This window comes from Brienomyrus brachyistius, chromosome 3 (assembly GCF_023856365.1).
Source record: "Brienomyrus brachyistius isolate T26 chromosome 3, BBRACH_0.4, whole genome shotgun sequence".
NCBI classification, from domain to species: Eukaryota; Metazoa; Chordata; class Actinopteri; order Osteoglossiformes; family Mormyridae; genus Brienomyrus; species Brienomyrus brachyistius.
The window spans coordinates 32,949,275-33,054,446 of record NC_064535.1 but is presented as its reverse complement, the minus strand read 5'-3'; the positions used below and the strand labels follow the sequence as shown (position 1 = coordinate 33,054,446).

General features: G+C 42.6%; 3 protein-coding genes, 3 long non-coding RNA genes and 1 other non-coding gene across 16 annotated transcripts; 2 read left to right on the top strand and 5 right to left on the bottom strand.

Moving 5' to 3' along the window:
* Window positions 1-14,074: 14,074 nt before the first annotated feature.
* On the bottom strand, window positions 14,075-26,974 carry LOC125739142 (splicing factor 45-like). Of its 2 annotated transcripts, none has more exons than XM_049008952.1 (13): window positions 26,760-26,974; window positions 26,303-26,532; window positions 25,679-25,795; window positions 25,393-25,565; window positions 23,714-23,823; window positions 21,171-21,227; window positions 20,853-20,997; window positions 20,627-20,778; window positions 20,446-20,496; window positions 18,416-18,492; window positions 18,089-18,187; window positions 17,939-18,011; window positions 14,075-14,998 (listed from the first exon to the last, which is right to left on the bottom strand). In XM_049008952.1, the coding sequence occupies exons 2-13, from the start codon at window positions 26,423-26,425 to the stop codon at window positions 14,895-14,897; spliced, it is 1,281 nt and encodes a 426-aa protein (XP_048864909.1). In that variant the 5' UTR covers window positions 26,426-26,532; window positions 26,760-26,974; the 3' UTR covers window positions 14,075-14,894. The 2 variants fall into 2 exon arrangements, with proteins under 2 accessions (XP_048864909.1, XP_048864910.1); XM_049008953.1 differs by having other exon boundaries at window positions 26,942-26,960.
* A 3,823-nt stretch (window positions 26,975-30,797) lies between these two features.
* On the top strand, window positions 30,798-99,742 carry LOC125739146 (uncharacterized). 8 transcript variants are annotated; one of them, XM_049008962.1, is made up of 7 exons: window positions 30,798-30,977; window positions 50,992-51,189; window positions 51,706-51,729; window positions 82,059-82,136; window positions 92,251-92,328; window positions 96,767-96,797; window positions 99,353-99,742. In XM_049008962.1, exons 1-7 carry the CDS (start codon window positions 30,896-30,898, stop codon window positions 99,411-99,413), a joined length of 552 nt encoding a protein of 183 aa, XP_048864919.1. In that variant the 5' UTR covers window positions 30,798-30,895; the 3' UTR covers window positions 99,414-99,742. The 8 variants fall into 8 exon arrangements, with proteins under 8 accessions (XP_048864919.1, XP_048864918.1, XP_048864917.1 ...); XM_049008961.1 differs by having other exon boundaries at window positions 96,716-96,797; window positions 99,356-99,742; XM_049008960.1 differs by having other exon boundaries at window positions 96,716-96,797.
* Window positions 32,906-34,507, bottom strand: LOC125739150 (uncharacterized). The gene is made up of 3 exons (XR_007397068.1): window positions 34,230-34,507; window positions 33,169-33,337; window positions 32,906-33,019 (listed from the first exon to the last, which is right to left on the bottom strand). It is a non-coding gene; the product is annotated as an uncharacterized LOC125739150 (long non-coding RNA).
* On the bottom strand, window positions 45,831-65,352 carry LOC125739156 (uncharacterized). Its single transcript, XR_007397076.1, has 3 exons — window positions 65,232-65,352; window positions 53,921-54,036; window positions 45,831-48,837 (listed from the first exon to the last, which is right to left on the bottom strand). It is a non-coding gene; the product is annotated as an uncharacterized LOC125739156 (long non-coding RNA).
* On the top strand, window positions 61,945-67,285 carry LOC125739141 (uncharacterized). The gene is made up of 2 exons (XM_049008951.1): window positions 61,945-62,890; window positions 62,997-67,285. The coding sequence occupies exon 2, from the start codon at window positions 63,054-63,056 to the stop codon at window positions 67,155-67,157; it is 4,104 nt and encodes a 1,367-aa protein (XP_048864908.1). The 5' UTR covers window positions 61,945-62,890; window positions 62,997-63,053; the 3' UTR covers window positions 67,158-67,285.
* trnal-uaa (transfer RNA leucine (anticodon UAA)) lies at window positions 74,421-74,503 on the bottom strand. Its single transcript has one exon. It is a non-coding gene; the product is annotated as a tRNA-Leu (tRNA).
* Window positions 96,648-102,092, bottom strand: LOC125739151 (uncharacterized). Of its 2 annotated transcripts, none has more exons than XR_007397070.1 (3): window positions 101,996-102,092; window positions 100,962-101,086; window positions 96,648-96,783 (listed from the first exon to the last, which is right to left on the bottom strand). It is a non-coding gene; the product is annotated as an uncharacterized LOC125739151 (long non-coding RNA). The 2 variants fall into 2 exon arrangements; XR_007397069.1 differs by having other exon boundaries at window positions 100,962-101,089; window positions 101,996-102,086.
* Between the last annotated feature and the right edge of the window lie 3,080 nt (window positions 102,093-105,172).

The following is a 105,172-nucleotide window of genomic DNA, read 5'->3' as shown; positions in this document are numbered from 1 at the left end:
CGAAAGACCTTTTGTCTTGTATTACTGTAGATACGGATGTTCTAGATCTATATATGCAAATGCGATTAAAGAAGAATAGCAACAGGATAAAATTTAATTTTAGATGCTGCTCACTGGTGAGCTGTCCATTTCTAGAACAGGTCCACGGGCGACTCGTGGTCCTTGGGGTGACCCCTGTTCAAGATATTGGATAATGCAGGAAAATCTATTTTTGGATTATTCCTGCTGATTACACACCTTTAGAGTTTTAATCATGACTTAATAATGAAAGAAAGTTTCATTGGGTCTATCCAAGCAACAGGGGAACAGCAGAACATGATTGTCACACCTAACCGGGGAAGCAGAAGCAGGGAGACGAGGAAGCGGGATTAATTATGGAGGCATGACGCAAAACAGACATAAGACTTCACTGACTTCAATGACCGAACTGCGGAAAACATACCTAATGCAGACTTAAATACATAAGACTAATGACAGCAATAAGAAACAGCTGGTAAACACAGGGAATCCACATGGGATTTAATAAGCCGGTGTGGCACACGGAAGGAGCAGACGATCGGGTCATGACAATGATAGCATATGATGTTATAATTGAAGTTAAAAAATGATCTATTAAAAGTACTTATTTAATATGTATTAGCATCTGTAGAATTTCAGACTTGTTTAGAATATATTGTTGCCACTTTGAAGATTCAGCTTTGGTCCAATAGGCTACCACCTACTAGGATAATGAGGCTGAATTTCGCCAGATTCCAAGGTAAAGGTGTTTCCAATGAGTCTACCCACAGTTTGTGTGAGGAGCTTGCAGACTTGGGCATGACTGCTGATTTTAATGTGATGTGGGAGACCTTCCATGACAAGACCCTGAAGGTTGCTGAGGGTTTGATGTTTTCAGTATTGGTGTTGTCAGTATTCGCAGAAAGAGGTGTTTAGTCTCGCCAGGGCACCCTGGATATTATTGAGGGGAGCTGCAGCGCGTGGCTTGATGGCAAATCCAGAGAGAGATAGATAATGCCGCTTTCATCAAAGTGATAGCCGGGGTCAAAGGTGACAGAGGTCATATTTGTCAAAGTGACAGTTGGGGTCACACTGGTCATGGGGTAATTTTACATTATGTGTAGTGACGTAATTTTTCCCGCCATTGCAAGGTAAAATTTGATTCTGGGGTTGGTGGCAGGATTTCTTTTTTTAAAATTTGGTTGGGAGAGAAGGGTCAAAATGGGGTTTAGTGAGGAGACTGATATGAAGCAGAAATTCGATGCTTATGATTACGAGTGGGATATGTCTAACGGTGTTGAAACCCTTGCTATGAGCGTGAAGCTGTTGACGAGCGTGTCTGTACGGGAATATAGTTGTCCTATGGTGATTATTGACATGATCTGGGACGAGCCTCTGACAATGGAGTATGTGACTGAGAGGCATCCATCTAGGTCTGTGTGGTTGCCGGAGAGTGCATTTTATGCTGTCCGGAAAGCTGCTTGGATATGGCTTCCATTCTGGAGCAGGAGGATGCCTTGCTGTGCAGTGTCAACCGGTATGTGGCTGATGGGGCTGAGCAGGCTGGTTTCCTGATCAAGTATGACAATACACTGGGGTTGCTGCAGCTCCGGTACTATTGGAAGGTGAGAGACGTCCCCGGCAGTCTGAAGCCTGGAAACGTTGTGGATAAGAAATTCTACTACCGTCTGAGGCTGTCTCTGTGAAGGACTTGGAGATTCTGAGAGCACTTTTGAACATTATCCAGCTGTTGTATAGTTCTGAAAGAAACCGAGAGAATTGGAGCGTAGAATGAGAGGGGGTAGAGGAGGACGTGTGTGTGTGTCTCGATGAGCCAATAAGCGGCAGTTTGAATGAGAGGAGGTGTGTCTGGACGATATGGTTTCCTCAGAAAAATACTTTGTATCCCCACAATCAGTTTGTCTCTGTGAATCGTTGACAGAGAGGGAGGGAGCGAGAGGGGAGCCGATATTGTGTATCTCTGTGAAACTGACAGGGAGGAGAGTGAGTGGGGTTAAGCAGACCCCCTTTTCTTAAATGCACGCTTATTTGAACAAAAAAAGCTTTTTTGAAGTTGGGATAAGGAGTTTCCCATACAGGTGTAATTTGTCCACGTAGGTAATTCCTGTTACCCATAATGTGCCCCCGATTTGTCTGTGCATAATTACATCTAGAAAATAATCACTGGCCACACATAAAATTGACATTTTGTCTTTCCGCACATAAAAAGCTTTTTTGAAGTTGGAGCAAGTGGTATTTGTCCCTGTAAAGTACAAACCCTCCCCCACCCGATTTGTCTGTGCATAAATCTTCCTGACGATAAAAGAACACCCTGTTGTACATCAAAAAATGACATTCAGCATAAATAAGAAAAAAGATAATCAGATCGGAGGTGACCTAAAACTTGACACATTGTACAATTAGATAAAAGTTAAACACGCATACATCAAATTGACATTTGGGCCGTAACCTCCCCTCCCAATCAGCCGCAGATATCTATTATGATAAGTGGTCATCGGGTCAACCATATTGGTTTTCCCCTGTCTTCAAAGAAACAGAAGTACTCCGAAGTATTATCTATGGCCTACCCAACTGGAAAAAAAAAACTACATGGTGTCACGATCCGTGGTTAAGCGGGTGAGCGTACAGGCAGGCAAGTGGGCAGAAAGCATGCGAGCAGGCAAAGCACGGGGAAATCTGGGGGTTTATTAAGGAGCAGGATCGAACAGGCACAGACTACGGGTACTGACATCGATCAACATCAATGACGGACAAGAAACTAAGGCTAGACATGGACTGAAATAGACAAGACTGGGCGAAAATAAGTGGACACAGCTGGGTACGATCAGGGAAGCACACATGGATAATCAGGGGGCGTGGCACACACGAGGAGTGGACGAGCCGGGCGTGACACATGGGAGTGAGTATATTTTTTTCTATACATATTTTATGATGATCATCATACATTAAAAAATAACTTTTTTTTAGTTTTTGTAGAAATTGCGCGAATTTCAGCGAGACGACGCGGATCTAGGGGGTGCCTGTCAAGAAACAATCTGCATAAGACCTGAATCAGCAGGTATAGATGGAGCAACACCCCCTCCTATACCCAAAGTCTTATTAAATGAAATCGGCAACAGCAATAATGCGGTCGACCCTAATAATGAAAATGAGACACTTTACATCACTCGGCATGACTCGCCACCCGCAGCAGGGTTGAAGAGCCCTGTTTCCTACCGTCCTTAGAGACATTATTAAGCATGTGAAATGAAAGGGGGTCTAATTCAGATTCTGAATCAGAAGCAGGAAGGGCTACACTGTCTCCCGTGGATTCTGAATTATTGGAGGCCTTGTTAGACGTAGAATTTACTCTCAATGTTGAGGAGACTGAAAATGTTCAGATTAGGCAGATTATAAATATTCTGCAACCTAAAAATAGTGCTACGAAAATGTAATTGGAGGGTTTCCTCAACCACTCTACACATACGCCTCCCCCATAAACTGGTTCCCCTCTGGTTCAGATGCAAGCCGTCTGGCTTGAACAGGCCCCATCTGTTTCAGAAGGTCTTCCAGTGCCCCATAAACCTAAACCCCTCTTTCCTTGCATGTGGCATGGGGAGTATTCCAGAGAATACTGCCATGGATGTTCTGACTTCTATGAATTTATGCTGCAGAACAGCCCTCCTGCCCTTGCCTATGTCATTGGTGCCAACATGCACCACGAGCACTGGATCCACCCCGGCTGGGGCCAAAAGCCTATCCACACGATTCAGAAGGTCCCCTACCTGGGCACCAGGTAGGCAAGACACTGTACGGGACCCTCTATCATGAGTACACGCATACCTATCTACACCTCTAATAATTGAATCCCCTACTACCACAACCTCCCTCCTCCTGGGGTAGGCAGCTCCTTGGTGCCCAAGGGCCCACCTACTTCCCCATCTCTTCCAGCTCTAAAGCTGGAAGCATCTGAAAGCAGTTAGACACTATAACTTCAGGTGATACCGCCTCTGTGAACTGTGTACGCCCTGTTCTACGTCTACGACCTACGTTCACCCAGCTCTCTCGACTTACCTGTTACCTGTCTCCTTTAACTCATTGTTGTGTTGGATGAGAGCCAGTTGCTTCTCAAGGTCCCGAAACTTGACCATGAGTGAGTCCACTAACTTACATCACTCGCAGATGAAGTCCGACTGGGCGCATGCATCCAGAAGGGCAAATATCCTGCAAGCTCAACACTGAGCTCGTCCTATAATTACTAACCTCACTATGACCCCGTCCTTTACACCCAGCCCAGTATATTTGTGTATTTACCATTTCATCAGCCTTTCTGAGCCACCACTGTGAGGTAACAGTATGAGAGACGTCAACTTTGATCACCGTGTAGAATTGATGTTTACTGCGATAATTAGGGGGGCAGCAAGTTCTTCAGGGAAAACTGCTTTTAAATCAGAGTCACTGTCTCAATGGCGCACCTGTTAAAAAAAAATGTATGGTGTTACGCCTGTTTATGATGAATTGCGCAAACAGATTGCCGATATTGAATTTATAGAAGGGCTTCCTAAAAGCTGGGAAGATGAGGAGCGATTTTCCTCAGGCTTCTTGGTAATTACTGATGATTTGATGGACAGCACGTTAGAAAACGAACTCGTGGCTAAAGGTTCAGACATCACCATCAAATCTGTCATCTTCCTTGTGCAGAATGTACTTCATCAGGGGAAGTACAGTAGAGCTATCACCCAAAATGCTACTCAATATTGACTGTTTAAGAATGCACGCAGATCAAAGTTTTAGCGCAGAAATGTTTCCTTTGCAGAAAAAGTTTTTTCTAGAAGCCTATGACGAGACCACTACCCCAGCACACAAGTATTAGTCGATTTAAGAACCACGTGTCCAGAAGAGTTCCGGAGTAATACTGGGGTGGTCCCATCCTCTTCCTACCAAGTCACTGATTTAATACTAAGCGATGTCTGAGCATCTCAGGAAGCACCTCCCGACTCTTAAAGTTTTACATTAGGGCGGAAACGCCACGGGGGATCCCCCACCACCCTCCTTGCCTCTGAAAAGAAGCGCAACATACATAAAAAATTTCACACGGGCTCCCCCACTTGTGGGTACCCCGGAATATTGTTTGTGGACCTATACAGTGGTACCTTGGAAAGTTCCAGTTAGAAGTAATGTAAACTCAGATGATTCGTTCCACAACCCAAAAATATTCATAGAAAAATGATTAATACAAAATATATTGTAAAAATACAAAAAATAAATTAACCTGCATTGGTGTGAGATAGACGAGAGAGAGGAAAAGAGGAGGGTTATTTTGTAGGACGACTTTCACTATAATTAATGTAATCACTGCTATCTGTTGGCTCACTGGAATCTTTTTCTTTTTGTGTGATTTTAACAAGGAACCTATCCAATGACAGCTGCTTTTGCCTCCTTTCGATTTCGCATAAATGTGGACATTGCATTGTTGTTAAACAGATTCATTGCTCGCACTGCTATGGCCTAATTCGGTTGGTGCTTCTCTACTAAATTTTGACTATACGAGTTGAGGCACGCCGACTGAGACCATGCATGGGAAACAATTACCCACAATCCTGCAATGAGAGAGTGTGTGTGTGTGAGAGAGAGAGAGAGAGAGAGAGAGAGAGAGAGAAACCATGTGCTCAGTTGTCATTACGTGATGCTAGGCAGACGTATATGTAATACTCGTATTACACAGATTAGCACTACCCTGTTAAATGTGTTAAACTCATCTCTTAGGCTTGGATATTTTCCAGAACCTTTTAAAATGGCTGTTATTAGATGCCCTCCTTTCTGGTTGCCCGTCTGGATCCTTACATAAACCACAATTGGTACAGAATGCAGCAGCCAGAGTTCTAACAAACACTAAAAAATTTGATCACATAACACTGGTCTTATCCTCCCTTCATTGTCTACCAGTTAAGTCTCGGATTGACTATAAAATACTGCTATCAACCTATAAAGCACTGAATGGCCTTGCAACAGAATACCTTAGTGATCTGCTGACCACATACAACCCTCCACGCTTGCTTCGTTCTCAAGGCACAGGATATCTGTTAGTACCTAGGGTGGACAGAGCTACGGCAGGCTGCAGAGCTTTCTCCTATAGAGCTCCTCAGCTGTGGAATGGTCTTCCTCCCAATGTGCGAGTTTCAGGCTCACTCTCAATTTTCAAGTCTAGACTAAAAACTCACCTGTTTAGTTTAGCTTATAGGGACACTAGTTTAGCTCTAGCTAACTCCTAGTGTGAGGTGTAGAACTGGGTGGGGATCGGTGCCATTGGCTTTGGATAAACTGAACTGTCAGTGCTGTTACTCAAGCTTCACAATCCTGTGAAGGTTGTGGAACTGGAGTGCTGACATTTCAGGGACTCCCCATGCCTGCATTCCCACTTGCCTCTCCCTCCTACTGATGCTGCCATAGCCATATCTGCCAGAGCTTGCACTTTGCACTACATATTGCACTCACCTAGCTGTTAGCACTGCTTATAGTCTCCCCTACTTTGACAAATTGCACATTTTATTTCCCCTACTCCTCCTGGGGGGTGCTGCCTGGAGACCTCAATATATCAAGATGTCCAGCACACCCTGCTACATGTGACGTTGACGCTACCAGTGACATCCCTGCATCCAGCTCGCCGTTCTGCCTGTATCGTCCTCCATGTATGACCCGCTGCCTTACTTCTGGTTGCCTGGCAATTGGAAGGAGAGTCAGCACCGGCTTTTCATCACCTCCCTGCTTCCTGGTTATTTCTCAAATCTCATGATTTGGACAGTGTGACTTGGCACTTAGCCATCTCTCCTATTTGACTATCCCTGCCGGCCCCTGGAGGATGGGCTCCCCCTTTGAGTCTGGTCCCTCCCAAGGTTTCTTCCTTCTTGGTAGTTTTTCCTTGCCGCTGTCGCCTATGGGGGCTTTGGGTGCGGATGCTGTAAAGCGCTTTGAGACTATGTAATGTTGTGATAATGCGCTATACAAAAATAAATTTGTTTGTTTGTATCATCTTCACATTAAAACTGAAAACATACTTTACCTTAAAACAAAGATAAAAGTAAATGCTTAAAAATCTGAGAGCTTATGCCAAGTGTATAACCTTTGTGTAACAGTTTAGAGACTAACAGCTGCACAAACATAATATTAGAAAACTAAAACTTTCCTGTCATTGAGGGAGACAGCACCATAGGAAAATGACATTTAAAACTAGAATGTAACCATATTATAATTAATGTTAATAAGAAACGGAGCTCAGCTATTCATAACAGAACAGGAGAATTACTGCACAAATGAACGTGAAAATTCTCTCATTTTACTTTGTGGCGATCTCTTTGGATCGCCACATGGCGACCAGTGATTGGTAGTGGGGCTGGGATGAAGTGGAGCACATCATCATAGAGGTACCAGGTTACATCATCATGAATAGGCCAATAGAATTTATTTGGACCTCCGCGGTGTATATATTTGACTTCGATGTCAGTGTCATCTGTTGCAATGACAATACCTGGGTAAATATCACCATCATACCTGACCACACACCAACTTCCAATGATGCCTGTACTGGTCCAATCAACTGCAGTAGACTGGCTCGGAGTTTGATCACGCAGAAAGCTGAAGACCTGGGAGCCAGGGCTGGCATTCAAGTTTCTTCATGGTAGCTGCTGCACACACGCAACTGACGTCACGGCAGATCAAGCTACCTCTCTCCTGTGTCACAAACTGATGCAGGCGCATCGTTGAGGGAATTGGTGGGATGTTCTGTGGCATGGCCTGAATTGCCTTCTCTATATCCTCCTCTTCCACATAAAACAGTTTCATGGAGGTTTCATTTCTGGCCAATGCTGAAAACAAAGATCTTGCATCTGGAATATCACTGCCTTTGCTGACAAGGTCATCAGCTAGTCTCTTTAACATACCTCTAACTCCATCAGGGCCCCCCTTGCCGTGATTGGCCTCAAAGAAATTCCATGTGCCCTTTCTGAAGACTATTTGGTACAATTCCGTGCAGAAGAGGTAGAAATTACAACGTCGGCGGTACTGTGTGCACAGCCCATCACTTAAGAAGTGAAGCACCTTCACTGCAGGGTGCTCTTGTCTGATATAATTCAAAATAGGCCTGAGATGCTCCCAGATTGCAGTAGGTCCTTTCTGCCGGGACGGGGATATGGTGGTAAAACAGACTGGGCTTGCATTTGGACCTACATAAAGCACACGTGTGTGAAGGGTAGCTTGTTGATGGGATGCACCGAAGTGGACAGCTTGAATTTCCTTACTGTATTTGCACCCATAATTTTCTGAAAAATCCACATGAATGATGCACTCATCAGTGGAGAGCTCTTTTTTAAGTGCTCGGGTAAAGGCAAACTGTTGTCTCTTGTTAAAGATGTGCCTCTTGGATTTTGACAGTTGTTCACTGAAAAGGTCAAGGAGGCTTTCCAGTGTCCCCTCAATCTCTTTTTTCATTGTCATTTTATATGACACAGAATATGACACAGAACAGTTTCTGAACACTGTTTTTCCTCCATTACCTATAACTTGACACGCTGTATTCTCATTAAAGAATCCTAAGAAAACACGCATACATCAAACTGACATTTTGTCTTTCCATGCATAACTTCCCCTAAAAGCCACAGATGTTTATTACGATGAGCGGCCCAACTGTACTGGTTTTCCCTCTTCTATAAAGAAACAGAAGTACCCCCAAGTATCATCTACAGCCTTAACCCCACTGGAAAAAAAAAGAAAACTACACAGGACTTCCATAGAGTGAGTGTATTATTTCTTAAATACATGTTTTATAATAAACGCTATACATTACAATAACTTTAATAAGTTTTAGAGAGTCATTCTGTGTTCTTTCTATGAGAGACGGCGCGGATCAAGGGGGGTCTGTAAAGAGACAATCTACGTAAAACCTGAATCAGCCGGTATGGACAGAGCAACACCCTCTCCTATACTTGAAGCCTTATTAGATTAAATTGACAACATGAGCAACGCGGTCAACCCTAGGTGGGGCATAGGCTTCCCGATTTTGCGGGGAGCCCCGTGATGTACGGGCGTGGGTTGGGCTCGATGCTCAGTAGGGCTTTTAGATTCGTTTTACCGTTTTTTAAGCGTGGGGTTGACATAGCAAAGCCTCATTTGAAATCGGCTGCCAAAGGAATAGCTTCGTTTGGTAGTCAGCGTTTTGGTAGTCAGTTGTTTTACAAACACGAGTGACCCCAATCAGGAAGGGTCAGGTCTGCTGCTGCTCTCTCAGAGGGGGAGGAAAAGAGTCCCAATGCCTTTATATGGGTACAGCCATATAAAACCTTGCAGAGCCATCAGGAATCCAAAATCTCGAGCTCCTAAGAGGAAGAGGAGGAAAAGTCAAGCCCCCGGGGTCATATTTTAAGAAAACGTCATAAAGAAGAATGGCTCTAGCTCACCGCCTCTCCGCAGAATGCACCAAATCTGAGATGGACCTGTTTGCAGCCCCTATGATGCAATTATCCATAGATCAGACCAATTATGAAATCCATCTATTTTCCAAACCACTTATCCTACTGGGTCGCGAAGGGTTCCGGAGCCTATCCCGGAAGCAATGGGCATGAGGCAGGGAACAACCCAGGATGGGGGGCCAGCCCATCGCAGGGCACGTTCACACACCATTCACTCACACATGTACACCTACAGGCAATTTAGCAACTCCAATCAGCCTCAGCATGTTTTTGGACTGTGGGGGGAAACCAGAGTACCCGGAGGAAACCCCACGACGACATGGGGAGAACATGCAAACTCCACACACATGTAACCCAGGCTGAGACTCGAACCCGGGTCCCACAGGTGTGAGGCAACAGTGCTAACCACTGCACCACCATACCACTCCCTTTGTAGAAATCAACCCATTAAATTCCATTACCGATCAGGATGTTTTGGATTTCCTAATACTGGGGTCGGGCAATTTCTATTTGTACCTGAACTCTACATTGTTATATCTAAGGCTCAGGATCATTAGGGTGGGTGGAGCCCCCTTGACTGATGCCGATCCCTGCAGTATACATTATACAGTCTGAACGATGTCCTGATCCGGCCACGCACCCCTATAGGTCACTCATCGATACCCTGTTCAATTTTTCTACATATACGCTACAGTGTCAGTTTTTGGCAGGGCTCTGGTACAAAGACGTTGTACGGCAGGGCTCCAACGCGGGGTTGCAGAAGAATGTGGCATTCTGTAGAAACTCTCGTGAATTTTCTCTGATCAGACCTATTCACGCCGATCTTTTTTTCAGTGAACAAATGTTGTTAAACAATGTGGATATACGCTTAAAGTATGTAAAGGCTAAAAGTGACTTTAGTCTCATCTGTAGAAATTATGGTGATTATGAACTGAAAATTCTGAAGGCCAGCTTGTTTGTGAAAAAAAGTGGACGTCTCCCCAGCGGTGTCATTGGGTCACTCGGCCGCTCTTATGAAAGCAAACGCCCTGTACCCTATGAGCAGGGTAGTCGTTAAAAATTATACGCTGCCTGCACAATCGCGGCTCTGCCCGCAGGACAATCTTTTCCTGGGGAACTTACCACGCTACATCGTTTTGGGGATCCTGGACCACACCGCATTCGTGGGGATACGAAACAGAAACCCATTTAGGTTTCAACATTGTGACCTGGAATTTCTGTCACGAGTTTTACAACCTTTTCCTGGTTACAAACAGGGATTCAGTGCTATGCATTAACTGTTAAGATGTTGAAAATAGATACTCGCTATTTGCTCCTAAGACGACGAGCTGGAAGGAGGTGCCCTGTCACCCGTCATCAGTGGCACATGCCATCTGGATTTAAGGTTCAGAGCGCCGCTACGCCTGCATCAACATCGTAATTGAAATAAACTCCAAGAGACAGGTTTTGGTGGACTTTTAATCATGAACACTCACCACACTCACCCTGCTGGGGGATGCTTTTGGGGGTGCGTGGCCTTGCAATTTATTCCCTACCCACATAGAGAGAAGGCCCACTTTTCTGGTCGTGAACACGCACGACCAGAATAGAGAGGATGAACACTAGATCGGGATAATTTTGGAGTCCAAAGAGGGGAAAGCCTCCTTACGGTTATCCCCCCGATTCCCCTTACTACCCTAAAACTTTTATGTGCTTTTTAGGGAGGCACGCTACCGAAATAAGGTATAATACACATCAAGTTCAAGACTTTTCCTCCACATGCGGGGCCCACGTCACCTTTATCCTCTATCACCGCTTCAAGGGACTTTCATTTCAAGAGAGTATGGGGTTGTACTCTGACTCATTTAGTTAGCTGACATTTTACAACTCTAAATTTGTATTCTAGCTGGTTTCACATTATTGCTACATCAGTTAATCCTGTAACACATGTAACTGTTAATTGTGATACTGTACATGATAGGGTTTATTGTCAATATTCACATGAATTGTAATAAATTTCTTATAAGTACAAAATTCTGTCTATGAAACCGGAGCCTAATGAATGTGGAAAATGATTCTTCACACATCTAATACTACAGCTGTGGGAAAGCTGGGGTTCAGCAATGTGGGAACATCTGTTGCATTAGCACACGTCACACCATTTAATTAACCAACATTGTAAAAAACATTAGTGATGAAAACAGACGATACAGGCAAACACCTAGGGAGACATTTCATTAGGGCACAACAGAATGAGTGGGGAAAAAAAATCTGAAGAAATACCTCTGGTTGCATTCTATGACACTGCAGTTATTGACCCTAGTTCCAACATTTCACTACTATTCCTGTGAAACAGATGCGAGCCAGCTAGTTATCAGTCAGGATGTGCCGTGCTACTTAAGGGTTTTTAAGGGCACCAGAACACCCAAGGAGCTCTGAGTAGCCTACCACTAGTATGTAAAAAAAAAAAAAGAAAAGGAAAAAATGAACATGAAGCGTGAATACTCAAAGTAACCAGGATGTCTGTCCTGAAAATTTGCTAAAAATGCACAAAAAAAACTATCCTATTTAAATGTGCACATTATTTTATAACATTAAAGATAACTTCTGCACATTCTGTCTTCAAGGGGCCCCTAGTTTTCAGGGACCCTAGGAGGCTGCCTACTTTTGCCTTATGGTAATTCTGCCCCTTGGTACTGCATACAATTGTACAGATGTTCAAAATCTGAGAGCACGTTCTCCATTTCATTGTCTTGGCAAGGGGAATAACTAGGAAATTTGGGCCCCCTGAATCTGCCAGGGTATCCATGCCCCTCTAATGCCAATTACTAGTGAAATAAAATTTGTTTGATAATGCATGAACATGCATGAATATACAGTACTGTGCATGGAAAAGTCTTAGGCAGTCAAAGAAAATGTTTAAGGGTATTTATCTGGGCAGTAAACGTGTAAACAGTCAAACCACAATTTCTTCTGATCTACAAAAAAGTTACTGATATCTTGTTGGCTAGCTAGGTAAACATGGTTTTGGTTCACAAACCTGTCCTCGGGGGCACTCTAGCCCTTCCCTGTATTTGTCACATCTCATCATCAGCTCTCATCATAAATTACATAAATGAATTAAATAACTCAATGACACATTGATCTGCTAGTTAAGGTAGGGTAGAACTTGAGTCAAAAATGCATGGATGCATTGGACATTTGCTGTAAACACTGGGGTTATTTTATGAGAGGTTTTGAAATAGCTAAGCTGACACACTGACAACATTTTCCTTGACTGGCTAAGACCTTTGCACAGTATTATGCATCAAAACAATTTAAATAACATCTAGTCAAATTATAAGAAAGTCAGCACCTTTGTGTATCATTAAATAACAATATTCTTATTTTTGTTCTGTGACAGACCCTGGCTTTCAATAACCAAATCCGATTAGTAATGCAAGCTTGGGTACTCTGGTACGGTAATCAACAGAAATCATTTCTTGAGTGCTACGGCCATCTGGTGGCAGTACACTCCCGCTATAGTCCATTCTTCTCTAATTCTTTCACAATACCATGATTGAAAATATGTAAGCTATGTTGCTAATGCCGTGTATAACAATGAATGCATGTATTTAAATTTACCTTTTGAAAATTTTACTATTGATTAGTTGTGGCATCGATTAGTTGGCCTAATACTACGTTGGGTACCCTGACAATACCAGTAGTTTTAACTTGTGTTTTGTGCACTTAGTGACAAAAAAAAGGTAAGCACCCAGAAGTAATTGTGGGTTTGCACGAGGCGGGGTGGTCGTATCATGCAATTGCCCAGCCAGTGGGGGTATGCAAATGTCACAGTTACCCGATGCTGGAACCAATGGGCACGTGAGGGTACCCACATTCGTCGTGAAGGTTCCGGTTGCCCAAGATAGGCTACACGAAAGGAGGATCGCTGTATTGTGCGACAAGCATTACAGAACCTCATGACATCTCTCTCTACAACACTCCTCGTCATCCCGCACTGTATCCCGACGACTGGCATCAGCCGGACTATGGGTTCACCGTCCCAGGCGTTGGCTGTTAACACCAGCACAGAGATGGCTGCGTCTGGAGTGGTGCCGTAACCGGGAGGCATGGACTGATCATGAGTGGTGGCATACCAAGTTCAGTGACGAATCTTGGTTCTGTATCATCACGGATGGAATCAGCTCGAATGTCAACTCAGACACAGTGCCAATCTGCAGGATCTCGAGGGCCAGTTACAAAAGCTGTGGGCCGACTTGCCGCAGGAGAGGATACAATAGCTGTCTCCCTTCCACACCATATCACCACATGTATCCTGGATCGAGGGAGTGCCACACCCTACTGACATGGGACCAGCAGTGTGCCCAAACTGCCAACTCTGTTTTCCGTTTGATCTGACTTTATAATCATTGCGATACAGTCACATCACCTTTCACCACATGCAGATTCATTTCATTTCCACCACTCTGGGTGCATAACTTTTAATGTCACTGAGTGTAAAGCCCAAAGAAAATTAACAATTGTCTTAACCTATTCAGTTAAAGAATAAAAAATTCATTTTTTTTAATTTTTTGCTGATAGTATAACAAACTACAAACACAAAAAAACAACACAATGACACCAGGAGAGCAACATTGATTTAAAACAACATGAATTTTAAATGCAGTTTTTAATAAAAATCACATTTTTCTTCCCGACATGAGGGATCACATCAGATATGAAACGGCATACCACACAAAATGCTTTGCAGACTACTGACTATTTAAAAAGTACTGTTTCATGTATTCTTGCTGCCAAGTAACTGCACACCTCAGTCCAGCGTGACCCCAAATCCATCCCTATAAATATGAATTATTTCTATATTTCGCAAAACACATTTGCCATAAACAAGGATGACCTTCTTGACCCATAACGTCCAAGTCTGAGAAAAGCAGGACCTTGTGTTCTTCTGCTGGTTGAACAGCAGATACTCCAGTCACAGACCATGTATGAGACCAAAGAGTTTGCTTGTCCAGTATCATTACTGAATCAAAGAGAAGTTTGACCCTCCCTAAAACACTGGGGCGTGTTGTCGTCCACAGAACCAGGTAAAACAATCACACCAGTCACAAGCATTTCACTGGGGTCAGGAATAGTCTTACTCACTACAGAAATCTCAAGTTGGTAGAGTGCCCAGTCGTACCCGTGACATCACATAAATTGCATGGCTTTATGTTAACTTACAAATCCAGCACTAATGGAGGACAAATGCATGCCGCCAACCTCTTGCCAAATCACACTCATCACCGAGATAACTCAGGTAGAGTCAACTGACACAATCACATACTATATAAGTAACAAAAGACAAAAACTCACACTCAGATGATAAATGAAATGTGAATAGAAATAGAGGGAAATATACACAGGAATCATCTAAAGGATAGACTGCGTGGAATCTTCTGGTCGCTTCTGGAGTCACACCTGATCCCCCAGGTCCAAGCCATGGAATCGGTCCAGGTCGTAGAAACAGGCCTTGACCACCCGGCCACCAAAGTAGCGGCCATTCAGGTCCACTACAGCTGTGAGAAAGAACAATTCAAAGGAATGCAAAGGAAATTCCAAAAACAAGTTTTTAATTGGGTCTATTGCACTGTGAGTACCATTCATAATTATGTAAATCAAAAGCAAACCAAAACCCAACAAGGCAACATTTTCTTCTCCTACATTTAATTAATTCACCCTTTGTTTGTACTATTCTGGTGCTTGTGTTTTTACACTTTTAAAATTTTAATCAGAGCATATAAAGTGACAGAACCCTATGAGGAAATTTTTTTAAAAAATAAGTTAGAGTAGGCTAGATCACGGCTTCATAAGTTCATAATTAGGGCTATCACTATCGATTATATTAATAATTGAGTAAACTGATTAATCTGACAATTTGAGTAATCGTTTAAAATATGGTATGTAGCAATAAGACATAATAGAAGATACATTGCAATTGGTGGGCATACAGTCACACCTGATCAATTTAGGTACTGCAGTTCACTGTTTTTGGGCAGTGGAAGGTAACCGGAGGATCCGCAGAGAATCACATACACTATACACAGTGTGAACATCCAAACTCCACAAACATAAAGCAGCAGTGTGTGGTGGTGCTATCCCCTGTGCAACTGTGCAACCCTGACAGACTTGCACAATGTGCGATCTTAATATCGGCAAGGCATTTCATGCACATGCAACTGCAAGGGCATGTATTTGGTTTCAACCTTGGTAGGGACCAAACAGCCCCAACCCCTCATCCCCCTAAACACACATGATACTCCCACAATATTGGTAAAGACATGTCCCTACTGACCATATCCAAATCTACGCCCTTGTGCAATTGTCACATTGCAAGGACCGCTATAGTCTGTTGGCACAACTCAAGGCATCAGCAACTTGTCTGACAGACGGTTTGGTAGATAAGTTCACAATATTGTTCACAAAAAAATGTATTGGTTATATATACTGTATATATTACACCAATGGTTATGTAAAATGAAGTGGCTAAGCAACGGAGATAAACAATCTGAATCTTTTCAGCAATTATTCTGACGTACAGAAGTCATAGGAAGTAAATTCAATAAAAATTATTTAAGAAAGTGACGAGAAAGACAGACTAAGCTACTGCAAGAGGCTAAATGACACACATCACTAGCCTGGCGTTACTGGGCATCTCTCTATTTAGATCCTCATCCTCTGTATTTATTAAATTCAGTTAGCGGCGCACTATACGATACCGTTTTGGTAAATTATGGAAGCAATAAGCACTGAATCAGTGGTAAGAAATGGATCCACTCAACATTCACAACATCTTTTAAAAGAAGAGACACTGTGGATAAACAATGTAAAAAGACATTGGTAGTGCGGCGGTATTTTTTGCAGTTCAAAGTCAGATGTTTATTAAACAAAGATACGTCAAATTTATACAGATAAATAATAATAAAAAATAATACTTTAGTGATCCCTAAGGGGAAATTGTCTTTACACCTCCCTCAACTTGCTCTTTGTAGAGTAAGTTTTCTGCGAAGGGCAGCCACCTGTTGAGGCACCCAGGGAGCTGGGGGTTAAGGGCCTTGGGGCGCCCAGGGAGCTGGGGGTTAAGGGCCTTGGGGCGCCCAGGGAGCTGGGGGTTAAGGGCCTTGGGGCGCCCAGGGAGCTGGGGGTTAAGGGCCTTGGGGCGCCCAGGGAGCTGGGGGTTAAGGGCCTTGGGGCGCCCAGGGAGCTGGGGGTTAAGGGCCTTGGGGCGCCCAGGGAGCTGGGGGTTAAGGGCCTTGGGGCGCCCAGGGAGCTGGGGGTTAAGGGCCTTGGGGCGCCCAGGGAGCTGGGGGTTAAGGACCTTGGGGCGCCCAGGGAGCTGGGGGTTAAGGGCCTTGGGGCGCCCAGGGAGCTGGGGGTTAAGGGCCTTGCTCAAGGATGCAGACGTGCTGAGGCTGGGTTTGAACTGGCCTTCTCATTACAGGCACACAGGCTTAGCCCAATGAGTGACACACAAACTATTGGGCATCATTATATGCCTCTCATTAATATTTTAGGTACACTACTAACCTGCTTATTTAAATTATGCGCATAAGTAAAAGTCTGAAATGTAATACTGAAATGCTGGCATCTGGACAAATGTTTTGCCTATTATCTAAAGCCCTGGTGATTATTATGCATGTGCCCTATAATTGTGATGTGATGATATGCAGCCCTAGCTTGAGTATATTGATATGCTACTCCTCTTATTTCACAAAGGCAATGAGTTGAAATACTTCTAGAGAAGAGAGCTGCAGCAAGGATGGTGAGGATGGAATAAATAATGCTTCAATGAGCTGTTATGACTTATTAAGAATTTTTCATAATTTCTGCAAATGTACGGGCCTCTAAGGGACCAACTGGCAGGATGCAATTCTGCAAAGTGAGCCTGATCTCCTTGCAGCATCTCAACCAGAAAGACCATCCTGCATTTCTGTTTTTTTTAGTTAATTTTCAGAGTAACCTCCATGCTCCGCCTGCTTCCTGTCAGAATGCTTCAGAAGACATATGACACACATCAATTGCTGTAAATTTGTAAGGGAAAATGATAAAATACATCTAGCAAAGAATCATTTCAATAACCGCTAAAACAGTTTCATAATTTGTAGGCATTCATTCACCCAGATGGCAATCTCATTTTTGCCATACAAAATACCCATGAATATTCACATGACCATGCCTGAGGGTTAGATGAGCTTAAGTGGACGCTGCAGATAGCAAACATTCCACAGATGCATGCACTCCGACCACAGAGCCTCAGAGATGACAGGAAATGATAACAAACTTGGGACTCTGATCAACATCCTGCTCAGCTCCCCTGATGCTGCTGTTACAGGTCAAATGAATGGCCCAATGAGGGGCGCTGCAGAAGAGCACTGCTTACAAGCGCATCACCACAATTACCTCCTTTGTAGCTGTGCCCAGCAGATCCATGAAACACAATGGTTTGAAGCTGCGCTCACCTTTGATGGCAGACTCCACCCGCTCAAATTCCAGGAATATTCTGACTGCCTCATCATCAGACACATCTGAGATCTGTCAGGGAAGACACTCCATCAGAATTTCAGCACATGCTGTCACACATCACATCGATCACATCCCTAAGATATTACCTCAAAGATGACACACTTGATTACTTTGCCATATTTCTCACACTCCTCTTTTGTCTCTTCCTCTAGGTCTTCGTCCACCTCTCCTCTTCCCACCATGTTCTATCATGAAAGAGATATTTTAAACACACACTGGTCCAAACAAAATCATCTTGTAAACACTTCTACATACATGTTTTTCCTACAAAATCCTGGTGTTATATCATTTGAGCTTAAAAAAATGAAACCCAACATGCTAATTAACTGTATTAAACCAAGCGGTCTATGCTTTCAATTTATGCCTAAGAGGTTAGGTAAAAAGCACAGCCACTGGTTTACAGAAGAACTCACCCGCAGTATGACCACTTTGGTTGGGCATTTGAGAATCTCCGTAAGTGGGTTTGTTTCTGGCTTTTTAGACAAGTCGGCTGTGATGGAAAAGACATTGTGCACAAAGCATGAGCTGGCGGCAGGATACAGCCCATTGTTGAAAAACACACAGAGATATACAGTGAGACAATGACATCTGAAGGCATTAAGAACATGGCAACTCAGTGGTAGGTGCTGTGGTCTCACACCTTTGCAGAAGATGAGATGAGGAGACCAATGAAAGGAAAAGCAGCTTCTCAAACGTAAGGCTTTGTTGCACAATAGCTAAGACATCAGCTGAAACAAAACCCTAAAAGGACTGCCAAAGCTACCGATATATACCGTGTCCAGTGCTGCCCCTGGCTGGCAGATTTCCACACCAACATTATGGTAGCACCCCCAAGGAAAAACAAGTCGAAAACTAAAGCTCTTGTACTTAATAAATACTCTTCTAACCATTGAAGCTAATGTAAAAGGCAGCTAAGATACTAAGTGCCTTTAGTGATCCTAAAAATTATGGGATGATTATTTATTAACCTGTGTGGAAACACCTGTCTTAAATATACATTGCTCTAAAAAATTAAAGGAACACTTTTTAAATCAGAGTATAGCATCAAGTCAATTAAACCTCTAGGAAATTGATTTGAGGGGGTTGTTAATCAGTTTCAGCTGCTTTGGTGTTAATGAAATTAACAGGTGCACTAGAACGAGACCCCCAAAACAGGAATGGTTTAACAGGAGGAGGCCACTGACATTTTTTTCCTCCTCGTCTTTTCTGACTTTTTCACTAGTTTTGCATTTGGTTATGGTCAGTGTCACTACTGGAAGCATGAGGCACTACCTGGACTCTACAGAGGTTGTACAGGGAATCCAAATACTATAGGATGGCTCTTCAATATGTGCCATTGCCAGAAGGTTTGCTCTGTCTCAAGGGCATGGAGGAGACAGGCAGTTACTTTAGAAGAGCTGGACAGGGCCGTAGAAGGTCCTTAACCCATCAGCAGGACCAGTATCTCCTCCTTTGTGCAAGGAGGAACAGGGTGAGCATTACCAGAGCCCTACAAAATTACCTCCTGCAGGCCACTGTGAGTGTCCCACCCCAAACAATCAGAAACAGACATCATGAGGGTGGCCTAAGGGGATTTGCCATAGAATACCAGAATTGGCAGGTTTGGGGAGGTCTGGGGAGGCAAATCCAAGGAGGGGCACTTAGACCTCTACAGGCTAGACAACGGCACCTTGACTGCCATTAGGTATCGGGATGAAATCCTTGGACCCATTGTCGGACCCTGCTCTGGTGCAATGGGTCCTGGGTTCCTCCTGGTGCACAACAATGCCCAGCCTCATGTGGCGAGAGGGTGCAGGCAGTTCCTGGAGGAAGAAATTGATAACACTGACTGGCCCCCACGCTTGCCTGACCTAAATCCAATAGAACATCTCTGGGACATTGTTTCAGCCCATCCAACACCACCAGCTTGCACCTCAGACTGTTCAGGAGCTCAGTGATGCCCTGGTCCAGATCTGGAAGGGGATCCCCAGGACACCATCCGTCATTCCATTAGGAGGATGCCCCAACATTGTCAGGCATACATACAAGCACGCGAGGGCCATACAAACTACTGAGTACGATTTTGAGTTGCTGCAATGAAATTTCGGCAAAATAGACTAGCCTGTCGCATAATTTTTTCACTTTGATTTTTGGGGTGTCATTGAATTCAGCCCCTCTGTAGGTTCATTTCCATCAAATGATGTGCCATGCTTTCACTCCTACACATTAGCCAGTCCAAATCAGTGCAGATATTCAGCATGATTTCCTTCCCCACCCCCCCCCCTACTGAGCTCTGATGTGTTTTCAAAGTGTTCCTTTAATTTTTTTGAGCAATATACTTTCAATTCCACTCTCATTCAACATTTATGTAACTTTTCTTGGTTGTATAATATGGAAATTAAGAAGAAAGCCAAGGAAGTAAATGGTCAAACACACAGGTATAGGAACAAACAAGGAGGCTGACCTGCCCCTGCTACTGTCCAGCCAGGTGTCTCAGCCCCAGGTAGAGTAGAACCTGCAGATGGAGGACGGATACACAGAAATAGAAGTTACTACTGTTCCTAAAGTAACAACTTAGCTCCCCCCGACAGAGATGATGGGTAAAAGTGCCTGTAAGTGCTTGTCTAAAGCATGCTCCATGGTACCTTTCTCTACCAGGTCTCCAATGATGATCTTGCCACCTCTCTTGCTGGTCTTCTCCACAGACAGGGCAGTGCTGAGGCCCTGCTCATGCTTGCCCAGGCCCTGACCCTCACGGAAGCCATATTTCTGCATGATCTTATGCGCAACAGTCCCGCTGAACAGACATAGGATTAAAATTAGGCCTCACAATTATGTGCATGTACAAGTGTGCACAAAAGTCAGACTGACCCCATGTTGGCCAGGAAGGAGCTGCTGGGTCCAGGGGGAGAGCGGGGGCGGTCTAAGTCTTCATAACTGGGTGGAGGGATCGCTGCCTTCAACGAGAGGCCGCGCTGACGAGCCTCATCATCGTAGGGATATGCAGTGGCTGGCACTAGAAAACAGAGAGGTCAAGAAATAAACAATATTACTGAGGGGTGAGCAGCAGGGTAGAATCATTTCATTACTATTGTTAGCAAGGTGATGTTTCTCTGTCTGTTGGCTATAATTTGTTAACAAAGAGATATTCCTCCTCCTGACGGCTTCACCCTTGCACCTCATACTTACATTCCCGGTCCTTCTCCACCAGGGATGTTGGCGGAGCAATTGCTGCTCCCCCCATACCTTAGAGAAAAAAAGGAAATTTAGCATGCATCCTCCATAGAGGGGCATGACAACACCGTTAACAATAACACCCTAAATTCTATACTGGACAAAAATGTACAGTTTTGCATTTCTTTAGGGAAACAGCATCACTTTAGTGATCTATCCTTTTTCAAACTGCTTACACAGTTCAAGCCTAGGTGGGCGAGGGGTGGCAAGGCAGGGGAACAGGACATCGGCCCATCACAGGCCACACACACACATACACAGAAACTGGCGAGATCTGATAATGACAAAAGTATCCTAACCTGCTGAACCACACTGCCTGCTGAACCACATAGCAAAACAAAGCAAACTTTTAAAATGCATATCACACAAATAGATGGGGGATTTTTCTGATGACACATTATATGGGCTATGAAAAAACACTCTTCTGGGTTGTTGCAAGGCAGGCCAAAAATAGCTTATCGAAAATCTTTCTACTGAAAGTATACCGCGATCAAAAAAAGGAAAATGCAGAGACAAACATAACTGAAACACCACCTGATTATCTCTGTAGGCGACTAGGTGACTCACACCAAAGCACACCATGTGCAATTAAGCACTCTCTTCAAGATGCTAGAGATGGACTCCACATGCACACTGATCACAGATGTGCATTTGAGGCACTCAAATTTATTCTGATGTTCCTTTCACAGAAGCCCAGTAAAATCTGGTCTGAAATAGCCCACCTACTGCACACTGTTGACCACTGCCAAGAGTTGGCATGCAGACACAGTGCTTGTTAATGTACCAATAAAAATGTATGAACGAGGCTAATAGATCTTTCCACATCCAGCATATTTAATACTATTACCATCATGTCACTGACCATAGGTTTCTGTGGCAATATAGTATCTCCTGGTATTTTTTTCTGGAAAGTATGTAGTGATGTTAATTAACCATTTAACCACTAAACCAGCAAGTCTATCCTTACAAGAAATACTGCTTGTACTTATAATAAACAATTATTTAAGTATGCAAAATACTGTACATAAAAGAACAATAGCATAAAGTATTTTTATTTTATTTTTAATGAATAGTTTCAAAAGTTTTGTGGACATTAACATTTGTCACTTTGTTCAATAGCAACAATTTACAACAAACAAAATAATGGATAAACAAAATAATTGAATAAAATATAAAATTTTGATTTTTTTTTTTTTGTTGCTTCTGGAGGATGCTGCAGCCAAGGACACTGTGCTCATGCATATACACATGGCCAGACATTCCACATGTATGGGGTGCTAACATTTAAGGTGGTTATAAAGACTGGCTGTGTTTCCACCTACTGTACAAAAGGAATCTTTTTTAAGTCTGCAAAGCAGATTGGTCCACATCAGTTACAGCACTATGGCCATGTGACACGATTGCCTAAGGGTGATCCAGCTTGCAGATCCTCATTGCTGAGCATTTGAGTGGCTGGACCAGACCAAGGGGATGCCTATGTAACACATGGCTGTAACAGATGGGTGGCTATTTCCGGATGGTCAGGCTGGACTGTATGTCTGTCTGTATGCCGTTTGTCACAAGCTGGGATCCCGAGGTATTTCTTCATGTTATCGGTGTGGCAAAGCACTGCACCAGGGCAGGCTCCCCAACCTGACCTGACCATCTTGAATTTCACACAGAATACAAACTATTTCCGCACTATCAAAGTAGAACCTTTTCTGGAGCGAATGGAACCAATTCATCTTCATCAGCCATGCGGCACGTTCTGTTTGTTCAACAGCATAGCCGACTGTCAAGTTTCTTTCACTTGTCCAGAGCATATAAAGTTGTAATGGCATATAAAGTTTGTTTGATCATATTTTTACCAGGTTACCAAACTAGATAAAGATCAATTACGTTTTTAGTTCAAGATCTAGTCACTAAATTAAGACCCACTGAGCCGGGTAAATGACCAAATAGTGAAATACGAAGACTGCGCTGAGCTGTTATGCAAGCTGAAAGTGCTTTGTTTCACAACAGTCTGTTTTTGTTGTGTTACACACAAAGCAGCCTCAGAACAGACAGGCATCGTGTGATTAGTGCTTATCTGTTTGTTTTGTCTATAGGATAATAGTGTTAAGTAGTTCACTAGTAACTGGGCATTCATCAGAAGCTCAGCTTAGCCGCACCCATGCATAGTCGACTCCTTGACAGCATGTATGTTCCTAATGTTCCATTTGCTTAACTTGTATATCACTTTTGCAAAAGCACCTGCAAAATAAAAGTAAATGGAGTGCTGTACTGCAATTTTTGAGATTTCTCCGAAATGTGTATTGTGGGTACAATTGCAACCAGTTACGACAATATATCGCTATACCGCCCACCATTACTCGGAATACATAATGCTGTTTATGATACTACAGTGCAATGAGGGAAGAAGCCTAGTGGGACTGTTCTCCATTCCTAGTTAACATATCCTTCAGGCATACCCCCTTGTCCCTGCTGTGCCCCACCACCTCAGCAGTGTGAATACTCACTCCTTTTCCTCTTTTCCTTCTCATACTCGTCCTCTTCATCTGAGTCTCCCTCGGCTGGAAACCGGGAGAATCCAGGGGGGGTTCCACTCTCAGGCCAGTCCTTACGCTTCCTGGACATACGTGACAAAGAGCACATCAGTGATGCAGCATGCACATGTATTTGTCTAAGCATGTGAGAACACCTCATGCATAGGGCTGGGCATCGTTCAAAATTTTTCAATGCCAGTACCAGAATAGCATGATTTTGATACCACTTCCTGAACAATACTTTTTTCGACACCAATTTGTTTTAAATCAATTTCAGCAACAAGAACACAATAATCGTTACAGCACGAATCTTTTATTTGAAAAAGTTTTGTTAGTCATTGGTTAGATACTGGGGGCAACATGGTGGTGCAGTGGTTAGCACTGTTGCCTCACACCTCTGTTCGAGGGTTCGAGTCTCCGCCTGGGTCATATGTGTGGAGTATGCATGTTCTCCCCATGTCATCGTGGGGTTTCCTCCGGGTACTCCGGTTTCCCCCCACAGTCCAAAAACATGCTGAGGCTAATTGGAGTTGCTAAATTGCCTGTAGGTGTGCATGTGTGAGTGACTGGTGTGTGAGTGCGCCCTGCGATGGGCTGGCCCCTCCATCCCATCCTGGGTTGTTCCCCACCTCGTGCCCATTGCTTCCGGGATAGGCTCCAGACCCCCCGCGACCCAGTAGTGTAAGCGGTTTGGAAAATGGATGGATGGATGGTTAGTTACTGGGGGGGTCGATCACAATCACAACAGGACACAGCCTTTTATTTATATTTTATCAGGGCTCTCAAGTTTCATCCAAAATTTGGAGTGAAATTACGCGTGAACTGGTTGAAATGCGAGTGTCCCACGATCAATGCGTGACACTTGACAGCCCTGATTTTACTTATACAACCTGCAAAATGTCTGTAATTCATAAATAACCTTTCATTTTCCACAGAATAAAAAGACTATGTAATGTTATCCCACTGGCTGTCACTGTCCTTTTTCTGCACTTCCGCATAACTTCCATGTTAGCACAGGTGTTTGTGGACACGCATTCAGCAAGTTTATTACTGTAAGAACCTCCACAGTGGTGCACACCAGTTCTCACTCTCTCAGAGTTTTTCATATGATATTCGACCATGTGATCCGGCACTATATAGAGGGCATATTTGGCCATAAATGAGGGGCATACTTGCAAGTCATACTGCTGCACCTAGTTATAAAAATTTAGTTGCACTGTCTCGAAAAATGGTCACAAAATGCAACTAAATGGTTGCAGCCTGGAACGCGGTGGAGCCACACTTTAGATTTCTTAGGAATTTTTTTTACACTACACAACAAATAAAAACAACACCCCACAGCCAGCGCACAGGCTTGTCTCTGGGTATACTTTTTTTCCCCCTCGGGCCTCCATATTTGTGTTACGCTCACAGACACTGAGATTTACTGTTTGGCCATCGCAATTTGGCACCGAAAGAAAATTAACTTCTTCGATATCATTGGAGCATTTCAGTCAGGGCCACAAAAGTACCGAAGTTTAGTATCCAGCCCTACTCATGCATCCTTCTGAGGAACACTGACTGCATGCGCTTGTATCAGTACATCTCTGCTGAAAATAACTGTGCTCTCTTATGAGCAGCCTCCATCAGGAATGGTAAGAAGTCAGAATCACCCGTGCTTCTCCCTCTCCTCAATCTCCTTCTGTCTCTCCTGCTCTCGCTGGCGTTGCCTCTCCTCCCGATGCCTCTTCAGCACCTTCTCATACTCATTAGGGAACATTGGGTCATACTCATCAGCCAGGGGCATCAGCACATCACCCATGGGAAAACTTCCTGGCACAGGCTCCTACAGAGGACAGACACACCAAAAAAAAAAAAATCATATCCATCTGGTGATGCAGCCTAGTCTGAGTGTTTTCCAGTCCAAATCAATGCATATTGTAGAGAAATGCATCATACCTTTAGCCCGGAGGCCAGGTGGGGTGCAAGATCTGAAATCTGCCTGTCATCACTGGAGCTGACTCTCTTTAAATCAATCACTGGGGCAAGAACAGTGCTCTGCTTTGTACGCTGACTCTAGAAGAAGTGAACAAAAGCATTCCTCTAAAAGTTATTAAACTATGCAGTTTTTGTCAATTATGCCATTATCAATAATTAACCTTCCCCCCATTCTTCTAAGTATTTATAACCCTGCTTTAAATTATGGAATACTTGTCAGTATAAAAAAATATTTACCGACAGACTACATATAGCTAGACATTAACGACTCCATATAATCTATAACAACTTCTATTTTTACCCATATTTTACCCATTTATAATTACAGATTTTTATAAGTATCGCGGATGCATTTTAGTCAGAAACAGTGGCATAAAACAAGTTCATTAAGAATTACAGCTGAACTCAAGGACTAAAACAGGCTAAAGTCTTTATTTTCAGTTGAAGTGCATCAAAATTATTTCAGCCAAATTCACAGGATCGTATAACAAAGGTTATATATTCCGAATGTTACAAAAGCTGGAATAATACTGTTAGCGAACTATAACAATCATGGGTAGGGAAAGGACGTAACCAACACCGTACCTTAGCTTGCGTGAGGGCGGCCTTCTTCACCTGCAGCTGGGACTGCAGCAGCTTGAAGTTCTTGGACCAGCCTTCAGTTTTAGTGTCACTGGTCTCTACGCCCAAGTCATCGTATAGTGACATGATTTCGGCGATCGCAGATGACACCAGTACAAATCATACAGATGGTATGTTAGCTCCTTTTTAGCCAGTATATCGCCATTTGGAAAGGATTTCTCTGAATAGCGCTCCTAGAGTATAAATGGCAGAATAACATCCGATGTCAAATAATGTGAAAATGGACTTACTACCACTTACATAGCACTAAAAAAACAAGGGGGCTTTCGGCAGTTTCTAAGCAAGAACTAGCTCATCTAGTTAGCTACGAGGCCTTCAAATAAACGAGCATAAACTCATTAAAGCGTAGATAACGTGCACTTCTGGTGGTTTAGTGACACCGCGAGTATGCAACACCTACCTAGTACCTAGTAATCTCCAACTACCTGCCAACTACTGGAGTAAGCAAACGCATCGGCGCAAAAAAAAACTGTCTAAAATAAAATATATAAGAAAACAGAAATGTTCGACACAACAAGAAAAGGAAAACGCATATACGGTACAAACACAGCAATCCTACGCCGTTACGATCAGAAAGCCTACCACGCGCAACCAGAACAGCTTTCAGCTGATGGTCCGTCATTTTCTTTAGCGCCCCAAGCGGTGGAGGACTGGAAAGAACACAGACCAGGTGTCAATGTAAGTACTTTACAAAATATTGCTTAATCAATGTCGGATCCCGGTGATTTCCGTCCCTGACGTCATCATTCTATTTAAAGATAAGATCGCTGTAAATTCATTTTCTTGTCCTAAGCCGACTAAAAAAACTCAAATTAGTTGTTTATTGTGCCATTTTACAATCGAACCTTAAATTATCATTCACAACCTCCTGTTCGTCACAAATGTGACGGTAACTTTTGGCACAGTGCCTTACAAATTTAGAAAGGAATATTCTCTCTGTGTTCTGCTGGGGTTTGCATCTTACCCAGATAACTGGGAAATTTTGTGACTGGGAGGTGAACATCTGATAAACTTCCACAAATTTAAGGTGTGTAATGCTCATTTTCGTGCATAAAATACATTCTGTGCCACAAACTACAGTTACATTTTGTCCACGAAATCGTAAACACAGAAATCAAAATAATGCGACTCAGGTACACGGCTTGAACACTCCCAATGCGCTTTCATTGGTCAATCAGTGCATATCCAATTTGCATGCTGGAATTCTTCAAATTGTCGATCTATCTTTCAATACATTTTGCGATTAATCCTTCAAGAAATCTTTCATTAAATCATTCATTAAATGTGTCAATAAATAATGAAATATGAATTGCAACAAATTTTGCAATAAGAAACTGACTGATTTATTGACAAAAATCCTCCATACAATCACACAAGAAAAGCTACTGCAGACACATATAAACAGTAACACACTTAAACACCTAAATATGCAAAAACAATAAATATATACACATGGAAGAGGACTAAGCAAGCCAACATGAACCAAATGCATATTGTTGCAATAGCCTAAAACAATTCCTTCAGGCATGCAAATATAAGTTCACTTCACTCAGTAGTACATATAATATATAAGTCAATATATGCATATACCATCTTAATAGTAGATCAATTATGTAATTATTTATGTTTTGCTGGATTAAATGACATTCCTGTGTGTATGATCGCATTAAATTGCTTTGAACTGAAGTTAATTCTTACTGTCATTTCAATTTAACATCTCACTGGGTGTGGCCCATTCATTTCAAATTCCAATTCATGAATGGAATGGGGCACAATTCATAAATTCTGAACATCCCTGGTAAGCTACATAATGAGCTAACCAATCAAACTTGTTATGTGTTCAATTATATATTTTGAACTGGGAAGGTGAATCACCCCTCACGACCAGCAATGCCAGAGAATGGTGAACTGAAGATGATATTTGAGACAGTGTTATCCAGAAAACCCAGCTGCTTTTTTTGGTAGCCATGGATCTCTTGGACCATCTCAGTAATGAGCAATACACGAAGAAATACATTCTGGCCTGGGGTAAAATAATGAGCCTCTGTTATGACCTGCCCGTCCAAACCTCTTGTGGCCACGCCCCCCTCATTAACCTCCTGTGGATTCCCCGTGTCATCAGCTGTTTCGATTTGTTTTCATTAGTCTTGTGCATTTAAGTCCACGTCAGAGTTTGTTTCCCTAGTTCTGTCATGACTCATGGTGCTTGGAGTGTAGAAAGGCAGGCAGGATGCCAGGAAACTGGAAATGCGGGGTTTTAATTACGGAGAACATGAACCAACAAGCAGCAAGAACGGGTTGACAATAAAAATACAGAATTAGGGAAACAAACTCTGACATAGACTTACAATAAATGCACAAGACTAATGAAAACAACTCGAAACAGCGGATGACATAGGGAATCCACATGAATTTAACGAGGGGGGTGTGGCCATAAGGTTTGGATGGGCAGGAGAGGAATGCACTTGAATTGTGCTCTCAGTGCACTGTGCAGCTTCTGATAGCTCTCTGTTTCTATGCTACCATTGGATTCTTGTACACCTACTGGTGCACATGGCCTCAGCAAGGCTGCTGCAACCTGTATCTGTGCATGCAATGATCACACTTCTATTGCACTGTGCATGCTGCTATATACAGTTTCCTCCAGGAAGGGATGCCTTACATGATACTAAAATTTGTTGTCATGCTACTGTAGGCATACCTGATATTGTAGGTGCAGTGGATGGGATGCTGAACCCTGTCCATACTCACAGCCTCTTGAGTATGATCTGCACCTGTTGAAAAGGATACTTGGCACTAGGTCCAGCTGTCCAGGTGATAGCCAATCATTTTACAGACATTGTCACCAAGTGGCCTGGGAGTACACATGATGCTTAAATCTGGTCTAGCTATGGAGTGTGTCAGATGGCAATTTTTGGTGGCTGGTTATTGGCAGACATGAATACCTGCTGACTCTAGTGCTGAATCCCAAACCTTGGCTGAGGAGACATATAACACCGCACACCAAAGAACACATACTGCTGTAAAGCATCCATTGGGCATGTGGAATATGTGATTCTGGTGCATACAGAAGTCCTTGGGAGCTCTGATTTCCCCCTGAGTGCTGAGTGTATGCAGTATGCTGCACAACATTGCAGTAATCCATCCATCCATTTTCCAAACCACTTTGTCGCGGGGGGTCCGGAGCCTATCCCGGAAGCAATGGGCACGAGACAGGGAACAATAACAGCCCATCGCAGGGCACACTCACACCCCATTCACTCACATGGCTTTTGGCATGTGGGCAATTTAGTAACTCCAATCAGCCTCAGCATGTTTTTGGACTGTGGGGGGAAACCGGAGTACGACATGGGGAGAACATGCAAACTCCACACACATGTAACCCAGGCGGAGACTCGAACCCGGGTCCCAGAGGTGTAAGGCAACACTAACTAGTGCTAACCACTGCACCACCATGCCGTCCCAAATTGCAGTAATTATTTTATTAAAATATATTTTGACCACCTCCTCAATAAGCTGTTTTAAGTTTTCTTTTGAGAAGTGTTACTTCCTTTTCCTAATTCTGCTCACCATTGCTGTTTTTTTCTTCTTTTTTTTTTTTTTACAAGGAAGCAACTTTACATTTTGAGTCATTTATTTTTTTGCAGTAAGTAGGTAATTTTTTTTGGTCTTAATTTTGGTTGCTTTGCTATGTTTTTACATTTGTGTATGTCTGGTGTGACAATCGTATATCACATTTCACCAATGAAATAGGCCAATGTTCCTGTTATCGATGTGTGTGTAAGAACACATACATTTTTTGCATGGCGTTCTTTTTATTAGCAAATAATATCTACAAAAAATCTTTTGACAAAGTATGGAAATAATAGGCCTAATAATATATTTTTAAAACCGCAATACATCATAAAAAAATCCCTTTAGGTGACTAAAACTAGAAGTAGGTAATTTCCATGCTCGGAGTAATGAGCATGGTGTTGTACATGTGACAAAAGAATCCAAGAGCGTGGGAATGTGTATCTGGTAAACCGTTGAGCACAACATGAGAAAGTAACAAAAATCTGATGTTTGTGTGTGTGTTTGAGAGAGAATCCTTATGCATTATATATATAAACGCTTATGGATTATATGTAAACCATACATATAAAGTAACGGAGACGAAGTTAAAGTAAGAGGCGAGACTTTCGATCGCACGAGAACAGTATATTGTTCCGATTTAGTTTTTCTTTTTTTAATGTCACTATTATTAATCCTTAAATACGTTGATGTCAATGCAATATATCACGGCAAGTTTTATTATTCCTGCATATAATTTACAATTAAATGCATTAATCGAGTTTGGAAACTGAACTTTCGTTTTGACATATTACCCGGAAATCGCAACCGGAAGTCTCCCTCTATTCTTGCCAGCCTCCTCGGCTTTTTTGGGGTGGGGGGTGGAGCAGCGTAGAAGTTTCTCATGTCTTGTTTCAATGCTTTTCGTGGCAAGGCTGAGCAAATATGTTATAAGACTGTCACACCAGAAGAAGTCTAGTCATTATGACTTGCCACGCAGTTTTCACGGTGGCACTGATGCTCTATATAAGAGAAAACTTCCATCCCTCCTTCGTTTTGGCTGAAGGTGCGTACAAGAATGATATTTTATGCAGGGGCGTCAGAAGCATTTTGAATGTGTGTGTGTGTGTGGGAGGGGGACACACTGGCATAAAACTAATATTTTATGTTAAATGTGGGGGGGTGCTGTCCAAACGAATAATTATGAAATAATTTAATGGCGGCGACGCCCTTGATTTTATGTATATACTGGACAGGGGAATTTAGACTAAGCAATTTCTGTATGCAATATAACCTTCATATAAAGATAACGGTAACCTTCCTGCTTCTTCATATCAGTAACATTTTGTAAAACAGAAGAAATTTGTGTTATTTTTATTGTATTGCATATTTTCTAATGTTAAACTTTTTTCTAAGCAAATATACTTATTACTCAAATAGCTTTGACAACCTAAGAATTGCACAGTACTTTATTTTTGTGTGCAAATATAACAAAACCATGTTATTATATTCAGCATATCAATTCATTATTTATCATTCAAGATTTTATTCAAGATTTGTCACATGCAGTTATGCTATTATACATCACTACCCATTTTGAGCAAAATTAAAAAAAAAAAAAAACAAAAAAAAAAATGACATAACCAAAATAAAGTGCTTACTGCTCTTGAACCACTTTGACCGCAGGCATAATTATGGTCTTATTTGAAAGCTGACATTTAGGAAGTCCAAAAAAAAAAAAACCAAAAAACCAAAACAGCAGAACTACCAAGAAAGTTTGTTAGATGGAGTAAAACACTGTAAATGTAGGGGTTCTGTCTGACCAAAATGATACGGAACTGACAGCCAAAAATCTTCACCTCACATCACACTATACGCTGTAGTCTTCTCTTATAATGTGATGTTGCAGAGCCAAACCAGACACAGATGGAGGATGTAATAATTGATTCTACTGCAGCGATGTAGAACTTAGCCATGGACTTCTGCGACAGCTTAGATTTCTTTAGCTGACGCAAGAATTGTAGGCGCTGTTGAGCCTTCTTAGTGATGGAGGTGATGTTTTTGACCCATTTGAGGTCTTGTTGGATGGTGGTGCCCAGAAACTTGATGGTTCCAGCTCTGCTAACAGTAGTGTTTTGTATGACCAAAGGAGGTGGTGTTGGGGAGGGAGGGGTTTCTTGAAGTCAGTGATCATTTCCACCGTTTTTTGTGTGTCGACTTACTTCCTCTCTGTAGTTGGATTCATCCCCTTTCATCTACTCAGGATGGTTTCATCTGCAGACCTGAGGACTCTTTTACAGAGTGATATTTATTGTGGGATACAGTCGTTGGTGTACAAGCAGCAAAGCACGGGAGAGAGAACACATCATTGTGGGGCACCAGTGCTGAGGAGGATGATATTTGAAATGTGGTTGCCTGTCTTCATGACCTGTTTCCTGCCAGTTTGGAAGTCATGGATCCAGTAACAGAGAGATAGCAGAACATTGAGAGTCCTCAATTGAGTTTCTCAAACAGTAGATCTGGATTGATCATATTGAAAACAGCTGAAGTCCACAAATAGAATCCTAGCAGATCTGTTTGATCTGTAAGTAAACTGTATAGGGTCCTGGAGAGTTTCAAAAGTGGTTTTAAGAAATTGCTGGATGATTTTCTCAAAGCACTTCATAACTACAAAGGCAGCCGAGGTGTTGCAAGATGACTGTGGTCAGGTTTGGGAGAGGGGGTGTCAGTCCTTTGTTTTTCAAATCTTGCATAGAAGTTGTTTAGTTGGTTTGGCAGTAAAGAGTTTATCCTGCGTTCGATTATTTAAATGTTAAATGTATTAATCGTTATAAACGTAATTGCACGTGTTCAATTTAGAGAATACCATATCATGACTGTAAACAGTATCCTACCATGCAATATCAGATTTTTACCAGACTTGTTAGTGTATTTTGTTTGTTTGTAGTGTGTATGCCTCTTGAAAAAAAGAATATCACTATGAATGTACTATAATATTTTTAAAAGCTTTTAATGTGGTTTGACTGTTTTGGGTTTCTTCTTGTTTTGGATACCACTTTTCCCTGCTTGGCTTTGGATCCCCATTCTGGGTTGATGTTGATGAAGCGCCTAAAGTTAAAAAAATACAAAAGTATAGTTTAAAATAAACACATAGTTTAAAACAACATTTTAAAACTTAAAAAAAAATAATGCACACACAATGTACTGTATCATTCTGTAACTTCTGCATAACTTGTGTATGCATTAAATTCTCTCACCTTTGCACAAACTCAAGGGTGCATGCGGCTTCTTCTTGGTATTGGAGGTTAAAGTTGTAATATGATGAAAATAGAGCTGAGAGTCCAGATGTAAAGTTGGCTTGTACTCCCTCACAGACAATCTGACTTTCAATGCTTAGCATCCACTTTTGGTTGCTTAGAGTTTGTCCTGAAAAAGAAAAAAAAACAAACAATACATGTCACTTTCAGTGTCATTTACTTGACCATATGATACAACCATTTGAGGATACTTAGCAATTAACATTTTGATTATTCTAGAATAGGGTTGCAACATATGCCCATGTAATGGTTTACCTTTGTATAAAAATATCAGAAGGCGGCATATATCACCACCTTCAATAGAGGTTGAAATATCAAAGTCAACCGCATGAAACAATGACACATTAAAATGTTATAAATTCACATTGAAAGAAGCATTTTAATTGAGATGCCTTTCAATCCCAGTTATGATGGAACAGACATTTGCCTTGCTTTTTTGATTGAAGTAAGTTTGAAGCCTTTACTAAATTAAGTACCCAGGTGCTAGCACTTCTGGGAACATTCTATCCAATAAATTTTGCAATTCAGTTTCAAAGCATACCATTTCATGTCGAAATTAAAGATCATTAACATTGTGATCTCACATGACAATTCAGTGTGGACATTGATCTTTTTGAATTACCTCTGTATTACATGTCTACCTTAAAAGATGCCACATTGGAAGTTTTGATTTTTACAGTGTAGTTATGTCATTATCAATGTATTTACTCAAAAAATTAACTTTAGCTTACCTAGATTTTAAAGTTTAATGAAATGTTCTAATGTCGCGTCTTCCCTCTGAAACTAACATCGCGCTTGAGGACAGATATAATTTTAGACATGCAAGGCTAAGAATGACGACCATACTTGTGTGAAGATAACCACCGATTTATTCGAAAAGTATCGCCGGCTAAATGTTAGCATAGCAACATTTTTGTTTAGCGCGGCTAACAAACGATAACCGTATGCTCGTAAAAATGTCCCAAATAATAAAGCTGTTTACACTGGAAAAGAAAATTTACCGTGTCAAAATGAAGGTAATATTTTCTTGGTCGTTCTTTTTGGCGATCACGTCATCACGTCAGACTCAAGTGCTTCACGGTTAACCAATGGAGTCCTGTTCCAAAATGGAAAAAGAACATAGAAGCACATCGGTCGAAACTACGTTAAACTATGTTAAACTACGTTGAATTTAATTTAATGTTACATTAGACGCAGTGTTGCCAACTATTTTCAATGGAAAGTAGCTAAAGCCTGCTCGAAAAGTCGCTGAAAGTCGCTAGATGACGTCATGCGTATATTTGCATGTTGATGACGTAATTACGTCGTATTTGCATTCTGCGTGTTTTCCCTAATCCTTCCTCACGTGTCCAATATAAAACTGTTATCAATTACGTTACATATTTTCAACACCGTTTGCACATGCGCAGCTCATTCACATCTATGTCAGCTGTCGTGCGGTCACGGGAATATGCTGCTCATTTCAGCCGGAGCTAGTGCTCACTGATCAGAGCAGACACATGGAGATGAGTAACTGTACCGGGAAAGCAAGACCTCGCGCTTACAGGACAGTACTGGCGACATTTGGAAAGTTGCTAAGGTTTGTCCAAAAGTCGCTAGATTTATCGCTAGGCGCTTTTTTGAAGAAAAAAGTTGTCAACTGGGCCTGAAAAGTCGCTAAATCTAGTGACAAAGTCACTAAGTTGGCAACGCTGATTAGACGTTTAGACGGTCAGCTTCAGCGTAAAGAAATCGGTCGAAAAGGGAGTATGTTAAATTACGTTGAATTTAACTTACCCTTACATTAGACGTTTAAACGGTCAGCTCGAGCGCAAAGAAAAATCAATCCCAGAATACTTTGAGTATACAGCATATTGCTGTATTTGCAATGTATCGGCTTAAAAACACAAGTGTGCTGTAGATTTACAGCCTTTCTGTAAAAATAATACTGTAGCTAAATTTACAGCAATTGGTTACAGTGCACTGAAGAACCCCACCATGATAAAATTTTATATCTCGAATATAAAGTTTGCTCAGTTGTGGGGTATAAAATGTATACAAAAAAGTGTTGCCAAGTACATTAGATGGAAAATAGCTAAAGCCTGCGTGAAAAGTTGTTAAATGTCACTAGAGGATGCCCTGTGCTAAATAGCATATTGGTGATATCATGTTGTATTTGTATTCTGCCTACTGTAGTGTCAGATAGTATCACATGGTATCAGCCGTTTGTTTGCTTCTCTCCTATATGTTCACATACACTGTATATAAATTTAAATGAGTAAACATTTGTTTTAACTCATCCATTTACGAGCAGGATTACAAATTTCTTTATTTAAGAAGGGTTTCTGGAAACACGTGCTAATTGATGATCAATCTTAAGTACTAGATAACTAGTTTTCTGAAAAGCTACCCTTGATTTTATAATCAGCACATTGTCTGACAAAATCATTGTACATATAATGTAAAGACAACAGCTACGCTGCTGGTTTTGGCTGTTTACATGTAAAATGATCACTCAGAAAAGGTTAAAAGCAACAGAATATCGTATTTTTTGTCTCACACAGCAACAAACCACAAGAATAGTGCTGGTCAAAACAATCAAATTTAAATTAATAGCTGTCACGATCCGTGGTTACGCGGGTGATCGCACGGGCAGGCGATGCGGGCAGGAAGCAGGTGAGGCAGGCAAAATAAGGGTAAACTGGGGTTTATTAGGGAGCAGGGTTGAACAGGATAGACTACGGGTACTGACATCGACAAACATCACTACCATCAATGACGGACCAGGAACAAAGGCAAGACATGGACTGAAATAGACAGGACTGGGCGAAAATAATCAGACACGGCTGGGCTAGATCGGGGAAGCACACGTGGATAATCAGGGGGCGTGGCACACACGAGGAGCGGACAAGCTGGGCATGACAATAGCGAGGAGAAGCCAACAATACAGGGGTGGGTTTCCTGAAAGCTTCCTAAGGGGTTCGTTATCTAGCACTTAAGATCGGTCATTAATTAGTGAGTGTTTCCCAAAACCCTTTGTAACTAAAGTAGTTTATCTGTCTAGTAGACTCACAAGTGCTCTGACCCACTCGTTATTTTCTATGTCACTCTTTATTAGAATTTTTGCCTGTCTTTCAATCTTGGAGACACAGAGATCGCATAAAATTGATGAAAAAAACACACTGACACTCTTTTTTTTGGACAATGTAATAATGCTGATGATATAATCAGAGGTCAAATATTGCAATACAAAACTGTAATGTGGACCATGAATTAGCGTAAAATGGGCTCCTTGTTGTAACACATGTATGCCATTTGAGTACATAACAGGGTTGTGCACCATTCAGAACTGACTTGACAATGACCTTGATAATCAAATTCGTAAATTCAGTTTCAGAAAATTGGTTGAAAAACTGCAGAACCACAATCTGGCTTTGAAAATAAATAAGTAGACTTATTTATGTGAATTTTTGCCTGCTGTCTTATTACGGAGACACAGAGATCCGCTGTAGCAGATGGCAGGAAACACACGAATGCCCTTTGGTGCACAACGTAGCAATAATTACAATAACAATAGCAGTAGCCACATTGAATTTATGACTTATGAATTTCAGAAATATTATGACTTCCATGATCATCGTCATAGCCCATTGTTGCAAAAAGAAAAATTAAACCTACACTGTAGGCTAAACGTATGGTGGATATTGATAAACTGTGATGATATTTTAAATCATACCTAAAGTTCCACTGTAAAAGTATGATCCTAGTCATAAATCTAAAAACACAGAAATGTCACTGAAAGTACAAAAGCTGTGCTTAAGTCAATACACCACAGAGCCATATAGAGTGCCAGACATATGAGTGTCTCAGTTACCCTTTGTCCCACTTAAGTAACATTCACTCCAGCTCAAAAGGTCACTTTGTACAGTCCACACCTGCGTGCAGTATACATACAATGAGTTCACCAATCAAAATCGCCATGTACTGGAAAGTAGAACTGCAATCAACCGCATTCCCCAGCATAAAAACAAATAACAGTCCTGTGTACTAATCGACACATCCAGAGTACTAACAGCTGCGGCCCATCACTGCACTGGGTCTCCTGATCCTCTGGGTAGAGCCCTGCATTGGGGCTATGGAAATCTCGCAGGAGTGGGAGGTTTTAAAGTCGCTGCAGGCGGGAGAAGGCAGGAGCGGGCGGCTAAAAAAAAAGAGGGATTTTTGCCAGGATGGAGAATGTAACTGATGTAATTTATTTTGTGTTATATATTCGTGTTTCTTCTGAGCCATTGTATTAAGTTGTGATGTTCAGCTAGTTTGAATGTATTTCTTTGAAATAGGGTTCAGGGTTCTCTTCTGTTTTTAAACTGCTCTTGTTTGTTTATAATAATGTGATATTTAAACATTTGTTGTATATTTGTTGTATACAATTTGTTTTATTTATTCAGTTCTTGTTCTACTGGAATAAAACATTTAATGCATATAAACTTATTTCATCATACAGTATATCCGTTAATGGATCTGCGGGTGCGGGCGGGATTGGACAGAAATATTGCGGGAGTGGGCGGAAGTGACAGAGACAGATAACGGGAGCGGGCGGAAGTGACAGAGACAGATAACGGGAGCGGGCGGTAATGGTCAGGGCTCTACCTCCGGGTGTGTATTAAACCAGTCACTTCCCACAAGCCATTGTGAGGAATTTTCTCTACGAGAAAGTACAGAGTGTATTATAATCTCCCTCTTCTTTGTCTAGGGTTTACAACTCCTTCTGTGTTCTCCCACTTGTGTGCAATTCCCGATCCCCTGCCCGTAAACATGATCCCCGATTCTTCTGCCTGTGTGAGTGTGCATCTCCCCTTTCCCTTGTCTGCATGTGTGCTTACCTTTTCTGCACTACCAGGACAGACTTTACAACTTTTTGACCCCTGTGCGTACATTCAATTCCACTTCCCATCTTGCGAGACTGATTAATGGCAATGACAGTGGCAGTCGTTCACAAAATTCTGCACCTGAACCAGAGATGCCGTTTGAGACTGCAATGACCAAGAAGCCAAGTTGTTGGCCTGAATGTGGTTTTGTGGATGGAGTTCAACCCATTGGATCATCTCAGCAATGAACAGTTAATTGAGAAGTACAGGCTACCTAAGGATGAAATCATGAGCCTCCTTGCTCTGGTGCAGGGTGAATTAAAGAGAAAAACACATCAGAACTATGTCCCACTGTGCAGCTTCTAGCAGGTCTTTGGTTATCAGTGCAGCTGTTGTGTCAAAATCTGTGCATGCAGTAACCAGACTGCTGTTGCACCATATGCCCACCCACATACAATTCCCAGCAGGAGTAAATGCCTTGTCAAAATTGGTTTTCATGCTATTGCAGGTATGCCTGGCATTGTTGGGGCAGTAGATGGAATGCTGATCCTAATTCTAACTTCCAGCCTTTTGAGTCCATTTATAAGTGTTGGAAAGCATATTCAGCACTCATCGTACTGGTAAAATGTAACCTTCTAGGACTTTTTACAGACATTGTAGCCAAGTGGCTAAGGAGTACACATGATGCGTATACCTGGTCTGACTGAAGTCTGTCAGCAGGCAAGGGACTACACATTTGCAGGTGGTTGGTTTTTGGGAGATATCCCCTACATGAATTAAGGCTACACAATTAATCGAATTTTAATCACGATTTTGGCTGCCACGATTAAATTAAGATGATCGTCGGCGATATTAACATTTGAATAGTGGGCTTTGCTGCATATCAAATCAAGCACTTTCTCAACCAAAAGTCAGCCAACCGCCAGGGGGCGAACGAAAGCATAGACTGTATGAGAGTCAACCTCAAATTGTGACAGAGTGAGACGTAATGTCGGGAACAGAATGTCATGTTTTTATGCTTATTAATTTAAGTATTTCCAAAGATTTATCTTAATCCCGCAACAGTGATAAAATAAAAGCCTTTCTTTAACATTAATACTAAAAGAATAGTTCACTTTAATCGCTATTACAGATGGGTATGGGCACGCGATTTTAATTAGAAAAGATACAAAAAGAGACGCATTTAATGTTTATTCATTCGATTTGTATTTGTCCGAATAACAAAGCACAGGAATGATAAGCCGCTTCAGTCGAAAACTGCATTTTACTTCTCATTTCAAATAAAATGCAGGGTTGGCAACTTTGGTCATCTGCATGGAGTGAAATTTTCTGTTTTCTGTTCTGCACAGACATTTACATGTATGTAAGTTTCATTACCTTGTAAATAACCTATAGGGTTTGCAACTGCCGTAACGTTTTTGATGCAGCTAATTTTAAGTTCAGAATGGAATGTAGATTTGCCGGAAGATTTCCTGTGTGAGTCTGAAAGAGTTTGCAACCCTGAACACGTACATTTTTTTGTTTCACCTGAATTGATTTGTATAGAAAATAACAGTATACAGTTGCTAAAAAGTAGAAACTTCGACCAACATAAAAACACCAATAAATGATTTCTATTTATTCAACATTTTATAAAGTGCATACTACGAACTCGTGGCCATAGGTGGAAATTAGCGGGAGAACATTTCAAACTGGATTTAAGGAAGCACTTCTTTACACAGCGCGTAGTCAGAGTATGGAATAGTCTTCCTGATAACGTAGTGCAAGCTGAATCCTTGGGTTCCTTTAAATCAGAGTTAGGTAAGATTTTAACAACTCTGAGCTATTAGTTAAGTTCTCCCCAAGCGAGCTTGATGGGCCGAATTTATATAGTTCTTATGTTCTTATATGTTTTAAAATTACTACACACTGAATATTGAACTGCAGCTTGACATAAAAAAATTAAATCGTAAATCAAATCGTAATCGCAATGTCTGTCAGAAAAATCGCGATTAGACATTTTCTGCAAATAGTATAGCCTTAACATCAATACCTCCTCACTCTAATGATGAGTCCCCAAACTGTGACTGAGGTGAGGTATGTAACGTGCAGAGCCCATAGCTGCGCTCTTTGTGCGTGTGTGTGCCTGCGTGCGCTGTGCTCAAATGCCTCGTTTTTCTTAAAAGGGGACAGTTCTCAATTATCTGGCAGCAAATCATGTCCAGCTCATTTCCATCGGTCAGTCGTCGCATTCATACGATGATGTCGCGCATCTCCATTGGCTAACCATTGTGCTGGAGAGGAGTAGCTGCCGTCTTGCATCTTGTCCGGGAACCACAGGAACAGGACAGCTTTTTCCTGCTGTCTGCCGTCTGTCATGTCCCAGCTTGTTCTTTTCCGGAAATTTGGTTCTGAGGGCTGGACAGGGAAACAGGGGCGTACCTATACGTAGGTTCAAGTCTGTGTTTAGACACCCTAGGTAAAGGGGCGAGCGCAACCTCCTGTATATTGGGGCGGTTTTCCAGACAGGGTTTACATTTACATTTACATTTACATTTACAGGATTTGGCAGACGCCCTTAGCCAGAGCGACTTACATAAGTGCTTTGAGACTCTGCAATGAATTTCCGATGCTAGCTCAATAAGGACCCAAGCTATGAATACTATCTCTGAGAACTCCATTGAGTAGTGCAGAATTTTTTATTTTTTATTTTTTTTATTTTTTTAAAGAAAGAAAGAATATAGAAGTTCTACGTCAAGTATTTCTGAAAAAGAAAAGTTTTGAGTCGTCGCTTGAAGACAGTCAAGGATTCAGCTGTTCGGACATCTAGGGGGAGTTCATTCCACCAATTAGGTGCCAGGACAGAGAAGAGCCGAGATGCGTGTCTTCCTTGTGCCTTGAGGGGAGGAGGGACCAGTCGAGCAGTGCTGGAGGATCGGAGAGATCGTGGTGCAGAGCGGGGTGTGATGAGGTCCTTTAGGTAGGATGGTGACAGAGAATTTTTGGCTTTGTATGCCAGCATCAGTGTTTTGAATCTGATGCGTGCAGCTACAGGAAGCCAGTGGAGGGAGCGCAGCAAAGGAGTGGTGTGGGAGAACTTGGGAAGGTTGAAAACAAGACGAGCAGCTGCATTCTGAATCAGTTGGAGGGGACGGATGGCGCTCAGTGGTAAACCCGCTAGAAGCGAGTTACAGTAGTCAAGGCGTGAGATGACGAGGGACTGGACGAGTATCTGGGTAGCCTGAGTCGAAAGAAATGGACGAAGAGTAGGCCTTAATCTAGAATTGTTAATCAGTTCCTAATACAAAGCTTTCAGAAACACAGACTACTTATAGATTACTAACACCTGGACTATGGAGTCTTGAACTAAATCAGAATTATTTTAAAACCATCAGTGCTTGTCTGATTTAACCAAACAGAGGTTTACTCTTGTACTGCCCCTCCCTCGAATCTTGCCAGGGTCAACAGTGAGTTAACTCTTCCCCACAAAGCACGCAGACGCCAAATGGCGTTTATATCTTTATATAATTGTTGTGGAAGAAGAGTAAAACTAGAAAAAAGAAGAATAGCCATTAGGATGATTATTATCAGTGAGCAGTGGTGGCTTAATGGTTAGGGAAGCGAACTTGTAATTGCAATTGCAGGTTCAAATCTGCGACCAGCACAGCACTACTAACGTACCCTGAGCAAGGTACTGCCCCAAGCACTGCTCCCCGGAACTGAATTAGTTTAAAAATTAAAATTAATTATTACAGAGCTCTATTTACATAAAGGCAAAAATCTGAATGAGCCGACTTTTACTAACTTGATAGATTACAAAACTTTAACTCAGTATAATATAATTATTCCTTTCTATTTCTCATAACATCACAAAATAAACATACCAGCGATGCCTTCACAGATCGACTTAAAGAGATGTGTACAGAAGAATAAACAGGCAGGAACGAACGCTAAAAGATTTTTTGCATGCGGTGTCTCCTCCCGGAGACGTCATCCTGCAGTAACTTATGTCCCTGCACTTCTTGCCCTTTGACACTAGATGGCAGCCAAGTATCATACATCTTTCTCTGACCTTACAACAATGAATATAAATATTACTGAGACAGAACACTCCAAGCCTGACACCTTAAGGGTGTGAAACAACAACAAATTTATTTTTGGATAACGCGTTATCACAATATTACATTGTCTCAAAGCGCTTTACAGCATCCCTCCCCTCCCCCAAAGCCCCCAGTGAGTAGGCCATAGGTGACAGTGGCAAGGAAAAACTACCTAGAAGGAAGAAACCTTGGGAGGGACAAGACTCAAAGGGGGAGCCCAACCTCCAGGGGGCGGCAGAGAATCAAATAGGAGAGATGGCTAAGTGCCAGAGATGGCTAAGTGCCAAGTTACACTGTCCAAGTCATAAGATTTGAGACACAACCGGGGAGCAGGGATGTGATGACAAGCTAGTGCTGATACTCCTTCCAGGCAACCAGAAGTAAGGCAGCGGGTCATACATGGAAGATGACACAGGCAGAACGGTGAGCTGGATGCAAGGACATCATGGGTAGACGCGACGTCACATGTAGCAGGGTGTCCTGGACATCTTGATAGATTGAGGTCTTCAGGCAGCACAGGAGTAAGGGAAATAAAATGTGCAATTAGTCAAAGTAGGGGAGACTATAAGCAGCGCTAACAGCTAGGTGAGTGCAATATGAAGTGCAAAGTGCAAGCTCTGGCAGATATGGCTATGGCAGCATCAGTAGGAGGGAGAGGCAAGTGGGAATGCAGGCATGGGGAGTCCCTGAAATGTCAGCACTCCAGTTCCACAAGAGATTGTGAAGCTTGAGTAACAGCACTGACAGTCCAGTTAATCCAAAGCCAATGGCACCGATCCCCACCCAGTTCTACACCTCACACTAGAAGTTAGCTAGAGCTAGAACTAGTGTCCCTGTATGCTAAACTAAACAGGTGTGTTTTTAGTCTAGACTTGAATATTGAGAGTGATTCTGAAACCTGCACATCCGGTGGAAGACCATTCCACAGCTGAGGAACTCTGTAGGAGAAAGCTCTGCAGCCTGCCGTAGCTCTTTCTACCCTAGACACTAACAGATATCCCATGGCTTGAGAACAAAGCAAGCGCAGAGGGTTGTATGAGGTCAGCAGGTCACTAAGGTATTCTGGTGCAAGGCCATTCAGTTCTTTATAGGTTAACAGCAGTATTTTATAGTCAATCCGAGACTTAACTATTAGCCAGTGAAGGGAGGTTAAGACCAGTGTAATGCGATCAAATTTTTTAGTGTTTGTGAGAACACTGGCTGTTTCATTCTGCACCATCTGAAGTTTATGTAAGGATCCAGATGGGCAACCAGAAAGGAGGGCATTACAGTAGTCCAGTCTGGAAGTTATAAAGACATGTATTAATGTTTCTGCATTCTGCATCAATGCAAGTCATTGATGTTACTGAAGGGAGACCATCTTCTGAAACTTGGCTATGTTCTGTAGATGATAAAATGCAGTTCTAGTAATGCTTCTTATGTGAGCATCGAAATATAATTCTGAATCAACTAGAATACCAGGATTTCTGACCACTGTGTTAGGTTGTGTAGGAAGGCCACCAATGTTGAGGTGGTGAAACTTATTTTGTGCATCCTTGGGACCAATTATCAGAACTTCTGTTTTTTTCTGTGTTTAACACAAGGAATTTTTATAACATTTCTGTTACTCCCTGTGCACAACTACATATAATATCCAGCAGGAGGGGATGTCCTGCAGGACACCAAAATTGGTTTTCTTGTCCTTGCAGACATACCTGGCCTTGTAGGTGCAGTAGATGGAACCCTCAACCATATTCATACTTGCAGTCCTTTGAATCCCACTTGCATCTGTCAAAAAGGGATCTTGGCACTAGGCCAACATGTTACATTTACAAAATGTGACATGCAACATTTTATAGACATTGTTGCCAAATGGCCTGGGTGTCACACCCAATCGTCTGATCTTCCTGTGTGCCACGCCCCCCTCGTTAACCTTGTGTGAAATCCTGATTTTTAGCAGCTGTTTCTTGTTGTTTCCATTAAGTATTGTATATTTAAGTCCACAGCAGAGTATATTTCCCCAGTCTCGTCACTGAAGTCATTGATGTTACTGAAGTTTGCCGTCCGTGTACTTTACTTTGTTGTTTTTCCCCCGAATAAACCCCATGTTCCTGACTCTCCCTGTTTCCCAGATCCTTATTCCTCGATCCCTGCTCACTCGACAGTCGTGACACTGGGAGTAAACATGATGCTTATGTCTGGTCCAGCTTTGCAGTCAGATGGCAGAGGATGGTGCAATTGCTGGTGGCTTGTTATTGGGAGACAATAGTGACTACCTGCTGATTCCAGTGTTAAAACCACAAACCTTGGCTGAAGAGAGGTATAGTACTGCATATCAGATAACACACAGTGCTATAGAATGTGCTTGGGGTATGTGAAAGGTGGGACTCTAGTACCTACACCAGTCCTTGGGAGCTCTGACATTTCCCCCTGAGTGCTGCTGTGCTGTTCGTGTTATGTGTAGTGTGCTGCACATTGCAGTAATTATTTTATTAAAATATATTTTTGACCACCTCCTTTTCTTATTGCTGCTTGCCATTGCACTTTTTTTTTTTACAAGGAAGCAACACACATCACATTTTGAGTCTATTTTTACATTTTCAATAAATAGGTTATTTTGTTCTTGAGTTGCTTTGGTGGGTTTTTACATTTACGTATGTCTGGTGTGACAATCATATAATATATTTCACCACTGAAATATCTGAGATTGATGTTCCTGTCATCGACAGCCTGTGCTTTACTTACATAGAGGCTGGGGAGGAGCCAACACAGTACTACTTAAAGTTTGTTGGTTAATTCTGGAATAACAAAAAGTTTTGGGAAACGCTCACCGACCTCACTGGTTCCTTGCTTACATTGTTCCATATCTTGTTCGTGATTTACTTACATTGTCCCATATCACTAGAAGCGCCTTGGTTTGACCTACTTATAGGCGGTCATAAGACCGGTAAGGCTTTAGACAAGGACATTGTTACTGACGCATAATGATCACTAGATGGCGCTTTTTGCACAAAGCAAACATTTTGGTTACAAAATCAGGGTGCGTTCAGGCTAATGAGTCGTTCGTTTCCATGTTGATAATCTCTGACAGTCGACTGAGAAGATCATCTGAAAAAGACTAGTTTCATAGTATTTGTTTAATGTTGGATAGTCTTGGATAATGTGAAGGTTTGTCACAACTTGGCTTTCTTTTGTATTCAGATTCACTCAATTCAGAGAACTTTATTATACTGAACATATTGAATGATACATTAGGGAAGCTCATTAAAATCAATAAAATTTACGGTCTATAATATATGAAGGCTTTGTGCTCTGTTTAACAGTATGAGAAAATCACATATCACAATAAATCACAACGCTAACCATGTTAAGCACCTGTAAAGGAAAGACTATGATTGTATTCCATACGCATCGATTCGTTCCATTCTGACAACGTTAAAACATTAACATTAAACATTAAAAGCGCGGAAAACAAGAAAGTGGTGTGTGCGGCCGTTCGGTGAGAACAGGATAAAAAATTTCAGCATGTTGTGATTTATTATGTTATTTGTGAGATTTTATTTATTTACTTATTTATTGAACATATTTTTAAGTGGACAGGTAAAGATTTTTGACTGTAATTTTCGAGCATGTACAACAAGCTCTGACTGAAATATTGACGTTAGTTTCACGCATTCAAAAACATTCAGTAACTGTGTTGCTTGTGACATTTGCGTAGTGAATTTCCTAATAAACAGCTGCTAACAGCTGATTGTTGTTCATTGAAGACCTCAGATAAGATGTAAATCATAGTAATTCTTTTTTTGGTTGATACTGTAAAGAATTCGATATCCACACAGACTTGGAGTCCAGTGAAGACTGTAATTTGATATCCCTGCGAACAAGCAATACAGACAGGCAAGCGGTACAAACTTTTCTTCTCTACCCGTAACGTAAGACTAACGTAGACATGTGCATTGCTATCCATGCGCATTACCCATGGCATAAACCTAAACGCACTTAAGGCTGTATTGCACCGTTTATATGTGCACATTATTTGACATCTCCCCTTTTCAGTTTTTTATTTTTTTACTTTTGGACAAAACAAGACAATAAAACATTGCCTCTTCCTTACTGAACATTAGAAGGATACTGCATTCATCACCTCAATCTGGAACTAGTATTAATTTGTTCAACTCATCAAACATTAGTCTGTCCATTATTAGAGCATTAGTACTTTAGCCTAGTACTTTACTTAGTACTTTAGTACTTAGTACACAGTTTTAATAAACATTACCATTCACAAAAACAATAAGCTTTCTCTCTTCCTTCCCCACAATCTGACTGAATTCTTAAACAAAATAGCCACAGCTAGTGCAGTAAATATATTATTTACCCCGAACAAAACGAACATATGACTTTTTTTTCTCTTTTCACAGATTTAGTCTTTCAACAGGTTTACTTGGTCTGCCAGACCGCATACGGAACAGTCCATTCTGAGTGTCTGGTGATATGGTACTGGGGGTCAGTGAAGCAGTGTCAGTGGAGACTGCAGGATCAGGCTGATGTTTGCTAGTTCCGGGCTGATGTTTGTCAGGAGCATGTTGTAGATGATGACGTTTGTGTCTGAATTTTCCTCTCTGGGGTGTTTCAATGAGATAGGAGCGAGGTGTGATGCTTTCTCCAGTGACAACAGCGGGTGCCTGCCAGGACATTTGATGGTCCAGCTTAATGAGGACGGGATCTCCTGGTTTTAGTGAGGGTAGGGGTTTTGCAACGTGGCGCGGATTGAAGTAGAAGGCTTGTTTCTTTTTCTCATTGGCTTCCTTATTCCTGACAATTTCCAGACCAGGCCATCGTTTCCTTCTAGTGTTGGAAGAGTAGTTTTGAGTTTTAGTTTTAAGATAACCTGAGAGGCGGTGGTTGATGCCAAATGGAGTTTTTCGAGGAATCTGGAGAAATAGTCTGACACAAGGTAAGCATGTTCATCATGATTACATAGGTCAATAGCGAGTCTCCTCCAAGGCCACTCAGGTAGAGGGGTTGAGATCAGAGGTTCTCTACATTGAGTAGGTTTCATCTCACGACACAACTGACAGGACTGGACCTTGTGTTTGATTTCAGATGAGATGCCAGGCCACCATACGGTCATATGGGCCCGCTCCCTACATTTTGTCAGACCTTGATGTGCATCATGAATGCAATCCATGATGTCTACTCTCAACACATTCGGCATCCTCTGGTGACAATCCCATTGAATTCAGACAGTTCATTTTTGATTGGAAAATACTCCCTTCTTGCTGATGGCACATGACCTATGTACTCTGACCACCCTGATTTGATATACCGCAACACCACCTGCAAATTGTGATCGGCTCTTATGGCTGTCTTTATGGCTTCCAGCCTATGTGGAGTGGCAGGCATATTATCGACAACGGCTGCTATATAGTATGCTACATCTCAATGAGTGTCAATCTCATTTTCCGGGCATTGTAGTGGACTGTGTGAGAGTGTGTCAACCACTGTCAATGTCTTTCCAGGTGCATATTCAGTTGTTGGAGTAAATCTCATAAGTCTCATGAGTAGCCTTTGGCATCATATTGGCACATTATCTAAGTCTTTTTTGTTCATGAGTGGCAATAAGGGTTTATGGTCGGTGACCAACTTAAAGTTTTCAAGGCCACACAGGTGCTTCTCGAATCTCTCACAGGCCCACACACTCGCTAAGCATTCCTCCTCAATCTGTGCATATCTGGTTTCGACGTCGGACAGACGACGTGAGCAGTATGCCACAGGTTTCCAGTCCCCATCGTGCAGTTGCAGCAACACCCCGCCTATGTCATAACTGCTGGCATCAGCTGAGACAGCAGTTGATCGGTTCACGTCATAAAATTTCTGGACTGAAGAGGTGGACAGACATTCTTCAATCTGCTGCAATGCCTCCTGCTGAGGATGGTCCCACGTCCAGACTGACTTTGACCTCAGCAGTTCTTATAGCGGCTGGCCCACTGTCGACAAATTAGGTATAAATTTCCCTAAGTAGCTCAACATGCCCAGAACACGTTTTAGCACCTGGATGTTCTGTGGCGTTGGGAGCTTATGGATTGCTTTGACCTTGTCAGGATCAGGCCTCATACCTGATTTGTCAATGACTTGGCCCAGGAACTGAAGCTTATTCTGCCTGAACTTTTTTCTATGTTAAGCTTCAGGCTGGCTGACTCTCCAACACTTTGCTGAGATGTTGGTCATGTTGTTCTGGAGTTTCTCCATACACAAGGACACCATCCATAAAGACAGCCACGCCTTCAAGGCTGCTGAGAGTCTCTGTCATGTTCCATTGAAAAATTTCTGGGGCACTTGTAATCCCAAATGGGAGTCGTTTGAAGGCGTATCACAGAGAGTGTTATAAAGGTGGTTAACTTGCTGCTTTCAGGATGAAGAGGAATCTGCCAAAATCCTGAGGCAGCATCTAGTGATGTAAACGTGGTTGCGCCACTCAGCTTTGCAGTGATTTCCTCTGCAGTTGGAAGAATGTATCTTTCTCTCTTTACAGCTTCGTTCAACTTCTTCAAATAAAAACAGACGCACACCTTTCCATTTTTCCTCGGAACCAGTACCATTGGTGCACACCAGTCTGTAGGTTCAGTTACAGGTTTTATCACTTCTTTTCCTCCAATTGCTTTAATTCCTCCTTGACTTTTTGCAAAAGAGGCAAAGAGCTGGAACTAGTTCCACACATGTAATAGAAAAATGTAGGCACATCTTGTTAATGAATGAATATGCATTGAATTTCATAAAAACGATGTATGCCGCAACGGATTTTTGTCAACAAAGCCGTGTGGGCTTTTACAGTAAATAGCGTAGGGTCTGAATTTTTGCCATTTATTGAAAGTGAATCACAGCATGAAAAACACAGAACTTCTTTTGGGTGAATCAACACCTGTATGGAGTGTATATTTACAGTAAATTCATCAGAAAATACATTATTATACAAGATAGATACTTCAGGAAGTCTATAATATGAAAAAATCTAGAAAAAATATATAAGCACTTTCTGAAATGGTCTGTTATTACATTTCTTCCTTTTCCCAGGAAAGGCTCCATGAGCCGCATGACAATATTATCTGATAACCGATCACCAGCCGGCCTACTGTCATCTTTCCCTAGATAGGGAATTGCGTTCAACATGTATTTTGTTTGAACATTAGCAGCAACCCAGAATTTTACGCCAATTTTTTCCGGTTTATTGGCCATGTACTGCGTGAAACGACAGCGTGTCTTGGTAGGGAACAGTTGTTCGTCTACAGTTATGTTCTCACCAGGGGTGTAAAAAGCAATATTGTTTTTCACAAATTTCTCAAGCAGAGGGGGCAATTTCAGGTCCAGAAAGTAAAAATCCAGACCATGATTTACTTTCAACCAACCAGTTAAGCATAAAGAGTCACAGTCACAGAGTACTCATCTGGTTGACTGAAAGTAAATCATGGTCTGGATTTTTACTTTCTGGACCTGAAATGGCCACCTCTAGTCACATGTCGGGCAGTTCTAGTGCTCTTGTCATCAAAACGCAAATAGCGCATAATATCTTGGAATTTCTGTCGAGACATTGTTTCTTTGAAAATGGGATTTCACAAGTCAGCAGACCAGTAGTCATCCAGTTTCAGGCGGATTTTCTGAAGCACGTGACAACAACTTAAATAACTCTGCTTGTTTAAGTCAGACAGACTTAAGGGAAATATCATTACAAACCTTAATGGGTCTTCTTTGGAATATGATCACTTTCAACAAACACAAACGCTTTTATATGAAATAATTACAATAATCAACTTATACGTTTCTTGATCGCGTTCTACCGATCGACATGCCCTCAAGCGCGATGCGCAATTGATATGCCAATAAGTAATACCTAATAGCTCTCTATTTATTAAACTGAAAGGAATTTGTGAATGACCTTAAGACATTTATATAGCCAACACTTGTGCCTATAATAGTCTGTGTTCCAAAGTACGCTGGCTATTGACCAATTTGTGATTTTATTTAAATTATTCTAACATGTTTTAAAAATCAGTTTTTACACAATGTGTTGCTGAAATATACAGGTAAGTCAGAACATGTCAATGCATCCTCAAAATGCATGCTGAAATCAGCCCTGTTTTCAATTTTTGGTGCATACAGGAAAACTAATGATCAGAGTTTACTATAGTCTACACACAAACTATCAGAATAATGTAAAATATTGGCATGTCATGATGTGATCGTAATGATTAGTTACATATTTACACATAAATTAGAGAGAATAGTTACGCTCATGTAGACCTGCATGAAACAAAAATCCTCGGGTCATAGTTTATTAAATTAAGTTAGTAATCATTTGCACACACACGCACATACACGTGTATAGATGATCCTTGCGCCATCTGCTGAAAGAGAAGAGAATGGCAGCTTGGAAAGGCAGGAAACAGCATAGCTGAACGCAACTAGCTTGTACCAGTGTGTTTTTGAATATTTAAGGCTGCTGGGCGATGCAACACACAAATCTGAAGAATGTCACATTAGTAATATTAGTTTGAATTATTTTAGTTCCTTCTTCATTAAATAGTTCTTGCATCATTTTGAGGTATGTTTTGGGTCATTTTTCTGAAGAATGAAGGACAACCTAATCAGATGTAGTCCTTATGGAATCTTCATGGTTAAGGTTGCCATGGATTGCCATGACATTACCTCCTCCATGCTCGATAGAGAGATTCATGCACTGACCCTGTCAGCATTTTAGAAATTCATAGCATTTGAATTATTAGTCCTTAAGACCGATTTTGGCAAGTGTATACAGTTTAAAGCCTAATTATGATTTCTAGCATATATGTTCTTTCTCTCTTCAGCCATTTGCCCACCGCCACCATTAAAAGCGAATGCAAAACCGTTTGATGAATCACTGAGGTACCCAAAAGGCTGTGTGATAGAATACGGTTGTAGCAAAGGCTATGTAAGAAAGAGTGGGACTTCCAAAATTTCTGTGTGTGAAGAAGAGGATGGAAAGCTGGTGTGGAAAGACAGAACTACACCTTTGGAATGCAAAGGTAAAAGACCTGCCGGACAAAATATCATACTTATTTCCATTTATTACCTTTTTGGTTTAGACCAAGAAGATAACACAACACTATGATGATCCCATGTGGATAATATCTGTCATTTTTGGCTTGTAAAATCTGACCATAGAATATTAGTAGGTGGTAAATGTTAAAAGAAATTGGAAATTCCTCTGTCAAGTGTTTGTCCTTTGTAGCAATTGCTTTGTATTGTAAATTGTGTTTTATATCTGTAATTGCAAATAACATTAGTTAGAATTAAAGATTATAATAGCGCATTGATTCATTACTGAGATTTGCCTGGTGAGCATCACATGTGTGTTTTTAGATAATTAATCAAGACCCTTGTGATAAATCAGATTCCAATATTCAACAATGTCTTGGCATGATTGTTTTAAATTTTCAGAATGTATTTTCTCTACATGAAGTTGTTATTGATTTTGAAAGGAATGTGAACAGTGTAAAGAATTAGTAGACAGTCACTGATATCGTTCTATTCCCATACAGCTAAACTAAATGCAAAAGGCGATGGTAAGTAATTGAACAAAATAACCCTAACCCAAAATACAAAATAACTGGTTGATTATAGTAAAAGTAAAAATCAAATTTGTGATTTGACAGTTCATTCAAAAACAACTATAACAACATTTTGACAGAACTAAAATCAGTACTTCAATGGCACAATCTTTAGCATGTGACTATGAAACAGCAAATTTCTTGTTTTATCTATCTATCTATCTATCTATCTATCTATCTATCTATCTATCTATCTATCTATCTATCTATCTATCTATCTATCTATCTATCGTTTAGTTTTACAAGCCCTCAGTAGGGTAGGCAATTTATTACTTGGTCCAGATTGTATTTTTTGTAGTTTTGCTCTGGAATTGGGTATTTCTTGTAGTTCTCTCACACATGTTGTACAACTGTCCATCTTAAGAAGGAGCACACTGAACTTTACCAGCATCTGGAAGTATAAAGCCTGTCAAATTACACAACTTGCTTATCATACCCAGTTCTTAAGCTGACAAATATTTCATTGGGGATGGTAGCAGTCAAAAAAATTTGTGGTGGTGTAGTGGGGGAGGGGTTGTGGGCAGCTTACAGTTTCTCCTTTTGTGGTTTACCCTTTCTAGATGCATATTAAATCATATTAAATCTGGCAATGAAACTCAAGGCTGAGTCAACCAGCACAGATATCCAAAATGACCATTTCTTGCTTTCTTTTTTTATTTTGTGGAAAACAAAAGATGAATTTGCTGGCAAGATTTTATAATAAATTATAAATTATGAATGGTGAACGAGCCAATGAAGTCCTTCATGCTCCACCGCAGAAAATGGCTGATTGTTCAATGCAATCATTGCCATTATTGCAGTTGTTATGTCTTTAGCTCTTGTGGTGCTCATGTTAAATACTGATAGAGATAAAATTTTGGCCAAAACTGACACTTCATAACTGACATCTTGATTCTTAAGTGGTATCGGCCATCCCAAATTTAATCTATTCACCTGAAGTGGTTTAACTGCGTGAGTATAAATGTAATTTTACCAATTTGAGATGCTGATCATAGACTATGCTCATTGTTGATTATTTTCAGGAGGGAAGTCTGGTAGCTCATAGCCTATAGTTAGACTTTTAAACTCAAAAATAGAAGTTAATAACAGAAATCAGGAATGTTTAATTTCCACTCATTTTTATTTTATAATTTTGATGTTATCATTTTCATTTTCCTTCCATCCATCCATCCATTTTCCAAACCGCTTATCCTATTGGGTCGCGGGGGGTTCGGAGCCTATCCTGGAATCAATGGGCACGAGGCAGGGAACAACCCAGGATGGGGGGCCAGCCCATCGCAGGGCACACTCACACACCATTCACTCACACATGCACACCTACGGGCAATTCAGCAACTCCAATTAGCCTCAGCATATTTTTGGACTGTGGGGGGAAACCGGAGTACCCGGAGGAAACCCCACGACGACACGGGGAGAACATGCAAACTCCGCACACATGTGACCCAGGCGAAGACTCGAACCCGGGTCCCAGAGGTGTGAGGCGACAGTGCTAACCACTGCACCACCATGCCGCCCCCATTTTCATTTTAATAATTTTAATAATAACCTTGATGTGAAAGCATTCACTTCTCTGTCACAACCCCCCACATTCAAAAGGTCTCTGGTGACTTTAGTGATGCCTCTCTCTACAACGCACTGAGCACCTTTTAATAGTAAATGGAAAAGTACAAGAGAAGAGAGATAGAGCCTGTGAGTGGTTCTATGCTGTTATATGAAAGATGCATTCTGTTATGTTGTCCTTCCTCCCCTTAGATGATTGGACAATTTGAATGGCACTGAAGACACTAAAGTTCTGCTTGGGGGTCATAGACTGGATTTTTTTTGTGGTCTGCATAGTCAAGACATTGATAAGCTCCCTCTTCACTCACTAAATTAATTTCTATGCCAACATAATTATTCCAAAGGAAACATCTGTTTCTCAAATAAGAAACCCTGGATAACAAAAGATATTAAAACATTCCTCAATAAAAAAGAAGAGGGCTTCCCTGGCAGAGAATATAGAGAAGGTTGGATCCATACAGAAGAATGTGAGAATGGAAGGGAGAGGAAGATGGAATATTGGGAGAGGACTGAACATAAACTGGAAATGCAGTCCTCCAGCTGGTCCTCCAGCATCTCAAAGTAGGACCCACTACAATTTACATACCAGATTTCTCAGAGTCTGCTCATACAGGGACAAGTCAAGTGACATCATGACGATTCTCTTGTTTTACTTCTCCAGCGCCTTTAGCACCACCAAGCATTCCCATCTGGGGGAAAAACCTGAAAGCAAGGTAGTACAAATAAATTAGGAATTCTGCCCCAATCACTCAAGGCTCCTTTGATATCATCCTAACATTCCCCCCAGTTACGGCATCCCTGGTGACCGTAAAGGTTGTGGATGAGGAGCGGTCATAATTTTATTTTTTTATCATGCCTTTCCATGATCCTGGATGGTAGATGTATGCAAGTGGGTGAGTGAATGTAAGTGGGTGAAGTGTACTTTAAATGACTGTAAGAGAAAAATGTATTGAATTTTATTCAATATTGTGTCTCGGAGAATGCAGTCCACAAATATGCACCATGATCCACAAATATTTCATTAGCCACAGATATGTATTTTTTGTGTTGCTTAAAATCATATTCACAAAAATACTGAGCAATTTGTTCACATGAAACATGTTTTGCACATCTGTTGATTTGTAGATCACGCAACATTTTTGACTTCAGCTCTGTTTATTTGCATATTTTTGTCCATCCATGCATTTGGGCCTCTGCAGAAATCACTGTTCTCTCTGATCTCATTTAGTTTTTAAGATACATATTACCCATCCATCCACCTATTTTCTGCCACTAATCTGGGGTAAGGTCATGGGGGCAGCAGTCTAAGGGTGATTTGCCACTCCACCAGGTACCATACTTCTTGTACAGTATTTTTGGTACTTTCCATTTTCTATTGACTTCTGGTCAAGTACCAGTACCGAAAGTTCCAGTACCTAAAGTGCCAAACCAACTAGTGAACTTTATTAGTACTTCAGTACTTTAGGGTGGGACTTGAAATGCTTTCTTTGTTGAGTGATTGCCCACTTCACATAAGACAACTGCCATCTTGAAAAAGTTGCAAAGAAGTAAAAAAAATCCATGTTCCAGTTTCAAATGAAGGACCCAAGTTTAAAATGTGATCTGGTTGGTAGAACATATACAAATTCAGGATGGTATGACATAAATTTCTCAGAATCCGGTCTAAGAGTGATTTAAACAGAAAGGATGAAAATTGTGTCACAGAACGTATACAGTTCTCATGCAAAAGCAGACCCTGCACTCACATTTTTTGGCAATTATTTTTAGAAAAAAAGAATATAAAATCTTACCTTTACAAAGAAAAATAATTGTCTCTGACAAGAACATGTAAGTTAACCAGCAACCAACCACAGCTGAAAAAGCAACTACAGGCAATCAGATTACAAGTGTATTAAACAACAAATGTTCCAAAAAGCAAACAAATGTATTATTTTGGGGGGTTGGGGTAGAATGAATATTACAAACGTCACAACCCTTGAGGGTATAAAATGTTTTCAATGCAGTAGACCCACAAGAAGAGCGTAAGAAAATTTATTATGCTGAAAGGTTGGGCCATATTACAGTTTTTCTCCATTGTTTTGGCTATTTTCTTGAAACAGAACTGACCTTCTTAAAACTATAAGATCATTTGGCCAAACAGTCTTACAGTTCTGCGCAACATTACAGCTCACTAGCAAAAGTTCATATCTCTCCCAAAACTGTTCACACATGCTTCAAAACTAGATTCCTTTCCCACAGTCAGTACCATCAAAATTTCAAAGATCTTTCTCAATTGCATTGGCTCCTTTGCATTCACTTAGTGCTTTTGCCAAAATAACCTGGATGGTTCAGCACAACACCATGGATCACCTGCAAAAGCTCATATCTCTCCCAAAACAGTTTACCCATATGTCAAAACTAAATTCCTTTCTCATATAAGTAGTCAGTGCCCCCAAAATGCATCGTCCCTTTGGCATTGTGTGAGCACTGCAAGTCTAAATGCCTAGATGTTTTGTCACTATGGCAGAGGTCTAGCTAACAGAATACAATTATGTATAAAATTGAAAAAAGGGATTTTACAGTAAGAGCAGCGTCCAAAGTTTGACATCACACACACTGCACTCATACTGCCAAAGAAATTTTAACAATTTTTATTCACACACATAAAGTAACTTCCATACATTAGAGTACATAAAAAGAAAATGTATACAGTATTCTGTACATGTATGAAAAATAAACACAAACAAAAAACAAGAAAAATGATATCTAGCCTATAGTGCTATAAATAAAGTTTCACAACTACGATCGCTGTCGCCACCCTCCCTCTCCTGGCCACCATCCTCATCCTCCTGGCCATCCACACGCTGCTCTCTGTCTGGCCATAGATTTTCGACCACATCGCAGTGGATATTTTCCCTTGCGATACAGCGAGGGAAGAAACGCCGCGAATGTCTCAACCATCCCCTACACTGATCCCCTGTGATGTCCTCGCACGCAGCATCCATTGTATGGAGCAGGGACCTCTGGTCTTGAGCCCAATGTTCATACACTCTCCACCTCCAAGTGAAAAAAAACTCCTCAATCCGATTGAGGAAAGGAGAGTATAGTGGTAGTAGCTCCATGAGCATTCTTGGATGGTTAGTGAACCAGGCCCTGATGAGCGGGCCATGGTGGAAATTCACATTGTCCCACACAATCACATAGTGTGGTAGGTGAGACCCTTCGAGACCTCTCTCATTTTCTGGGACCAGATCAGTATAAAGACGGAAAATGAGGAGCTTTAGAGTGTTGTATGGGCCTAAACTGGGGATGTGTATGACCACACCATTCTCAGATATGGCAGCACACATTGTTAAATTGCCCCTTCGTTGGCCTGGGACATCCACCGTGGCCCGCTGGTCAATGACGTTACGGCCACTGAGTACATACCTGTTTTTCTTGCGAAAGGTATGGATGATGGGGGAGACTGTAGAATGAGGCACATTAGGCTGCACTCGGCGACCTGCCTCTGCCATTGTGCGGTGATGGTTGACAACATGGTCTATAATTGTGGCCCGAATTTCATCGGGGACAGCATGGTGTCTTCGTGCACCTCGGCCTCTTCCCCCTATTCCACCACCACACATCCTCACTCCTCCTCCTCTTCTTCTTCTTCCTCCTCCTCTTCCTCTTCTTCGAGCTGGAAGTTGCCCTTGTTCATTTACTTGGCGAGGTACCTCCATGTTCATACTGCAAATGGTACTAGCCCTGATCTAGCTCTATATATACATGTGGCAGCATTCACAACCATAGACAGCACCAGTCAGGTAACTAAACAAACGGTTTGGTTGGTGATCTGAGATGTGGGAAACTCCTCTTTCGTTAAACAAGTTCTAATTTCACCTGACTGTCAATTACTGCAATGAATTTATCAAATGTTCCAAGAAATTCATATATGGTGTTCATGGTATTATGTTCTTGACTAATTTTGACAATTGAACAGACTATTGTGCATATGATGAATTACACAATGAAATCATGCTGACATGTTTTGGAGAGAAAAACCATTAGACTTAGAATCAACTAATCAGTTTAGATCAGCAAGATCTATTTATTTGGAAAATGTGCTAAATGTGAGCTCACTGTGCTAACTGTAGGCTACTTGTACATAAACCGTTTGCAAAGATGCACTGAGACACTTGAGACATGTACTAAGACATTTGCAATTTGATGAAATCAATGTGAAATGCCATTCCGTTGTGAACAATTGCAAGGTGGTTTGGAGATTTGTCCATGTTATTTTGAGAATGTCATTTCTGTTTCAAGAAATGAGCCAAACCAATGGAGAAAAACTGTAATAAATGATGTGACAGTTTTTTAAAATGAATGTTATTATCTTTAGTAACAGATACTGTTTGTTTAATACTAACACCGGCACAGAGAGTGAAGCCAATAATTTACACAGCACTCAGGGATACACATTAAACACACGCATTGGCCAGGCTGCCAACTTTCACACATCTGACATGACACTCACGCTTTTTGACTTTCACGCTCACGCAAGAAATCTAAAGGCAGATCTATATAATGGTAAATCAAAACATGTTACAAAATATCATATTTGGCCCCAACACGGTGCTATAGCCATTTTTCGAATTTAGTACAAAATACCCCGCCTTGCGTTGTGATGTCATTTGACAATAATTTTTTTATGGCAGTAGAAAACCTTGAAACCTTGAAGTACCATACTTTTGCTACTTTCTTTAAGTAAAAAAAACACACAGATGGTTAAATACGAACCTATAGTTGTGTAAGCAAGATACCTAGTACAGACACTCCTCTACTTATGAACTTTCAGACATACGAACAAAGAGGACTGTAAGTCCAAATTATTCATTAATAATGTAAATCAGCACAACCGTTGTAGAGTTTTTGCAGGCAACCCGCTGTGAAAGTCAGACTAATAATATTACAAAGTTTCTCTGTTTTTGCACACGACCTGCTGTGAGAGTCAGACCAATCACACCTGGAACCATTGTAGTTCAAACTAACGTGGTGTAAACTACCATGTTACAACAGTTTTGGGAAACAGTCTGTTGTCCATCCATCTGTTTTCCAAACCGCTTATCCTATTGGGTCGCGGGGGGTCCGGAGCCTATCCCGGAAGCAATGGGCACGAGGCAGGGAACAACCCAGGATGGGGGGCCAGCCCATCGCAGGGCACACTCACACACCAGTCACTCACAGATGCACACCTATGGGCAATTTAGTGACTTCAATTAGCCTCAGCATGTTTCTGGACTGTGGGAGGAAACCCCACGACAACATGGGGAGAACATGCAATCTCCCAGGCGGAGACTCGAACCCGGGTCCCAGAGGTGTGAGGCAAAAGTGCTAACCACTGCACCACCATGCCGCCCCCACAGTCTGTTGTGTTTAATGCAATTATAATGTATGCCGTGTTACCGAAATTTCGTGCGGAAGAAGGAAGTTCTTTCGGCTGATGTAATGCGCGAGTCAGTCTGCCTACGTTGTTCTTCCTCTCTGCATGTACTGCTACTTGCGTGCGTGAACTAAGTCAAGTTTATATTGTTAGTCCTGCATCCTGTTCCTTACTGACACTGGCAAACATAAAAAATTGGCGACGAGGATTTTCAAAATTTTTTGCTCTTCCTATGCTTGTGAAGATGGCAGTGTCTAATGTGCCTTTTACAAGTTTTTTCCTCTCCTGCCCCGGTGAGCCGGAGGTGCCTTTCACAATGTGGCTGGGGATTTTTAACCTTTACTTATTGGTGATCGATGCTACTGGAGATGCCTGATGCGTGGAAAAGAGCGGTTATACTGCACTGCCTCGGAACGGAGGGACAAAGAACATAAGAACATAGGAAATTTACAAATGACAGGAGGCCATTCAGCCCATCAAGCTTATTTGGGGAGAACTTAACTAATAGCTCAGAGTTGTTAAAATATTATATCCAGCTCTGATTTAAAGGAACTCAGGGTTTTAGCTTGCGCTACACTAGCAGGAAGACTATTACATTCTCTAACTACACGCTGTGTAAAGAAGTGCTTCCTCAAATTCATTTTAAAATGTTCTCTTGCTAATTTCACTTATGGCCATGAGTGCTAGTATCAACATTGGAACAACGTACAAGGAGAAATGGTAAACCTTCAGAAGATTACCTTCTTCAGATGAATCATGACTAAATTAATGATCTGTTGTGACTAATTTACGAGAGAACTGAAGTGTTGATCAGGTCAGTTCCTTTTGTTGTTCTGATTAGAAACAATGAATAACTCCTTGAATTATTTAGGTAATATCACTTTGAGAAACAAAATGGAGGCAGACCCTCTAGAACAGTGATTCTCAATTGGTGGTTTGCGACTCAGAAGTGGGTCGCAAACCCGTTTTCAGTGGGCCTTTGACTGGGCAGAAAAATATTGAGAAAAAATTTACAGAGTGTCGTCTGTTCACACTCCTTAACAGTATAGGTGGTGATAATGAGATGCCCTGTAATGCGAGTTGACAACTGCCATTTCACACCATAGAAGAACACCCGCAAACTTTGTTTACATATGCTCATCCGGGATCTGATTTTCTTGTTTGGAATGTTTATATTTTGGCGTATCTTATTGGTGCGGGTTTTGTCGCAGTACTTCAGTTAAGTGTGCCCAGCATTGTCTATGTATTTTACCCTGGTAGTTTTTTCTCACTCACTGTTTCGTTGGCTGTTTTCTTGTATAATTTACATTTACATTTGTTTATTTCTTCTCCACTAAAGTGGCTTTGTCAGGCGCTAGTAGCGATGAGCTGCTTATGGTTTCGGGTTACTATAAAGTTGAGGTTCGTGGTAGTCCATCAACTCCTAGAAGTAATGTGCCTAATACCTAATTGTTGCATAGACTGCTTAAACACTTGGGACATGAAATTAGTGCCCTGATCTGTTTGCAAAATTTTCGCAATGCCGAAAAGAGAAAAGAACCCCAGAAGAACTTTAATGATGGCAGTAGCAGTTATTTTTCGGATTGGTGTAGCCTCGGGAAATCAAGTAAAAGTACAAATGATTGTAAGCAGGTACAGTACTGATTCCGCGACTTAGTTTGCGGCAACGGAGTAACACAGTCCAAAATTATGTGTTTATGTGGAACAGGAAGAATCAACTGATTTGGCTTGCCGGTACCTTGACATACATGACAGGTTTTCATTCTTTGTTTAATTTATTTATCTTTATTTAAAAAAAAAAAACGGCTAATGAAGAAACTGAATTCTTTCCATGGTGCATTATTGGTTGTCATATTTTCAATGAGTGAGGATTCTCTGGTAAGCACTGTTGAGTTTGTTAAAAACAGTTACTGAAGAGGTTTAGTTTTAATTCAAATGCAGCTAACAGTGTAAAAAGGAATATTCTCCTCTCTAGCATCGTCACTTGCTGATCATTTTGGTTTATCATTTATCAAGTTTATCAGATTTTTTGTGTTGGCATACTGTGATATTCTGTTCTACTATCTCAGGTTCAAACTGCACCCTCTTTTTATTTAGTAAATTTGAGAAGTTGAACATTTTGGGTCATGACTTGTCATTGAGGGGTCATGGTGGGTCCCAAAGCCAGACCAGCTGAGAACCACTGCTCTAGAACAGGAGTGTCCAAACTTTTTTTACTGAGGGCCACATACTGTACAGAAAAATGTTCAGAGGCCTGTGGCAACTAACGAGATGTTAGGTATATCGGCTCATCTCTTGTGTATTCAGTCAATCAAATTTGGTCAATAAATTATAATTATGAGTGAGCTCATTCAGCTCATTATGAGTGAGCTCATTCAGCTCATTCAAAATTGGCAATCTCAGATTGCTTCTTAGTCAGGATGGTGATCCTTCACAGCCCTGTATGAACGGGGGAAAAATATGGGGAAGGAGGTGTATTTGAAGCTTGTTAAATAAGTTATTGGGCTTGTTAAGACATCCACTAACGTTTGTTATGAAATATTAACTTTAATTTACTGAATTAGGTGATTATTCTTATTAACATGAGAGAGAGAGAGAATACCGGTTCCATCAAATTGACAGGTCGGGTCAAAAGGTCACTTGTGGGCGGGGCTTGTGTAGGCGGGGTTGTGGTGGTACGATGTGACGTCACGGGAGTTGGATTTATTTATTATCCATCCATCCATCCATTTTCCAAACCGCTTATCCTATTGGGTCGCGGGGGGTCCGGAGCCTATCCCGGAATCAATGGGCACGAGGCAGGGAACAACCCAGGATGGGGGGCCAGCCCATCGCAGGGCACACTCACACACCACTCACTCACACATGCACACCTACGGGCAATTCAGCAACTCCAATTAGCCTCAGCATGTTTTTGGACTGTGGGGGGAAACCGGAGTACCCGGAGGAAACCCCACGACGACACGGGGAGAACATGCAAACTCCGCACACATGTGACCCAGGCGGAGACTCGAACCCAGGTCCCAGAGGTGTGAGGCGACAGTGCTAACCACTGCACCACCATGCCGCCCCATTTATTTATTATTTATTTCATTATTTATTAATTAAATTATTTATTTAATTAATTATTTATTTTAAATTATTATTTTTAATTATTATTTATTATTATTATAAATTATTTTAAATGATTTATTTAATTATAATTTTATTTTAAAATTATATTGAGGAGAGTGCTATATTGAGGAGAGTGCTTATGAGTGTGTGTGTTATTTTAATAAGTTATTATTTTGTCGGGCACAGCCGGGGCCGAGCGGGGGTGGGTTACCTGATGGAGCGTGAGCATACGGCGTGTCTGGTGTTACGGTACCGCGGTAAGGTCCCGGGCTTTGGAGAATCAGCAAAGGCCTTAGAACCCTGTGTCTGGTGCGGTACTGCGCTAAGGTCCCCGCGGGCTCGGATAATCCTCGGAGAGAGCGATGCCGGAGAGCTGAGAGCCGTGCCGCGGCGCGAGTCTGATGCCGGCGAGCTGAGAGCCGTGCCGCTGCGCGAGTCTGTGACAAACTCTGAGAGACTGAGACTCTGGGAGAAAATGATAAAGTTGGAGCGAAGAATGAGAGGAGGAGGAGGTGGAGGGTCTGTCGTCCAATAAAAACGCTTGGCGCTAGTTTTGACAATGTATGTGTGTTTCTTCCTCACGCAGGCGTTTGTATTACATCAGCGTATGGTGCCACACTTTTGAAGGCCGTCTCTAACGACTTGGGCCATACATGCACCCCCAGTAAAATCAGTTTGAAGCTTTGTTCCCCGTATATGACCTCGCACAAGTACAGATATGAGTGCACCTGGTTAATTGCAATTAAATAATCTAGTAAAGACACGCAAGCGTATTACATCAGCGTATGGGGCCATACTTTTGAAGGTCGTCTCTAACGACTCGGGCCATACATCAAGTTGGATACCTCGGCTCCCAGTAAATCCTGTTTTTCGTACATGACAGTACAGATATGGGTTAACAGAGAAACGATATGACTGCAGCCGGTTGATATTGCGGCGAGCGGGGGGGCCTATTCCTCCTAGGGCAGAGGCACAAGTATCTTCGAGGTCTTACCCTTCCTGCCAGCCAAAGAGCCACAAGTTTCATCCAGGCCTTACCCGGTGAGTATATTATTTCTTTTATTCGCGTGATAAAAATGCTAATTAATTAAATCAAATTAAATTAACATTCTAATAATAGGTATTCTCTGTTTATTCTATGTACAAGAGCGAGAGTGCGCTGACCGGTCAAGAGAAAATCTACAAGAGACCTGAATCAACAGGTATGGACGGAGCATCACCACCACCGGCTATACCCGAAGCCTTATTAAATGAAATAGACATTATCAACAATGCTAATAATGAAAATGATGAGGATTACTCTGCTCAACACGACTCGCCACCCGCGGCGGCCGATGAAACAGTGGCCCAAGAGCCCTGTTTTCTGCCATCCCTAGAGACATTAAGAAGCATGTTAAATGAAAGGGGCTCTGAAGCAGAAGGGGGGCTCCCCCCCAGCGACGAGGTCGCATGGTCCCCCGCGGATGCTGAATTGTGGGAGGCCTTGTCAGACACAGAATTTCTTCTCGATGCTGAGGAGATTGAAAATGAATTGGGGCTGGGACAATTTGAAAATGTTGAACAGGAAGGTGGCGGTGGTATCGGTGACCCCCAGCCTGACGGGGTCATTCAGCGGCGCAGATTCAATAACGTACAGATTAGGCGGATTCTAAATATCCCCCATCCTAGAAACGAAGGCAATTTCCGCGAGTACTATGAAAATGTAATCGAGGGGTTTCAAAATATTGTGAATGAGGCGATACCTTACGCAGCATGGGGAGCTTATATACAGGTCACCCTGCGCGCTGACTTTTTAAACGACGAGCTGTCGCAAATTGTACGGTATGGGGAGGGGGAGCTGACAGACTTGCAGCAACTGCTGGATCGCCTGGTGCAGTCTAATCAAGAGATTTTAAACGATTCCAACCTAGAAGTAATCGTAGACGTAATAAATATCCCACGCGGCGGGGGCGTTGGAAACAAACGTAAACTACAGACCATGTTAGCTTCAGAAATAATTTCTAAAAAAGCCAGACACATGTTTATCATTAATAACAACACCAACGCGTGTTTCGCCATAAACTTGCCGCATCTGCTGCACGAAAACTTCACTGACGCCGAGGCTGAAAAGCTCGGCCTGGAGTTACAGGAGAAAGCGGGATTCAGCCCCGACCACACAGTCGCGTTGAATGACATTATCAATTTCGAGAAAATCATTGATTGCAAAGCAGCGGTGTATTATCAACAACCTTATTCAAACAATCTCCAAATTTACCAGACACCCACACCTACCGACGGTAGACGGCTGGTGTATTTCTTTTTACACAATCAGCATTTTTACGGCATTAAAAGCGTAAAGGGGTTCTTAGGGGTGGGCTACGTTTGCACGAGCTGTTTCAAAGGGTTCGACTCGCCTCACAGTCATCGGTGCGAAAAGTTCTGCAGCGTCTGTCAGACTAATTGCAAAGAAGGTGAAAGCACACCGGCGATACTGTGTGAGCGGTGTAATTTCAGATGCTTAAATGACACATGCTTTGAGCGTCACCGTACGCCGCGGGTCTGCCCAGTTAGGGGGGAGCTTGCTAGCCCCTGTGACAAGTTCAGAAGATGCAAAGCTTGCGGGCTCAGATACTACCAAAGTCCCGAGAACCCAAAACCGCACTCGTGTAAAGCAGTAAAATGTAATATCTGCGACGCTAAACTCCACACACCAGAATCAGACATATCCACCCCACATCTCTGCTATCTAAATCCTCCCGAGAAGCCTAACAGAGGGGAACGGGCCGAAAGGGGTGAGGGGAGTAAAAAGGCCCCCGAAAGGGGTGAGGGGAGTAAAAAGGCCCCCGAATATGTGTTTTTTGATTTTGAAACATCTCAGAGGTCGGGTACCCATATCCCGGTTTACGTGTGCGCCATCTCCGATCAGAACAAGACAATGACCGCCGAGGGGCCCGACTGCGCGCTACAGTTTCTCAGACATTTCAGGGCGCCTTTCTATAGAGGCGTCTGTTTCATTAGTCACTACGGAAAGGCATTCGATAATTACATCGTACTGAACGCGATGGTGAAGGAAGGCGTGGAACCGCGTGTGGTGTCACAGGGGAATAAAATCATCCTCATCCTGGACAGCGTGTTTGAGCAAAGGTACATCGACAGTCACTCCTTTCTAAGCATGCCTTTGAGAAAAATCCCCGATGCGATGGGATGCTCGACTCAGATGCGAAAAGGCTATTTTCCGCATCATTTCACAGACATGGAAAACTTTAGTTACGTGGGGCCCTACCCCCCTCCCGATCAATTTGGGCCCGATCAAATGTCCGGCAAAGAACGCGACAAGTTTTATCAATGGTACGACAGTGTAAAGCACCAGACCTTTAATTTTCACAAAGAGATGATCGCTTACTGTAAAAACGACGTGGAGATTCTGAGAGAGGGCTGCTTGCGCTTCCTGCGGGAGTTTAAAACGCTCACGGCTTGCGATCCCTTCTCAGCGGCCACCATCGCTTCGGCCGCGTTGCTGGTTTACAGGACAAATTTCCTCCCCAGAGATACGATCGCGATCCCGGATGTATGGGATTACAGGAGGCAATACAAAAGTTATTCGAACGTGTCCATCCAGTGGCTGGAATTCATAGGGCGCACGCGCGGCATCGAAATTCGACACGCGCTGCGCGGGGGTGAAGTGAGTGTGGGACGCTTTCACCTAGACGGATACGCCGAGATAGAGGGAGAGAAATGGGCTTTCGAGTTTCTAGGTTGTCAGTTTCACGGCTGTCCTACCTGCAACAACGAACACGATATCTGCCCCCTGACCCGCGAGAGCTTCGGTGCCCTGTACGTTAAAACAAGGGAAAAACTCGAGGCGTTGCACCAAGAGTTTAATATGAACGTGGAATCCATCTGGGAACACGAATGGGCTCACGCTAAAACTCACGACCCACAGGTACAGCGTTTCCTGTCAGACTTCGAGCCCCCTGAGCCCCTAAGGCCGCGAGAAGCGCTGTTTGGGGGTCGGACGTCGGCGATTCGCCTGCGTTACGACGTCACGGGGCAAGAGCGCGTCCACTACGTGGATTTCACGTCGCTGTACCCGTACACTCTGGCTAAATGTGAATTCCCCGTGGGGCACCCTGAAATCATTCATTCGAATTTTAAGCCTCTGAATGAATACTTTGGCCTGATCAAAGCCACGGTCAACACCCCCCGCGAGCTGTTTTTCCCCGTCCTACCCAGCAGACTGCCAAATGGGAAACTAGTGTTTACCCTCTGCAGGACATGCGCGATCGAGAACAGACAGGAGGGGGCCTGCGGGCATTCCGACGCAGAGCGGGAGCTGACAGGCGTCTGGGTCTCAGCGGAGGTCAATCTGGCTTTAGAGAGGGGCTATTCGGTGGTGAAGGTGCACGAAGTGTGGCATTTTCCCCAGACCAGCGGGGAGCTGTTTAGAGATTACATTAAAACCTTTCTCAAAGTGAAGCAGCAGGCTTCGGGCTACCCCGACGACGCGACCGATGACGAGGGTCGCAGGGGGTACATAAAAAACTATCTCGAGCGTGAGGGGATCGAATTGGAGCCCGATAAGATAGTGTCTAACGAGGGGAAGAGGCAGGTGTCCAAACTTCTGCTTAACTCCCTGTGGGGTAAACTGGCGCAGAGGAGCAACATGCTCCAGACATGCTTAGTGTCTGACCCGGGGGAGTTTTTTAATTTTTTCTGCTCGGACCTGTATGAGATTTCCAGCTTCGCGTTTGTCAACGACGAGGTCGCCCTCATCCGCTGGCGTTACAAGTCTTCCTACAAAGTGCCGCCGGGAAAGACTAACATATTCATAGCCTGTCAAACTACCGCGTGGGGCCGGTTGACGCTTTACAAAGAACTGGAAAAATTGGGGCGGAGGGTGCTGTATCACGACACCGACAGCATCGTGTACATAAGCAGGCCTGGTGAATATGAGCCGACCTTAGGCAATTACCTGGGCGAGCTGACGTCCGAATTAGCCCCAGACGAATACATTGCTTCGTGGGGTGCGCTGGGACCAAAAAGTTACTGTTACCGACTCAACAACGGGAAAACACAAATGAAATGTAAGGGTATAACTCTAAATTACGAAACCTGTCAAAAGGTAAACTTTGACAGTATGATCGGATTGATTGAAAACTACATCGGAGGCTGTAGGAATAACCCCACTATAATGACGCACTACAACAAAATCGAACGCGACATGAAAAGTTTTCGCCTGTTTAATAGGCCTCTAGATAAAAAGGTCAGGGTCGTCTACGACAAACGCAGATTGCTGACTAGCGGGGAAACTCTGCCTTTTGGTTACTGAAATGTAAAACTAGCAGCATGGTCTTTAAAAACCTGTTAAAGTTTTTTCAAACATGTTCATTTGTTTTAAACTGAAAAGTTTTTCCAAAGATGTTTTTTAAAAATCAAAGATGTACAACTGTTTTAAAATGTTCATAGTAAGATGTTTTTTAAAATCAAAGATGCACAAATGTTTTAAACTGAAAAGTTTTTCCAAAGATGTGCAAATGTTTTAAACTGAAAAGTTTTTCTAAAGATGTTTTTTTTTTTAATCAAAGATGTACAAATGTTTTAAACTGAAAAGTTTTTCCAAAGATGTGCAAATGTTTTAAACTGAAAAGTTTTTCTAAAGATGTTTTTTTTTAATCAAAGATGTACAAATGTTTTAAACTGAAAAGTTTTTCTAAAGTTGTGCAAATGTTTTAAACTGAAAAGTTTTTCTAAAGATGTTTTTTTTAATCAAAGATGTACAAATGTTTTAAGCTGAAAAGTTTTTCTAAAGTTGTTTTTAAAATGTAACTTGTGTATGTTTTTATTTTCAAACTTGTGTACTGAAATGTGTTGTACATTTATCACAAGAGTTTCTATTAAAACTTTCACCCACGCACTCTGTGTCTGTGAAAGCTGACACCCCTGCAGCACCAGTTTGCACGTGTGTGTGTGTGTGTGTGTGTGTGTGTGTGTGTGTGTGTCTGCGCGCGGAAAGATTTAAAAGATTAGGGCAGTATTTTCCGTTTCATCAGTTTTTTTTTGCAAGACGATGGGTAGCGGCGTGAGAGAGGTCGACTTTGATCACCGTTTAGAATTGCCGTTTACGGCTATAATCGCAGGGGCGAGTTCTTCGGGGAAAACCTATTTCACTAAAGAAATGCTTTTAAATCAGAGTCACTGTTTCATAGGGGCCCCCGTTAAAAAAATTGTGTGGTGTTTCGCTTCCCATCAGCCGCTGTATGATGAACTGCGCGATCGGATCACCGAAATTGAATTTATACAAGGGCTTCCTAAAAGCTGGGAAGACGAGGAACGCTTCCCCTCAGGCTCCTTGATAATCATCGATGATTTGATGGACAGCGCGTCCGAAAACAAACTCGTGGCAGAAGCTTTCACGAGGTTCAGACATCACCGACAAATCTCGGTCATCTACCTGGTGCAGAACGTATTTCACCAGGGCAAGTACAGCAGGACTATAGCCCTAAATACTACTTATTATTGTCTGTTTAAGAATGTGCGAGACAGAATGCAAATCAAAGTTTTAGCTCAGCAGATGTTTCCTTGGCAGAAAAAGTTTTTTCTAGATTCTTATCAAGAGGCGACAGGGCCACCCCACGGTTATTTATTGGTCGATTTGAGAGCCACGTGCCCAGAAGAGTTCCGACTCAGGACCGGATTATTACCGGGGTCTCTACCCGTCGTCTTTCTACCGGCGAGCCATTGATTTATCACTACTAAGCTATGTCCGATCATCTCAGGAAACACCTGCCGACCCTTAAAGTTTTACAGAGGACGAGGGGGGTGAAACGTAAAAAGATTCTTACGGCTGACCCATCTAATGACATAATTTTGGCTCTCTCCGAAATCTGTCTCAATCTCATAAGAGGCCGTATACCTTTAACCGTAGCTCAATTTAACAAGTTGAAGAAACAGAAAACACTGATTAAACTTTTCGCCTGTAAGAAAAACAGCGTTGCTAGGAAACGCAAGGCAGTGCTTCAAAGAGGAGGATTCTTACTACCGCTCTTATCAGTGGCTCTGCCATTCGTCACAAGCCTGTTTGCCGGTAAGACGGCTAATTAGCTTTTTACCAACATGAGCGAAGTGAAAAAAATGTTCATGCTGACCCCCCAACAACTCCGTACGCTGACCCAGAGGGGGACCCCGCATACCATCGGCGAATCGGCCCAGGGCGAACTTGAAAACCAGATGCACAGTTTAATAAATCAGCCGGGTATGAATTTGCATGAAAAAGTAAAGAGATGCAATCAATTGCTACAGAGGTATCTGAATCTAGTCCGAAAACAGGAACATCAGGGGCGAGAAATTGTCCTTACTGAGCGGAAAGAAAAAACGGAGGAGGAGGAGGAGGAGGAGGGGAGACAGCCTGACAGCGGCAACGCGACTAGGAACAAATCTGTACAGGAAGTTGTCCAGCAAGTGGGTCCCAGGGCTAGAAAGAACGTGGGGTACATCATGCAGAAACTGCTCGATTCCGACGGGGCGGTACGTTGGACCCAGTCGGGTGAACTCATCATCAGAGATAGACCCATTAAAGGTTCCCATATTTTAGATTTGATGAAAACTTTATCACAGCCTAAATCCCACACCGTCGAATATCCTAAAGGCTGGGAACCCTTTTTAAACGTGATATCCGAATTAAACATACCCCTCACGAGCGTGGGTAACATCCAAGCCAGGAAAGCCCTAAGCCATCTTAAAGATTACGGTGGAAGGGGACCCCCGCTACCCTCCTCCCCTCCTGTGAAACAGAAGCTCGGGAGACGTAGAAAACGTATTGCGGACGACTCGCCACCCCCGCTCGCGGGAACCCCTCACACGCAGCGCGATTCCTCCCCTGAATATCGTTTATGGCCTATAAAGGGTACTCCTTATGCTCCGTGGATAGATTACAGCGATTAAGTGTTTTATATACGTGTGGAAAAAAATTAAAATGCCTGTAACGCAGCTGTTAATAAAATGTTAAATTTATTGAATAAAAGGTGTCACGTTTTTATTTTTTACCCCAACATTAATATAACAACCATAACAATTTTTTTATTTTTTCCCCCATCATTAATCTAACAACCATAACAATCTTTAAATAGTTTTAAGGAACATACATTTTGCAGCTTTGAAAGTTTATCAGCATTAACACGGCTAATACACTTGTGATATTTCTTGATAAACTTGGATACTAGAGCGTCGTTTTTCCTCAAGTCGTCAGAGTACAACATCATAGTCTCTTGAAATGAAAGGCCCTTGAAGCGGTGGTAGAGGAAAAAGGCGACGTGGGCCCTGCACGTGGAAGAAAAGTCGGGTTGAACTTGACGCGTATTATACCTTATTTCGGTAGCGTGCATCCCCAAGAAGCGCATAAAACTCTTTGGGTAGTAAGGGGAATCGGGGGGATAACCGTAAGAATCAAAGAAGGAGGCTTTGCCCTCTTGGGGCTCCAAAATTATCCCGATCCAGTGTTCACCCTCTCTATTCTGGTCATGCGTGTTTGCGACCAGAAAAGCGGGCCTGGTCTCTATGCGGGCGGGTAATAAATCGCTAGGCCACACGCCTCCAAAAGCATCCCCTAGCAGGGGGCGTAAAAGGCATTCCAGCTGGTGAGTGTTCATGATGATGATTAAAAGTCCACCAAAACCTGTCTCTTGGCGTTTATTTCAATCACGCTGTCGAAGCAGGCGTAGACGATGAGACTCATGGTTCGAGGTAGCGGGGCTCTGAACCTTAAATCCAGACGGCACGTGCCGCTGATGGCGGGTGACAGGGTACCGCCGTCCAGCTCGTCGTCTCGGGAGAGATTGAGAGCAAATAGCGAGTATCCGTTTTCAAAATCCTCGCGGTTAATGCATAACGGCGAATCCCTTAAATGCCTGTTTGTAGCCAGGAAAAGGTTGTAAAACTCTCTGACCGACTGCCTCGCGTTAAAATCGGGCTGGAACGGTTTGCTGGGTATGTGTCGGCCGTTGACGGAGAGGCTCAGAAATTCTAGGTCACAATGCTGAAACCTGAACGGGTTTCTGTTTCGCGTACCCACGAACGCCGCGTGGTCCACAATCCCCAAAACGATGTAGCGCGGTAAGTTGCCCAGGAAGAGGTTGTCCTGCGGGCAGACCCGCGATTGCGCGGGCAGCGTATAATTTTTAACGACTACCCTGCTTATAGGGTACAGGGCGTTTGCTTTCAGGAGAGCGGCCGCGTGACCCAGTGACACCGCCGGGGAGACCTCCACTTTTTTCACAAACAGGCTGGCCCTCAGTATTTTCAGCTCGTAATCGGTGTCATTTCTACACATGAGGCTAAAGTCGCTTTTAGCCTTTACAAACTTTAAGCGTATATCCACGTTGTTTAACAGCATCCGTTCACTGAAAAAAATATCTGCGTGTATAGGGCCCATTACAGAAAATTCCCTAGAGTTTCTACAGAAGGCGGCTCGCTTCTGCAACCCCACATTAGGGCCCTGCGCGGAGACGTCCACGCTATCCAAATCGGCTCCGACGTCTTTGTACCAGAGCCCTGCCGAAAACTGACTCTCTAGCGTATCTGTAGAAAAATTGAGCAGGGTCTCTATGAATGACCTATAGGGGTGCGTGGCCGACGAAGAACTGATCAGGACGTCGTTCAGACTCACATCCAGCTGGGAGAATATGCTGTTTAGCGGGTACTGTATAATACCACAGGGGTCGGCGTCAACCAGGGGGGCTCCATCGGCCCTAACGATCCTGAGCCTTAGATATAGCAGTGTAGAGTTGAGGTCCAGATAGAAATTGCCCGACCCCGGTATTAGGAAATCCAAAACATCCTGATCGGTAATGGAATTTAATGGGTTGATTTCTACATAATTGGTCTGATCTATGGATAATTGCGTCATAGGGGCCGCAAATAGATCTAGCTCAGATTTGGTGCATTCTGCTGAGAGGCGGTGAGCTAGAGCCATTCTTGATTACTTGGTGTTTTCTCTCTCTCTCTCTCTTAAAATATGTCCCCGGGGGGTTTCCTGTTTCTCTTAGCCTGTCGAGACTTGGGAATCCTCACGGCTCTGCCAAGTTTATTTTTTTTTCTCCGATGACCTTGGTGCTGAGGTAGAGGGGCCTGGGCTCTCGTTCTACTCCCCCCCCTCCTCCGAGAGAGGAACAGCAGACCCGACCCTTCCTGCTTGGGGTCAGCTGTGTTTGTAAAACGGCCGCTGACTACAGAGCTGGCGAGATCCGATCCTATTCCTTTGACCGCCGATTTCAAATGAGGTTTCGCTATATCGACCCCACGCTTAAGAAAGGGTAAAACAAATCTAAAAGCCCTACTGAGCATGGAGCCCAAGCCACGCCCGTACATCACTGGGCCCCCCGCAAAACCGGGGAGCCCATGTCCCGCCTGACTGGTGTAATACGAAATAAATCTCTGAGGATTGTGGTACGCCATGCTCCCCCCACCACCACCACCACCTGCGCTTTCTCTTGTTTTGTTTTTAAACGGGGCGAAAGTGTAGCTTGACGATCGTTTTTCCGTAGGAGAAATTAATCAGAGTATTCTGATCGTTCTTTATCTCAATATGCAAATTCTGCAGGCTCTGCTTGTTCACCGGTACGTAGTGCAGCTTGTGGAACGGCAAAGTGACTACGTCGCCGAACGCACCGTCTATTTTAACGGTTCTGAGGAGCGGGACTACAAATTCCCCCACGTGCTGCGGTTCCACGATGTTACAGTAGACGTACATATTGTAGAATCCCGCGTGAATGTCGGCAGGGTAGGGTGAGGTCGACCCGCTACCTCCTCCTCCTAGGTTATACCAGTGACCCGGCTCAAAGCCCAGCATGTAGGCCAGAGTAGGTTTAAATTGGATCTTGTACTTCTGGTTTCCCGTTATATTAACCCTTCGCGTAATCTCGTTGTATGAGAAGGAAACTTCACTACCTAATTTTTTTAACGTAGCGTCCATCTCTGTCACAATCTGTTTCAGAGATTCATAATAGCCGACTTTAATTTTCCGAGAAAAAAGGAAAGGCCGATCCACTAAAGGATCGGCCTCTCTCTTTGCCTCCGCCTCCGTATCCCGCAATTCAAAACTATTTTCCGGGTATGTGATATTTCGCCACGTGTAACAATACATGATTTCAGCCAGCGCTACCTCGTAAGGCCCCCGTAGCTCTATAGGTCGCGATAACATCACAGTGTAATCCGAACTCTTGTTATCGGGGAAGATGGAGAGACAAGAGTTTGACGGCAGCGTGAGGTAAAAAGAGGGACGATCCTCCATTTTTCCCCCTCTTTTCTATTAAAAAATTAAACCTGTATCAAGTCCGACCGCGGTATCCACGAATCGAACCTTGAGGGCCAACCCTGCCAATGTACTAAAATCCACTTTTTCCCCTTTCTGTCGGTCTTTGAGCCTATAACCTTCTCGACCTTGAACGTGCGTCTCGGAGATATTTTGATTTTCTGCAGCTCCGCTTCATAGAATGTCCCCTCTAGTATTTCGCCGCGCACGTCCCTCAATTTATACACCGGTGGGGATCTGGGCACACGGTCGCATATGACAAAGTACTCATCGGTGAATGTCTGCTCGTACTTTTTGTCAAATATCTGACTGTGCTTAATGACTCTCACGGTGTCCCCTATGTTAAACTTAAATTGTGGCCGTGTGCTTTTTTTCTTCAGAGGGCCGTATAGATTATCAAATACTAGATGAGCATTATCGAGCGTGACCTCGGAAGGTTTCATTTTAATAGCGCTGTGAAATGACTGGTTGTACCCCTTTAATAGATCGTCCAACACGTCCACATATCTCCGAGTGTTTTTAGCCGTAAAGTACCTGTACATCCTTTCTTTTAACGTTCGATTAAATCTCTCTACGACGGAAGCTTTAAGTTCACTAGCCGTAGTGAAATGGGTGATTTTATGAGTTTTTAAAAGTTTCTGAAAAGTCCCATTTAAAAACTCCTTACCGGCATCCGTCTGTAGCTTGAGGGGGACGCCCCCCTCGGTTAAAATAGAATCAAAGGCCTCCTTTACAGCTTCCCCAGTCTTGTTTCTTATAGCACGCGCGTAGGCTTTTTTAGAAAAAACATCAATCACCGTAAGGAGGTATTTTAACCCGTCGTTGTATTTGGCCAGCCCTTGCATGTCGCATAAATCGGCCTGCCACTGATACATGGCTCTCGGTACAAACACTCTGTTCCTAGGGAAATTCTTTTTAACCGGTTTATGTAAAGTATAACTGTCTTGCATAGACAGCCAGTCTCTGATGTCATCACTACTCACTTTTCCACCCACCCCTCTCTTCAGTCTGGAGAAACCCCCGTATGACCCCGGCTGGCTGGGGTCATAGTACGAACGGCTCAAGACGCGAGCTGTAGTCTTGGCAACAGACATGCTTCACACACAGTGAGTGGGAGAGAGCGGCGAAGTGCCGTTTTATAGCTGTCTGTGGAGGGGGGATGTTAACAGACTGAGTGAACATCAGTGAAATTCTGTTTTTTTTTTTCTGTATTTAACCCATATTGTGTAGAGTTTGTGTATTATTTAATATTGTGTATTATTATTATTATTATTTTACAAAAGAGTTTAGCTGGGGTGGGGATCGAACCCACGCGGACATATGTCCATTGGATCTTAAGTCCAACGCCTTAACCACTTGGCCACCCTGCTCATCATATTTGTCTATTATTTACAAAGACACTGGTATTCAAGTTTTTAATTTTTTTAATTATTATTATTATAATAAAAAAAAAATTTTTTATTAGTATATAATTAGTGAAAGATATATATTTTAAAAATGTTAGTATACAATTCGTGAAAGTTACATTTAAAAAATGCTGGTATACAATTTGTGAAAGATACATTTAAAAAATGCTGGTATACAATTTGTGAAAGTTACATTTAAAAAATGCTGGTATACAATTTGTGAAAGATACATTTAAAAAATGCTGGTATACAATTTGTGAAAGATACATTTAAAAAAATGCTGGTATACAATTTGTGAAAGTTACATTTTTTAAGATATATTTAAAAAATACTGGTATACAATTAGTGAAAGATATATATTTTAAAAATGCAGGTATACAATTAGTTACACCCGTGACAGTTGTTGAGGAAGATTAGCGATGTCACATGCATTAAGGTGGATATAGTGGCTTTTTCAACGATACATGTATGCAGAGTAGAAAGCAACTGATTAACATCGATAGGCTGGTTATCATGAAATTTATAGGCAACTACATCTACTATTAAAGCGTAAAATACAAAAATGTGATTACAGTCAAATTCATTGTCGGGGATACAAGATAGACAGGCGCGTATGAGACTTTCGGGGGATTGTCTTTCTCCCTCTGCCATCAGCTGAGTAAGTAAATCCATCCCCCGCTGATAATTTTCTCCGACTTGAGCAATCTCAAATAACACTCTATGAAAGCAGCAACAAGCATGATCATCCCTATCCCCACAATCGCTTTTCTTGTTTTTATCAATAGCATGCATCAACAGCGGACTAACTTTTTCTAAAAAAACATTTAACATAAACCGTCGTAAGAGTCTCCCGATACCGTTCCCCATCACAAGATGCTTTTGTTTTACTCTCAGGCCTCCCAACGAGTCAGAAATTCTTCTTCCAGGAGCTGCTTAAGGGAGGGGTTCTGTTCAAACAGATCTTGTTCCAGTCGACTGATTTCCAGCATGCCGTCGCGGGCCTCATGCAGATCGTACAGGATAGCTTCCACTGCCCCCTCCAACCTGCCGACGGCCGCTCCGATGCCCAGGGTCGACAGAACGTGGGTCAAGGCGGGTGTCAGCCGGTCGGTCCAGAGGTCACGCAACACAGAGTCAAAGTGTATGTAAAAGTAATTTCTACCTGGGGGAAACAAACAAGGGTGTTGTCTCTGACTGGGGTGCCCCACTTCACAACCGTAGCAGTTTCTCTCTTGATGTTTCCTGATGACTGAGGCTAAAAGGCCCACTATCATAGCCTTAATACAAGCCAGCATCCCACGGCAGAGAGCCGGTCTGGAGAGAAGCGTGCAGATCTCAGGCGCCGGAGAGTCCTCTCCAGGATCAGAGGCCGGTGTTGATGGAGGGGACGGGGAGAGCTCCCCGGCGTCAGAGGCTGGTGTTGGTGGGAGATCCCCAGGATCAGAGGCCTGTGTTGCAGTTGTAGCCTCATTGTCCCCGCTTTCGTCGTCGGAGAACACACTGTTGCTATAATTTGCTGATGCTGCCATGATGTTGTTGATGTTTGTGAAAGGGGTTGTAACGGAGTGCACTTTATATAGCGACGGTGGGTGAGGGGGAGAGGGGTGGGGGTGATCCTTACGGCGTAGGTTTTTTCAACTCTTGCATCTCCTTACGCCCCCGACTCTCCTTAAACATCGCTTGGAAGTAACCGGACTTTTCTTTAATCACCCGCATCCAAATCACAAACGGTATCAGCAGCCCAAAACAGTCGCATTTAGGCCGCTGCCATATATTCAGCATTCTCTTGTCCAGCTCCCCGGTCACGTCCCACTTCATAAAGGTGCTACGTTGTTTACGAGCATCTCTATAGTACATCTCCATTCTTCCCTTGTCCACCTGAATGTCGGGGTCGGGGGTCTCCTCCATCAACGGAGCAACGATAGTCTTCAAGTTTCCCCATTCCGTTTCAGAAAAAAACACCTGATAAGGGTCGTCTTTCGTGGGGTCTGGGCCGTCTCCGATGACCTGAAAGACGCGCAGATCCTCCGCAGCGTTGTCAAAGAGGCAGACCAGTTTATCCCCGTTGGGCAGCTCCCAGGTAGCTCTCGGGTCTTCCGACGGGCACATCATAGGTACCCGTCTACTTGCCGTATCAATCATCCTAGGAGCCCCCGGAGGCTGCATAACGGTCTCCTGCTCCTGCTGAGTCTTAGAAGGTGAGGCTGAAACTTTCATTTCGGTAGTGCTGGACATGTCTGTATTTTTTTAAGAATTAGTGTTCCCCGTACATCGCAAAGCTCCATATATTCCCCGCTGGTGGGGGCGTGGTACGGGTGATAAGGCCTGGCGCCTCTACCCTAGGAGGAAAAGGCCCCCCTCCCCGCTCGCCGAGGGTCTCCCCAGGTGCAGTCATATCGTTTCTCTATTAAGCACTGGGAGTCGAGGTGTCCAACTTGATGTATGGCCCGAGTCGTTAGAGACGACCTTCAAAAGTATGGCCCCATACGCTGATGTAATACGCTTGCGTGTCTTTACTAGATTATTTAATTGCAATTAACCAGGTGCACTCATATCTGTACTTGTGCGAGGTCATATACGGGGAACAAAGCTTCAAACTGATTTTACTGGGGGTGCATGTATGGCCCAAGTCGTTAGAGACGGCCTTCAAAAGTGTGGCACCATACGCTGATGTAATACAAACGCCTGCGTGAGGAAGAAACACACATACATTGTCAAAACTAGCGCCAAGCGTTTTTATTGGACGACAGACCCTCCACCTCCTCCTCCTCTCATTCTTCGCTCCAACTTTATCATTTTCTCCCAGAGTCTCAGTCTCTCAGAGTTTGTCACAGACTCGCGCAGCGGCACGGCTCTCAGCTCGCCGGCATCAGACTCGCGCCGCGGCACGGCTCTCAGCTCTCCGGCATCGCTCTCTCCGAGGATTATCCGAGCCCGCGGGGACCTTAGCGCAGTACCGCACCAGACACAGGGTTCTAAGGCCTTTGCTGATTCTCCAAAGCCCGGGACCTTACCGCGGTACCGTAACACCAGACACGCCGTATGCTCACGCTCCATCAGGTAACCCACCCCCGCTCGGCCCCGGCTGTGCCCGACAAAATAATAACTTATTAAAATAACACACACACTCATAAGCACTCTCCTCAATATAGCACTCTCCTCAATATAATTTTAAAATAAAATTATAATTAAATAAATCATTTAAAATAATTTATAATAATAATAAATAATAATTAAAAATAATAATTTAAAATAAATAATTAATTAAATAAATAATTTAATTAATAAATAATGAAATAAATAATAAATAAATCCAACTCCCGTGACGTCACATCGTACCACCACAACCCCGCCTACACAAGCCCCGCCCACAAGTGACCTTTTGACCCGACCTGTCAATTTGATGGAACCGGTATTCTCTCTCTCTCTAACATGAATACTGTATATTATAACTCACCTATAATGGGAACAGCATTGCCTCAGTGGGAGCAGTGATGCTGCGCTTTGGACTGAAGGATGGCTGGCAGGTCAACATTAAGTTTTGTGGTAGAGATGCGAACGACATCACACAGATGGCCGTCTTTGATTTTCGTTCTCAATCTGTTTTTGTTTAGATTTAACAGAGAAAATGTTTGCTCACATATGTATGTATGTCAACTTAGCCAATATAAATTAGAATGGTAGAGTATGTCCCCAGCATCAACATCAAGCTTGAAATTCTCTAGGTAGAGCCCTCATGACCGAATTATATTGACAATTTTCACAACAGTGCTCATCACATCATCAAGCTGCACTGTACTGGTACAGAGAGCTTCTTGGTGGATTATAAAGTGCATTTTAACAGCCTCACCTCCGCTCTCTTGCACCGTGGCACACACCACGGCCATTTCTTTGCGCTCACCTGTCGTAGGTGGATCCCCATCCATTGTAACTCCACACAGCTTGCCCCATTCAAGTCCCATCTTGTCAATTGCATCGAACACAGCTTCAAATATGTATTTACCCATTGTTGTGCCCTTTAGACTCCTAAGATCAAGCAACAGATTTGTAATGCAAAAGTCATCATCAACTCCCTGCAGAAAAATTAACAGCTGTGCAGTGTCCGTGGCATCTGTGCTCTCATCACATGTAATCAAGTAAAAATCAAAATCAAAGCAAAATTACTTTATTTGACACTCTGTGTTTTAAGTTTGTTGACAAGACTTCGATTTGCCACACAACTGTATTTCTGGACATGCTAACATTGTTGACGTCATGGATTTTTTCCAGGCACATTATAAGTTGGAATTTTAGTGAGGCACTGTTTTATAAAGTCATCATCTGAGAAAGGTTTCCGGTGTTGGACGATGAGCTGAGCTAATTCGTAGCTGGGCAATGTGGCATTTTCTTGTGTTTTGCTAGCATGAGAAAAAAAACCTTGTTGAGCTTCCAGGCTAGTTGCTATTTACATGGCACCAGTGTAGGATGTGTAGGTTTGATGGTTAGGTTCATAGTGTTGTTGTACATTATACTCTTTCATCACTACAGCAGTTTCATTGCAAATCAAACAGACAAATTTCCCCTTGACTTCAATAATGTATTCCTTTTCCCATGGTGTTTGAAATTTGAAAAGCACTCACTTGCTATCTTGCGTTTCTTTGGTTTTTTAGAATAGAATATATCTTTATTGTGGTAGATACAACGAATTTTGTGTGGGCCATATTCCATTATGTTTTTGGAATTTGAAGCGGGCCAATTAGAAATGGACAGCGGGCTGCTGTAGTAGTTTGGACACCCCTGGTCTAGAACCTTTCTGCCACCTGAATTCATTTCTGGTCCATGATACCACTACTATGGGACTACTGTGGAAGTTGTGTTTATTCAGACATTATTTTTTCTTCCTGAGCTCACAGTTCTGTAAGGTGACATGGGAGATAACCAACACAATGTGTGAATCCAAAATAATTTTTGTGGACTATATTACAATGACAATGAGACCAGACTGAAAAGACATAAAGCCCATATAGTCTTCTTACAGTAAACTCTTCTATCTGATAAGGAACATGTTACATTGAAAAGGTTGTTTTCAACACAACAGTGTGTGTGTGTGTGGGAGTCAGGAGTTTTTTATTCATTACATAAAACAAACTATATACAGAGTGGCTGTTTTAATCTCTAGCAAGGTAAACTATGAACATTTGCCAGATACTAAACATAAAGGGGTAAAATGGAGGGGACTGAAGTGTATTTTTTTACACAGACTTCACTCACAGGCAACATTAATGACAGACCTAGGGGAGACAGTGTAGCACACGGACTAAATACACAGAACTAAGGGACGGAAACGCAGAATAGCTGAGAACAACCAGGAATTCACACGAGGTTGATGAGGGAGTGTGGCACACAGGAGGATCGTATGAGCAGGTCATGACAACTTTACCTGTCTACCAATTTTTTCGATATAACTTCACACAACAGAAATAATAAAATACTTATTTGTAGATAATGAAATATCTGTGGATCATGGTATGTAATTGTGAATTGTCTTCTGTGGGTTACAAATAATGGAGTCTGCTAAAAAACCCCTCCTCCCAAGATCACTAATGTTCCTATCTTGTCCTTCAGTTTGTGGTAGTTAGGCATGCTCTTAAATATACCACAGGCAGCCAGTTAAGACAAGATTACCTCAGTGAATGTGTACAGTTCATAGAATGTCATTTTCCCCTGCATTGTGACACAATAACAAGGAGGCAGCTGACTCATTGAGGAGCTCGTTGTTAAGGTGGGACATGGCAAAGGGATGGAAGACTGGCAAGCCATGGAACAGCTCACAGCTAACAGAGGACTTTTTTTAACTGAACAGAATAGAAAGGGGGAAACCACAAAATAAAGGGACCATGTGGTGTCAATCATAAAACAGGGAAAAATAAGAACTAACTAAAGAAGTAACCATAAAAGAAACAGAGAAACTGAGAGCTAGCCTGGGTGACAACCACAACTACCAACATAGAGTAACAACAGCAATGATAAACTGAAGTACAGAATTAAGGCAGGCATTTAAATTTACACAGATTACAGGGCTAACAGCAGGTAGGTGTGAAACATAACCAAAAACAACCAATCAGCAAAGGCAGGGGACAACAAGCAACAGGTGGAGTAACTTACAGTAACAAGCACAGAAACTTGAAAACCTTTACAAACACTAAGGTTTAACAACACTAGGGAAGACTAGGAACACAGGTCTAAGCAGAACAAAATTACACAAGGCAAAGATAAAAACAGATGCAAAATAAAAATGGCAAATCAATGAATATAAAATAACAGGGGTTCAGCCTCTGAGCCACTTGGCAGTCCAGGGAACAGGTTAACTTGTTAGGGGCTGAAGGAAGAGCTACGAGACAGAGAGGACAAGTGTTGAACCACTAACTCCTAATCATCTACTTACAATGAAGACACTTGCTCCTCTTCCGCCTCCTGGAAATTTTGTCAGAGAAGACTTGTATGCCAAAAAAAGATGGCGAAGAGTGCAGTACTTATCGGAACAGTTCTGGAGTAGATGGCGCAAGGAATATCTGATCAACTTAAGTCTCAGACATATAATCATAATATATCTCACCAGCCAATCACTGCCTGTCTCACACACTACCTGACTCAAATCTGATAACTTAATGCCACTTTACTCTTTAATAATGAGGTAAGTAGGAGGTGAAGAGATTAAGATAAACTAAGATAAATTGGGTGATTTTGGTAAGCTGCAAAACAGCTACTTTCACAGACATAATTTGTATTGATCTCCAAGCTCTTTCCAGTTTTAACTGTGGATTGACGTATGAACCAATATATTTTCCATTATGCTGCTTGTTCATGAAGTAATATTTGATATTTTGTAAATTTTGATTGCTTTCTGGTGAAAACTGGTCAACTTTATGGTCTTCACTTTTCTAACTTTTCTAAATAAAACAGTATTATTGATGGCTATTATCATAGGCATTTGAGTGCCGCAACCGCAATGCACACGCGACACAGTCAGTATGTCCTAGGCCTTAGCATGTGGTGGTATGTAAACAGCAGTGATTATGACAGCAATAAACTCCCATGGTAAAAAGAACAGCCTTCATTTCACTGTTAGGTATTCTATGTCTGGGGAACAATATCTCCCAATAATACCCATGGCAATGCACCAACCCTTGATGACATACCTACACACTTCCACCATTCTTTCGCTTCAGCATACCAATCCCATACTGAAGTGAAATGATGCTCTGAGATCCTTCGTACTAAATGCAATCCTAACTGGCACTTGGGGAAAGCATGTAAAATCTGATGTAGAGTGCTAAATCGTCTTATAGAAAACATTGTCTTTTAACTTAATATGAAGGCCATTTCAAGGTCTCAAGATTATTTTTTAAAAGACAATGATTTATGTGGTGGTCCATGTCTCTTCAATTTTTGTTTTTATAAATATGTTCATATGGAATTGTCTTTTTTATTACTAGTGTTTGACTTCTATGTGTAACAATATTTTCTTTTCTTCTGAAAGATCCCAAGCTCTGCCCAGAAATATTTCTCACCACAACAACTTCCAGCATTCCCACCAGCAAAGTCCAGTTTGTGGAAGGTTTGTGGAAACTTGCTATTTTCAAACATAAAGTCTCGAAACACTGTGGTTGGTGGTGCTGTAAAGGCAGGTTTTGGAAGAAAATCATGACCCAGATGATCCACCATAAAACTGTTATTGGCATGTTGCAGGAGAGTCTGATGCCCTTCATACTAAATACAATCCTAAATGACACTTAGGGAAGCATCTAGAATCTGTTGTAAAGTGTTAAGTGATTTAACAGAAACATTATGAATTGACTTAACAAAGATTTTGGAAGAGGTCAGCAAGCTTCAGTAAAGCATTAAGTTAGCTAACTCTTTCTGGGTTCACAGCTGGTAGTTCTTCAATTTACAGGTCACTGCAGGAAGAAGTACAATTCATTTTATACCTAGGCATGTGCTAATTAATTACAGGGAAGGGAAATGCATCCTAAAAATGTTAATGTATGCCAACAGTGACATGCACATGGAGAAAAACCCAGAAATACCTGTTTGTTTGTGGCCAACAAGGATATCAGACTGAAACCATCTGCTAGCCTTTTCTAAGTGATTGTCATTGGAAGACGTTTTGAGGTCAGGGTGCTTAAAGTCAGAACGACCAATAGACTTTACTGAAGTTCATTGGAATCATTGGCAGCTATCAACAATATTATTTTTGGAGAAAGAATCGCTTCTAAGTCATTGTCACCAAGAGCCAGAGGGGGTGCTGAAGCACTCTCAACACCTGTACTTCCAGCACTATTGGCAGATGTAGTTATGTTTCACTGCAGAGCAGTGTCATAGTCCTACATTTACAAGCATCGTTCGCACTCTTTCAGGCTCCAGTGCCACAGCTAAGTACAATATATGTACAAAAGTATTCAGGCACACCTGTCAATCATGGAATTCAGGTGTTCTGTTAATCTGAATTCAGGCCATTTTGACGAACTCAGTGAATTCAGTCATGGTCCTATCACATGATGTTACCTTTGCAAAAAGGTAATTATTGCAAAGTGCATTATTGCAAAGTGGAAGCCATTAGGAACTCAGCCACAAAGTGGCAGACCACAAAAAGTAACAGAGTTGATTGTGAGCCAAGTCTTCATATCAAACATCAGTGTCTGACCTCATTAATGCTTTTCTGGAGGAATGAGCAAAAATTCCCACTGACAACTCCACAATCTTGTGGATAACCTTCCCAGAAGAGTGGCAGCTGTTATAGCTGTAAAGGGGGCCTATTGAGGCCTATGGATTTAGAATGGGATATTAAAAAAGTTTGATTAAATGAAAATAAACATAATTACAGATAGAGCCAATGTGACTAAATGCATTGAAACCTAATACCAAGTAGTTCTCTTTTTTTCCTCTACAAGAAGCGTCATACAAGTATCATATTATTATGGTACTATTGCTATTTTTGAGTTTTTAATGTTATTACTTCTGTTACATGACTGACATGGTAAATTACCATTAATAATGTAAATCAGCACAATTGTTGTAGAGTGTTTGCAGGCAACCCGCTGTGAAAGTCAGACTAATAATATTACAAAGTTTGTCAGTTTTTGCACATGACCTGCTGTGAGAGTCAGACCAATCACACCTGGAACCATTGTAGTTCAAACTACAGTGGTTTGAACTAACGTGGTGTAAACTACCGTGTTACAACAGTTTTGGGAAACAGTCTGTTGTCCATCCATCCATTTTCCAAACCGCTTATCCTATTGGGTCGCGGGGGGTCCGGAGCCTATCCCGGAAGCAATGGGCACGAGGCAGGGAACAACCCAGGATGGGGGGCCAGCCCATCGCAGGGCACACTCACACACCAGTCACTCACACATGCACACCTATGGGCAATTTAGCGACTCCAATTAGCCTCAGCATGTTTCTGGACTGTGGGAGGAAACCCCACGACAACATGGGGAGAACATGCAATCTCCCAGGCGGAGACTCGAACCCGGGTCCCAGAGGTGTGAGGCAACAGTGCTAACCATTGCACCACCATGCCACCCCCACAGTCTGTTGTGTTTAATGCAATTATAATGTATGCCGTGTTACCGAAATTTCGTGTGTAAGAAGGGAGTTCTTCCGGCTGATGTAACGCGCGAGTCAGTCTGCCTACGTTGTTCTTCCGCTCTGCATGTACTGCTACTTGCGTGCGTGAACTAAGTAAAGTTTATATTGTTAGTCCTGCATCCTGTTCCTTACTGACACTGGCAAACATAAAAAATTGGTGACGAGGATTTTCTAAATTTTTTGCTCTTCCTATGCTTGTGGAGATGGCAGTGTCTAATGTGCCTTTTACAAGTTTTTTGCTCTCCTGCCCCGGTGAGCCGGAGGTGCCTTTCACAATGTGGCTGGGGATTTTTAACCTTTACTTATTGGTGATCGATGCTACTGGAGATGCCTGACGCGTGGAAAAGAGCGGTTTTACTGCACTGCCTTGGAACGGAGGGACAAAGAACATAAGAACATAGGAAATTTACAAATGAGAGGAGGCCATTCAGCCCATCAAGCTCATTTGGGGAGAACTTAACTAATAGCTCAGAGTTGTTAAAATCTTATCTAGCTCTGATTTAAAGGAACTCAGGGTTTTAGCTTGCGCTACACTAGCAGGAAGACTATTACATTCTCTAACTACACGCTGTGTAAAGAAGTGCTTCCTCAAATTCATTTTAAAATGTTCTCTTGCTAATTTCACTTATGGCCACGAGTGCTAGTATCAACATTGGAACAACGTACAAGGAGAAATGGTAAACCTTCAGAAGATTACCTTCTTCAGATGAATCATGACTAAATTAATGATCTGTTGTGACTAATTTACGGGAGAACTGAAGTGTTGATCAGGTCAGTTCCTTTTGTTGTTCTGATTAGAAACAATGAATAACTCCTTGAATTATTTAGGTAATATCACTTTGAGAAACAAAATGGAGGCAGACCCTCTAGAACAGTGATTCTCAATTGGTGGTTTGCGACTCAGAAGTGGGTCGCAAACCCGTTTTCAGTGGGCCTTTGACTGGGCAGAAAAATATTGAGAAAAAATTTACAGAGTGTCGTCTGTTCACACTCCTTAACAGTATAGGTGGTGATAATGAGATGCCCTGTAATGCGAGTTGACAACTGCCATTTCACACCATAGAAGAACACCCGCAAACTTTGTTTACATATGCTCATCCGGGATCTGATTTTCTTGTTTGGAATGTTTATATTTTGGCGTATCTTATTGGTGCGGGTTTTGTCGCAGTACTTCAGTTAAGTGTGCCCAGCATTGTCTATGTATTTTACCCTGGTAGTTTTTTCTCACTCACTGTTTCGTTGGCTGTTTTCTTGTATAATTTACATTTACATTTGTTTATTTCTTCTCCACTAAAGTGGCTTTGTCAGGCGCTAGTAGCGATGAGCTGCTTATGGTTTCGGGTTACTATAAAGTTGAGGTTCGTGGTAGTCCATCAACTCCTAGAAGTAATGTGCCTAATACCTAATTGTTGCATAGACTGCTTAAACACTTGGGACATGAAATTAGTGCCCTGATCTGTTTGCAAAATTTTCGCAATGCCGAAAAGAGAAAAGAACCCCAGAAGAACTTTAATGATGGCAGTAGCAGTTATTTTTCGGATTGGTGTAGCCTCGGGAAATCAAGTAAAAGTACAAATGATTGTAAGCAGGTACAGTACTGATTCCGCGACTTAGTTTGCGGCAACGGAGTAACACAGTCCAAAATTATGTGTTTATGTGGAACAGGAAGAATCAACTGATTTGGCTTGCCGGTACCTTGACATACATGACAGGTTTTCATTCTTTGTTTAATTTATTTATCTTTATTTAAAAAAAAAAAACGGCTAATGAAGAAACTGAATTCTTTCCATGGTGCATTATTGGTTGTCATATTTTCAATGAGTGAGGATTCTCTGGTAAGCACTGTTGAGTTTGTTAAAAACAGTTACTGAAGAGGTTTAGTTTTAATTCAAATGCAGCTAACAGTGTAAAAAGGAATATTCTCCTCTCTAGCATCGTCACTTGCTGATCATTTTGGTTTATCATTTATCAAGTTTATCAGATTTTTTGTGTTGGCATACTGTGATATTCTGTTCTACTATCTCAGGTTCAAACTGCACCCTCTTTTTATTTAGTAAATTTGAGAAGTTGAACATTTTGGGTCATGACTTGTCATTGAGGGGTCATGGTGGGTCCCAAAGCCAGACCAGCTGAGAACCACTGCTCTAGAACAGGAGTGTCCAAACTTTTTTTACTGAGGGCCACATACTGTACAGAAAAATGTTCAGAGGCCTGTGGCAACTAACGAGATGTTAGGTATATCGGCTCATCTCTTGTGTATTCAGTCAATCAAATTTGGTCAATAAATTATAATTATGAGTGAGCTCATTCAGCTCATTATGAGTGAGCTCATTCAGCTCATTCAAAATTGGCAATCTCAGATTGCTTCTTAGTCAGGATGGTGATCCTTCACAGCCCTGTATGAACGGGGGAAAAATATGGGGAAGGAGGTGTATTTGAAGCTTGTTAAATAAGTTATTGGGCTTGTTAAGACATCCACTAACGTTTGTTATGAAATATTAACTTTAATTTACTGAATTAGGTGATTATTCTTATTAACATGAATACTGTATATTATAACTCACCTATAATGGGAACAGCATTGCCTCAGTGGGAGCAGTGATGCTGCGCTTTGGACTGAAGGATGGCTGGCAGGTCAACATTAAGTTTTGTGGTAGAGATTTTTTGTGGTAAAATCAAAAGCACGGACTTTATTTGACACTTGGTGTTTTAAGTTTGTTGACAAGCCTTCGATTTGCCACACAACTGTATTTCTGGACATGCTAACATTGTTGACGTCATGGATTTTTTCCAGGCACATTATAAGTTGGAATTTTAGTGAGGCACTGTTTTATAAAGTCATCATCTGAGAAAGGTTTCCGGTGTTGGGCGATGAGCTGAGCTAATTCGTAGCTGGGCAATGTGGCATTTTCTTGTGTTTTGCTAGCATGAGAAAAAAAACCTTGTTGAGCTTCCAGGCTAGTTGCATGGCACCAGTGTAGGATGTGTAGGTTTGATGGTTAGGTTCATAGTGTTGTTGTACATTATACTCTTTCATCACTACAGCAGTTTCATTGCAAATCAAACAGACAAATTTCCCCTTGACTTCAATAATGTATTTATTTTCCCATGGTGTTTGAAATTTGAAAAGCACTCACTTGCTATGTTGCGTTTCTTTGGTTTTTTAGAATAGAATATATCTTTATTGTGGTAGATACAACGAATTTTGTGTGGGCCATATTCCATTATGTTTTTGGAATTTGAAGCGGGCCAATTAGAAATGGACAGCGGGCTGCTGTAGTAGTTTGGACACCCCTGGTCTAGAACCTTTCTGCCACCTGAATTCATTTCTGGTCCATGATACCACTACTATGGGACTACTGTGGAAGTTGTGTTTATTCAGACATTATTTTTTCTTCCTGAGCTCACAGTTCTGTAAGGTGACATGGGAGATAACCAACACAATGTGTGAATCCAAAATAATTTTTGTGGACTATATTACAATGACAATGAGACCAGACTGAAAAAACATAAAACCCATATAGTCTTCTTACAGTAAACTCTTCTATCTGATAAGTAACATTGTCAAAAGGGAAGGGGTTTCTCTATGACTTGGGTTGGTAGTAGCGTTTGGGGGGTTAAGGAGTCCGATGTTAGTGGTTTATGGTAGTACATTGTGTGTGGAAGTTTTATTGAATTGGCGGACTACACATCCCATCATCCCCTGCGCAACACAAAATAATAGTCCATGCTTAGTGTGCTGTTTGGTTTATTTCTTTCTTTATTCAAGGCAATAACTTAGAGCTGTGAGGTACCCACTGTTCTAGTTTTATCCATCGGCCATGGTAAAGGGAGAACTTGGGTAAATCAGCAGAAGTCTCTCACCAGCTTCCACCCCGGTTGCTGTTTCCTCTGGTCCTTCGGCATATGGGTTCCTTGCGGAAGCACGCGCCACCTGGGGAAGGTTCCCTTATAGCCTAGGGTGGAACAGGGGAAGGTGAAGGTTTGGCACAAAGGAGGGGGGGAATAGGTGAGAAGGGTTGTTTGTTCTTGCTTTTGTTGTGTGAGGTGGGATGTTCTGTGTGAAAGAGCAGGGGACGGTAATGCTTAATGGCCAGCTATTATGATGTGTTCGATGTTAAATGTATGTTGTTAGTACATGAAACTCCAACTGGTTTCCCCTTGTCGTTGGGCTGTCCCAATTAGTTTAATGAGAAGCCGTATATAAGGGCAGGGGATTAGAGTAAAAAGGGTGGTTGGTGCTCTTTTGGTCTAATTGTTTGTTTTTATTTATTTTATTTTTGTTCTTTTTGTCATGCTGTGGCCTGTGTGGATTATGGGCATGTCAAGGCCAAGAGAGAAGGGTAACAGCTTGAGGTGAGGCTGGAAAGGCCCCATGAAATAAAGCTACCTTTGTTCTGAGGCCTACTGCGTTTGTGCCTGGTTTCTCCCCACTCGCATGCGGGGTTGTTTGCATTCCCTCAATAAGGCAGGGCCTGTCCAGCTCTTGCCTTTTTCACAAACATGTTACATTGAAAAGGTTGTTTTCAACACAACAGTGTGTGTGTGTGTGTGTGGGAGTCAGGAGTTTTTTATTCATTACATAAAACAAACTATATACAGAGTGGCTGTTTTTAATCTCTAGCAAGGTAAACTATGAACATTTGCCAGATATTAAACATAAAGGGGTAAAATGGAGGGGACTGAAGTGTATTTTTTTAAATACGTAAAGTCATAGATGGGACACAGACTTCACTCACAGGCAATGTTAATGACTGACCTAGGGGAGACAGTGTAGCACACGGACTAAATACACAGAACTAAGGGACGAAAATGCAGAATAGCTGAGAACAATCAGGAATTCACACGAGGTTGATGAGGGAGTGTGGCACACAGGAGGATCGTATGAGCAGGTCATGACAACTTTACCTGTCTACCAATTTTTTTCGATATAACTTCACACAACAGAAATAATAAAATACTTATTTGTAGATAATGAAATATCTGTGGATCATGGTATGTAATTGTGAATTGTCTTCTGTGGGTTACAAATAATGAAGTCTGCTAAAAAAAAACCCTCCTCCCAAGATCACTAATGTTCCTATCTTGTCCTTCAGTTTGTGGTAGTTAGGCATGCTCTTAAATATACCACAGGCAGCCAGTTAAGACAAGATTACCTCAGTGAATGTGTACAGTTCATAGAATGTCATTTTCCCCTGCATTGTGACACAATAACAAAGAGGCAGCTGACTCATTGAGGAGCTCGTTAAGGTGGGACATGGCAAAGGGATGGAAGATTGGCAAGCAATGGAACAGCTCACAGCTAACAGAGGACTTTTTTTTTAACTGAACAGAATAGAAAGGGGGAAACCACAAAATAAAGGGACCATGTGGTGTCAATCAAAACAGGGAAAAATAAGAACTAACTAAAGAAGTAACCATAAAAGAAACAGAAACTGAGAGCTAGCCTGGGTGACAACCACAACTACCAACATAGAGTAACAACAGAAATGATAAACTGAAGTACAGAATTAAGGCAGGCATTTAAATTTACACAGATTACAGGGCTAAGAGCAGGCTGGTGTGAAACATAACCAAAAACAACCAGCAAAGGCAGGGGGCAACAAGCAACAGGTGGAGTAACTTACAGTAACAAGCACAGAAACTTGGAAACCTTTACAAACACTAAGGTTTAACAACACTAGGGAAGACTAGGAACATAGGTCTAAGCAGAACAAAATTACACAAGGCACCTAAAACAAGGACACAAGGCAAAGATAAAAACAGATGCAAAGAAAAAATGGCAAATCAATAAATATATAATAACAGGGGTTCAGCCTCTGAGCCACTTGGCAGTCCAGGGAACAGGTTAACTTGTTAGGGGCTGAAGGAAGAGCTACGAGACAGAGAGAGGGGAAGCTGGATGACCAACAACACCTCCTGACCAAAAGGGGACAAGAGACATAGGACAGGGTTGGATGGACACTGACCCTGACAATATCCCACACCATGGAAAAAAACAGCGAAAATGGACAGACAGAACAAGGACATCGAACAACATCGAACAAGGACACATAGGGTGAACATGAGGAGCTGGGAAAGATGAGGGAACACAGTAGGGATCAGAACCCGAGGACCAGGGACAAACAAATTAGGGACAGAACATGGAATACAATAAAGAGGACCAGGGACATGAGATGGGGACCATGACAGAGTATGACAACTGAAAGAAATGGCAAAAAATGGGACTTGACAGGAAAGCAGGCCTGGAGACAGAGGGGGAAGAATTCTATAAGGGGCAGGACCACTCTGGGGTTGATGGAATACCAAGGAGTTGGCTGTCTGAGGATGAGATGCAGAAGGATTAGGAAAGTGAACCCCCATGGCCCTAGATGAATTATTGCCAGGCCTGAATGGCAGCACAACAGGAGCTGGAGGCCAGTCTGGTGGGTGCCAATGGTGTTTATGCCTCTGGCGACTCCTTTGGAAGACGGAAAGGCAGGACCAGGGTTGAGGTCTGTTGCCAGGGTCCCTGAAACGCCAGAGGGTGTCTGGTACACAGCAGAGGCGAAGGCAGCTCTGGAGGCACTGCACAAGTGAAAGCAGGCTCTGCAGGTGCTGCAGAGGTGGGGATGGGATCAATGGTACTCTGCGGGTCAGACTCTGGAATCTGGAGGCTCGGATCGGGCAGCAACCTCCCATGGACAGGGATCTGGAGGCTTGGACAGGGTGGTGTCCCCTTCGGGGCCAGGCTCAGAAGACTCAACCAAATTGGCCAGGGCCATGTTGGTATTAGTAGCAGACAGATGTTACTAGATGTGTTGATATTAGTGTAGGATAGATGTTATCAAACGTGTTGGTATTAGTGGCTGACCGATGTTATGAGATGTATTGGTATTAAAGGCAGATAAATGTTATCAGATATGTTGTATTACAGGTAGACAGATGTTATCAGACATGTTGGCATTAGTGTGATATGGATGTTATTAGATGTGTTGGTGTTAGAGGTAGGCTAGAAGTGATCATGTGTTGTTATCAGTGCCAGACATAGAGCATATCATGCGTGCAAACATATACAGCATTTGTATGTACCACCACTGGGGTGATCTATCAGAACATGGCCCACATGCACACTTCCTACGGACTTCCCAATCACAGTCCATGTCTCATGCATGCTGTCCTTTCATCACCTGACTCAAATCTGATAACTTAATGCCACTTTACTCTTTAATAATGAGATCATTAGGAGGTGAAGAGATTAAGATAAATTAAGATAAATTGGTTGATTTTGGGTGAACGTAAGCTGCAATTGAAACAGTATGAACATACTTTTACACAGACATAATTTGTATTGATCTCCAAGCTCTTTCCAGTTTTAACTGTGGATTGACTTATGAACCAATATATTTTCCATTATGCTGCTTGTTCATGAAGTAATATTTGATATTTTGTAAATTTTGATTGCTTTCTGGTGAAAACTGGTCAATTTTATGGTCTTCACTTTTCTAACTTTTCTAAATAAAACAGTATTATTGATGGCTATTATCATAGGCATTTGAGTGCCGCAACCGCAATGCACACGCGACACAGTCAGTATGTCCTAGGCCTTAGCATGTGGTGGTATGTAAACAGCAGTGATTATGACAGCAAAACTCCCATGGTAAAAAGAACAGCCTTCATTTCACTGTTAGGTATTCTATGTCTGGGGAACAATATGTCTCAATAATACCCATGGCAATGCACCAACCCTTGATGACATACCTACACACTTCCACCATTCTTTCGCTTCAGCATACCAATCCCATACTGAAGTGAAATGATGCTCTGAGATCCTTCGTACTAAATGCAATCCTAACTGGCACTTGGGGAAAGCATGTAAAATCTGATGTAGAGTGCTAAATCGTCTTATAGAAAACATTGTCTTTCAACTTAATATGAAGGCCATTTCAAGGTCTCAAGATTATTTTTTAAAAGACAATGATTTATGTGGTGGTCCATGTCTCTTCAATTTTTGTTTTTATAAATATGTTCATATGGAATTGTCTTTTTTATTACTAGTGTTTGACTTTTATGTGTAATAATATTTTCTTTCCTTCTGAAAGATCCTGAGCTCTGCCAAGAAATATTTCTCACCACAACAACTTCCAGCATTTCCACCAGCAAAGTCCAGTTTGTGGAAGGTTTGTGGAAACTTGCTATTTTCAAACATAAAGTCTCGAAACACTGTGGTTGGTGGTGCTGTAAAGGCAGGTTTTGGAAGAAAATCAAGACCCAGATGATCCACCATAAAACTGTTATTGGCATGTTGCAGGAGAGTCTGATGCCCTTCATACTAAATACAATCCTAAATGACACTTAGGGAAGCATCTAGAATCTGTTGTAAAGTGTTAAGTGATTTAACAGAAACATTATGAATTGACTTAACAAAGATTTTGGAAGAGGTCAGCAAGCTTCAGTAAAGCGTTAAGTTAGCTAACTCTTTCTGGGTTCACAGCTGGTAGTTCTGCAATTTACAGGTCACTGCAGGAAGAAGTACAATTCATTTTATACCTAGGCATGTGCTAATTAATTACAGGGAAGGGAAATGCATCCTAAAAATGTTAATGTATGACAACAGTGACATGCACATGGAGAAAAACCCAGAAATACCTGTTTGTTTGTGGCCATCAAGGATATCAGACTGAAACCATCTGCTAGCCTTTTCTAAGTGATTGTCATAGGTCATGGGAAGACGTTTTGAGGTCAGGGTGCTTAAAGTCAGAATGACCAATAGACTTTACTGAAGTTCATTGGAATCATTGGCAGCTATCAACAATATTCTTTTTGGAGAAAGAATCCCTTCTAAGTCATTGTCACCAAGAGCCAGAGGGGGTGCTGAAGCACTCTCAACACCTGTACTTCAGCACTATTGGCAGATGTAGTTATGTTTCACTGCAGAGCAGTGTCATAGTCCTACATTTACAAGCATCGTTCGCACTCTTTCAGGCTCCAGTGCCACAGCTAAGTACAATATATGTACAAAAGTATTCAGACACACCTGTTAATCATGGAATTCAGGTGTTCTGTTAATCTGAATTCAGGCCATTTTGATGAACTCAGTGAATTCAGTCATGGTCCTATCACATGATGTTACCTTTGCAAAAATGTAATTATTGCAAAGTGGTATTATTGCAAAGTGGAAGCCATTAGGAACTCAGCCACAAAGTGGCAGACCACAAAAAGTAACAGAGTTGATTGTGAGCCAAGTCTTCATATCAAACATCAGTGTCTGACCTCATTAATGCTCTTCTGGAGGAATGAGCAAAAATTTCCACAGACAACTCCACAATCTTGTGGAGAGCCTTCCCAGAAGAGTGGCAGCTGTTATAGCTGTAAAGGGTGCCTATTGAGGCCTATGGATTTAGAATGGGATATTAAAAAAAAAGAATGAGATGTTGTCATAGTTCTTGTACGTGTAATGGCCAGGTGTGCCAATACTTTTGTCTAAATAGTGTATATAATTCAGTAAGTATATAAGTAAAGACTAATTCATACTTCACAATTCATACTTCTCCGTACGCTTTCAACTGGTTAGTTGAAACAAAATTTTGGTATAGATTTGTACTTTTTGAACCTGAACCTTCCACCTCTGGTAGTTGGTGCGAGTGTAGACAAGCTTTTTATGTTTAACAGAAACCACGTGCATCTGTGTGCATCGACGGTGCATGTGCAAGATAAATGATTCAGTATTTCCAGTACATGGCAGCGGCAACTTTCATAGATCAGTAGTCAACAATGAAATAGTAGAGGAAGAATATCTGTTGTTGTTGTTGTAGCAGCTGAGCCATTGTATGAGGTGGGCCGAATGCATCTAATTTTTCATATTGTCCAAACATTACATCAAGGTATGTAGTATTTTAAAAAGCAACACTATTCCGGCATTTTGAAATATTGGTTATAAAAACCGCAGTAACGCTTTACTGAAGGCCAAGAGGGGGGAGAGGGGGTCCTGGCTAATTTTATTCATAAAAGTTTACCTGTTTCACTACACTGTTGATATTTGTGTTTGCTGTGACACATCTGTTCTCTCCTGGTGTGGTGGAATATCACTATTGTATGCATGCACAGATTGCGACCATCTGTATCCACCATCAAGTGTAGTATGAAAACAAGCTGCATTTAAAAACGTATGATGTATGGCTTGGAGTGCATTAACATGCTTATACCACAGTTACCACACATTTGTACATAAAGACATCATTTTCACATATACAAAATTAAACATATTTATTACACTGTGTGTACCATTATTAGGGAAGTGAGAATTTTGACCGTATCATCATTTTTATGCATATATTCCAAAATCAAGCTGTATAACCTTGAATGCTTACTGGAGGTAAGCATATCAGGTAATGTGTATTTAGGTGATGAGGAAGGGTGTGACCTAAGGAGATAAACACCCAATATCAAGGAGTGCATATTTATTAGGCATCTTGTTTTCCTCAGGCAAAATGGACAAAAAAAACAAAGCTTTTTCTGGCATACCTTTGAAATAATCTGTTAGCATGAAGGGGGTTTCGGATAGTTTTTTCAGATACGTAACCCCAAGATTTTACTTGGTCTTGTAATTCACCAACAGTAATCCTTGGGAATTCGTTTAGCCTCTCTTATGATTCTCCTCACTGTACATGGGGGGAAAAAAAACTTGGGTCCTCTTCCAGGTAGGTTTGTAACAGTTCCAGTTGTTGTCCACTTTTTTATTATTGTCCTAACAGTATAATTGTGCATTTTAAGGCGAGTACCTATTTTTTAATACCCATTCCCTGATTTATGAAGGTCAACAGATTTCTCCCTCATTTGGTTTGTGTCACGCCCGGCTCGTTCGATCCTCGCATGCGCCACGTGTGATTATCCACGTGTGCTTCCCCGATCGTATCCAGCTGTACCTTTTTATTTTGCTCTGTCTTGTCTACTTGAGTCCATGTGTTGCCTTAGTTCTTTGTCCGTCATTGATGTTAGTTGATGTTCGAGCTGCTGTTCTGTCCTGCCCGTCCCGTTCTTTAATAAATCCCGAGTTTCCCCCGACTTGCGACTCCTTGCCTGCTTCCTGCTCGCTCGCCTGCCCGTGCGATAACCCGCTTCACCGGCAAATCGTGACAGTTTGTATGTTCTGTTATTTTTCCCATGTTGATGGATGACTATGGGAATTTAGGCGATGTGTTAGCTCATGTTCGTATCCTTGCTAACTAGGAAGTCATGGATTACAGCTTGAAGGTTCCTATTCACTCCACTCAACTCAAAGGTGTACAATTTACAAGGGAAACATGCTTCAATTACATTGCATACACTATAATTTCCAGGGGTGCCAATAATCGTGGCACATGTGCTTTTGTTAAAGAATTATTTTTTGATGAAGGATTTTTTTGTTGGAATAAATTTATGTTAATGAACGGTTGGATTTTTGTCAATTTTTCTGAGTGACATGAAGCTGCTTCACCAATAGGTGGATTTTTTTCTAACACTTTTTACGAATCGTTACAAAGGGTGCCAATAATTGTGGAGGGCGCCGTATCGCCCAAGACTACTACTATTAAACATTTTAGTTATATACGACCCAAGCCCTTGTCTTTAATTCAAAAATAGTTCATTGTTAAGACTATAAGCCAGCCATTAGCATGCTTAGGGCAAACATCAGTCTTCATGCATAAACATATAAGCTATATGTGTTGTAGGCCTGACCATGGTATAAGCAGGTAAATGCACTGCAAGTCATCTACTGTAAGTTTTAAAATGTATGGCTGCATTTAATTATATATATGTGTGTGTGTATGTGTGTATGTGTATACATCGTTTTTTTTATTTAACTTTTATGTACCTCTTGGTAATCAGCTGTATCATACATAAAATTCAGATTATTAAAACCAGACTTGCGTATCATCTCGTTTAGGCAGGTAAAATGGAACTGTAAAGTATTACTGTCATGCCCGGCTCGTCTGCTCCTCGTGTGTGCCACGCCCCCTGATTACCCACATGTACTTCCCTGATTGTACCCAGCTGTGTCTAGTTACTTTGATTAGTCCTGTGTATTTAAGTCCTGGTCTCCCCGGTTTCCCTTGTCCGTCATTGATGTTTGTATGCGTGAGATGTTTCCCCGTCCGTGCTTCCTGATTAAACTCCCGTTTTGCCCCGTATTTGCCTGTCCGCTTGCTCCTTGCATGCCTTACCCGCACGATCGCCTGCCTGCACCACCCCGATCGTGACAATTACTGGATTAGAAATGCATTACATCAGTACGTCATTTTGGTATTTAATCACTGACAACAGGTCCTGGTCCTCAGCCTGAAGCACTATTGTTGTCTAAGTGAATTGATGCAATATCTTTACTTGTATAGTTTCTGTTAAGTAACATTAGAAAGTATAATATCAAATTGTTTTTTATTGTGATTCGCTTGGCTGGCACTACATGTCTGGTTATACAAAATGAATCAACACTCATCAGATTGCACAATTTGACAGTGCCACTAATAAACAGAGCATGAAATTTACATTAGATCATTGCTGATTCTTGTTCCCATGGATCCTCCTCAGGAATCAGAATTTTGATTGGTCTGGCTCTTCTTTCCTTGCTCGTGCTCATAGTTTGCATTGGAGTCGAACTGAAGAAACAACGGTAAGAAATATGTTTGTTTTTATACATATTTTAAATATCTTTCAACATTGAAACTGCTTATTTTAAGCAGATTTTTATTTAAGCGACTGCTTATTTTAACTAAAAAAAAAGAGAGATCGCTAGTCTACTCTCAGCCACCTTTGACAGCCGCCTCTCCTAACACTTGATGGCTCAAGCCACCTCTATCCTACACCTGGACATTTTACTCAGTGCAGTAATTTAGGATATGAATCAGGGCTCTCCAGATGGATTTTTCATTTCAGTACATTCTTCATGACCTTCATGACGTTGTGGCTGGGTCAGGATGTAAATGAACCAGTGGCCTGTACTACGAAGGGGGTTTAACCAAATCAGATTTAACCTGGAGTTAATTTGCGAACGCTGGGTTGACAAAATCGGGTTGTCTCAGTCGGCACTAATCAGTACTACGATGCCAATTAAGAAGTTGATTTGTTAAACTGATGTTAACTGCATTGGAGTTTGTGCGCGTTCACATAAATGGAGCACGTTCGGCAGCGCAAGTCACTGTTTGACTCATGGCGCGATCTCCATATTTCACGGAGGAAGACTGCATGCTAATTATGCAGGGATATGAGGAGTTTAAATCAACGCTGCAAAGAAAGTCCAATACCACTGCAGCCAAGAAAAGCAGGCAGGCTTGTTAGCTACGTATTGCTGACCGAGTAAATGCATAAGTACATATTCATGGATATAAAACGTGGTCTAAAATATCTCACAACCGAGTATTAGACTATGAAATGTCTGAAAAGAATTGAAATACTGTTAATAAATACAAAGGCTCACAGATGCGACACAATTCAGAAGTTACATATTATTTGCTGTTAAGTAATGTAATGCTCCCTAAAGTTCCATTACTGTGATGTTACTCATAATGTAAACCTAATGTTAACAATAACTTAACTGATCCGATTTCGAATGCAATAGTAATGGGAAGCGTATGTGGCAGCAAGTCAAGATGAAATATTAAAACATCATATTGTAACGGAGTTGGACTGTAGGGGGCAGCGGCACCCATAATGTACTGCTCCCACCGAGGGGGAGAATCTGTTTACCTGTGATTCCTGTTGTTGTTGTTTGTGTTGTTTGGGGGGGGGGGAAGTTGTTAGTGGGCGGCATGGTGGTGCAGTGGTTAGCACTGTTGCCTCACACCTCTGGGACCCGGGTTTGAGTCTCCGCCTGGGTCACACGTGTGTGGAGTTTGCATGTTCTCCCCATGTCGTCGTGGGGTTTTCTCCGGGTACTCCGGTTTCCCCCCACAGTCCAAAAACATGCTGAGGTTAATTGGAGTCGCTAAATTGCCCATAGGTGTGCATGTGTGAGTGAATGGTGTGTGAGTGTGCCCTGCGATGGGCTGGCCCCCCATCCTGGGTTGTTCCCTGCCTCGTGCCCATTGCTTCCGGGATAGGCTCCGGACCCCCCGCGACCCAATAGGATAAGCGGTTTGGAAAATGGATGGATGGATGGATGGAAGTTGTTAGTATTTGTTAATGTAATTGGGTTCTGGCGTGTTTGGAAATGTGTTTGGGTGGTTTTTGTGTAAACGCACACAGGCTACCGTGGACGGGATCCTCGGTAGTACTGTGTATCTGGGCAGGGTTTTTGTGTGTAAAAGGGGAGCGAGCAAGTAAGCTTATGGCAGAGTTGGCCTTTGCTTGTCTTGGCTGTGCTTTTATTCTGTTCTTGCTGACGGAATAAAGCTCGGAGACTTCTCTCCTGTTGAGCAAAGTTCCTCGACTGTCTCCATTACTCCCTGGTGGCGAAAAACCCAGAAAACGCTACAATATCAAGTGGAAGGGTGTTGTATTTATATTTCTACTCATTATGAAGAATTTGTTATATCTAGCCTCCACTTAATAGTGTGTTTCTATGTTTTACAGCTAATAAGAAAAAGGTGTCTGTTCATATTACACTTAATAGAAGGTGAGCCATTGTTTAATAAAGAAATGATATAGAACAGGACAAAACAGAAGCATATGTGTAGTGAAAAAACGACTAGGAATCTGTCACCACGGTTAAGTTAGGCTCATATTCCATATTCAGATTGGACAACAGGGTGTTCCCCTGCACACCTCTTGGGTTTTCAGAATAACTTTCTCTCTAACAGTTTCTCTCTAACAGTTATTAATTAATACATTGTATGCAGATTGTATGCCCCTCACGATTCGCGCGCAAGTGTCGTATGGATCATCCATATACGCCGGCATTGTCTTCGGAGAAATTGTAGTGGGAGGGGCGGTGCTCATATAGGCTGGCTTACGCGGAAACGTTGACTTAACCAAGAACAAAAACTGCTCGGAGCAGTTTTGAGACTTAGCGTAAATTGCCATAGCAATATGTCTCGACTAAAACCTACCCACCTTTCGTAGTACGGGTTAATCGCGAAGTTACACCACACGTCATGAAGTTACTCGCAAAGTTACCCCGCTTCGTAGTACAGGCCACAGGTCTACCTAGATAACTGCAAATAATCAAAATATCAGTATTGTGACATTTTGTTTGCCAACCGTCTCTCTGTCCTTCTCTTTATTGTTCAGCAGGAATATACAAACAGCACAAGAGGAAGAGGAGCCAATGTCCTCTGTGAAAGCATGCTGACTGCCCTAGCGAGCTTTACCTACAAAAACACAAATTGCAAAGCTATTTTGATTGAACTTTTATGTACCTCTGAAGCACTCAATGCCTTCTCTTGGAAAACTTGTAGAAAAGTATTATCCAAAGGAATTATAAACAAATCTCTTGCATCAATATTCTTATTTGTGACAGTAAAGGTATGCATTACTATGTTGCTATCTGTTATACTTTATCGCGTGTGCGCTTTGCATCTTTAATCTGAAAAGATCCTAGCGGACTGCCTAGTGTTTCATATGAAATTGATGAGATTTTATTGCTGCTCTGGGATGTTCATAAAAGCAGTAACGGCTAAATGTTGGCTCATTATTTGAAATATTATAAGTTATGGTCCAGTGTCACAGTGGGATGTATTGTTGCTCAAGAAGTTGGAGGTTTGAATACTATCCCCTACTTTCTATGTGAGGGCTTCCTCCTGATTCTCTAATGTCTCCCTGCAGCCCAAAACATTTGCATAAGTGAATCAGCATCTCTGATGTTGCTAACACAGCCAGTTAAGTGAGTTGTTAAAATGTTTTAACCCAGAGGATAATTAAATTGCACACATTAGAGAATAGCAGATAGCATAACAGGTAATCTACTCGAGAACGGAAAGCTGCTGATTCAAGTCCCAGGCGTGACCCTCGTAGTGATACACAGAGAACAACAAGGAGATTATCCATCCATCCGTCCATCCATTTTCTGTAACTGCTTATCCTAGTCAAGCTCGCGGGGGGGGAGGGGGGGGGTCCAGGGCCTATCCTAGAGGCTACAGGCGCATGGGGATGGGGTAACCCACCCATAGCAACCCAGGATGGGGTGCTAAACCCATCACAGGGCACACTCACACAAGGAGAGTATTTACATATCCAGTTCCTACAATAATCTAATTATCCCTATCCATAGCTGCCCGTTAAAGGCAGCTCAGCTGCGGTGGTCACCACAGGCTTGGCCGGGGAGTCCTCCCACTCATCGGCTGAAAGGGAAGCGGGGATGAGCGCGCGCGCCCACAGGACGATCGTCAGGGCGATCGCCGGCTTATGTTAAGAAGTACAGGAGGTCTGTGTACTGAATATTATTTGCATAATCATGCCTTCATGATAGTTAACCAAACATTTTCTCACAAGTCATTAGTCACTTTTCTTTCACTTAATTGTTGATCTTTGTGAATGACGCATTTAGTCTAAATCTCCAAATTTTACACAACATACTGATTGACAACCTGGGTGCTATCTTTGAACCCATAACATTCTGATGTTGTACCTTGACCGCTACTGCATAACAGTTTTATTTAATACCATGTGACAAAGGAGTTACACCCTCAAACCTCACTATACACAGGCAAATATGATGTATTTTGTCCCTCACCTGAAAACAAGATTGAAAGACTAAAAACTTATCAGCAACAAGAGCACTGTGAGGGCAAGTAAAAACCAACAGATAACTTTAAAGAACCAAAGGATGTCAGAAAAAGAACAGAAAAAGAAAAACTTCACAAAATATCTTGGCAAAATCAAACTGAATAAATAATTTTACCCGGGTCACCAGCCCCCATCTCTCCCAAGCCGGCGTCAGAAGGCCTCGATGCGCCCCCTTGCTTCTGCCTGGCAGTCGCATTCCCCCAGTTCCAGTTTGGCTGTCGCCTGTTGTTCCCCTGGCTCCTGCTTGACACAATTTAAGTGAAAATGCAGTTCAACTCTAAGTGAAATAAAGTAGCACTAAAGTACACATAATTGACAATACACTTATACTTAAAATACATTGTGTATTTTATGTTTTTCTTTATTCATTATGTTATTAATTCTACTAAAATACAACTTGGGATGTCCAAAAAGTAGCACTTAATGTACTATAAAAGTAATTACAGACGCTCCTCTACTTCCGAATGAGTTACGTTCCGAACGGGCATTCATAACTGAAAATGTTCGTAAGTCATTATTTAATATAATTTTAAGGGTATACGCAAGTACAAAGAACTAAGATGCTGCACGGCAGGAGTAGTGTGCCAGAAGTTTTACTAGGTGGAACTAGCACGCAGAAAAAAAAAATTGATGTTGCAGACAAGAAACGGGAGCCCAAGGAACACAATTTGGGCTTACAGTCCTCTTCATAAGTTCGATAGCAGTAGAGTGTCTGTAATTATTTCGTAAGAGCTATTTGTCCATTTTAAGGTATGGTGACCAAACCTGCACACAATATTCTAAGTGGGGTTTTACCAAGGAATTGTATTATCGTAGCTTCATATTCCTTGACTTAAACTCCACACACCTAGAGATGTAACCCAATGTCGTGATCGCGGGTTTTGTGGGTGAGGCGAACAGGCAGGCAAGCAGGCAGGAAGCAGGCAAGGAGGCGAAATACGGGGAAAGCGGGGATTTATTACTGGGAAAGTTCAGGAAATAGCGAGAAAACATCTATTTACGTTAACAAACATTAATGACGGACCACCAGGCAGGGGAAGACATGGACTGATAAAGAAAAGACAGAGTGCAATAACAAGGAACAGCTGGGTCTGATCGGGGAAGCACACGTGGATAATCAGCGGGGCGTGGCACACACGAGGATCTTACGAGCTGGGCATGACAGAATCCCCCCCCCCAAAGGTGCGCACGCTGGGCGCGCTTCAGGGGAAGGGATGGACGAGACGAGACCAGGGATACAGGACCTAGAAAACAAGAACATGACGATTAACAGGGCATGGGGAACAAAACTGAAACGCAGAACAGGGACAAGAAGTGGGACAGTAGTGAACGGTGGAGGAACAAAGGGACGAGGAGCAGAGACGGGAGGAACAAAGGGACAAGGAACAAACAGAGGAGGGACAGAGAGGGGAGAACAGGGAGGAAAGGTCGGGGGAAAAAGGGGAACACGAGGAAGCCCCAGCGGGCGACGGGTAGCAGCCGGAGGGGCCGTAGGCGACCGGGAGGCCGGAGCAGGAGGGGACCGAGGAGGGGCCGAGGAGGCAGGGCGAGGGACAGACACAGGGGACGAGGAGGAAGTTGGAGGGGGCACCCGATAGGGCGAGGAGGGAGCTGAAGGGGAAACCGGGGAAGGCAAGGAGGGAGGGGGAGCTGCAGCGGGCAAAGCCATAGCAGACCCAGGCGACGTCCACCGATGCGCTGGAGTAGGGGAACTCGCAGGCGACAGAGGTGGGACCCGCCCTGGGACACTGATATGCGGCGACAGCAGGGAGGTCCCCGAGAGGTCCCACTCAAGCTCCTCTACCTCAACCGAGGGAGGAGCGGTGGTCGGGTTCTCTGGGGCCTCCTCAGGGACTGGAGCTGGAGGGGGTACAGTCACAGGCGGAGGCAAAGGAAGCATCTCAGGCGGAGGCAAAGGAGGGGCCTCGGGTGGAGGCAGAGGGGCCTCAGGCGGAGATGCAGCAGGCGGTAGAGGAAGAGGAGCTCTGGGCATAGCGGCCGGAGGCGGCTGCTCGGGCATAGAGGAGAGCTCCAGGATGGCCAGTGCAGCAGGCGGTACCACGGAAGACACTGCACCTGCTGCTGAGGAAGCCTGCTCCTTTCTCCATTGGAGCAGTCTCCTCAGCGACGACCAACTGCTGGAGTGGAGACTCCGGGATTACGGCAGTGAACTCCCTCTACAGCTGCTCCAGGAGTTCAGCCACCTCTGGGGAGTCTCTGATTACTGGTTCCCCCCTCACGTGCCAGAACAGATCCTGGAGGGCAAAAAAGCGCTTGGCTAGCCGCGGGTGGAGCCGGAGGAGGTAGTGCAGCGGCCGCAGCCAACAGAGGCGGAGGCAGCGCCTCGGGCGTAGCGGCTGGAGGCAGCTGCTCGGGCGTAGAGGCCAGAGGCGGGTCATACGCAGGCTAGACGGGCAGGTCCCGCGCAGGCGAGATGGGTATGGCCCCTTTAAGAGTCCTGGGTACTCTAGGGATGGCGTCCCTTATAGCGCTGGCTCCCTTGTTGGCCAGCCGCGCTGGCCGGAAGAAATACCGCTCAAGGAGCAGCGGTAGCTCCGCAGCGGCCAGGCGCGTTCCCAGGACTTGGGAAGCTGCCCGTTAAAGGCAGCTCAGCTGCGGTGGTCACCACAGGCTTGGCCGGGGAGTCCTCCCACTCATCGGCTGAAAGGGAAGCGGGGATGAGCGCGCGCGCCCACAGGACGATCGTCAGGGCGATCGCCGGCTTCTTCCTCCTCTTCCACCTTTGGGTCACCGTAGTCGCGGGAGGCTGTTCCAAGTCCGGCAGGGCAGACGGCGGGAGGATAGTCCCGGATACGTGCGGCGCGACCCACCGTTCCGTCCGGAGGTTAGCCAGCCGCCGGAAGTTCTCGCGCACCTCCTCCGCGAGGTGCACGTCCTCCTCAAGGGACAGCCGGTCCAAGATATCCCAGCTCTGGCTGACCAGATCCCACGCCCGGGGATCTTCCCGGATGCCGAGCTGGTCGATCCAAAACACCTGATAACGAGACTGAGGTAATCCTCCTCAGTCACGGAAGGTGCTCCTTTCGTAGGGTCCGTCATTCTGTCGTGATCACGGGTTTTGCGGGTGAGGCGAACGGGCAGGCAAGCAGGCAGGAAGCAGGCAAGGAGACGAAATAAATACTAAAACTGGAGGTTTATTCAAGGTAAGGACAGGGCAGGACAGAACGGAACAAAAGCTAGAACATCGACTAGCATCAATGACGGACAAGAAACTAAGGCAAGACATGGACTGAAATAGACAGGACTGGGCGAAAATAAGTGGACACAGCTAGGCAAGATCAGGGAAGCACACGTGGATAATCAGGGGGCGTGGCACACACAAGGATTGGACGAGCTGGGAGTGACAGCATGTGAGAATAATCAACAAGGTTGGGAAAACAGGTCACAGGTGAAATAATTAACTCAAGGAACTAAAACTAAGAACTAACCAAGAAATAGGCCTCCGCCCAATTATGAAATGCAGTTATGAAAAACAGAATCCAACACTGGGGGAATAACAGGCAGGTAGTAACACAAGCATGGGCACAAAGAACAAAAACAAAACCAAATAAAAATCACCAGACACAGGAACTAGAAAAAACAAATGAAACAATAGGGAACAAAATACAAAAACAAAGGGGGCAGGTTTCAAAAACAAAACAGAGAGATTCACAGACAACCACATGCTCAACAAATTGAGCCATGCAGTCAACAGGGAAAACACAAAGACTGACAACACAAGGGATGGGATGACCAGCAATACCTGCTGGCCAAATGGGGAAGGGACACAGAGTGGGAGAACAGGAGCTGACCTATGGAAAGCTGTTTGAGCATTTATTCTGATATCTGTGATATCAAGCCCACTTTGTTGTACTAGTAAGACATCCTGGTGCACTAGTACGCGACTAGGTCATACTAGTACTGCAAAAATGCTTACTAGTAAAGCTTTTTCATCAATTTGTTAACGTGTGGGCTTGAAGTTTGCTGCACTAGTTAACTAGTAAGGCTTAAAATGCTTACTAGTAGCACTAGTATAGGCCAAAATGCCCACTAGTAACACTAGTAAAGGCCAAAATCTCCACTAGTTGTGTTGTCCACTAGTGACACTAGTGAGAGTTTATTTGCATTTACTAGTTACATTTACATTACATTTACAGTATTTGGCAGGCGCCCTTAGCCAGAGCGACTTACATAAGTGCTTTGAGACTGCGATGAATTTCAGTTGCTAGCTCAATAAGGACCCAAGCTATGAATAATGCAGTAGTTAAGGACAAAATGAACACTTGATAACTAGGTGAAGCGCTTTTGCTCTACTAGTTACACTAG

Coding starts and splice junctions, on each gene's coding strand:
- LOC125739142 (XM_049008952.1), bottom strand. CDS start 26,425: ATGTCACTATACGATGACTTGGGCGTAGAGACCAGTGACACTAAAACT. Junction 25,796..26,302: donor CCGCCCTCACGCAAGCTAAG/GTACGGTGTTGG, acceptor CACTTCTTCTAG/AGTCAGCGTACAAAGCAGAG. Junction 18,188..18,415: donor CCAAAGTGGTCATACTGCGG/GTGAGTTCTTCT, acceptor CTTTCATGATAG/AACATGGTGGGAAGAGGAGA.
- LOC125739141 (XM_049008951.1), top strand. CDS start 63,054: ATGGACGGAGCATCACCACCACCGGCTATACCCGAAGCCTTATTAAAT.
- LOC125739146 (XM_049008960.1), top strand. CDS start 30,896: ATGACTTGCCACGCAGTTTTCACGGTGGCACTGATGCTCTATATAAGA. Junction 30,978..50,991: donor CTCCTTCGTTTTGGCTGAAG/GTGCGTACAAGA, acceptor TTCTCTCTTCAG/CCATTTGCCCACCGCCACCA. Junction 92,329..96,715: donor CAAAGTCCAGTTTGTGGAAG/GTTTGTGGAAAC, acceptor GATCCTCCTCAG/GAATCAGAATTTTGATTGGT.